General features: G+C 38.2%; 1 protein-coding gene across 1 annotated transcript; it reads left to right on the top strand.

The window, feature by feature from the left end:
• Positions 1-33381: 33381 nt before the first annotated feature.
• Positions 33382-102442, top strand: SYT14 (synaptotagmin 14; the record flags this gene model as incomplete). The annotated part of the gene is made up of 6 exons (XM_083379518.1): positions 33382-34252; positions 36187-36405; positions 82224-82492; positions 85542-85991; positions 95676-95865; positions 102049-102442. 6 exons carry the CDS (start codon positions 33382-33384, stop codon positions 102360-102362), a joined length of 2313 nt encoding a protein of 770 aa, XP_083235644.1. The 3' UTR covers positions 102363-102442.
• Between the last annotated feature and the right edge of the window lie 401 nt (positions 102443-102843).

Raw genomic sequence — 102843 nt, 5'->3', positions numbered from 1 at the left:
GCTTAATACTATCTTTAAATTCAAAATACTGCTTTAAATTATCAGTAACAGAATTTCACTTTTAATGTGTGCTCACAGTAAAAAATGACAATGTATCTTATTTACAAAAATGCTCATGTTAACAGACAGAGGGTGGCTCTAGAAATCCAAGTGTTGTCTTAGTTACAATTTTTTTAAAAAATGTTACCGTGTTATAGTTGACATAACTGTAAAGTCTGTCTTAAACTCAGTTTGAATCTGTTTGAATCTGGGAGACTATTTAGCCTACTTATATAACAATACACAAGTAGTTTTATAAGATGTTTTTCCAATTCCCACTTTAGCCTATAACTGCAGTATTAATCTTACTGAGTTTGCAGAAAACAATGTGCATAAAAGTGATGAATTAATGAACTAATCAATTTAATAACACAGGGTAATCAATGGAAAGCCTCTGGGGAACTTATCATTTCTTCATCTTTCTTTAAACCTCAAACAGGCTTGTTATGCATTAAGTTGAATGCACTCCACTAATGATGTAACAGCTCTGGGGGCTCAATAAGCCTAGTGCTAAGGCTAGCATGATACTGCTTACTATTAAGCTGCAATTAGTTTGGAAGGTCAGAAATTGTGTGTTTCTTATATGTGAAAAACATTTTTGGAATTATTTTTAATGTTTCCCAAATTAAATAGACATGAACAAGAAAAGGATGAAGTGTCATTCAGGCCCCCGTCATCTTGCGGTTGAACTACTGCAATGCGCTTTACATGGAATTACCCTTGAGAATTTGGAAGCTACAACTGGTACAGAGTGTGGCAGTTTGGGCAGTTCTTGTGGCCTCAAGAATATAACACCACTGTTCTGTGAGTTGCATTGGCTGTTGGTCTGCTTTCAGGTGCAATTGAAGATATTGGTAATCACCCTTAAAGCACTTCATGGCATGGGTCCAGGCTACTTGAGGCACTGTCTCATCACACTGGGATTGATCTGCCCCATCCGTGCTGGCAGAGGAGGCATGCTGTGGGCACCCTCAGCCCGATTAGTCCAGCTGACGGGATCAAGGAGGAGGGCCTTTTCTGGCAGATGCCCTTACATCTGCCCTGTGGAACATCTTGCCCCCTGGTGTGAGGGCAGCTTTGATCCTCCTGACCTTCCAGAACAGCCTAAAGGCTCTGCCAGTTAGCCTGGGGTTCAGTAGCGGTGGTTGATCGATTAACAGTGTAACCCACCTCCCTCCCATTATATATAAATTGTATAAATAAATAAGTAAATAAATAAAAATGCCTTGTTTTTAAGTTGTTTTATATAGTTCTCCCAAGATAAAGATAATACTTAGTACAATAATATTCAGTCCATTGTTCATGTTACAAATATTCATTTTGAATTGGGTGAAACAATTGTTATGCTTAAACTGTTGTTCAATACAACTTCAGAAAGTTTTATTGAAAATAATTACTGTTATTGCCCAAATAAAACCCAAATTGATTTAAGAAAACAACTAGTGCCATATAACTATATACAAACAGGGGCGGGGGGGTGGATATTATTAGGGAGTCTTTGTCTGCGAGTGGCCACTGTCCCTCAGATAGGCGGGTGTGAGTCTCTCCTTTTGAAGTGGGGTTTTGGAGTTCAGTTGGGCCTATTGATTACGTACCTGTCACCCAGCTGCGTGTCATCGGTCCTGCCCAAGCTTCTTGATGTCTTGTCCGGGTTGGTGATTGAGTTCCCCAGGCTTATAGTTCTGGGGGATTTCAATCTGCCTTCTGTGGGTGAGGCATCTGAGTTGGCCCAGGAGTTCGTGGCTTCCATGACGGCCATGGACCTGACTCAAATAATTCAGGACCCGACCCATAATGGAGGGCACACACTCGACCTGGTTTTTATCTCTGGGCAGTGGATTAATGATCTGGGTAGGGGGGATTTAATCATCCAACCCGTCATGGTCCGATCATTTTCTTCTCCGGCTAGACTTTCAGTACGCCACCCCCTGCCGCTGGGAGGCAGAACCGACCAGGTGGCTCCGCCCCAGGTGCCTGATGGACCCTGAAAGGTTCCAGACGGAGCTTGGGACATTTCCTGCTTCCCTTGCCCACGACTCTGCCGAGGCCCTAGTAAAAGCCTGGGAGAGGGCGGCTGCTGGGGCCTTGGATCGAGTTGTGCCTTTGCGGCCTCTGACCTAGCGCAGATCCCAGGTGGCCCCCTGGTTTACCGAGGAGCTCTGGGAGATGAAGCGCCGGAAAAGACGCCTAGAGAGCTGTTGGAGGTCCAGCAGATCCGAATCTGATCGAACACAGCTAAGAACTTATCTTAAGTCTTACCTAGTGGCGATGGAAGCGACAAAGCATGTCTACTTTTCCGCTTTTATTGCGTCCGCAGATAACCACCCAGCCGCCCTGTTTAGAGTGAACCGCTCCCTGTTTAATCAGGGACCGAGGGATGACCCCTTGCAGGGTAGGGCTGAGGAATTTGTACAGTATCTGCAGGACAAAATTGCTCAAATCCGGACTGGCTTGGACTCCGACTGGGTGGAATCTGGCGGAGTGGAGAGGGCAGGTCTTGATCATACCATTTGGGGTGAGTTTGACCCTGTGACTCTGGATGATGTGGACAGGATCATGCATAGACTGAGTACTACAACTTTTTTACTGGACCCATGTCCCTCCTGGCTGGTTTCAGCCGCCTGGGAGGGGACAGGGGGCTGGCTCCAGGCAGTTGGCAATCCTTCTTTGATGGAGGGTGTCTTCCCCTCTGCCTTAAAAGAGGCGGTGGTGAGGCCCCTCCTCAAGAAGCCTGCCCTGGACCCGGCCTTGTTGAATAACTAACGTCCTGTCTCCAACCTTCGCTTTGTAGCGAAGGTTGTTGAGAGTGTTGTGGTGCATCAGCTCCCGCAATTCCTGGATGAAGTGGACTATCTGGACCCTTACCAGTCCGGTTTCAGACCCGGCTACAGCACGGAAATGGCATTGGTCGCACTGGTGGATGATCTCTGGTGAGCCCGGGACAGGGGCTGTTCCTCTGTCCTGGTCCTACTTGACCTCTCAGCGGCTTTTGATACCATCGACCATGGTATCCTGCTGTGACGGATCGAGGGGTTGGGAGTGGGAGGCACTGTTTTATGGTGGTTCTCCTCCTACCTCTCGCAGTTTGTATTGGCAGGGAGACAGAGATCTACCCCGAGGCCCCTCACTTGTGGGGTGCCTCAGGGGTCGGTTCTCTCCCCCTCCTGTTTAACATCTATATGAAGCCGCTGGATCATACGTGGCTTTGGGGTGAGGTATCACCAATATGCGGATGATACCCAGTTGTTCATCTCCACCCTGAGCCAACCCAGTGATGCCCTTGATGTGATGTCCTGGTGCCTGGAGGCAGTGCAGGTCTGGATGGGAAGGAACAGGCTCAGGCTTAACCCCTCCAAGACCGAGTGGCTGTGGATACCGGCATCTCGTATTGTCCAACAAGTTCCATCTCTTTTGATGGGGGGAGGTATTGCCCCCCTCAGAAAGGGCTCGCAACTTGGGTGTCCTCCTGGATTCACGGCTTAATTTGGAAGATCATCTAACGGCCGTGACCAGGGGGGCCTTCGCACAGGTTTGCCTAGTGCGCCAGTTGCGCCCCTTTTTGGACTGAGATGCCCTATGCATGGTTACCCACGCCCTCGTCACTTCTCGCCTGGATTACTGCAATGCTCTTTACATGGGGATGCCCTTGAAGAGCACCTGGAGGCCTCAACTGGTGCAAAATGCGGCCGCGCGGGTGCTTATGGGAGTATCTCGGTACTCCCATGTTACACCACTCCTGCGTGAGATGCATTGGCTTCCGGTTACCCTCCGGGTGCGATTCAAAGTGCTGGTAATAACCTTTAAAGCCCTACATGGCTTAGGCCTGGGGTACTTGCGAGACCACCTGCTGCCATTGTCAACCTCCCATCGCCCAGTTCGCTCCCACAGTCAGCCTCCTCAGGGTGCCGTCGGTCAGGCAATGCTGGCTGGTGACCCCCAGGGGGAGAGCCTTCTCTGTGGGCGCGCCGACCCTCTGGAATGAACTGCCCCCGGAGCTGTGGACGGCCCCTGACCTTCGGTCCTTCCGCCATGACCTGAAGACCTGGTTGTTCCAACAAGCAAGCCTGGACTGACTATGGTTTTTAATTAGGCTTTTTACTGGGTTAAATTGTCTCATAATTTTGCATTTATTGTTTAATTCTCTTTTAAATTTTCTACTCTGTTTTTTTAATTTTTATTGTTGTGAGCCGCCCTGAGTCCTCAGGGAGAAGGGCAGCACATAAATTTAATCAAATCAAATCAAATCAAAATATTCCAGTTTGTTTCTGTCTCCATTTTTTCTTACAAGTAATTTATATATTTTGCCAAAAGATAAAGTGCTGAATATCGGTTAGATTTTATATTGTAAAAAAAATGTAAGACTGTTCTTCATAACAGCAGTCCTAAGAGAAGTCTAAATATTATATGAAACCAAAATAGTACCAGTTAGAGATTAATTCTGTGGTTATAATGATTAATAAAGTGTCTATGCTATTCTACTACCAGTTAACAGCAGCATACAAAGCAAAATTAGTTGTGTTAAACAACACAATAGTAATAAACAATACAAATTACAATAGCACTGAATAACAAGATAGGTACTGAAGTCTTACATCTTCCAAATGCTCTCTTTTTTGAAACCATACTTCCTTAAGGAGATAGCTCGTATATACGAGGGCAATTCGAAAATAAACCTCCATTTGGTTATCAATGACAGATACTCACAGATACAGAACTTTTATTATACAAACTGGAAAACTACAACATTACTTTTCAATATAATCACCATTCAAATTGAGGCACTTGTCATAACATTTTACAAGATTTGAAATTCCTTAGTATTAGATGCTTGCCGCCAAATCTGGGCTAAGGGGGGGTGATCAAAAACATCCCAACAAAACCGCTTCAAAAGTTCTTGGGTGCATCTAGTGATGTGCAAGCAAGCATTATCATGAACCAACATCACACCGGAAGTGGTGCCGTAGAAAATCCTACCACATGTGAAGTTGCCAAAGATGTATTGCTAGTGAAGTTCATGGAGCATGGTTCAACCATCAACTCAGAAGTCTACTGTGAAACATTATGAAAACTCAGACAAGCCATCTGTAACAGGTGTCAGAGCATGCCAACTTCTGGTGAGTTGTTGGTTCACAATAATGCTCACCTGCACACCGCTAGATGCATCCAAGAACTTTTGAAGCAGTTCTGTTGGGATGTTTTTGATCACACAGCCCTATAGCCCAGGTAATAGGCGCCTCAGTTTGAATGGTGTTTATGTCAAAAAGTAATGTAATGTTGTAGTTTTATAATGTATATAATAAAAGTTCTATATCTGCAAGTGTTTGTCATTGATAACCAAATGGAGGTTTATTTCTGAATTGCCCTCATATAAGGACAAGCTTTTTCCACAGGAGGAATACTACTATTAAGAATGCCCAAATATAGGGTTCTTATTGATAGAACTCTCAGCAGAATTTCTAAGTTCTTACCAAAAGGGCACATTCATTTTGGAGTGGATGGTCTCAGAGACACCAGTGTTGGAGCCATGTAGTAGATTATCAGAACTGTAGTCACTTTCTTAGAAACATCTGCACTGCTCCAGAACTCCTTTGTATTATTTAGCAGTTAGACCGTGATTTCATCATAGCTTGCTATGGAGTGTCATCTTTGCAGACAAAATGTTTTGCCTCATAGCAGCTACTCAGAATCTTGTTTTGCAGATGACATTTTTTCCTGAAATCCATATGCCCTCCCTCCACTCCTATCTTTCTACAAAGCAAACACCTTGCTTTTTAAGAGTTTATGAGTTTTATTTGAAAGTTATCTAATCAGTTTTCTGGAAACTGGCCAAGATATAAATGTAAATAAAGCATATGTTGCATGCAGCGGGGGGCGGGGGGGAGTGTTAGCAATTTATTCGTTTTACCTCTCTTTTCTTTTTTTGGAATGAGTTGGGTTTTGTGTAGTTTTTTTTTGAGAATTCGTAATAGCTTCAATGGAGAGGGCTATTTGTCCAATGGAGGTGAATACTATCATGGTTTTCCTATGGCTGTATTGGACATCAAGAAAAATGAAGGAGGTCACAGGCTGGATTCCAGCTGCTTTGTCAGGGATTGGGAGCAGGAATTATGTGGTTTGGAAGTGCTCTTTGAGTTAATGCAGCCTCCAATTCCCCCCCATTTACCTATCTTAATAAATAATTTTTAAGAATTCAAAAATATTCACACTATTTTTTACTATTACTTCAGACTTTGCTATAATATAAATTTGATTTTACTTTCATAGCCATTATAGCTATGCTTTATTTATACTTTTCTAAACAGTCCAACTTGTTTAAAATGCTCACATGGAGCTGTCTCAGGTCCTGCAACATTCACTTCCTTCTGTTACTAAGCATTGCTTTCTGAGACCTCTTTTTTTGAGACATTCTCTTCAGAAACTTCTGCGTCATGCTAGGCATTCCAGGCAAACACAGTACCATTTGAGTGATTTTTCATTCTGTAAATAAATGAATCAATGTCCAGTGATGTGATTGAAGTTCATGATATGACACAAATTTAAGTCCAATTTACTTATTTATTCTACAAATGTATATAACCAACCATCAACCCAAGGAATTCTAGGCAGCAAACAGTAATAAAACATAACTAAAGTATATAAATCCAGTTTAAAAGAAACTGGGTTGATGGCCCTAAAAACTACATTTATAATTAAACAAATCCACACCCATATCAGTGTTCCATCAACATCCAATAGGATGAGGGCCATTTGTATTTCAGGTGGGAAGTTGTTCCTAAGACAGACACCATGACAAGGAAGGCATGCTTCTTGGAGCTCCCTGGTGATACTATATTCGGGCTGGTCTGGACTCTGACTGGGCAGTATCTGATGAGAGGAAAATGATGATTTTGGCCGAGTACATTTGGGAAGAGTTCGATCCTGTGACTCCGGATGAAGTGGACAAGATCATGGGGAAATTAAGTGCCGCCACATGTTTGTTGGACCCGTGTCCCTCCTGGCTAGTCTATGCATCTTGGGAGGTTACACGAGGCTGGCTCCTAGCAGTTAGCAATGCCTCACTGAGTGAGGGGTACTTCCCTGCCGCCTTGAAAGAGGCGGTGGTAAGGCCCCTCCTCAAGAAACTGGCATTGGATCCAGCTGTTTTAAACAACTTCCGTCCTGTCTCCAACCTTCGCTTCCTTGCGAAGGTCGTTGAGAGCGTGGTGGCACGACAGCTCCCTTTGAACCTGGAGGAAGCTGAATATCTAGATTCGTACCAATCGGGTTTCAGACCCGGGCATAGCACGGAGACGGCATTGGTCGCACTGGTGAATGATCTCTGGCGGGCCCGAGATAGAGGTTATTCCTCTGTCCTGGTCCTATTAGATCTCTCAGCGGCTTTTGATACCATCGACCACGGTATCTTACTGCGTCGTCTTGAGGGGTTGGGAGTTGGAGGCACCGTTCTGCGGTGGTTCTCCTCCTACCTCTCGGACCGTTCGCAGACGGTGTTAGCAGGAGGGCAGAGGTCAAGCCCTAGACCTCTTAGTTGTGGAGTGCCTCAGGGATCGGTGCTCTCGCCCCTCCTGTTCAACATCTATATGAAGCCACTGGGAGAGATCATCCGTGGCTTCGGGGTGAAATATCATCAATATGCTGATGATACCCAGCTATTCATCTCCACCCCGAACCAACCCAGTGATGCCCTCGATGTGATGTCCCGTTGCCTGGAAGCGGTACAGATTTGGATGGGAGAAAACAGGCTTCGACTCAACCCGGCCAAGACTGAGTGGCTCTACATACCGTTCCATCTTTGACTATAGGAGGAGAGATGTTACCTCCCATTGAAAGAGCACGCAATCTGGGCGTCCTCCTAGATTCACGACTCAGTTTTGAAGATCATATTGGAGTCGTGGCTAGGGGGCATTTGCACAGATTCACCTTATATACCAATTACGGCCCTTTTTGGACCGAGATGGCGTACGTACAGTCACCCACGTACTCGTTACCTCCCGTATAGATTACTGTAATGCTCTCTACATGGGGCTGCCCTTGAAGACCACCCGGAGGCTTCAGCTGGTGCAGAGTGCAGCTGCACGGGTTGTGATGGGAGCACCCCGATACTCCCATATTACACCCCTCCTGCGTGAGCTGCATTGGCTACCGGTTGCCCTCCGGGTGAGATTTAAGGTGCTGGTACTTACCTTTAAAGCCCTACATGGCTTAGGCCCGGGATACTTGCAGGACCATCTGCTGCCGGGAACAAATTCCCATCACCCAGTACGCTCACACAGAGAAGGCTTCCTCAGGGTACCGTCAGCTAGGCAATGTCGGCTGGCGACCCCCAGGGGGAGGGCCTTCTCTGTGGGAGCACCAGCCCTATGGAATCAGCTCCCCCCTGAGCTTCGGATGGCCCAAAATCTCCAATCCTTTTGCCGCGGCCTCAAAACACTCCTTTTCCACCAGGCTGACCTGGACTGACAGGCATTTTAATTAATTATATTTAGAATTTTTGATTTATTTTTAGTTTTTAATTTTAATTTATTGCACAGATGATTTTAATTTTATTTTTATCTTGATTTCTGTACTTATTATATGTTTTGTTGTTAGCCGCCCTGAGTCCTTCGGGAGATAGGGCGGGATATAAATCCCATCAATAAATAAATAAATAAATAAATAAATAAATATTCACCATTGAGACCCAGAGTATGCCTATTCTGCCTATTCTAATGGAATGGGCATATCTGTCCTTTAAATGCATATCTGTCCTTTAAAAGTTTAACTCACTTTTACATTTTCCCTGGTGGAAATATTTTTCATCAATGCAATTTAAAATACATACTGTATTCACTTCAGTGGAACCAGGAATTATTTACATGCTATCAAAAAGGGTAAAAAAAATCTGTAAACTTTGTTCTTAACTTGTTGAGCTCATCATATCTAATGATGCATCAATATATTGGGCCCTTAATTTCTTAATGCTGACTGTTAAGAATATATACTTTAGTTTCAGTTTATTCTAATTATAATGTTATGGTTGCTTTGGCTACTCCTGTTATTTTTATAATACCAAAGCATATTCCTCTTAAAAATGTTGTGTCTTTTTTGCCATTACATAAGCAAAAAGAAAATATAAACACATTGTCAGTTGGTTTATGAGTTTCTTTCTGCCTGCATTACATTCTATCACTGACTATATCACTGAATTTTTACTTTATATTTTAGTTTTTATAGTACACCCAAGGTACTTATCTCATATTTTATTCTTATTATACAGTACTGTACTGTACTTTGCTTGTAATTACAAAAATTTTTTCTTATGTCCACACCTGCACAATGTTTAGATTTTTTTAAGAGGACCACTGGAAGTTATAGGTAGTCCTTGGATTACAGTGGTAGTTGGGATGGCAACTGCCATAGCTATGCAATGCTATAGTAAAGTACGACATTTATATGATTGCATCATTTAATGATGGCAATTCCAGTAGTCCCAGTTTCTGTCATTAAATGTGGAGTGTATAGATCACTAAGTGAGGACTTCACGTAAATGTGGCTTTTTTCTGACTTCTCCATTGATTTTGCTTGTGGGAAGCTGGCAGAGAATGTCAGAAATCATGATCATGTGACTGTAGGGACACTGTGACAGTTGGAACTACAAAGACTTATCAGAAGTACCATTCAGGGCCATCATAATTTTGAACAATTGCTGAAAAAATGATTGTAACTAAAGATGCCTGTATTTTTATTTATAACCAACATTTCTATGGTTTCCTAAACAGATAATTAGCTAGTGAAACTCTTTTAATAAAGCATTCAGCTGATCTTATAACTAGCCTCTGTCAATATTTTGGCAATATCATTTTGAATCTGAAGGTTTCTATCATTCTAGCATTTACTGTGCAAAGCTACTGTTGGCCTGGTTATGAATAGCCATTTAATTCCTTAGAAGAATACTAGAAGGGTTGTCCTTCCTTCTCCAATGGGCACATTTGTCTGATGGATAATGGAGAAGGCAACTGAGTTCCAAAAATTCCATTACTTTATTGATTTTGGCTATGAGGTCCACAACAAATTGTAAGTAGTCTTTAAATCATGGTATAGTAGTTACCTTATTTACCTGTTTGAAGAATTAGATGACCAAAAAGCAGCAGGTAGAATGGAATGTTGAACAACTATAAATGGTTCAAAATTGGTAAACGAGTACACTGAAGTTATATGCTGTCACTTTATTTAATTTATACACATTATAAAATTGCTTGGAGAAACAAATATTCCTACAATTCAATTTGAAGGCTCAAAGTAAAAAATACTTATGGAACCTTTTGTTAAAAGTGCAGGAGGAGTATGTAAAAGCCAATCTGTTGCTCAATATTTTTTCCCAAAAAGATTATGTCAACATGCAATGCCAATCCAATGCAAATAGATATGGAGCTAAACTAATAGACTTTATCTTCTTAGAGTAAAAAGTTCACAGAAATACTTGCAACTTGAGAGAAAGGCTATGACAAAATAAGGCAAAATATTAAAAGTACAGAGCCATCACCTTGACAATTAAGATATATTTCTCCATGACTGGTTTTCTCAGTTATAATAAATAAAATAAAATAAATAAATAAATAAAAGGAAAAAATGAATATCTTTGAATAATGATGTTGGAGAAAATAGTTTGGACACGTAGAACACATCTTTCAGTGACATCAGAAAATTGACCAGAAACACAAATACCAGTACTGTATTGAAACTAAAGGTTATGTATTTTCAACATATAATGTGAAGGCAAGAATCATTGGAAAAGACTCTAATGTCTTAAAAAAAATAAAAAAGCAATTGAAAAAGAGGCTGCCAAGAAAACAAGTTGGCTTGGATGCTATTAATGAAGACACAAGGATAAACTTACAAATATATATTATAAAAATTTTATATACTATAAAAATACTAAATAAAGTTGCTGATAGTCCTGGGGAAAGGGTATCTATGAAGTCACAGACTCAGAAGCAGTTGAACCACTTAACAAATATTTATTTATTTATTTATTTATTTATTGATGGGATTTATATCCCGCCCTATCTCCTGAAGGACTCAGGGCGGCTCACAATAAAACATATAATAAGTGCATAAATCAAGATAAAATGAAATTGAGAACATCAGTGCAATAAAAAAATTAGAGAATTTAAAAATGAATTAAAAATACTAAATATAAATTAATTAAAATGCCTGTCAGTCTAGGTCAGCTTGGTGGAACAGGTGTGTTTTGAGGCCGCGGCGAAAGGATTGGAGGTTTTGGGCTATCCGAAGCTCAGGGGGGAGCTGATTCCATAGGGTTGGTGCTCCCACAGAGAAGGCCCTCCCCCTGGGGGTCGCCAGCCGACATTGCCTAGCTGACGGTACCCTGAGGAGGCCTTCTCTGTGTGAGCGTACTGGACGATGGGAATTTGTTCCCGGCAGCAGATGGTCCTGCAAGTATCCCGGACCTAAGCCATGTAGGGCTTTAAAGGTAAGTACCAGCACCTTAAATCTCACCCGGAGGGCAACTGGTAGCCAATGCAGCTCACGCAGGAGGGGTGTAATATGGGAGTATCGGGAAGCTCCCATCACAACCCGTGCAGCTGCATTCTGCACCAGCTGAAGCCTCCGGGTGGTCTTTAAGGGCAGCCCCATGTAGAGAGCATTACAGTAATCAATACGGGAGGTAACGAGTGCGTGGGTGACTGTACGTAGGGCATCTCGGTCCAAAAAGGGGCGCAATTGGTATATAAGACGAATCTGGGCAAATGCAGAAAATTAACAAATATTGGCCATCACAAGAAGATCCCTGTGTATCTAAGATTTAAGATAAATGTGGGAGTACATTTTAATTCTAATTTGCTTCAACAGCTTCTGGTGACACCATTTTAATGTTTGTTCAGAAGGTAGGCAAAGATTTGAACATAATGTTGGCTATCACTTGGAGCAAAAAATAGATGTTGCATAATTTCTGTTGATTACCCATTGTGTCCTTAAACTGGGATTATTGCAAAGAATGTTGTTAGCTGTAGGCTGATCCTAGCATAATATTACACTTAACTTTTTAAGAAACTACAGTAGTAACATAGACTCATTATATCTCAATGCTAACAAATTTTAAATACGCATATTGCAAATGTATTTTTAAGAAATACATTCCATTTTGCTAACATTTAGATCCTCAACCTTTTGCTGAATTTTATTCTGTAAAATCTTCAGTGTTTTAGCCGTGCCGATTATAAATTGTAAAGTTCCATATAGGCTGCTGGGAATGGAAAAAAAAACCTACCACATAACATTTGAAAATCTGGTGGGCTCTATTCCATCCTATGGGTTTTCAGCCAGCAGGTATTTTACACGTTTTAAAATCTTGATTCTGGAATAGTTACAGGGCTGAGGGAGACGGCATGCTCATAATAATTTTAACTCTTACTATATATGTCAATAATAGTTTTATAAAATGTACATGCTGTTTTCTTAAGTGTAGGCGAACATTTTTTCCCCCAAAAATTAAGTGATTCAGCCATCGCTTTCTTCGACGTTATCGGTATCTACCTGTTGCCTCTTTCCTTCAATGAGGGAGGCGTAGAGGACGAGAGCTGTGCCCGCGAAATCCGAGGCCAAGCGCCTCAGATGCAAGGCTGGAAGGCAAGAGTTTGGCTCGCGCGGAGTGGCTGCAGCATCCTTAACCGCCGAGCCGCTTGACTGAAGGAGAATGGCGTGGGCAAGTAAGAGACTTGGCGCGGCAGTGGCCGCGCCGCTGAGGACCGTTAGTTCGGGAGGCCGCACCAAGGGCCCCGCCGCGCGCGGACAGAAAAACAAAACAAAACAAAAAAACGACGGAGCAGCGATACTTTCGAATCTGGGCGCGCGAAGCTAAGAAAAAGAGAGAGCGAGCGAAAGGGAGGAGGAGTCACGCGCGGCTTCATACCTCCGGCACGCGCCACTCAGTTTTACACCTCCCCCAACCCGCGCGCGCGCTTCGTTTCCACTTTGCTGCCACCCGGGCTGCCTCTTGCCCCCACCTTTTGAAGCTTTCTCTGCCGCCGCCGCCGCCGCCGCTTCTTCCAGCCTGTGCTTGACAGTGTGCGCCTCCTACGTGCGTTCCACTTGGTACGGCCCACCTGGAAGATCATGGCGATTGATGGTAAGTAGGCCAATAACGGGCTCCTCTTTTCTGGAATAACCCCCCTCTTCACCTGGGCAGCGGGCGCGGGGAGGGGCGACCCCGCGCGAAGGGGCGCTCCCTCAGGGGAAGCGGGGGGGGGGGAAAGGACGACAAACAAACAAAAAGGGCGCGGTTGGTTTGTGTTCCTGGGCTCTTAAGCAGAGAGCTTGGGGAGCGGGGGGGGGGGTGAAGGGGGCGCTTCGTTATTCCCCCCCCCGGTAGGTCTGGCGCTGCCACTGTCATAATTGCAGAAAGCGAGAATCAGCGCTCTTCCTTTCCCCCCCCCCCCCAACATCCCGATGTAATTGTATGTAAAGACGCTAATCATTTTGTTTGAGTCGGGGCGGAATTTTTTATCAATGGTCTGGCTAAAGATGTGCATATTTTCAGAGGGGATTTTTTTTTAAAAAAAATGCTACAGATAAGATTAAGCTCTGGAATAGTAGTGGCCAACGGTCACTATCCGTTCTTTCGCATTTTCTTTGGGAGTTATAACAACCTTACAGCCCTAAGCCACAGGCATTTTTTTGACTAAAGATGCACAGAAAATAATTGGGTAAAAAAGATTCTTTCTTTCTTTCTTTCTTTCTTTCTTTCTTTCTTTCTTTCTTTCTTTCTTTCTTTCTTTCTTTCTTTCTTTCTTTTTCCTTCCTTCCTTCCTTCCTTCCTTCCTTCCTTCCTTCCTTCCTTCCTTCCTTCCTTTCTCTTTATTGTAAATCCTTATTTTGCTGGGTTAAAAGTGTAAGGTAAATAAGGACTCAAGAAGGCTTTGTGATTGTGTGTGTGTGTGCTTGGAAAAAACAATATTCAAACCCCCTTTTCTCCTCTTTATTCATTTATTTACGCGTGTCTCCCAGAAATGTGACTTTAAGTTTTCATAATCTGTTTCTCTTTCCATTCTACATAAATTTGAGGAGGATTGAGAAAAAATGGAAAACACAAATAAAAGCTTCTCATTAAAAGGACACAGCATTTGCTTGAGTGAGAGTTTTTAACAAGTGATTCAAAGCTAAATATTTACAAGGAAATCAAGCATCATCTGCTTTTCCATTGGCCATTGATCTGTATTTATTATCCAATTTTTGAAATATACTTTTGAACCTGTGCAGAATTGGAATAATTAATTTGTTGATGCCTTAAGAAGCCAGGAAACAGAAATAAAAACTATTGATAGGTTGAAAAGTGTCATCAATATCTTCAAGAAAAATGCAGCAACTTATTTGATTTTGATATTTTAATTTTTAATTTACTTAATTATATTTAATAGGCTGTCCAACCCCAAATGACACTGGATGGCTTACAATTAAAAAAACCAATGTACAGAAATTCAATCAAGTTAAAGAGAAAAATTCCACATTAAAAAACCGGGGCTCCACAGTCACTGTGTCCTAAGGCCTGGTCTTTACTGATTATCTTAAACAATTCAAGCAGGAGGAGTCAAGTGAATTTCTGAGAGGAGGTCATTCCAAAGGGCAGGAATTGCTACAGATTGGATACAAGTCCTGTGTCCTGGCAAATGACAATTTTTAACTGATGACACTTGAGCACGAGCCTGCTTGGCTGAATTGGACAGGCAAATTTGATTGAAGATAGGTCCTTCAGATAGCCAACTCTTACCCAATGCTGAGTTTGTGTGGAAATTTTCTGTGGTTTTTTTTTGGGGGGGGAGTCACATTGGTCTTGTTTTTATTTTTAAAAAATGTGATTAGGTACAATTGATATAGTATTCCATCTTATATAGTATGGTAGCAGGCTACATCTGTGTACTCTGTTCATATGTTTAATACCATCAAAATGCAGCAGATCATAACCTGTATTAGGCCTATAAACCTTAGTGTGTGCATTATGCTGACAATAGACTCTATGCTGGAGATTTTCAATATTCATATAATAGCATGGGATTTTGATATAGCTTCTATAGTTTCTTTGAATAACAATAACAGAGTTGGAAGGGACCTTTGAGGTCTTCTAGTCCAACCCCCTGCTCAGGCAGGAAACACTATACCTTTTCAAAGAAATGGTTGTCCGGTCTCTTCTTAAAAACTTCCAGTGTTGGAGCATTCACAACTTTTGGAGGCAAGTTGTTATGCTGATTAACTATCCAGAAATTTCTCCTTAGTTCTAGGTTGCTTCTCTCCTTGATTAGTTACCATCTATTGTTTCTTGTTTTGCTTTCAGGGGCTTTGGAAAATATGTTGACCTCTTCTTTGTGGCAGCCTCTTAGACCCATTTGATCTGTTGACAAAAGAGAATTTGTTTATTTATCCAATTTGCTCAACTATAGAAACATTTAGCATACTATGTGGCTCTCTGATTTGTGACAAAGATTAGTTGTTTGGAATTATATAATAAATCTTTACATTAGTTAGCGTTAAAAATAATAATGCTTGATCAATTTAAGTAACAGCTATTACTATCTGTGTTGTTTTCCTTAATATATTTTTATGGATGTACTTTAATGTAATGCTAGTACATTGCATGTACCTCCTGGCTGAAGTGGGCAACAGTGTTTATTGATGATGGCTTATAAAAGACAGCATGAGAATACTTGGAGCAGAGCTTGGATTAGGTTGCATTGTGATATATGAGTTGAAATACAGAAACTGACCAGCACTGACCTTACCATTGGCATGGAATGCCACATGCGGCATAGATACAACTAAGATTAATAATTTAGCACCCCTTGTAGCTTAGTAAAAAAATGTTACATAAAGCTGCATTTCCTTTTCCCATCTCAATAATTAAACCTCTAGTGCCATGTTTAGCACCATAGTAGGGTGGTTGTAATTGTTAGGTGTGGTAGTTTTTCAGTTTTTTTATTTGTATTGGTGCATGCATATCTATTAGTTTTGTGCATTTACTCTTGTGACTATTAAATTTCACTCCATTAAATTCTATTATATTAAGACACCTCTAGTTGAACTTAATTCTTGTTGACTATGTAGGGATACTCTTGCTGTTTTTTCGGCAAAGTATGAAAATAATTTGTCATTGCCTTCTTTTTGGATATTTTGTTTACTTGACAATATAGCCTATGGCCATGATTTCTCTGATGATCTCCCATTTAACTACCAACTGGCCCTGACTCTGCTTAGTAGCCCAGACAAAATCAGCAAGCTGCTGCTATGCTGAGATTTCATTACTTCCTGAGTAATATTACTTATATTATTTCCTAAGAAAATAACAAGGTGTTCAAAACATTAGATGTTATTTTTTATTTATGTATTAGGATGTAATCTCAGTTTCTTCCAATAAATAGATCTTATTTATCTATTGAACTAATTAACCAATTCAATATATGCATTACTCTATTGGGAAATCCCACTATCAGTGCAAGGTCACAGAGCAAAAAAAATCAATATTTTAAGGACTTTCTTAAATGACAGCATAATATAATGTAACATATATAATAAAGAACAAATTTAAAACAAAGGAACAATATCCTACAGGACAGAAGCAAACATAGAAAAAATGTATCTCCGAGGTCCCGTAAGATACCATTATTATACTGCCTGAGGTGTGCTCTACTAGTTATAGTAGGCAGCTATAATTGGGGAGAGACAGTCCTGCAGATAAACAGCCCATTCTCCCTTCAGCACTGGCTGGAAGATACAAAAAGTTTCCATACTCATTACAAGTATTCCCTGGTAATTCAGGATAGGTAGAAACTATTGAACATATTTTTGTCTATTGCCAGTTTTGAAACTTTAAAATGTTCTAATTACCTCACTCCTGACTAGCAAAATAGGATAAAAGAATAGCAAAATAAGTAATTTCTACTTTCTGACATCAACCCTGAAATAACACACAAGGTGATCAGGTTTTGCATGGCAGCCTGAAAAATCAGGCAAAGAATAATTAAGCACAATTGCATTTGCTTGAATATGGATAGCCAGAAGTGGCTCAGGTTCAGTGTTAAACACTGACTTTGAAGTGAACATGCCATCTCAGCTATTGCACTCCATTTTTTTCAGGTTTGACGAGTTTGTAATTAGAAACTTATAATTCTTATTATATCTCTATTATATCTCTTCTGAATAATGTTATTCCTTTATTTATGAATATGCATGTGTGTATATATCTGTCTGAGTGTGTGTATGTACTGTATATGCTTATATGTACAGTACTGTATATATTTGTATAGTATTTGTATTTTATACTGCTATTCCAAGTTTACATTATCCAGATTGCTCATTTTAATTTCTTCTTATTGTAGTCTGAATAAGCAGTTTAGCAAGCAGGTAGTACTCAACTTACAATCATAATTGACCCTGCAATTTCAGTTGTAAGCCTTGATGCTCGTATAGTGAATCACTCCATGACCGCGCCTGATTCTGTTACATGTTTTGCCGCGGCTGTTAAGCAAGGGGTCTAGGATTGCCACGAAAAGAATTACTGAGATACTAAGCATACTGTAAACCAAGAATGTGGGAACCTCTAAGCTATATTCTTGTAGAATGTTTTCTGGCAATTCCTCTACAGTTTAAACAACTTATGGATAATGGACAAAGCTGTTTTATCAATATTTGTTTATTGTTAACAATGGCTAATTGTTATTAATATTTGTATTTCCTATATTAAAGCAGAAATGTGAAAAGTTTGCTTAAATTTGATACGTTAATATTTCAAAATCCAAATGGCGTCAACACTAATGATATTCCTGCTTTTCTTTCTCCATACCCTATATCCAGCTTCTCTTGTTTTCTGTGCATATCTGAGCAATTAAAGGAGGAAATGTAACAGGTTAAGTTAAAAATAATATCTATACCAAAGTAAGACTAGCATTAGCAGATCCTCACTTTTTTTTTTTGGTTTTTGACTAACTTACATGGAACAACTTATTTTGATTAGCTTATTTTTCTTGCACAGCAAAATGCTCTTTATACTGTAATTGTTTACTTAAGCTGCATAATGCTTACTTAGGAAACAGATTGCTCCAATATAAGGTACAATTTATATATTTGAAATTCATGTAAAGTGTTTTTAGATATGGAATCAATAACTACTATATTTTGAATTTTTGAGTTTCTAAATTATTTTTAAAAGTTATAAAGTAATTGTTGATGCCTGAGTATAGATTTCAATAAGAGTATAAATAGTATAATCTATTTTATATAGTTCTTCTATTTTTCAATATTTTTTCAACAGGTGGAGAGAGAACTTGTGGAGTACATGAACTAATTTGCATTAGAAAAGGTAAACATAATTTTAAATATTTTAAATATTTTTAAAATTATTTTTAAAAAATCCACCGCATTGCATGTGATTCATGTAAGAACTGGCTATCATGTAAATGGATAGTTCTTAAATCAGGTATTCATATTTTCAAGAATTTACCTAAATTTAATCTAGTTTTCATTTTAGCCATTATAATTACTAATAATATTTCATGGTAAAAGGAAAACATTGGCCACCTTGTTAGTAAGCTACAAAAGGACAGCATGAATCCCTGCACACTCATTGCCTGCTGAGCATAAAGTCTGATTTCCTTATGCTGGAAATCAGAAGAAAGGAACTGCTGTACTGAACGAGTTGTTTATGTGCTCATAGCTAGGGCTGCAAGTCTTATTGAGTCTGTTACACCAGGAGAACAAGCCTCAAATTGTTGCTGTCAAATCCATTTACTTCCTTGGTTTGATATTTTATTTGGAGTGCTCCTTTAAGTTGTTGAATTTGTTTTGTTTTCAACTGCTATCCCTGAATGCTCAAGGGATGCAGAGGGATAAACTTGAGCAGATTCTCTACATCTTGGAGAGTCCAGCGTTTTCTGATACTCACTAATCAGCTTCCCATCTTTCTGTCTACAAAGGTCTCTGGCGCCAACATGAGATGAAGAAGAGGTTTAATTTGTAAGCTGCCTAGAATAGTTCTGAATAGCGAGATGTGTGGCACATAAATTTAATGAAAAACAAATAATTAGTTGGCCACCCTCAATGTGCAAGCAATTGATCCATGAAAAGAATATCAGAGAGAACCCTTTTGGGAATTAAATCCTAAAACCTGAGCTTTCTCTCAGTTGGTTCAGCAATAACAGCTAGCCACCAGTGCAAAGATGGACAGATAAATTAGGATGATGACGCCTCTGATTGAGCCGGCCCAAGCTCCAATTTTAAAGGATCTAGCTCCATCTGCCCACCACGCTACATGCAGAGGGTATATAGTGAATAGGCTGTAGGGAATGGCTTTGAAGGACAGGAGGAATTTCTGCTAGTTATGTTCCAGTCCTTTCCCAGAAACTAATTTGAAAAAGCATCTCAGACAAACTCCTCCCTAATTCAAATGAAGATAATGTAGGGAGGGAAAACACATTCAGAGGAACCTGAGGAAGTGGATTAAGGCGTTATCAGCTCCTAGTTCAGCCACTTGTATATTAGATCCATGCCCTTCCTGACTTATTAAAGCTGCATGGGAGGAAATGAATTGTGGTCTGGGTGGTAGTTAATTCTTCCTTGAAAGAGTAGTCCCACCAGCTCTTAAAGAGATGGTGGTGTGCCCAGTCCTCAAGCGACTATTGCTCAACCCAACCAAGCTGGACAGTTTTCACCCAGGTTCTAATCTTTTGTTCTTAGAGAAGACTGTGGACATAGTGCTCATGTGCTAGTTGCAGAGGACCTTGTATGAAACAGATTGTTTAGATACTTTCAGTCGGGGTTCACGCCAGGGTTTGGGACTGAGATGGCATTGATCGTACTCATGAATGACCTCTGGCGGGAGCAGGATGAGATAGTACATCTATCCTGGCTCTTCTTGACCTCTTAGCAGCATTTGATACATTGATCATGGTATCCTTCTGGTCCAACTCTGAGAGTTGGGACTAAGTGTTGTACTAGTTCTTCTTCCTCTGGGATTGGTGTCAGTCAGTGTTGATAGGCAGAAAGAGATCTGGGCCACGCCTCCTACTTTATGGGGTTCTTCAGGACTTGGTTCTGTCTTCTTTCCTATTTAACATCTATATGAGGCCACTGTGTGAGATGATTCATTGGTTTGGGGTGAGATACCAATACACGGATGATACCCAGTATTATATCTCTACTCCGTCCTCCTTGACTGATGCTGTGGACATCCTATCCCAGCATCTGGAGGCTATTCAGGTCTGGATGGGGCAAAATGGGCTCTGACTCAACTCGAGCAAGATGGAGTGATAGCATTTGGACCTTCCAGAGACAAGATTCTTTCATCTCTAGTTCTGGATGTGTGGCACTACTCCAGACAGGGTGCGCAATCTGGAGGTCCTTGAAAATTCATAGCTCCTACTTGAAGAGCAAGGGGCAGCTGTGGCTATGAGAGCTTTTGTGCACCTTTGGTTAGTGTATCAGTTTGTGCCAGTAGGCCCTGCACATCATCACCACCCATGCCCTTTTAAATTCCCACTTAGATTACTGTTACATGTTCTATAGGGCTACCCTTGAGGGGCATTCAGAAACATTAATTGGTAAAAAATGTGGCTGTATGAATAATAGATGGTGCCTAACACTACTACTCTGTAAGATGGTTGTTACCTTTAAAGCTTTAAAAACCTGGCTATGTACCCAGGCCTGAGGCTCAGAATATGTTAAGGGCCCTCTTACTTGGCTTTATTATTAGTTGATTCATCATCATGGCTGCTGTTTGTATTTATTTATTTTGTGGATATTTTTATTGTTTTAATGCTTTTAAAATGGTTTTAATTGTTTTATAATTTTAGAATTGTACACTGCCTAGAGTCATTTGGTTGTGTTGGGTAGCTATAGAAATTGAATAAATAAACAGCAATTATGTTAATATAGTTGTTCCAATAAAAGTAGTTTTAGATCAGTATAGAATTGGTTTCTTAGTCTGGTTTGTCTTACAGGGCTTATAGAGTAGGTGTAATAATAGCTAGTATGCAAGACATCATGTGCCAACCATAAGCTCAGAATGATTTAGAGCAACATGCCTTTCTGATTGGTAAGGCCTTGAACACTTTTAGCAGTCTTTCATCCCAGGAGGCTGCTGGAATAAAGTAGTTCAGACTGCAATTCAGCAACAGTTCAACTTTCATAAAAGTTATTCAAAATGGTTTCAGGGTCATAGATTTATGGTAGAGGAAGTCAAGAGAATGTCAAGAAGCCTTGAATCAGTTTCGAAAGCTTGCCAATAAGTTCTGAATTATGGGCTTCCCAGGAAGTGTATGATTGCATAGTCTTAGTGCAATTGGTTAGCACAGCTTTGGTTCTAGAATACTGTCTGGACAGCTCTAATTGAGATTTACCACCAGTTATTGGCTTACCGTGTTAGTGTTTCTGGATACGCAAACAGTAGGAAGGGAGCCCCTTTTGGGAAGGTAGCCATTCACTGACTAAAAAGCAGCTAGAAACATTAGTCAAAGAGTCCCACCAAGAGCCATCTCTGCAATAAGGAAGGGTGCTCATCCCCAAGCTGCAAGGTGTGGTTGACCAAAGGTCCTTCTAAAGGCAATAAAAGGAAAATATTAGTGGTCAAATTGATATACCCCTTTTCCCAAATCATCCCCAAATATAATAATAATAATAATAATAATAATAATAATAATAATAATAATAATAATAATAATAATAAGTAGTAGTAGTAGTTGGAAGGGACCTTGGAGGTCATCTAGTCCAACACCCTGCTCAGGGAGGAAACCCTATACCATTTCGGACAAATGGCTGTCCAGTCTCTTTTTAAAAACTTCCAGTGTTGGAGCATCCACAGCTTCTGGAGGGAGGTTGTTCCACTAATTAATTGTTCTAACTGTCAGAAAATTTCTTAGTTCTAGGTTGCTTCTCTCCTTGATTAGTTTCCATCCATTGCTTCTTGTCCTGCCTTCAGGTGCTTTGGAGAATAGCTTGACTCCCTCTTCTCTGTGGCAGCCCCAGAAATATTGGAACATTGCTATCGTGTCCCCCCCTGGTCCTTCTCTTCGTTAAACTAGACATACCCAGTTCCAACAACCGTTCCTTATATGTTTTAAAATAAAATCCTTAAAACACTAAATCATTAAAAAATATAAACAATTGAAATAACTATTGAAATATTACTGAAACAATTTTTTACAATTTTGTGGAAAATTTAAACATAATGAACTGTAGCCAATTGTAGATTAGAGAATAGAAATTTGGTATACTGAATGTCACTGAATGATCATGCAACCACTTTCAATCTAACAAAATGCTAGATAGACAATTTATCCCAAGGTTGATCTCTGTAGCCCTCTCCTCCAGTTTTTGAATGAGGTCTGTAACTTCTTTATCAGTAGCATTAATTTTAAATGATTTTAGATGGTTAAGAAAAAATAAACCTGATTAATTTAAAGTCGAGTAAAATGGAAGATTTTTTTTAAAAAAGTGTTTTCTCCCTCTGCTCTTTCAACACCAACGTTACCTCTTGCCTTCCTACATGTAGTTTCTTTCATATTCCACAATACCTATTTATGGTTCTTGATTTTGAAAAATTATTCATCACTTACATAACAGCAGAGCCCTCTTTCTCAGTGTGTGCTGTTGTGTAGAGAAAAAAATGGTATACATTTTGAATTTGATAAATAAAAATGGTTTCTTTATTAAAATATTTTACAGGAAAAGAAGAACTAGTTTGTTCATAGACATTTTTCGCTCCTTTTCTTCTAATCTTAACCGCCATCAATCTATTGTGACACTTAGTGCCAAAAACACAAGCCCCATTAAGCTTTGTTTGATTAATAGAATTATTCATATGTGTTGATCCAGATCATGTGATATAGTCCAAACCCAGCTTTGGCTGAAGTTATTCTTCCCCTTTCAAATATAAATTGAAGTAATAGAAATAAATTCTATGTTAATAAATCCCAAGTTTTTCGGTATACAAAGGATTCTATGCCATACTTTGAGTGGCTATAACAAATTTAAGTAATACATAAATAATGAGTATCATATATGAAGTTACCTGATAATTTTACAACAAAGAAAATAATAAATTACATTCTGTTCCTGGCTGTTGATTGATGTACATTGTCAACTCGTTGATACTGTCATTCAAATTTTATAAAAGAGCATATGCTGACTAACTAACATTGTTCCTATAATAATGGTTTGTTAGCATTTTATCTTTTAGTACAATAATGTTTAGATTTCATTGTTTATTGTTGTTTAATTATTTGTACTATGAATGCTTTGGTGGTAAGTAATACATTTTGGGACATTTAACAATAGAGAAATACAATCAGTCAGACCATACTTATTCATTCCCAGTCCATAGTTATATTTTATCTTTAGTATAAAGTTTCACTTTTAACTTAGGGGAAAAAAAACTTAAGTTCACTAGGGCTATTTTTCAATACTAGAAACATTGTATGTTTTGGTGGTCCTTCACTATCATTAATATTAGAAAGAATAGATTTGATTTGTCAAGGACATAACATTGGAATTACTTTAGGGTTATCTGAAGACATTTCTATGGTCATGTGGCCAAAATGGTACCTATTTATCTGTTCGTCTTTGCCTACTTTCAAACTGCCAGATGGGCAGGAGCTGGGGCAAGGAATTGGAGCTTACCTCATCATGCAGTTGTCGGGTCTGAAACCCAGGGTTTCAGCTTTCCACCTGACAAGTGGAAAGCCATCACATCCCTATTCCACTACTGTATCATATGCTAAAGTAAGCATGTTTCTTATGGATTTCTTGAATTAATCATACCTTGCCAATAGAATCAAAGTTCATAATACATAAGTGGACATTATCATTAAAATGTATGGACTGGAAGCAAAGAAATAATTTCTTTTTCTTCCCCCTTTTCATCTACTTTGTAGAATTTCTGCTGATTGTAAATAGAACACATGAGAGTATGAACGATGGTAGAGAACATGACAAGCACCTTTGATATAGGTAACATCTTAAAAGAACCCTTACCCAGCAAAGTCATTCAATTGTGCAGTGGAGTTCATGGACTATATAAGAAATATAGTTAATATTTTTTATCTAAACCTGAATATTTCTTTTGAAATTAGTTATGGATTAAAGTTAGACCTATATATATATATAGGAGAAATTTCTTGACAAAACAATTAATCAGTGGAACAACCTGCCTCCAGAAGCTGTGAATGCTCCAACATTTGAAGTTTTTAAGAAGAGACTGAACAGCCATTTGTCTGAAATGGTATAGAATTAGATGACCTCCAAGATCCCTTCCAACTTTTTATTGTTGTTGTTATTGTTATTATTACCTGATTATTATAAAGTAGGTAGTTTTATAAATATGGATAGATTCCAAAATTACTTGGATAGATTTCCATTTCTTTCTTATCCTTTGGCAATTCAAATCTGTTCAGATAGTTTGAGAGGAAAAGAATAATTCTGTTTTATTGAAAAATGCCATTCTACTAGTACAGAGACACAATTGCAAAAAAAAAAATCTAAATATTTACTGTTTCTGAATATTTCACAGTAAAATGTTGGAAGGTATTGAATATTACAGTACAGAGTTTCACAAATCAACTATCAAAAAATTCAGCACTGGGGGAAAAAACCCAACAGCCTGGAAACTATCATTGGCTGTGGTGACGTTTAGTTCTTATATGATACGGCTATCTTTGGTAAATTTATAATTTGTCCTACAGACACATTTTGCATGGTGCATCTACATCTGTTTTGAATTTATTTTCTTAGACGCTCACCTGGATAATTTGCTTGAGAGTTAAGGCAAAATACTTTTGCCCTTAACACAATTTTAGTTTGGATTTTAGCATCATGACAAAAATTTAAGTATCTTGGAGTAACTGATATATATGTGAAGGCTGATGCTTTTTTATCATGAAATCCAAGTGCCTGTTTTAGATGGGGCTTTATAAAATCAGTGGAAAATATGATTTTTAATTCACATGACTTGTGGCTCAGCTTATATTACTCTTGCAGTAATTATGATTTTCTATCATTCCAGATGGTTCTTAGGAACACCTCTCCCACTCTTCAGTGTTTTGTAATATATAAACTAGTTTTGTACTGTGTATTGTATTGTTAGTAGGGTTGCATGTAATCTAAAATGTTTAAACTTTTTAAGAAACATTTTAATATGGTGTAATGCAGATATAACTATTATTTAGAGTTCTCTGATTAAGCAGCAATTAACTGTTTCTTTCTAACATTTCATTGCATTGCATTGCATAATTTTATTTTTATTTTGAACACCTTGATAAGCATTGGTGTTAATGATGTATGTTATATAAATGAAATGTAAGTTTATATTACTATATGTTAGTTTGATGATTCCTAATGACAATTTTACTTTTTTTAATAAAAAATGTTACTTTACAGCAGAAGTTAGAAAGCTAAATATTAGTATAATAAGAGACCTGTGTGGATTAGTATTAATAACTATGGTCTGCATGACTCAGAACCTCCATAGATATTGAGTGCCAGGGATAATAGGTAATGCTCAATTGTATTATTATTTATGCTTATAATGCAGGATTATATAGTCATAATCCATTCAAAATTAAACACTGAAAACCAATAAATCTAATCAGAGTAAATACCATTGAATTTTGTGGAATATACTTCCAGATAAATTTATATAGGATAGCAAACTTCAAGACTTACAAATGAAGGTAAATATACGTGTCCGAGAATAATGTTGCAGGATCCAATCTGGGTTGATCAGAGGTTTTGACTACCCAGCTTTTGGACTAGCTAGAGAGAAGTTCCCTGAAGATGGGCTCCAGCACAAGTACGAAAGCTTGGAAGTCAAAACTCTAGTCCGGGTGACCGACCCAGATTGGATCCTGAAACATCAAGACTTGTTGATTGAAGTGGGATCTAAGCAAATAAATAAATCTTTCCTTTTCAAAAAGAATGCTTATTAATTTTAACTTGATTTTGCCCAATATTAAGAGGAATATTCCAGTAATTTGGAGGAACTAAAAAAAACCCTTTTTAAAGTGTAGGCTGAAGCCTTTTGTATCATTAGTTGACTTCTAATGCCATCTAATGGCTGATTCCTGAAATGTATAAAAAAATACCATCAAAAAACATGCCCTTTCACAATACAAATGCGCTTTGGATTTGACACATTGGGAATCTCTTTGATTCTTTTCATAATTGCTGTAGCATAAATAAATAAAGCTATTGTATATCACTTGATTTTTACTCGTTATACTTAGTTACATATTGTTAGGGTTTTTTAAGCTCTAGTTCTTCATATTGCTTTTTTTCCAAAGTGGTTATTTACAACAGTAAATTTGGTATTTTCTGTTCTCTTAGAATTACAACTGCCTTGGTTTTAATGACAGTAATTTGCATTTTTGTATATTCGAATTTGATACTTTTTTGGTTTTGTTTCACTTAGTTTTTAATTATGCTGTGTATATTGTATATCTATGTATATTGCCAGAGTTGAGAGATTAGGGACAAGAAAAGAATATCTCACTTTACATCCTGAAATCTCTGCACTGGTCCATTGATGTTTAGTACCTCAGTGCTCATCATGACCTGTAAGAAATGGATTTTGAGCTAATGCAATTTTCTTAACATTGTTAGAATCCTGTCATCTATGGATGGGTGTGCTACTGCTTTGTTAATAAGGACTTTTTTAGTTGCAGGTGGTGGAGGAGGACATAATAGTGCTTACATTATTTCCAAAGAAATAATGACATTTTGCTTCCGTACCAGCCTTCATGACAGGTTGGCCCTTCGCATTCCACACCTTGGCCCATTATGGAGGCTTTTCTTCCAGGACTGCCTATTGTGACCTATTATCTCATATTCTCATCCTAGCCTAATGCCTCAACTCAATGTTAAGTTGCAATGAAGCCAGATCAAAGTTAGAAGCTAACCCAAGACTAGATAAATCACTTACATTTCAAGACATAGGTAGCCACCACTTCTTTCCAGAATTGTGATTCCCTCAGCCTGTTGATTGCGTGGCACGAAAAAGATGTATAAAATTTGAGCTTTGCTCCTGGTATAAATAATGCTTGCATTTTACACTTGTCAATTGCTAGATTTCTTCTTTATGTTATGTTTAACTTCAAATTGAATGGAATTTTAAAGCATAAGTATATTAATTGGCTATGACGTGTTTCAGATAAAGCCCATATTAGTTTCATTTGTACACAAGGCAGATAACATTTCACTGACATCATTAATAATTAAGCTATCAATGACATGAAGTGAGATAAATATACAAGGCATATGCCATTGGAAATTGAGAGTCAACACTTTATGTAAGTTAAGAAAACATTGCAAATATAATTCTATCTATTTTATCTTACTAAATAATGTTCTTAGGTCTATATTCAAGTATAGTTGGAATTTTAAGTGTGAAAGAAATATTGATTTTGTGGTAAAGGAGTATGTTATTTTAATTTGCTAAAGAAAAATAGATATAGTAAAAATTAGTAAATCTTAATCATTCTTTGTATTTCTGTATGTATTAACAATGTTAAATCTAACTATCCAGGCTTGTTAAAAATGTTTAAAGTATTGATAATAATTAGAAAATGTATCATTCATTTAATTTACTTTTTAATGTTTTAATAGCTTTCAGGATACAATTTTGAATAATTATTTAGGATGTCACTGTAGATGTCATCTATATAATTGGTATCAATTCCTGGCATTTAAACTGATGAGGAGTCAGTTCTGTAATGAATTAATACTGCTTCTGTTTCATTTATGCCCACTTAAATGCTTACCACTATATTGAGGTGGTATACAGCATAATATACTGCACTGTACCTCATTCTTTATTTGGAAATAGAAATGCTGCTTGATGCCATTTTTCAATTGAATTATAGATTTATTAAATGTATCAATATAAACTCATGTCTTCTATATAAAGGCTGTTTATACTCCTTAAAGATGATCCAAGTGTGCCAATTGATACAAGATACATCTTCCAAATACATACATTTGTCATTAAACTGATCTAGATGATGCTAAAGTTGCACCCTCTTTCTTGTATTCCCTTAACCCCATTAAATAGCATTAAATAAAGGGTTTATTTAGGACAAGTAAAGGGACAAGTAAATATACTTGATTACAGCTTTATAATTAATATTTTGATTGCATTAAATATGATTTGTATCATAATATCATGTTGCCTTGATTCCTGATTGTGATGAACAGTATTCCTTGTATTTATTGATAGGATCACAAACTGCAGTAGTGACTATTTTGAAAGACAGTTTAATGGTTAGCTGATCCAGAATATCAATAGTTTTCTTGCTGTTTTCCTGCCATTTTCAAAATAGGATTATCCCAGAATGTCAGTTTCTCTTGAGAAAAGGATTAGATTTAAACTTTCTTCCTAACCTCATTCAAACGTGTTACAACTGTTAATAGTGAAAAAATAATTTGAGTTCTGGTTAAACTAGAGCCAAGCTTCTAGCAAAAGTGAAAGGAATATTTGTGCTCTTAATGTTTTTTAAGATAAGTCATTTGATATCAAACTTAATAATGAACATTGTATTCATTTTTTCAGTTTTTAAAAAACACATGTTGCAAACTGTGTAATATATTAAGATCACTTTAACTATTGTTGGCAAAAAGAATATTACAAATAATAACTGAAAAGTCCTGCCATTTATAATTTATCACTGCATATCTAATAGAAAAAAAATATGAAACAAATTTCCTACATAAATATGAAAGAAAATGTTATATGGAAAAAGACATTCCTTAAGATATCTAGGGCTGTAGGGCAAGGATCCATTACTTGAGGATACAGCATTACATGCAGCTACAAAAACTTTGAATATGGTTTTCGGAGATCTCAAACATTTTTATCAAATTATAACTTGATAACTTGAGATATGACAGAAGAGGATTTTTTTTGTTTTTTGTTTCTTATGTTAATTATATTTAATTGTAACTAAGTAAATGAATCAAAATTCACATTTGTTTTTCAAATGTGCACAAAAAAGTTGACACCCCAGTTACAAGTGCTTCAAATAATTCTTAACTACTGCTACCATCTGAATATATAAAGGACAATAACAGACCATTAAGTAAATTTTGGATTTATGATTATATAAAACGTAAAAAATAATTTTTAAAAAACGTTCAATTTTTCAAAAAAAAAATTCCAAAAATATTATTTCCACAGTCCAGAATCAGAAGCTTTTTCTCTCAGATTAGGAGACGTCATACAGTTAGTCGTTTTTAACAAACTGTGACAGTTTGAGGAGACTTATGACCGGTCCTTGCAGTTGTGACTGTTGCAACATTCCTGCAGTCACATGATCATGTTTCGAGTAGTTGGCAGCAAGCTTGTAGTTATGTGATTGCAACCTTGGCTGTCAGCTTCTGACAAGCAAAGTCAATGAGAAGATGGCAGGAGGTTCCAAAAAGCAATCATGTGACATCATTCCTAATGACCACATAGGACTTGCTTAATGATGACCAGTAGGCGTGAGCTTAAATGGACTCCAGAAGATGGTGGAAGACAGGAAGGCCTGGAGGAACGTTGTCCATAGGGTCGCGATGAGTCGGACACGACTTCGCAGCTAACAACAATGATGACCACAGGAATGCTACAACTGCCATTGTAATTCAGTGTGATCATAGGGCATCACACTTTAGAACGGCATCACTTAGTAACGCAGTCCTAATTGCCATTGGTAGCAAGGACTACTTGCATAGGTACTCAGTGTTGCCTTTTAGAGTGGTTTTGCTTTGAGCATGTTAACTTACATTCCCCTCCTTCCTGAACAGCTCCACGTACAGTTTCACATACTGTCTTGTTAGTTCTGATGGTCCTAAGATTGCTACTTGCTGTTTCATCTGATGCTGTAGTCCAGATGCTCCCAACCTTTTCTATACCCCGTATTCCTAGAACGCATCTGATATATTCTCGCACCCCTTACAAAGGTTCGAAATAACGGCAACAAATTATGCATATGCACTATAATTTTGAAATCCCAAGTTTTTGCACCCCTTGGAATATCATCTCGCACCCCCAGGGTGGTGGGAGCACCCCTGTTTGGGAAGCCCTGCTGTAGTCCAAAGGATAGCATTGGGAACTGCAGAAACCAGACAGAAATACAGGCGATTAATTTGGAGACCTGTCATGATGCAAAAAGTTTGACTCCAACTACTCTTTGGGATCATTGGAAAAGATAATCTACCTTCAGTGATTGGTTGATAGAATTTATATGAGAAATCATTGATGGCATTCTAAAATAAGAGTCCACAGTTTGTCACTGATTGGTAATCAAGTCAGATTTAAGTTTTAAAATCAGACAGTAGATCCTGCAGCTAGTCCTGAACTTATTACCAGTCACTTAGCTACCATTTTAAGTTACAATGCAACCTGAAAAAGCTAATGACTCAGATGTCCTGTCTCGGGCCAAGCACACGCACACACCCATGAGGCAGTTGCAAACTTTTAGTTATAACGTGTAACAAAAAGCCATGTTCCAATGCATGTAAAGTAACCAAGTTCCCACGTGTCTAGCAGCTTGGATAAATAAAGAGTTCCAAGTTCCAGGAAGTCAGCATAAGAGGGGTCAGATGGTTCTGGAGTCGAAAGCATAGAAGAGGTTGTGGACAGGTCGGTTCCCAAAAGCATGAGGCAAAGGGACAAGGTGAGACGAGGTGAGACAAGGCAAAGTGAAATGAGGCAAGGCACAAAGAGTTGGAGTAACAAAGGATTTTTTTTGACATCATTTCTAATTCCAAGCTCCTCAGAACAGCCCAGTGTGTCTCATTTGGGAAAGTAGGGTTGCTTTCTCACAAGTAGCCTCACTGACCTCCATTGCTCTTCCCTACACTTTGCTCTGTGTGCCCTTGCATTGGAAAGGGGTGGCAGTTCATCTTCCTCACTGCATAACAGCAGCAGCTGTTCCCTCTGTCTTTTGACCAGCCCCACCTCTTCTGCCACTCAATTGGCTGTTCAACTGGTGCCAACTGCTTGCCTTCCATAGATATCTCAGATATGTCATCATCAGATTCAGAATCTAAAGCCTTCATGATACTGGATTCAAAGTTCCAATATTTGGGTGCCCTCTTCTGTCCCATAACTCATATGTTGAGCTGTTGGCAACTGACCCATATTTAGGGCTGCTTCCAGTGTCCTGCAGTCATGTGACCATGATTTATAGGTAGTCCTAAACTTGGTACTGTAATGGAGCCTGCCCAATACAATTGTAGGTCATTGAAGTCATGAAGTGAGGTGTCCATGTGGAGGCCTTGCTCAGTTACTGCTGTCCCAGCCTTCCCAGATGTGGTTGCTAAAAGAATAGAGCAAAAGAAGAAAGGAAGCTTGGGATCACAATGATTCGAGCTTCCTTTCTCTAGCTCAGCATGCTGGCCCTCCCTCCCTCCCTCCCTCCCTCCCTCTCTCTTTCTCTCTTTCTTTCTTCTCAGGGCAGGAAGCTGGTGTGATGCACTGTATACTAGGAGAGTTTCATGTTTCAGCAGCAGCATTGTCCTATCCGCCCTGGACTTTCTAGCCCGCAGCAGGGAGGGGAGCTGGTGCACTATGCTGTAAAAACAAAGCAACTTGCAACCTTCCCTGCTGGCTTCCCAGTTGACCAGAAGCTAGAAGGGAAGATTGCAAATGCCAATCACATTTTCACAGAGGGCTTAGCAAACTATTGAAAGTGTGCAACCACAAGCCAAGAGCCCAGATCGCAATCACGTAGCTTCAGAGGCACTGCATGGCCATAATTTCAAGCAATGGTTGCAAGCACCACTGTAATTTAAACAGTAATTGACTGTAATTGAGAACTACCTGCATGACAGTTTTGCTGGAAACTGGCATTTATTTCTGATTTCTGGAAAAATCGCCCAATAATGATCAATAAGTTCACTTAACAATCATGGTGTCTACTTAACAACCACTGCACAAAAATTATAAAATTGAGCATGGTCACATAAGTCATGACCATCATGTCTTATGACCAAAATCGTGGGTTCAATTATGATCATAAGTTGAGGACTACTTATTATGTACTTGCATATAATTTAGGGTAAGATATGATAATTGATTTTTATAAATTGTGTTGGTCTTGCACTCTGATTATGGTTTTGTTTCTTCTAGTATCTCCTGAGGCAGTTGGATTTCTATCAGCAGTTGGGGTACTTATCATCTTGCTGTTGATTCTTTTTCTGTATATTAACAAGAAGATGTGTTTTGAAAATATTGGAGGTCTCCCAGACCTTAATTCCCATTACAGTTCCCAAAAAAATTCACAGGACAAACTGCGTAAGTATAAAATTCTGCAACATATGATTTTGAAAGACGTAGAAAACGTCTAGGGCAGTAATGTATCATGGAATGAAAGTTTGGTTGAAATAAAAACATATCTGGTAAACTCAATATTTTTATCAATGTGTCTATAGTGCTTGGTCATTATTATTTATTTAGGGAAATTATTTTATTTAGTTGAAGTATTGAGCTTTTAAAACATTTGAAAAAAAAACACTTTCCTAAATACAATTAATAAACTATACCATCATACTAATATATAGCAAAACAAATGTATTTTCCAAGATATATGGGAGAATATTCTTATAGATGACTCAATATAAAGAAAGCTAGAGACTATCCAACCGAAGCTAAGATTAGTTATTGAGTTATTTCCTTTCTGATACATTGTCCTTTCTGATTACTGAGTGCACCATCATAGCCCTGACCTGGATGTTGCTGCTGTGTCTCAAAACACTACATCTAACCGATGAGTAGGTTGGATGGGTTTTAACTTTTATTTACATTGAGTGCAACCAGAAATTAGATAAACCCATTAATTTAAATTAGGCTTTTATGTTTATATTTTGTTTAGATCATATCCATGCCTTTAGAATGTTTGCAGTCTGGAATGAAGTTATATTAGGGCATAACTTCTAGTATAAGTTCTTTATACTAGGAAAAAGGCAGGGGATGCATGTTATTAATTATTGTTTTGTAGTAACCCAAAGCATATTCATTTTGGTATATTCTTTAAATATTTAAACTTTTCCTTTGCAGGTATAGAATAAAATCCAGTATCTGCTGTTCAATATTTTAAATATCTGGTTATATGTAGTTCATGTTTTACTATAATATTGTAAAAATCCTAGAAAAGGATTGATTCTGGCTTCATAAAGAAAATTATCTTTTCCTATTTATTCCTTTCAAGATAATCAAACCAGAAGACTAACGTTAATTGCCCTTTAGTTAAAGATAAATAAATTGGTGGAGTGACACATTCACAATATTGTGATTTTTTGTAACATATTAATTTATTAATATACAATTGAAATATGTCATTTTTCAAACATTTGCAACAAAATCTCAGAGTTCCTTCTGTGTCTTCCCTGGTTGACACATTAAGTAACGCTGTAGATGATTTTACTAGTGCTGTTGGTGATGTCAGCTACACAGTAGCTGACTCTATTACAGAGCAGGTAACAAGCATGTTGAGCAGTTTTCAGACAGAAAGCACAACTAGTAGAGTGCAAGAAGGTAAACTTCTGCCAGACAAAGATAAAAAAGTGACCTCACTAAATAACGTTAAAGAAAATTTTGTGAGAGAAGAATGTGTACCGGAAGAAAAACACAGACAAAGTGCTTCTTCAGAAATCATATGTACAGATGATGGTAGGGGGCTTTGTCCTGATAAAGGCAAAGTAGATTCTCAGCAAAATGTTCCTGAACCAAAGAATTTTTTTATTGAGACAAAAATTTGTGAGTCACATATAAAACATGCTCAGGGCAAAATTAACTACTTAGAAAAACAGATATCAAAAGATTGTAGAGAGAATTACGGTACTTATAAGCCAGAGGAATTTCTTAATCATGAATCAGGTAGACAGTCACATGCTGTGTCAAACCAATCTAATGAAAGTGTGTGTGAAAAAATAAAGCAAAACCCAACGGAACCTGACTTGAAAAACACTAAAGAAGTGCATAGTATTTCATTCAGGAATTTGGAAGAAACTGAGGAACAAACACTAGAACTGTCAGACTCAAGATCTGAAAAACTAAACCGTTGTCATGAAGTAAAAGGAAACAAATACAAGACACTTGTGACAAAGCAAGAAGAAAATGTAACATCTGATATTTCAAAGGAAAAGAATAAGTACTCAGAAAGTTTTTTAAAAGAAGTGAGTAGTAAGAAGACACCAGAAAAAGGTGAGGTGTCATATCATAGCCATACTTAATTCATTCAGCCTTTCCAGATCTTTTACTACATTCTTCTTAGCTGTTTTATGGAATTCATGTATCTATAAAACAGTCCTTTTTATGAGATGTGTATTTTTCTAGAACTGTAGCTCTATTTTTATGAACGAAAAGTACAATTCATAAAATGGCTCCTTCTCTTCTTTCACCACTTACAATTTTGTCTCTGTGGCTCAGAAGGGCTCTCTAATAAGACTGTGTAATACCGGTATTTGGATTTGAAGGCATAAAGGTCCTCCAGAGTATGTAGCAGCACAAATTTAATATCTGTCTCCTGCCACTCCTCGAAATACGCTATGTTTTTGTAGAAAAAGATGCTATACAGCCTCCAAAAGAAGATGTATTTTGTTTAAGGAATGGTAGATAGTTACTCTTTTTATGTTCCCAGGTATTCCAAAAATATCATTTTGTGTTCAAATCCAAAGTAATATACACCCCCAGTTTCAAATCCTTTTGAGAGGTTTTCAGGCAACAACAGAGGTTCAGAGAGTCAGTGAAAAAATGATTACCTAAATTGCATTATATTCTTGCTAACACTGTATACGATTTCTGAATACTGATTTGCACAATTTACTGACATACCTCTAAGATGGTGAATATCTGTAGCTCGGGTGTAGGATGAGGGTGAAGATTCGTTCTCCCACAAGCTTGGAGAACAAGCTTCACTCTCATACCTCTAAGGTTTCAAAACATTTTTTCTGTACTAAACATTGCTATTTATCTTAAATACCAGCTATTAAACTTTTTTCACATTTTACCTCTGTTTTTCCTTGATCTTTGTATGTATCATATTGAATAAAAATAATACTTTCCATAGTTGACAAAGCATGCCCAGTTCATGAATTGCTGGCCGTGTGAGCCCTTCTTTCCGGTCTCATGAAGAAACTGCAACATAGGAGCATGGGAAGAAGGCCTCACATGGCCAGCTGCTGCCTCATGAAGAACCAGGCTGGATATGCTTGGTCAGCTGGAGCAATGGAATGCAAGGAGGCAGGGGTGGTGAATGCAGGTGGGTGTGGGGAGTAGAAGCCCCTGTGCCGTCATAAGTGTGAGCAGACTACAATGGCTTGAATTTTCATCACATGTCCACAGTGGTGCTACAACAGCATAACTTTGGGGACCAGGCGTAAGTACCATTAGTGCAGAGCTGCTTTAACTTTGAACAATCGCTGAACAAATGGTTGTAATTCAAGAACTACCCATATGAATCTCTCAGAAATAATAGTAAAAGAGAACCTACATAGAAATTATGAAGTCATAATGAAGTCATTCTCCTGCTTGGTAAGAAAAAGATTTGCTTTGGACATACAACTGATGACTTCCTGGAATCATCCATTAGTCTGCATAGCAACAATATAGAACTAGTTTCTTATTGTTTTCTTTCACTGTATTTTTTGACTTCCCAAACTAGCTTGCAGCCTTGGAATTTTCTTGCGATCTTTTCAAATATCAATAAGATCTGATCCTACTGACGTTTTCTGCTAAAAAAACAACAACTGTAAACAAGTTTTGTTAATAAAAATATGTATCCAATAGACAGAATAATGTAAACTACTTATTTCAATGTTATTTATAAATCTGATACCCTTTCTAGAAAGAAAAGTGAGAAATTCAGTGAAATATTGGGATGGGACAAAATAAAACGCAAATGGAGGAATTATATGATATCAAAAAGCTACAAAACAACAGAGATAACCCTGATATTCCTTTAGAACCTGATTATTTCTCCACTAGAGGTTTTGTGCTTTCTGAAGCATTAATAAAACTAATAAATGAATACATTTAGTTGATTGTCGGGTTATTTTGATATTTAAGCTACTTAGTGTCTAGCCAAATATAACAAATATATCACCATCTGTTAATTTTTTTCTCTTTTCCCAAAATAGATAACTTATATAGAAATAAAGACCAGCATGGTTCGTCATCGGAGAGTGAAGATGAGGCACTGGGTAAATACCATGAAGCCTTGTCAAGAACACAAAATTCATGGCCACCAGCAGGCGACAGTAGACAACATAAAAATTATCTTTGGGAAACCAGACAAAAGTATAGTCCTTTGTCTGCAGAATATGATGGGTATAGTAGTGAAGCCTCTGTAGATGAAGGTATGACATGATTTGCTATAGTTCTTGTTTCTCATATTAAAAAGTATTTTAAAGACATTGCATTTGTAAGATAAAAATTATAGATAACAGTACACCCTAAAAATGACTGTACTTTGGAAATAGTTTAGGATTTGTGGGTAAAAAAACCTGGATGTTTAAAATGTGTTTGTTTTCTGAGTGCTTAGTGTATGTAAAAGTCAACTTGAAAGAAAGCAATAAATGTGAAATCTTGGTTTAAAAGACCAGTTGGTAAAGAAGGTTGTCTGTTATTCTAATCGTTCATTCATCAGAACAATTTTCTGTCAATTGCATGAGAACAACATTATGAGCATTAATGCAAATTACATTATGTCAATTTATGTCAGTTTCATGATTTACATAAATGACATTTTTTTCATTCAAATTTTCATTTTCATTACAGAAATGACAAAGTTGTATAATGATGGCATACTGCAAATGACATAAATTGCTATGGAAATTTGCATACAAACTTTATTGTAAAATAAAGGTATCACTGAATTTTAAAATACCTGATGGAACACTTCCTGCTAGCTTTGGAGCTTACCAGATTGCCCCTGCTGCATGAGGAGGAACAACCTATTCAGTTAATCCATCCTAACACGGTGGCTTAGTGGGTTAGGACGCTGAGCTTGTTGATCAGAAGGTCGGCAGTTTGGCGGGTCGAATCCCGAGTGCCGCCTAGCAGAATGAGCGCCTGTTACTCGTCCCAGCTTCTGCCCACCTAGCAGTTCCAAAGTACGTAAAAATGCAAGTAGAAAAATAGGGACCACTACGGTGGGAAGGTAACAGCGTTCCGTGCGCCTTTGGCGTCTAGTCATGCTGGCCACATGACCACGGAGACATCCTCGGACAAGCGCTGGCTCTTCGGCTTTGAAACGGAGATGAGCACCGGCCCCTAGAGTCGGAAACGACTAGCATGCGTGTGCGAGGGAACCTTTAGCTTTACCTTTAACTGCCTGATAGACCTGACAGTTCCAGAGGAAACTTGGGCTAAGTCCTGCAGCTCTGGTCTATGCTTCAATTGAGGCCTTAGTCACTGTTTAGAATGAACAAGGGACAGCAGCCTTATAGATTATGCCTATGCAAACTCTCTATGTGGTTGGAGCCCAGATGTCCCTCTGGTTCTCAGAGGAACTCTGGGAGATGAAGTTTCATAAGAGATGCTTATATTGTCTCTGGTGGAAGATGAAGAATGGTTCTGACCGGATAAAGTAAGAGCCTTTATTAAGGACTAACTTGTAGCAATAAGGGTTGGTGAAACATGCCTGTTTCTTTGATAGTCTCCTGGTGACCTTGTTTCAGGTGATCTGGTCCTTTCTGGATAAGGAAGTGGTTAGATAAACCTTTCTAGGGCCACTGTGAAAGCATCTGTTGAAAAATTGTTTTAGGATGCACTCAGCGTTGACCTCCAGCTGTTCTGGTCCTAGGAAGATGAGTGGTCCTTTGTTTTGTCTGGTTATCTGGGCTCAGTTTGATTGGGTGGCTTTTGAAAAAGTGGAATAGAATCTTTGGGACTGTAAGCTCTGGCACCAGCGTATTAGACCCATGTCCTTCCTGGCTGATTAAAGGCTCCTGAGAACACACAGCTGTATTCAAGTTATGATAAAAGCTTCCTTGCTGAAAAGGAGTTTCCACCTACTTTAAAGGAGGTGATAATCTGCCCCCTCCTCAAGAGGCCATGCCTGGACCCAGCAGTACTGGACAATTTTTTTGTCAATCTTCAACCTTCCTTTGTTTAAAGGTGGTCAGGCTGTGGCTCAGAGGACCCTGGAGGAAATGGATTGTCTGCATTATCAGTTAGGCTTCAGTCTGGGGCATAATACTGATGCAAAATCGCTCATGCTTGTCAGTGACCTCTAATGAAGTGAGAATGATGGTGATGCAACTATCCTGGCCTCCTATATCATCCAGTGGCGTTCATTATCACTGACCTGATATACTTCTGGATTACCTATGGGGATTGGAAGAGGCTCCAATTTCCACCCTTCCCCCAAAGTGGAGGGGGGATGTAAAAGGTTATTGAGAAGGGGGTAGGTCTGCAGCTACAAAAGGCTCTGGAGGAAGTGGGTTACCTGGATCCATAGATACCTTTTCTTAGAATATACTGTATTTATGCAAAAGATTATGCCATACAGTAGCTTCAGGCTATGAGTGGAGCTCTACTTGTTTATGTTATGATATGAAACAGAAAGTGGGAATAGTGCTGAGCAAGCGTGCTAATAGTCCAAGGCCTCGACAAGTGTTTATTGTTGAATTATTGGGATATAGTAATCAGTTGCAGGATACAAAGCCTGTAGTTGTTTAAAGAGCACTCAGGTATTTGTAGGAAAATAGCTGCTCAAGGAGGAGGTTGTCTTTTAGACAGATTTCTTAAAATAAACTTGATTATTACTATTTTTTTGCATTGTTATTGTCTTTTACAGGATTTAGTTATTGTCATGTTTTTTAAATTAAAGATTGTATTCTTTTGTTCATTGTTGTAGGCTTCAGAAGGTAGAGCACATAATAAAAAATGTTAGTAGTAATTTAAACAAACAAAATGTTTAGTTTACTAAAACTAGTTTAATCTGCAATATATGCCCCAGTAGTTTTTCTAGGAGTGCTTTTTTGGAAGACATGAATTGGAAATAGACTGTAAGAAATGACTAACAATGCTGGTAAGAGAAATCCTACTGGAGCTGTAAGAAAGCGAGAATGAGACAAATAGCTTAATATTCTTTCTTGATCTGTTAATTTGCTTGGCCTGTGCAAAATTTTAACTGTTATTTTCTTTTTTTCCATTATAGTTTCCATTGTGAAACTATATTGTGTGATCTGGAAATTTGATGGACCAAATTTGTTCTTTATTATCTAAGAGACTATGATGTGTCATTCCTAAATAATGGACTGTGCTTTCTTAGGAGTTGTATTTGGCTTCTGCTTATTTCAAGTCTTTTGAATTGCTTTTATAGTGTGAATACTGTTGTATATTTTACAAAGAAATCATATTGCTTCTATGTATTCTGTATTTTGAATATGTTGTTAGCCTTTTTCATTATTGGCTTTGTCAAAATGATACATTTGAAGTAAAATATATATAATTACATAATTATTACTATCATACAAATATCTGTCAGACATAGTACCACACCCAGCAAAGAACCTCCTCGTTCCAGAAACTTATTATCATACTCAGTAGTTGACTGTAACATCTTCATGAATGTGACTAGATAAACAGCTTTTATTTTAAAAATAAAAAGCATATATAAAAGCAATAACAGCAGGCATTTGCTCTGTATTTACTTTCAGTTTCCTAATCACATCTGTTAGGAGAGAAATTATTATATACAGTACTTGGGATGAATTCGGTTTTATAGTCTGTCTAATGTTTCCTTGATAAGTTTGTATATATATATATATATATATATATATATATATATATATATATGTGTGTGTGTGTGTGTGTGTGTGTGTGTGTGTGTGTGTGTGTGTGTGTGTGTGTGTGTGTGTAAATTACTAACAAAGAATTTAGGGAGGCTGATATGCATTTCGGACTCATTAGTCCTCATCAGTCAGTCATACCCTTCTGAGATTCGAACCTGGGCTGCTTGCACGTTAGGCAGTGTTACTTCTTGAGCCACAGGTTCTCTCTCGCTTTGTTAGCCTTTTTGCAAGGGGAGAAATATGTGTCATATGTTAACTCTTAGATTACCTTGCTAGGCCCCAAACATGGGGCAAATCTTTATTTCCTGTTTTCAGCCTTATCTCAAAGGCCATCGAACAGGCTGTAGTCACACCGGACAGTTCATATATTTGTGTAAATTACTAACAAAGAATTTAGGGAGGCTGATATGCATTTCGGACTCATTAGTCCTCATCAGTCAGTCATACCCTTCTGAGATTCGAACCTGGGCTGCTTGCACGTTAGGCAGTGTTACTTCTTGAGCCACAGGTTCTCTCTCGCTTTGTTAGCCTTTTTGCAAGGGGAGAAATATGTGTCATATGTATGTATATATATATATATATATATACATACACACACACACACACAGACATACATACAGTATATATATTAGCAGTTTGTTGCTGACCAGTACCATCTTGTGGTCAAACTGCAATGCTGCATCTTTGATTGTCTCAATTGAAAACAGTTGTGGGGCTGTTGGTTTGATCTCCGAGCTTGGTGATTTGGCTGCAAATGTTTACTCTGAAAACAGCTGTTTCATCAAGACCCTTGATCCACCTTTAATCCATCCTCCCCATGAGGGTGTGTTGTTGTATGTTAGAATTTGAAGTTAAAATTGGATGTTTTATATGATCTTTTTTTTTCTTTTTGTCACTTTTATGAATTGGTGTGTCTCCCCAAAAGAGTGAGTGAAAGAGCTGGAAGCTTCTAGTAACATGTTGGGAAGTGGTTCTGTTGAAATTATCTCATTTTTTTTCCTAATTTTATCTCTCATCAGAATAACAGCACCTGTTGTAAAAATGGGTTTTAGACTAGGGTTAGGGAGAGGTCCACCAAGCTGCTATATGCAGATAGAAAGGAAGAGTCTGAGTGTGTATTCCAGGCATGTCCAGTCTGCAGTCCAAGCATCACATGCAACCCTGGAAGCTAGTAAATGCCACCCACAAGATTATTACGTGATTTTATATTATAAAACTATATATTTTATATGCTGCCCAAGACAACAACTTTTCATGCAATGTGGCCCAGGCAAGCCAAAAGATTGGCCACATAGGGCTTAAGGGAGAGGATATTTGAGATTTCCAGCTTTTTACCTCACGGGCCAAGCCATAGTAGTAGAGTTCTGAGAGACTGTCTGCATATTTCACACTCAGTTTCTATTTTTCTTATTGATAAACAGCGAAAATACTGTACATTCAATTTGCTTTTCTCAGCCACTCACATGGCAGACCAAAAGCAACATTTTATCAATGTGAAATACTAACTTCTATATTGTATATTTTTGGGTATCTGATTTTATGACTCAGCTTCACTTCTGACAATGTATGTACAGCAATGGCCCCCAACCTTTTGGTTGCCAGGGACTGGTTCTGTAGGGGGCGGTTTTTGCACAGACCTTGGGAAGCATGGTTCTGTACACTGCGTGGATCCCATGCATGCATGGATGTGGCTTCACTTGTTTGTCTGGCCCAATTCCTGGTGATCCATCGACTGGTGCCGTTCTGTGGTCCAGAGGTGGGGAATCTATGATCTACAGGATAGGCACTGTTCATCAACATTTGATTATTATTTTTTACAAGGGAGGATAGTAATAATTTCCAAACCAAGTGGTTGATTGTTTTGGAATTGTTTAGCTTATAGTATAAGCATGCAGGCATCTATTTTTATTAGTTTTATGTTGAAAAAGAATAAGAAATAAGCAGTTTTGGAAAGTTAAATCCTGTATGACTACAATTTCTCTTTCATGGGAACAAAAATTAGATTTTTTTCCTATGAAAATAAAAATGGAACTATGGTTTTCCAAGAATTTGCAGTTTTAATGTTCAACAACTCAAGTGAGTAACTTTTATAATAAAAATAGATGTTTAGCACAATATGGCTTTTAGTATTTCATAAGTACTGATTTTGTTACCAAAAGTATCAGCACACTTTGTCTTAAAATGTTCAAAGCATATTTAGGCTTATTTCTAACTTTTTCAGAGAAAGAATATGTTGAAATATGACATATTACAAATGAATTTACTTTGAATGCAGGAAAACATTAATGAAGAAGAGTCAGTTATCGATTTGATTTGCAATGGAGAGATATCTGCCCATCCTAGGACATAATGGCAGAGAAAACAGTAACCAGCACATCATTAACAAGATGAAAATACCACCAGCCTGCTCATGAATGATCAGAGCTGAACTACTGAAATTCTTGTCTCACATTAGAAATGAAGACTATAAAACAACGTTTAGGCCTTATATATGTATTATGTTGACATATATACTGAATAAAATAAAAATTGATACAAAATTAAAGTTTAACAATACAGCATCCTTTCTAGCTTTTATAACAACAGATATATAATAGTGAACTACTTTATTTACCTATACTTAAGAACGCGGTGGCTCAGTGGGTTAGGACGCTGAGCTTGTCGATCAGAAGGTCGGCAGTTTGGTGGGTCGAATCCCGAGTGCCGCGTAGCAGAGTGAGCGCCTGTTACTCGTCCGAGCTTCTGCCAACCTAGCAGTTTGAAAGCAAGTAGAAAAATAGGGACCACTGCGGTGGGAAGGTAACAGCATTCCGTGCGCCTTTGGCATCTAGTCATGCTGGCCACATGACCATGGAGACGTCCTCGGACAAGCGCTGGCTCTTCGGCTTTGAAATGGAGATGAGCACCGGCCCCTAGAGTCGGAAACAACTAGCATGCATGTGTGGGGGAACCTTTACCTTTACCTTTAAGAACAATGTTTCATGAAAAACAAATTTGTTTTTTTAATTGTTTAGGGTTTTACAGATACTACAGTATATATATACATACTGTATCATGAAGGACCTTGGATATTTATATTTTAGGAAGTATGTCCACTATGTATTTCAAGGATCTTTTTTCAAAATGATGATCACTATACAGATAAAAAAGTATTCAGCTACCCTTAGTAAAAGAAGTTTAAATCACTTCAAGGGAAATTCCAAATAAAAGTTATTGAGAAATGTTTAAAGTTATTAAAATGATGGATTTGCAGATTAACCTTTAGGTAAAATTTAAAGGCAAACCTTAAAAAGGTACTTATATTGGATCTTGCTTCAGTTCTTGGAAAGAAAAATGCCATAAAATTTACAATATAAGTGATAAAATAGAGATCTTGTATTTTTATTCCTGATGCAAGCAATTAAAGTCCTTTTTTACCACTAACCTAATGCTTTCTTGCTAAATTAAACCAGTAGCAATTTTTCCTGCCTCTTTAGGATAAAAAAACCTTACAAAAATTGAGATAGAAGGGCTAAGATAGACTTGCCACAGTTACAATAAAAAACAAGTTCCCCAAAACTGCCCAACAGACAAGAAGAAAAAACAGAAAGATGTATGAATGGTATGCCATTGTTTATTTTGTATCTTGGCCCTTCTGACTGATGCTTTCTACTCTCTCACACCCCCCCATGCAATAAAATACAATGCGGTAACACACTTAATGAAAAGTTAATATCTATGTTTTATAGTATAAAATAGCATAAAATTTATACCGAAAGGCAGTAGCTAATAAAATATTTTTAAAGATAATGACAGGCTTCAGTTGAGTTTTTAGTTTATAGCACATTATGACATGGTGAAGATTGCAATTTCTCTGTTTAATGTAATTTGTGAATTATATTGTTGGACTTTCTTGAAGATATTCAACAACTTTCTCAATCTTTGACCGTAGTAGAAAATTGGCTCAGTCAAGAAGCCAAGAGACTCAAGATAAAGGGTAAGGGGACGTCTGCTACAAAATGATTGTCTATAACTGAATACATCTGTGTATTACTTTACTATATCTTTTTTTCCCAATCTGAATAGTCTAATCACATCATTACTATAGAAAGCTTGTGAGATTTTTCTCTAAACTTCAGCGGTTTCACCTGACTGAATTCTCATTCAGACACTCTGGCACTTTGCTTTTAAAAACAAAAACCACTACCACTAAACTGCAGCCTTCTGGTGAGGATATCTGCTTGGTTTGGATTTTAAGAAATTAACTTGCATGGAGTACCTTCCATCTGTAACTGATTTTATATAACTATATAGCCCTTAAGAGCTGGCAGATACAAATTGTTTATGAAGAAGAAAAGTTTTCTTTGATGAAAACAAAGTTATCACACTTAGGATAATTTTATTAAGAACAGCTATGTACTAAAATACACATCACAATGCAAGATATACATGCTCTATTTCAACCCCACATATTTTTTATGCATAAATGGTATTTGTATATATGTAGGTGTAAAATAACACATTTTAAAAGTAGTTTCAGACATTTTCTCATAATAAGGGCACAATTCTACTCAGTGAAGTTGATTCTAGGGCCCTTTGCTATGCCTTGGAAGATAGAATACTGCTGCAAGCAATTCTCACAAATGAAAAGGTCTCAGGTGGACTTTTCTGTGAAAGGAGTTGATTTGGGATTAACTCCTATATCCAGAACTGCTTCTGTTTCCCACACAGACTTGTAGTTGCCAGCCTAATTTGTCTGTTGCACCAAAAAACAAACAAACCAGAATCTTATGTCACCTACATATAATACTTTAAGTGGTTTTGATCCAATTTGTTAAAACACCTGAAAATGTTGGTTTAGTAACCTTAGTTGGATGTCATGGACTTGCAAGTATCCTTCCACAACTGTTCCCTCATTATACACTGGAAGTTAGCTGGATCACATTCTTTTGTATACAGAATTTGACCAGATGATCCTGTCCTAAAAAATTAGGCGTGTTCAATAGTAATTGTAAGCCTCCCGCCAAAAAATCAGTTTATAGACTAGGAAAACCTTGTGCATTATGGGACATTAAGTTAAAAAGAACCCTGAGAATTGTAGTTTTGAAAGACTTTCCAGAATCTCTGTCAGTACAATTGGCAGCAGTTTGTACAAAATACACACACGATAGATGAGCTATCACATATAAGCTTCAACAATATGGACTGTTAGTGGGTTTGGACCTACTTGTTTCTTACTTGACTATTTGGAATTTTGCAGTCCAGATGTGACCTTGTATGATAATTAAATTGGTATTTAAATAGAGCCAAACCTTGTTTTAATGGACTGCTTGGGAAACAGGTGGTTTAAATGCCGGTACATCTTAAATCCAAATATTTCCTTTTTTTCCCTTTCTCTTTCCAGTCACAGAGTTAGCCTTCTAATGGAACTCATTCTCAAGACTAACATTAAGAACAATTTTTCTCGAATGTTTGTCAGTAACAAAGTATTGTTCAGGATAAGAACCAGTTGGAGGAAATAAATTGCTGTTCTTGCTAAATCATCCTTATATCCATTAGCCTACTATTTGAACAGTTGGTGTTCCCAGCAGCTTACTTCCTTCCCACATTAACTGCTATCCTAACATGCTGCTCTCACCCACATTCAACTTAACTTTTTCCCAAAATGCTACCTGACCAATTTCCTAGACTTCTCAGCCTCCTTTTCTTGATTTGTAATCACCATCATCCCAATACACTTCCCATCACCTTACTTCATATTCACAGTACTTTCTATTTCTTCCTACTAACAGGAATATAAACATAAAGTATCGGAATATCCCACCAATGTGTCCAATTTTCCTAGCAATTTCCTTCCCCCATTTGGAAATCAAACATGGACTGAAGCATATCCATTTTTGGGGAAATCAAAGTCTATTGTTGAAACTGCTTTTCCAAATAATGGACAAGTCCATTATTTTGGCATGCTATCCTGATAAGGATACTGTCCATTGTATTCAAAATCTGCTACTCAAGTCTTTTAAACTGAGGTTTTACTCTGATACAGCTTTGTATTATAATTGTATGCAGAAGACAGAGTATATGTCACCAGCCACCAACATAGTCTGTATATCTTAGATTTAAAGAACTATAAACAGAAAATGTAAATATTGCTGTTACTGGTCTTCATTTATGAACTTCTGTGAAAGCTAATGAAAGACACTTAACAAAATAATAACATATCACACTTGCTTTAAATGCCATCAGGACAATGTTGGCTCAATGGCCACAAAATAGACCTTATCCTTTAACTAATCTGCATTTGGTTGGGAGACTGATGTCTTTACTCTTCCAAATGTTATTCATGCCAGACACTGCAGTTCTTCCAAGTGCTTTCTGATCGCAGGGTTGCAGTCACCATTTTGGTCAATTCCTTTACTGTTTTGATGGTCTCATTGTCGATCTGCACTCTGACTTGTGTGCTCTCTGCAGTTGTCATTAACTTTGTTTTCTTGATGTTAAGATGCAGCCCAAATTTTTCAGTTTTATCTTTGACTATCAGGATTAATCACTCAGGATTCTCCTTGCTTTCCGCAAGCAATGCTATATCATCTGCATATTGGTGGCTGTTGATATTTCTATCACCAATTTTAACCCCAATCATAGATTCCTCCAAACGTGTATTTCTCATAATTATTATTTACCACTTTTGTATCTTCATTGTTCATTAGGTTGGTTGCTGTCCCAGTTGCCATGATTCAATTGTAAAGATTACATTTAATGTAAAGATTACATTTAATCTTTAACCCATTTTTTCATTTTCATTACTACAGAAATTGCAGATCATTTACACTTTCACGTGTTAGAATAGTGCTATCAATGTAGTGCAGGTTATTGGTGTTTCTTTTCCCAATTTTAAAACCACATTCTCCTAATTCAGTTTTCCCTCAATATACATTCAGCAGATATATGGGAGACTGTGCTGCCTTGTCTCATTCCTTTGCTGACCTGGAGCTAGTCTGTTTTGTCATGTTCCATCCAGATTTTATATAATTTCTGACTTGTCTATAGGACAACAAATTGTTTTAAGATCCCCATTTTCCCAAGGACAGTCCACAGCTTGACATGATAGATACAATAAAAAGTTTTCTATAAACAATGAAATATATATTGGTTTATTTTGGGGTTTGATCCAATACATGACAGCTATTTTGTCTCTGGTTCCCAGTGTGATTTAAAGATCACTTGAATATTTGGAATGTCCCTTTTCATGTAAGACTCTAAACTGTGCTAAATAATGCTGAATGGTATTTTGCTGATGTATGAAATTTAAGGATGTTGTATAATAGTTTACACACTCTGTTAGGTATCTTTTCTTTGGTATTGGTATGTTAGCTACTGTTTCATTTTCCAGATTTGCTGACAGTTTGGTTAGAACTTTTACAGATTCTTCTCTTGCTAATCATATTTCTATAGATATTCCCTCAATAAAGGTAAAAGTTCCCCCTGTCCAGTTGTGAACAACTCTGGGGGTCGGTACTCATCTCCGTTTCTTAACCAAGGGAGCCACCAGCATTGTCCAAACACTTTTCCATGGTCATGTGACCAACATGACTGTATGCCGAGGCACACAGAATGCTGTTACCTTCCCACTAAAATAGTATCTATTTACCTACTTGCATTTGGATGCTTTTGAACTTCTAAGTGGGCAGGAGCTGGGGCAAGTAATGCAAGCTGACTCCATCATTCAGTGCTCAGGTCTTGAACCCAGGCTGTCAGGTTTCCAGCTGACAAGCTCAGCATCTTTAAAAGTTCGAAGCACCAGACCTTCGAACTTTCCGTCGGGGCCTGAAGACCCATCTGTTCGAATTAGCTGGTCTGGCCTGATGGGGATTATGGGTTTTTTAATTGTTTTTAATCTGTATTACTGTTTTATTGGGCAAGGGTTTAATTCTTTTTTAATTTTTGTATAGTGTTTTTTGTTTTTTATATATGCCCTGTGAACCGCCCTGAGTCCTACCAAGGAGAAGGGCGGTATATAAATCAAATAAACTGAAACTGAACTGAAACTAATTGCTGAACCACCACCTCCCCATTCCCTCAATAACTGTAGCCTTTTGACTTGGTTAACAAGACTTTTGACTGAAGTGTTGGACTGATTTCATCTTCTAGTAAAAGAGATTCTTATAAGTAAGAAATACGTCTAAGTATTTTGGATGTTCTATATGTTTGATTTTCTTTGAATCAGTTAATATTTGACCACTGGTTTCTATAGCATAGTTGTTTGAGATTGAAGCCTCCTTATGAGTTCAGAGAGCTCTTGAATAATTCTCCTTATATGCATGCCTGTCTCCATTTTCAATATTTCTACAAATATCATTGCAATACTGTTTCTTCTGTCTTCTAACAATCCTCTGAAATTCTTGATTTTGGCTTCTTTTCTTGACAGCTTTGATTGTTTTGACGTAGCTTTGCTTTTTTCTGTTTCTTGTTCTTTGGCAATCTTGTTTCACATTCATCCTTAACAATTTCCTTGATTTAATGTCATGGTTCTTCTGGTACATTATTCATGAGGTTCAAGACTAGAAAACAATTGATGTTCTCCTTGAAATGATGTTCTCCTTGAAAATGCTCAAGATCATACCTGGAAATTGGTTGACTTTCATTTTCTAAATTAGCTTAATTTAGAGCTTGTATGTGAGCAGTTCATAATTTGTTCCACAGTCATCCCCTGGCTATGATTTTGCTGTTATGACTGAGCTCTTCTATCAACAACATAGTCAATTTGACTTCTGTGTAAGGTAGTCGTCAGTCATAACTGCCCAAAATTAAGTTGTAAGTTACACCAGTCATTAAGCAAGTCAGCACGTGACTGACCATGCCTGATTTTATGACCTCTTTTGCAGCATCTGAAACTAACACCATATCCATTGAGTGAACACCGAGGTCATTAGGTGATTCCATTTTAAACATTGGGTATTTTTTTTGCCAGAAACTGAAAGTCAGTGCTGGATTCTGGTGAAAAACATTGTAACTAGTGATCATGGGATTGTGGGATGCTGCAAATGGCCATATATATGGGCTGGTTGCCAAGCATTCAAAACATGAGCATGTGACCACAAGGAGGGTAGCTGCTGGAACAAATCTGGGTCATAGGTAGTACTGCAGAGACCCATCATAACTTTCAATAGTCACAAGTCACATCTGCCAATATTCGTGTATATACTCTAGGTCAGGGGTGTCAAACTGCCAGCCCATGGGCTGGACGCGTCATGCAGAAGCCGCACCCACCCCATTGCCGGCAATTGCAAAACAGTCCCAAGATGTCACACGTCATGTGATGTTGCAAGTTTGACATGTCTGCTCTAGATATTGTTTTGGTTTTTTTGAAGACTGTTAGTGATGAAAAATTGAAACTTAACATTAAGAAAACCAAGATCATGGCATACGGCCCTCTCAATTCCTGGCAAATAGATGGGGAAGAAATGGAGGTAGTGACAGATTTTATTTTCCTGGGCTTCAAGGTCACCGCAGATGGGGACTGTAGCCAAGAAATTAAAAGACGCTTACTCCTAGACAGCAAATCTAGATAGCACACTAAAAAGCAGAGATACCCTGTCAACAAAAAGTGCGTATAGTCAAGGCTATGGTCTTCCCAGTTGCAGTGTATGGCAGTGAAAGTTGGACCATAAAAAAGGCTGAGCGCCAAAGAATTGAGGCCTTTGAACTATGGTGCTGGAGAAGACTCCTGTGAATCCCTTGGACTGCAAGGCGATCAAACCGGTCAGGCCTAGAGGAGATCAACCCTGATTGCTCTTTAGAAGGCCAGATCCTGAAGCTAAAACTCAAATACTTTGGCCACCTGATGAGAAGGAAGGACTCACTGGAGAAGAGCCTAATGCTGGGAAAGATTGAGGGCAAGAGAAGAAGGGGACGACAGAGAATGAGGTGGCTGGGTGGAGTCACTGAAGCAGTAGGTGTGAGCTTAAATGGACTCCAGAAGATGGTAGAGGACAGGAAGGCCTGGAGGAACGTTGTCCATAGGGTCGCGATGGGTCGGACACAACTTCGCAGCTAACAACAACAACAGTGATGAAAAAATAATTGGATTGGCAGAATCTGATAAATCGTTCTGTTTTGTTTCTCTCTTTATAGAGCATATAATCAAACTACATTTTTATCCTGAACTATTTTCAATTTTGGTATTCTAATTCCAGTCAGAAATAGCACATTTTGTTTGCATATTGTACAAGTTCAGATTGAACTTGACCATACAACTCACCAACACACTCTTCTGCATCAATGTGTGGAGACTAACTTTGGATAATAGTAGTTGATATTATTCGGTCTTCGAGTGCTGTGTTTGCCATAGCCTCATGCTCAAGTACCTTAAGCTCATGTTTACAAGTGTTACAGATTTTGACTGAGTTGAGTAGCCTGTCTTTGCTATCATATCCTCTGGACATTGGCCATCCACCACCCTTTCCCAATTTAGCTGCAGCATCTGGTAGCAGCCCAATCTTTCTTTTAACTGTGGAAATATAGGAAGAACGAGGTTTGCAGCATTGTTGAGTCTCATGGTAGGTCTCTCATTCTAGTGTTCTGAGATAATTATTCGTATCTTGACTAGATTTGCTCTTGAAAATATAGCCAAAATGTCAGCTAACAAAAGTATATTTTTACATCTAATTTGTCTACTGGCATATAATTCAAATGAATGAGTTTAAAATAGCATTCTGCTTTAATTGTTTTGCTCAGTTTGCATTCGAATCCTTAAATGAAATCACTCCTGACAGGCTGCATTATAAATTTGTATATAAATTGCATGTCCTTATTTTCACACAAAATCTATATAGGAATCTATATAATAATAAGTACATTAATAAAATAACTACTTTTCATCTTTAGAAACAGCCTTTCAACTTCAGATTTGTCAGTCATTATTATTACATGGAGAAGAAGCAGGCCTGATTAAAAAGAATTGATGAGAATAACAATGAAAATGAAAGAGCAGACAACAAAGGGATATCTGAAATGCTTTTAAGACATTTTTCATGACAGTTCAGATTTTAAAATAGAAAGACTTGCATAGGAAAAAAAAGACAAATAAAACCATTTCTCATAACCCAGTGTCTTTTTTCTTTCCAACTGTCTTCCCCCCGCCCTTCAAACAATTCAGCATTGAAGCCTTCTAGCTACAAGCTGTCTTAATTAAAAGCAACAAAGTTTGTAGGCCTTTGGAGAAGGCTGGTACAGTATTTGTAATGTATTTTTAGTTAGGAACATTAGAATATTTCTACTACACTAGGTCACCTTCCATCGGAGTCACTTGCATAGCTATTTATTGTAATTGATCTGAAGATTTTGAAGATTATTTAAAGTTGAATTGTATTCCAGTCAAGCAGTTTATCATAATATATGTCTTTATGGGGAGATTAAAGACTCTGTCAGCTTCCATAAATTTCTGTGGTAAAGGATTATTATGTCTGCAATCTTTCTTTCTTCACTTCTCTTTTTACTGTTAAGTGAGCAACTTGTTTGACATTAATACTTTTATTCATCTCTGCTTGAGGTTATGAAATATATTTTTAAAAGAAGAGGACTATAGTGTCCATGTGATTCTTAAGACTCAGAAAATCATTTGGAATTTCAAGCACTGCATTGAAATTAGCTTTTCAATTAGCTTTTTATAGATCTAACTTAGGTTTTGGAGGATTGCAGGAAAAATGATTTAAATATTTGCTACAAGTTGGAATTGTTAGAAATTATGTGGGACAAAAGAAGCCAAAAAGAGATTTTGTCACCTCCACCTATGCACATATTTATTTATTTATTTATTTATTGATGGGATTTATATCCCGCCCTATCTCCCGAAGGACTCAGGGCGGCTAACAATAAAACATATAATAAGTACATAAATCAAGATAAAATGAAATTGAGAACATCAGTGCAATAAAAAATTAGAGAATTTAAAAATGAATTAAAAATACTAAATATAAATTAATTAAAATGCCTGTCAGTCTAGGTCAGCTTGGTGGAACAGGTGTGTTTTGAGGCCGCGGCGAAAGGATTGGAGGTTTTGGGCTATCCGAAGCTCAGGGGGGAGCTGATTCCATAGGGTTGGTGCTCCCACAGAGAAGGCCCTCCCCCTGGGGGTCGCCAGCCGACATTGTCTAGCCGACGGTACCCTGAGGAGGCCTTCTCTGTGTGAGCGTACTGGACGATGGGAATTTGTTCCCGGCAGCAGATGGTCCTGCAAGTATCCCGGACCTAAGCCATGTAGGGCTTTAAAGGTAAGTACCAGCACCTTAAATCTCACCCGGAGGGCAACTGGTAGCCAATGCAGCTCACGCAGGAGGGGTGTAATATGGGAGTATCGGGGAGCTCCCATCACAACCCGTGCAGCTGCATTCTGCACCAGCTGAAGCCTCCGGGTGGTCTTCAAGGGCAGCCCCATGTAGAGAGCATTACAGTAATCAATACGGGAGGTAACGAGTGCGTGGGTGACTGTACGTAGGGCATCTCGGTCCAAAAAGGGGCGCAATTGGTATATAAGACGAATCTGTGCAAATGCCCCCCTAGCCACGGTATATATTGGGGACTTTGTCTAAATTTCTGTACTCTTTCTTCTTCAACTCTTCTCTAGGTTTTTTTTCCTTATGTCTTTTTCTTTTTCAGTATCCTAATTATTGCTTGTGGTTTTCAGAAATCTTAAAATATAGTGTGTAGTGGTGACCAAGCAAGTGAAAAAAGCTACATGATCTGCAAATGGCATCTTCATCATTCATTATTTATCACATATATACCTTTTTTGTTTAGGCAGATACTTGAATGCTTACTACATTCCTTTGTACTCCATTTTGAATTGTTCCTTTCTGTAGAGTTACTTTGAAAGCATTCAAATAACAGCCTATTTCAGGTGCTGTATTTTCCCACAGGTGCTCTAAACATTGTCTGTTTGTGACATCTAAAAAGGTGCCATACAAACTAACAATTTTTATCCTGTTTGAAACATTTATATTCGTTTCTAATACCTCGCTGGATGCAAAAATATTATTTAAATAGCAACAGGATTTAAATACAGTAGTCTTCAATTTAGAACCACAACTGAGCCTGGAATTTTGGTTGTAGGTTGTTGCAGTTGTAAGTTAAATCACACCATGTGACCTGACTCAATTTTATGACAGTGATTAAACAAGTCACCATAGTCATTAAGCAAATCATATGGTCATTAAGTGAATCATATATTTATAAGTCTGAATTCAGCTTATCCAATAAATATTATGCTATTTTTTGCTGGAAAACAGCAAAATAGTAAAAAAAAACTGATCAGATGATTGCAGAACTTTGCCACCAAAATCTACTATACTTTGCTCTAATAAAATGTGTTCTCCTTTTGTTGCTTTTGTATTTTTGTTTTTCAGGCAGCTATCTACTGTTTTACATTTACTATGTGACTTTTCTGCCTTTGTATTAAGGCAGTTAAGTAACTATTTTCTTTATATAATTAATAATTCTTTTCAGTATTAGATTGTTGAGTTTATATTTTTAATATAGTCTCTATTGCTTGGACCTGTTAATACCTAGGGCAGGCTATTAGTATGATAGGTAAGTATGCTAAATTAAATCAAAGTCCTATTTCCATTGCAACTGAAAATAATACTGATTACCTTCAGTATTAAATATCATTTATAAAATCCTTTTTAAACTAAGCTAAATTGATGGCCATTACTATATCTGTTATTCACCAAGTTCTATATGAAGGTATGTGCTGTATGATAAACAATAGTAATAATAATGTGTGAAGAAGTCATTCCATTTATCTGTTGCTTTTTGACCATATTTTACTTCTTCACAGATCTGTTATATCAGGTCAATTCCAAACTAAATCAGGTGAAGACCCTATTTTGCATTTCCCCCCTTTTTATCAGTAGAGTTTTTCATCCAAAACAAGGTCTGCTACAGGAAAGACTGGTAACGCCTTCCAATTTTGGTAATACAGTTGCAACCTGAATTTACCCTCTCCCCCTTCTTCTGTTAATTTTTTTTAAAATCAGTCTATGGCATATTGTTGTACAGAATTTTTGAATGTACTGCTTTTTCTATGGCTATTCAGATATTTAGGAATTTGTACAATACTTTCTTAAAATCTCCTTTTTGTTTTACTGGTACTTGCTGAGTTATTTTAAACTTTGAATAGTTAAGAGTTCATTGACTTGTTTTACAGCCATCATGTTTACTTTATTTTGTAGCAGTTCATCACTTTAACAGAAAGTTACAAATGCACCATTATATAGATATTGCACATTAATGTCAGCTCTTTACAAAATGCATCAATTTGTCAGATAAAAAAGGAAATTAGTTATACTTTTTCATGTTAAAGTCACACCCTATCTAATTTAGAAGCACTTTTTAGTTGAAGTTGCAAGCCTTAGGATACTGATTTGAATTATGCATGACTGCCTACTTTGGAGATCCATTAGCCTGCTGTTTGGATAATGTAAACATGTTCAGAATTTTAAGTATACTGCATGAGTGGCAGATAAAAATAGAGCTAATAACAGTGTATATTTAGTAGATGTAAATCTGAAAGAATAGAAAGCTGAACACGCCCAACATTTTGAATATGGAGTGACTATCCAGGTGACTATTATCTGCTGCATGGTAGTGTAATAGGATGAAGGGATAGTTGTCTCTTTCTTCTGAACCCAAGAGAAGTTGGATCTGTTTCCCCAAACTAGAAAAACTACAGATTAAGATAAGGAGGGGCAATGAGAACAACTGCAGGGTCACAGTGAGGATTCTAGGCACTTGTCAGATAAAATTGCTCAGATTTCTTGTAGTTGGACTCAGATTGTACAGATCTGTAAATTGCCTGAGCCAATTGCCTGCTATTTGGGAGGAATTTGAAAAGGTTGACCCTGATAAAGAGGGCAGGGTCCCTAGAGCTGTGAGTTTGAGCCCTGACTTTTAGTTTTTAGACCCCTGTCTTTCCTGGTTGATTAGGTTCTTCTAGGACAGGGATCAGCAACCTGAAACAGTGAAAGAGCCACTCGGAACCGGTTCCCTTACAAAAGGAAAAACTGGGAGCCGCAAAAAATGTGTGCACATGCGCGTACATGCGCACATGCGCAGAACAGGGTTTGACTGAAGAGTGAAGCCAAGGCGAGATATGCACCTACCCTGCATATTTGAATTGATTGGTTGAACTTTTTTAGTCCCACTTTTTTCTTTTTTTGGACTGCACATGTCAGAGGACTGTGAGCCGCAGGAGACGGCTGAAAGAGCCGCATGCTCATGTGTTCTAGGACATAACAGGTGATTGGATCTGGATAATAGTAAATGCTTATATGTGGGAAGAATGGTTACAAACTCCTTGTCAGAGTCGGTTGGTTGTCTTTTCCATAAGAGGATATTGCTGGACCTAACAAATCCCTTTTTGGGAAAAGTTGTTGAGAAGGTCGTCAGCTTACAGCTACAGTAGGGCCTGGAAAAGGCAGATTATCTGGATTCCTTTCAGTCAAGATTCAAGTCTGGCCACAGTATTGAGATGGTACTGATCAAGATTGTCAATGATTTTTGGTGTGGTTAGGATAGGGATAGTCCATCCATCCTGGCCCTTAACCTGTTAGCAGTATTTGATACATTTGATCGTGGCATTCTCCTGAGCTGGCTCAGGGAATTGGGAGATACAATGCTATAGTAGTTCCATCCACATGAAGCCTCTGGAGAAAGTTACCTGTTGATAGTGCATTATCATGAGTATGCTAATAATAGCCAACTACATATCATTGCCCTGGGTTACCAAGGTCCTTTCTTGCTAGAGGCAGTGGGTGTCTGAATGGAGGAAAACAGGTTTCAGCTCAACCCTGGCAAGATTGAGTGGCTGTGGGTTTCAAGGCCACCTGGCTTTGGAAATGTTCTATCTTTAATTCTGTTTGGCAGTTCACTTCCCCAGTCAGATGGCAGAAGAATCATAGCTACATGTTCTATTGCTGACAACCTTCAATTGTATATTAAGCAACTTTAATACAGTCTTATGTGTAATATGAGTGGCATCCAAATTTCATATAGTCTAATAAATTTTCACTTTACCAATCCCTAGTATAATAATTATTCAATATATTCATTATGAATCCGGGAAATACATTTACTCATTAGCTGGATACAGATGATGTAAATGACTGCTTCCAAAAAGCTGATTGCATTTAGATATGCTCCAAAACTGATTAAGATAAAAACAAATAGAAGTTGAAATGGTCTTGAGATCATTTTTATTTTCTGAAAAGTATATTAACTCTTAGATTTCAGTCCTGAGCACAAAGCCTCATTATGGGGGACAAATAATTGTGCATGCCAGCATGCCATTATCCAATTACGGATTAATCAGGTTATTTAACAGAGTACAGTTACACATTCTGCGGCCTCGTGGATATAGACAGCCATAGGGCAAATGAAAAAAGGTATAATAACACATAGTAATGCAAACTCTGCTCCTTTTGTACTTGCATTACAATGTACATATGTAAAAGGCAGAGTTTTTATTGTGCTAGCCTGTTGCATATTGTGTATTTTGATGAAATCAGCTTGTTGTAGATGTTCATGTCTGGGATGTAGCCATTACATTTATAGTTCTTAATTTACGGTTTTGGAATTATGAAATACCCTACAGCAAGGGTGTCAAATTCAATTGCATCATGACGTATTGTGATGTTTTTTGCCTTTGCGGAGCCAGAGTGGGCGTGGCCTGCGTGTTTCACATCTGGCCCGTGGGCTGCCAATTTGACACCCCTGCCCTGGAGTAACCAATACCATTGAAATAAATTAATTTTAATTAAATGTAAATACTATCAAACTAAATACAGATTTTATGTTGTTCTTCGTTGTGATTCAGATGCCAAGTGTATCCCTTAGGCCTTAAAATATTGCATATTTTTGTATTGGTGAGTTATTCTTGTACAATGAGGATTACTAGTTATAGTGCAATCTTATGTTTGTCTGTTTAGATATATCAGTTGTTGAATCTGAAACTGTATGATCACCACTCTTTTAGTTCATGTGACTCTGAAAGAGGACAAAGCGTGTGTTTTCTTCACAAATGCTGTGGCTACATAAATGAACCTTCTGTCACAATTTAATCTAGAAGATTAACTATTCCTGTTCTGTTTGTTTATGATAAGTTCAGATCATCTTACAATCTTTTGAAGGGTGACAAAAAGCATAAATAAATACATAAATAAGTGTTGTCTTATCCAGATTTTATAGAAGATGCATGTAATAAGTAGTTTCAGATCAATTTGCAAATCAGTGTAGGAGGATCAGGAGTTTGCACAAGTGCATAGAAAAAGGATTGGAGTTCAACTGCATGGTTCAGCTACCACCTTAATTGTATTGTTCCACTCAGATACCCCTGAGAAGTATCTAACTTTAAGAGAAAGAGAATGAAATTTCCAAAAGGTATGAAAATAACATTGTGTAAATCCTTTGCTTTTAGAATAAAGTTTGGAAGACAAAGAATAATGAAAAAGGGTTTTTTTTTGCTTCCAGAGTAGCCTGAAAGGGCAGATTTTGCTGAAGAAGAATCTGGATCTATTCAGCATCTAAATTACACAATGCCCCAGAACCCAATCTATGCTCTCTTGAATTTTACCTGAGGAAAATAAGAATTATAAATGGAATAATTGCTAAGTTTGCTAAGTTTGTTTCACTGAACAATATGTAAAAGAGCCTTGGTGGAGCAGTGGGCTAATGCCTCCTTAAGTAACACCAGCTGCCTGCAATTAGTGCAGGTTCGAGTCCCACCAGGCTCAAGGTTGACTCAGCCTTCCATCCTTCCGAGGTAGGTAAAATGAGGACCCAGATTGTTGGGGGCAATAAGCTGACTTTGTAATAATGCCGCTGGGGGGGGGGCAAAAGCCCTAATAAGCAGGCATATACATAGAATGAAGGCTATTGCTAAGCACATTGATTTGTGCTTAGATTGTAAGCCGCCCTGAGTCTTCGGAGAAGGGCGGGATATAAATGGGATAAAAAATATTTTATTCTGTTATATTTATGAGCAGAACTGGTGGGTGTCCCGTGTTCTAAGCTGAGTCTTAAAACGGAACATTGCTTGTATTTTACTTGAGAACTTCAGTGTTATTTCTCACATTCACAAATTATTACCATAAGAAACTGCAGTATTGACAGTAAAAACTCAATCTCTCATTGAATTGGCACATTAGAGAGGGGTTGATCAATTTGATTCTATTTTTTAAAAACAAAAATAGTTACTGATATATTTCATCTAGTAGGTACTATTGTGCAGCTTGTTTCTGAGGGGGTAGTAAACTTAAGGAGTGGTATCAAGAGAGCAGAAAACCATAGATGGCTCAGATTCCTACTATGTGTTTCTAGTGTTTGGTAAGATATACAAAGCAGTTTGGGAGAAAGCATATCACTGGTATCCATGGCAACTCCAAAGATACTTTAGAACTCAAGGGGATAAAGTGAGCCACAATAATGGGTCACATTATAAGGGCAAAATTCATAAAAGGCTTAGACATATGCTTGTAATTAATTGTGATAACAAGAAGATGTACCAGTTTAAATGGTATTTAAAAGCCTAAAAATATACTGGTTCTAAAAATGAATAGAATCATAAATGAATCTAAAATCTTGATATTAAAATATACAACAACAACAATAATAATATAAATAAATAAAGATGGAAGGGACCTTGGAGGTCATCTAGTCCAACCCCCTGCTCAGGCAGGAAACACTATACCATTTCAGACAAATGGCTGTCCAGTCTCTTCTTAAAAACTTCCAGTGTTGGGGCATTCACAGCTTCTGTAGGCAGGTTGTTCAACTGGTTAATTGTTCTAACTGTCAGGAAGTTTCTCCTTAGTTCTAGGTTGCTTCTCTCCTTCATTAGTTTCCATCCATTGCTTCTTGTCTTGCCTTCAGGTGCTTTGGAGAATAGCTTGACTCCCTCTTCTTTGTGGCAGCCCCTGAAATATTGGAACACTGCTATCATGTCCCCCCTGGTCCTTCTCTTCATTAAACTAGACATAGCCAATTCCAGCAAGATAGTTGTGAGGGAGACCTTATGTCCACGGGAGGCCACCGTTGTCCAAATAGCCGGGTGTGAGTCTCTCCTCCTGAGATGTGGCCCTAGGGCTCAGTTGGGCTTGCTGCTGGTGTACCTTTCGCCTAGTCGTGTAGCAGCAGCCCTGCCTGAGCTTCTTGACATCCTCTCAGGGTTGGTGGTTGAGTTCCCCAAATTTATGATTTTGGGTGACTTCAATCTACCATCCCTGGGGGGATCATCTGAGTTAGCTCGGGAGTTCATGGCTTCCATGAAGGCCATGGACCTGATGCAAGTAATTCAGGGCCCGACTCATGGGGGGGTGTCACACGATCGATTTGATTTTTCTATCTGGGCGGTGGTTAGATGATCTGGGTGGGGGTTCCCCAATTGTTATGCCCCTGTCATGGACCGATCATGGACCGATCATCATCATTATGCCCATCATTTTATGGGCATAATTGTTTAATGGCTTTTTAATTTTTGTATTCTATTTTTATTGTGTATTGCCCTGTTCACCGCCCTGAGTCCTTCGGGAGAAGGGCGGTATACAAATTAAATTATTAAATTAAATTAAATTAAATCTCCTGCGACTGGTCTTTTGTTTTGCCACTCCCCATCGTGGGGTCGTTGAACCAACAAGATGGTTCCGCCCGAGGCGCTTAATGGACCCTGAGCGGTTCCAGGCGGCGCTTGGGTCCCCACCAGCCGCCTTTGCTCACAGCTCAGCCGATGCTTTAGTGGAAGCCTGGGAAAAGGCAGCCACGGAGGCACTCGACCAAGTTGTACCCATGCGGCCCCTGACCTGGTGCAGATCCCAGTGGGCTCCATGGTTCTCCGCAGAGCTCTGGGAGATGAAGCGTCGGAGACGGGGCCTAGAGAGCTGTTGGAGGTCCGACCGATTGCGACTGAGGTCCTCTATGAGGTCCTCTATGAGGTCTTATCTCGCGGCGATGAGGACGGCAAGGTCTAACTACTTTGCTACCCTCTTCGCGTCCGCAGATAATCGCCCGGCCGCCCTGTTTAGGGTGACCCACTCCCTCCTTAATCAGGAGGTAAGGGAGGAGCCCTTGCAGGGTCGTGCCGAGGAGTTTAGCCAACATCTGTCGGACAAAATCGCTCGGATCCGGACCAGTTTGGACTCTGACTGGGCAGAGTCTGATGGTGAGGACATGGGCGGTCTTGGTGATATCATCTGGGAGGAGTTCGATCCTGTGACTCTGGAAGAGGTGGACAGGATTATGGGGAAGCTGAGCTCCACCACGTGTTTATTGGACCCGTGCCCCTCCTGGGTGGTTTATGCGGCTCGGGAGGGGACACGAGGCTGGCTTCAGGCAGTGATAACTGCTTCTTTGAATGAGGGCAGTTTTCCCGCCGCCTTGAAGGAGGCGGTGGTGAGACCCCTCCTCAAGAAGCCTGCCCTGGACCCAGCTGTTTTAAACAACTATCGTCCGGTCTCCAACCTTCGCTTTCTTGCGAAGGTTGTTGAGAGTGTGGTGGCGCATCAGCTCCCTTTGTTCCTTCAGGCCCGGGCACAGCACAGAGACGGCATTGGTCGCGCTGGTGAATGATCTCTGGCGGGCTCAGGACAGGGGTTGTTCCTCTGACCTAGTCCTATTAGACCTCTCAGCGGCTTTCGATACCATCGACCGTGGTATCTTACTGCGGCGTCTCAGGGGGTTGGGAGTGGGAGGCACTGTCTTGCAGTGGTTCTCCTCCTACCTCCTGGGATGTTCGCAGTCGGTGTTGGCAGGAGGGCAGAGGTCGGCCTCGAGGCCTCTCATTTGTGGAGTTCCTCAGGGGTTGGTCCTCTTGCCTCTCCTGTTCAACATCTATATGAAGCCACTGGGTGAGATCATTCGTGGTTTTGGGGTTGGGTATCATCAATATGCTGATGATACCCAGCTTTTCATCTCTACCCCAAACCACCCCAGTAATGCCCTAGATGTGATGTCCCATTGCCTGGAGGTGGTCCAGGTCTGGATGGGGAGTTACAGGCTTTGGCTCAACCTCGACAAGACTGAGTGGTTGTGCGTGCCGGCATCTCGGGAAATTCCGATTATTCCACCTCTAATCATGGGGGGTGAGGTATTACCCCTCGTAGATAGGGCTCGCAACTTGGGTGTCCTCGTAGATTCACAGCTCTCCTTGGAATATCATATAGGAGCTGTGACTAGGGGGGCCTTTGCCCAGGTTCGCCTGGTGCGCCAGTTGCGGCCCTATCTGGACCGGGATGCCTTGCGTACAGTCACTCATGCGCTCGTGACCTCTCGTTTAGACTACTGCAATGCTCTCTACATGGGGCTGCCCTTGAGGACTACTCGGAGGCTTCAGCTGGTGCAGAATGCGGCCGCGCGAGTGGTGGTGGTGGTTTCCCGATACTCCCATGTAACACCTCTACTCTGCGAGCTGCATTGTCTTCCGGTTGCCCTCCAGGTGAGATTCAAGGTGCTGATAATGACCTATAAAGCCCTAAATGCCATGGGTCCGGATTACTTACGGGAGCACCTGCTGCCGGCATCAACTTCCCTTCGTCCAGTGCGCTCCCACAGAGAGGGCCTCCTCAGGGTGCCGTGGATCAAAGAGTGTCGACTGGCGACCCCCAGGGGGAGGGCGTTCTCTGTGGGCGCCCCAGACCTTTGGAACCGTTTACCGGTTGAGCTCCGGATGGCTCCTGACCTTCGCTCCTTCCGCCATGGCCTAAAAACTTACTTATTTGAACAAGCCAGCCTGGTCTGATGGGTTTGGGGTATTTTAATATTAATTTTATTAATTTTTATTGTAATTGGGCTATTATTTAATTCTTTCTTAACTTTTGTACATTGTATTTTTATTGTATTTATTGCCCTGTACACCGCCCTGAGTCCTTCGGGAGAAGGGCAGTATAGAAATTAAATTATTATTATTATTATAATCAAAAAACAGATCTGTGAACATCTAGAAACAAACAAAGTTATAAATAGTAGCCAGCCCAGGTTTGTTAAAAACAGATTGCGCCAAACCAATCTTATTTCATTCTTTGAAAAAGTGACTAAATTAATAAACCAGTGAAATGCTGTGGACCTAGTATACTTAGACTTCAGCAAAGCATTCAACAGCCTACTTCTTGGTAAGCTAAAAAAATGTGAGATCACTAGTAGATGGATTTGTAACTGGCTGATAAACCATGCTCGATGAGCTGTCCTTAATGGTACTACATCTGCATGAAGGGAAGTAAGCAGTGGGGTTACCACAGGGTTCTGTTTAGGCCCATTACTCTTCAATATCTTCATAAATGACTTGGGGGAATAGAAGGGGAACTCATCAAATTTGTAGATGACATTAAGTTGTCAGGAATGGCCAACACCCCAGAAGACAAGCTCAGAAATCTTAACAAACTTGAACAACAGGCCCTATCCAACAACGTGAAATTTAATGTGGAGAAAAGCAAGGTTTTACACCTAGACAGGAAAAACCAAAGGTACAAGTACAGATTAGGTGAAACCTGACTGAAAAACAGTAACTGTGAGACCTTGGAGTCCTAGTGGATGATCACTTAAACGTGAGCAGCAGCAGCCAAAAAAGCTAATACAATCCTTCGTTGTATAAACAGAAGCATAAAATCACAATCACTTGAAGTATTAGTAACGCTTTATAATACTAGATGCAATTTTGATCACCACATTACACAAAAAAAAGTTGAGACTTGGGGGAAAGTGCAAAGAAGAGCAACTAAGATGATTAAGGGCCTGGGGACAAAAACATATGAAGAATGGTTGTAGGAATTGGATATGGCCAGTCTACAGGAAAGAAGGACTAGGGGTGACATGATAGTAGTAGTCTAGTATTTGAGGAGCTGCCACAAAGAAGAGGAGGTCAACTTATTTTCCAAAGCACCAGAAGTCAAAACAAGAAACAATGGATGGAAACCTTCAAGAAGAGAAGCAACCTGGAATTAAGTAGAAACTTTCTGACAGTGAGGACAATTAACCAGTGGAATAGCTTGCCTTCAGAAGTTGTAAATGCTTCATCACTAGAGGTTTTTAAGAAGAGACTGGAAAGCTCCCTATCTGAAATAAGAAAGCCCCTCCAGCAGCATACAGCGGCAGCGGAGCCTTTCGCTGTCACTTCCCCCTGGCTCCAAAATGGTGGAGGGGGACCAGGAATACCCCACCCATCCTCTGTAGCATGGCAATCCGGCTCGGGAGGGGAAAGGGAAGGGAAGGTCGCTGAGCAAGGAATGGCCTGGCTGGGGGCCCCCTGAAGGAAGCGGGGTGCATGGGGCAGCTCCACCCTCTCCCCCACCTGCCTCGTCGGCAACAGTGTGATGTGCCGCAAGGCCTCCTGCCCCATTGCGGCAGCGAGATGGGACGGAGTGACCAGAGTCCTAATTAGGGCTTAATTTTGGAGTAGGGCTTATATTAGGCCCATCCCCCCAAATCAGGGTAGGTCTTTTTTGGGGGGGGTTTATTTTCGGTGAAAGATGATATACAATATGGTTGAACCTCTGGCTTTGCTCTCATCTTCTTCAGAACACACAAACCCCATAATCCCATCAAGATAGTCCCTCACTAGGGAGGATGATGATGCCTTAAATTTAATTGAGAGGAAATAAATTGCAAACTACTATGTGTGGAAGCTGAACCAGATTTTTAAGGTCTAAAAGAACTGAAGAAGTTTTTTGAATGAGAAGCAAAAGTTTTTCAAGGAAAAAACCTAAGAAAGTCCAGTTGCCTTTTAGAAAAGCACCTTTGGGATATCTAAAAGACAGAAGAATAATTTAGAAGAAATATTTTAATGAAAAAAAATTCCCAGCTAAAATTTATCAAAATAATCTTGTTTGTAAAGAACCCATCTTTGTACATTGCAATGTGCTTCATCATATTTCTTCTTGGTTGCTATAGAAACTAATTCTGTTGCCGCTGTGATCACCTCTTAATATTGAAACATTAACTAAAGTGATGTTACAATACATGTTTCTCAGTATAAGTCAAGCAAAGTGTTGTATTCTATGTAGTTAAACCATGGCCTTTATGTTTCAAATGAACTTGAGTGTATAAAGCGTTAATGTAACTATTTTTGAATGTTTCCAGAACTATGCTTTTCTACATGGTTTGCAAGATTTTAAGGAAATTGTATTTTTTAAACAAGTGAGATATGTAGAACTGATGGAAACCATAGACATAGTATTTTTTGACCAGAGCAAAATAAGAGACCAACAAATAGAAAATACGAAGCTACAACCCTAATCTAAAAAACACCTCACATAGCAGAAGAGACTATTGTGATAGTATATTACAGCATATTTATTCCAAAGTTATTCTCAAGGATAATATTAAAGCTATATACAATAGGAGTAAAGCACAACGAATCTAAGACCGTTATGGAATAGTCCCCATATCCAAAAATAAAGTTTTTTGAAATATATAACTATAATCTATAAAACTGCAGCATAATGAAATAGAAAGCAAGGAAGGTTAGTATTTCAATTGAGTCAGTACAAAACCTAGCTATTGAGTGAGTGACGTAGGGTATCAAATCTTCTAAAATGAACTTCACAAGTTGCTGGTCCAGTCTTCCAGCATGCTTCCATAACAGGGCTGAACTAAGCAAACATGGCTGACTTAAGATAACATCTATCCACTCTACATGAGTTCACATCACCAGGACTAGGTGGATTATATCCCAGAGATATGAAAGAGCTGGCAGCCATGACCTGGGAATCACTGAATCATATCTTTCAAAGACTCATGGGGAACTACTAGAGGACTAAAAAAAGCTAAAGTGGTTTTCATCTTCAAAAAAAATGGGGGGGGGGAAAGGGATTGAGGAAACTACAGACCAATCAGCTTAACATCAATACCTGGAAAGATCTTGGAAAAGATAGTTGAACAATGGATCAGTGAACACCTAGAGACAAGCAAAGCTATTACTGGATGCCAACTTGGATTTGTCAAAAACAGACCATGCCAGACAAATCTTATTGCATTCTTTGACAAAGTGAGTAAATTAGTGGACCAGTGGAATGCTGCGGACATAGTATACTTAAACTTCAGCAAGGCATTCGATAACTTACTTCTTGGTAAATTAAAAAAGTGTGAGATAGACAGCATCACCACCAGATGGATTTGTACTTGGTTGACAAACCATACTCAATGAGTATTCCTTAATGGCATTATATCTATTTGACACAACCTACTTGTTGCTAAGTTATAAAAAATGTGGATAGACAGCACCACTATCAGATGGATTCGTAACTAGCTGATCAATCTCACCCAATGTGTAGACCTCAATAAAATTACATCTATATGAAGGGAAGCATGCAGTGGAATACCCCAAAATTCTTTCTTAGGTCCAGTTTTCTTCAACTTCTTCATAAACTATTTAAATGAAGGGATAGAAGGGGAAGTCATCAATTTTTCAGATGACACCAAATGGGGGAATAGCCAACACTTTAGAAGAGAGTCAAAAGGATCTTCATAGACTTGAACACTGGGCCCCATCCAACAAAATGCACTTCAGTGCTAAGAAAAACCAAATACACAGGTATAGAATATGTGTTATTGGGCTCAAAAGCAGTAACAGTGAGAGGGATTTTAGAAGTCCTACTGGACAACCATTTAAATAACAGCCATCAATAGAGTTACCTAAAATAGCCAATAGATTACAATAATATAGGGACAATATAAAGATCACATGAAGTGTTAGCACCACTTTATACTGTTTTGGTAAGATCACACATGGACTAATGCGTCCAGTTTTGGTTACTATGATACAAAAAAGAGGTTAAGACTGTAGAAAGAATGCAGAGAAGAGTAACAGATGATTAGGAGTCTGGAAGTTAAAACATATGATGAACAGTTACAGGAACTAGTCTATTGAAGAGGACTGGGTGACATGATAGCAGTCTTCCAATACTTGAGGGGCTGTCATAGAGAAGAGGGGAATCAACCTATTCTCCAAAACACCTGAGGGTAGGGCAAAAATTAATGGATTGAAACTGATCCAAGAAGAAAGTCAACCTAGAAATAAAAAGAAATTTCCTGACAACGAGAATTAATCAGTGCAACAGTTTGCCTCCAGAAGTTGCGGTTGCTTCACCACTGGAAGTTTTTAAGAAATTGGAAGCTATTTGTCTGGAATGGTATAGGGTCTCCTTCCTGAGCAGAGGATTGGAGTAGAAGGACAAGGTTCTTTCCAACTCTGTTACTCTGTATTCTCTTTATCTCAAGAGCACTATTTGGGCAGAAATGCTCAGTTAATGGAATTTTAGCATACCTGCCTTTAGCAATGCAGAGGGAAGGATGCATCTAGCTACTCTACAAAGAATGCTTTTCTCAGTTTGGGGGAAGGTGACAGTACTGTATGTAAATAGTTTGCTAGTTACCATTCACCCATAACAAGCTGAATTCTGTTATTCTGGGACAATGTATTGATATTCGATATCATTCATTATTTGGGGACTGTTTGCTAAGCCTGATTCCCCCCCCCCAAAACATTAAAAATAGTGCTGAAAGTCCAAATGATGTAAGCTTCTGTTCTACCACCCATTTCCAGTTTATAAGTGGCAAGCCTGTTGGGAAGAACAGAATTTATTTAACCATCAGCCTCCAAGCTCATTTCTGAATTGTAGGCATTCTTGTCTCCAGTCTAAGCTGGATGTTAGACGTTAGGGTCAACAGAGATAGTTCTTAAACATTTCATTTGCACTGGGTCCAGTTTGTCCTTCTTGGAATAAATTTCTATCTGCACACTATAAGTTTTGAGCCAAAGATTTTGTTTTACTGAAGTTAGTAGTAAATTGGTCACCTTTACCAACAAAAAGAGGGCATAGAAATTTAAATGAATGAATGAATGAACGAACACATTATTAATAGCTATTGGTACTAGATGTGCTTCATGTTGTGTACTCATGATTTGGAGTAGAAGACTACCCCAAGATATTTGAAGATAGTGCGCTTGCTTAAACCTATCCCCTCTATCATCCAACTTTTTTTCTCATGGCAAAAATCAGAAATTCGGATTGTTTTGAAATTAGGTACCAAATGGTTTTGTTTCCTTACAGGTATTTTAAGTTCCATAGGAGTTCATGATATAATAGTAGCATAGTCTGCATGAAAAAGTAGAGGATAGTATGTCCTGCTATTTTGGTGAGCATGAAAATTAGGATTATATAAAATTGTATAGAATTTGTGTTTGTGTGTATAAATAATTCCCTTCTCAGCACATGGTGGTATATCTCTTCCTCAATCTCAGGTCTTCTAACAGATGGCTGGGAGTTTTAGGGGTCTGTGCAATAACTTCCTAACACTGCACTCTACTGAACGGAGAGCTAACTGAGATCTATAGGAGCCACTCTCCCAGGTTAGGAGTCAGAGCCCCAAGTGCTCCTACCACCACTGGGACCGCTTTGTTTTTTACTTTCCACACCCTCTTTACTTTCTTTTTCAGGCCCTGGTATTTCTCCAGCTTCTCATACTCCTTTCTTCTATCTAATACAGATGTTGAGGAGAGCATTCAGCAATACTTTTAGCAGTTCTCTTATTCCATCTCATTCATACTACCATGTTCTTTCACTTAACTGCAATTTTTTTCCCTCCCTAAGTTTTGAATAGTTTGTATAAAGAAAAGAGAAGAAGTTTAATGTTTTCCTTAATACTCAGATGAGAATATTTTGAGTAGACTTGAGTAGACTTTTTTGCCTTTGAGACACTACAGAAAATACGTCTCTAATATTGTTTCGCACTTTTTTGTTAAATAATTTTGCATCTTTGTTGCTTTTTGCATAGAATTGGCAATGGAAACATTTAAAATTTGTTAGAACAGATTAATATACTCTGCTTGCACTAAGGGAAAGAAAATCCATTTGTTTTTGTCTTTTTGTTGCCAAATTAGTTCCAAAATATAACAATATGTTATAATGGAAGAAATCAAAGTGATCATAAAGAGACCATTGGAACATTTTAATAAAATATAAAATCACTTAGCTTATAAATGGATCTGCAATAAAATATTTTTGTTCTTTTGTGTGTTTGTTTGTTTCAGAATCATTATACCCACATTTTACAGCTGTAACTATGAGATTTCTTAGCTACTTATCAACCACCTTCCAATGGGTTGCTTTGCAAGCTGTGTAAAACTAATTTCAATGTAGGCATCAAAACATATTTTCTACCAGTGAAATTGTTTTTTGAAAGTTTAATTGAGGGTTGGGGGACTAACCTGCATACCATATATTATTTTACAAAAAAATCAATTTTACAAAAGCAAGTTGACAATATCCTTAGCATAGATTCATATCCTAAGGCTTTTGGGGCAGTTGTTCCCAAGATTCTTCCCCCTTTTTGTTGTTAACTTTCCTTTCTACTAATTAACCAATATTAATTAATTGCATTGGTGATGAAGATCCAATTGATTTTGTTTTTAAATACTGTATCTGTGAGTAAAGTGGAGAAACAGTGTGCTAAAAATTAGATGCACAATAAATATTTTCACTTTTAATGCAGAAAGTTTAGGGATAAGAAAGTGAACTGGAAATTAAAATTTCAGTTCATATCATACATAGTACACACTTCTTACCAATTCCAGTATTTTCACTAATGAGGTAGCTTTTGTATGAATTGCACTGAAAAACATATTACAGACAGGTCTGTTAATTTATTTTATTTTTTTAATACTGAAGAATGGGGAACACACGATAGTGACTTTAATTTATGAGAATTATAGGCAAAAATGTTTATATAGTGAATTAAAAGAAGAATATTTATTTTGTTTGAACAAAACTATATTCAAGCAGATGTGAATGGCTCTTGTTCCTTTTGATAGAATATTTGTAGCTCCAGACTGAACTGTGGAATCCTTGGTGTTCCTGATCTTGATAATTTTCCTGCAGATGTTTCATTACCAAACTAGTTAACATCATCAATGCTAATATACTGATGATAACATAGCACTGATAATGTTACCTAGTTTGGTAATGGTACATTTGCAAGGAAACCACCAAGCTCAGAGAGGACCAAGCACCCCTCATTCCTTTATTCTTTCTCCCTTTTTCATTCTGCCACATTCTCTTTTCCCTCCTTCTCCCTTGTATAGAATTGATAAGTAATGGAAAAACTTACTATGTCATGTCTTTCATAACTATTCTTCTAGCTTTTACTGAAGTTCTTTTTTTAAAGAACTGAATTTTAATTTCCTTGGTTAAAGAAGGAATTTATTTTCCTTGGTTATTCTTTTTTACATTTTAGCAGATTTTCCAAACAAAAAAAATAGCTAAACCCATCCCCATTTTGACTTTTATTCCTCTAAGTAGGCCTTTGCATATATTTTATTGATTCACTAAAGATATGCAGTCCATGTCTGGAGTTTCTCCAGGAAAAAAGTGAAATTAGTCACAACTATGTGTAGTAGCCAGGATTTTCTAGGTTGTTTTTTTCTAGACACTTAAAAGGATTTTGTTTAATATTAAAAATTATTTTTTAAACAGCTAAATAATTAAAATTGCACACAACGACATTATCCATGTTTGGAACAGCTTTGGAGATTGCAAAAATCAGGTTTGAGGTGAAATGTGGCTTGTAATACTATATAGCTTGCCAACTTTGATCGTACGTGGGACTTACTTCTGGATAATTCTTCCATTATTTTTGCTAAGCCTTAGATTACTTGCTTTCACTTCTCATAACACATACTGATTTTCTCACATTGTAGGTTGTCTTTCATACTTATTATTTTCATTGGGAAAATAGATTTTATAAGAAAAACCTTTGCAACTGGAACCTGAGATGACTCTTTCATTGTAAGATAGCTAGGTATACTTGTGTGCAGTGCTTTTTTTGTAAAATAAAAAGGTGGCCGGAACTCACACATGTCATACAACTCACCTTGCCTACCCTACAAGGTTCCATCCAAAAAAGGTGCCGGAACTCCGTTCTGAGCGTTCTATGAGAAAAAAAGCCCTGCTTGTGTGTAATTTTACTTGTATTTTTTTTTTTGTTTGAAAAGAAAGGGGAAGTAAAAAGTTGCACACCTTCATTAAATATTTATTATTGATATCCTATAACCATGATACAGAGCAGGGTTATTTGGTGAGATGAACTCCAAAAATATTAAAATATGATGGAAATTCCATTTACACTCAGTACGCTGGTGTAGCATAGTAGAAACCTCTGTGGGTATTTAATATTTCAGACTAAAGAATTTTGTTTAATTTTTAAACATGTATTTCATTTCATGTTTTATTTAAATTGTTTTAACACTTGCTAGAAGCCCCTGAAGAATGAAAACGTTTGAAACTTAGGTTAGATTAAAAATAGACACGAAGAATGCTGCATAAAAAGAATAGCAGAAAAAGGGAAGCAAGGGGTATCAGAGTATACCACTGAGAATGAAAATAGGCCTGATTACAAAGCATTACTTGCAAAAATAATCAAGCTGTACATTGCTAAAGAAACTTGATAGAATCAGGATGATAATTAATCATATATGTTTTCATGTACTAATTTAAAGAATAAGAAAAAAGCTAGTTAATGTGCAAAATGAGATTTGGTGTAGCTATTCTTTAAAAGTTTTGACTCACAAAAGTGAAACAATTTACAGATGTTAATGAAAGAAAAAAAAAGTAGTTTGCAAAAACTGAACATTAGAACAAAAATAGGAAGAGATGATAGAGACCTTTGGGACACTGTGAGGAATACAAAATAACTGGCATTAATGTTGTATTTTTGGAAGGAGCTAATATGGAAGACAAAATTAAAGAAAAACTGAACAACTGAACATTTTGAAATTGATGGGACAGGATGGAGACTACAGTTGAAACATTAATGCTAGTAATTATCAATCATTGTTTTTCTCCTGCAGGAAAAAGATTTGTTTTCTATACTATTTATTTTTAATGTAGTTTTCTATATTTTTATATCTCTTGTTTTTATATTTATATTTATCTGATTGTTGTGCCCACTCAAAGTTGCTTTTGGTTAGATGGGCAGCTGTACAAATTTGATTAATAAAATAATGGAATTAAAATAAAATAATAAATAAATAAAAACTAGGCTTTCGGTTTGCCATCGTGGTGCTGGCGGATGCATGGAGACAAGCTCCATCTTCAGTGTCCAGTTTTATCCTGCTGGGGGACCCTGGAAAGGGTTGAAAGTCACCCTATAGGGGTGACGAGCAAGGAGAGGACCCCCGCTTGATTGTGGATGGGCGGCAGACCTTCCGCTTGATCTGGGGCAGCTCTCCAAACTGGCAGGGAAAAGACCGGCCGTAGCAATATGGCTCGTCATTAAGCTGCTGACAGCTGAAGTCAAAACTACAACCAAGTACCTTTAAAGCAACGTGGATGAAACTGGGTGATGTCTGATCTTCTCTTTAAGACTAAATATTTTTCCTGCAAAAGCTACCCAAAGTATTTCTCCCCCTGTGAGGAGAGAGGGAAGGGAATTCTTACCCCACCCTCTAAGAACAGTGGCAATTGACTACCTAGGGGAAAAGAGTAATTATAAGAACAATTCTAATTTAATTGGATGCATATACGTTTGAAAATTGGAAACTAAAAGTTTTCCTATTCTTACTGGAGATATTGGCTTTTATTTAAAAAGAAAAGAAACAAAACTTGAAAAAGTATTATTAAAACTCGGGATTTAAAAGTTTTAAATGGCATTGGTGACATCTTGTGGTGAAATATGCTATTACAATTTGTTATTGACTAAAAGAGACTTGGCTGGAAACCCAGAAATTAGAAAAAACCCTCTCGACCTTGACATACCACCTGTGAGAAACACAGCTGTAAAGAAGGAACTGCAAGGCGGTTTATCTGGCCTGTTTGAACTATGAAGATAAACCTTTATTGAGTTTCAGAATTATATGTGGGGAATTATATGTTTTCCTATTTCTTTACATGAGAAGTCTTTGTTACTACACGAGATGATGGAATACTTTGGACTATAAATTCTTTTCTTTAAAAAAGAAAATTTTATTGGCTTTCTAGTTTTACATTTAAATATTTGAAAAGCAATGTGGCGGCTCAGTTGGTCAATTATTCAATAACATACAAATATCTTTAGTACAGATCTCAAACTATTACGTTAAATGTTTCCTCTCTTTTCCCCTTAGTATTTACTATCTCATATTTAAATTAAAACAATTCTTATTATATTGCTTAAATAAAAAATAACTTTTATATTTATCAATAATTTTTAGTTTATACGTATCCTAGGTGTTTTAACATTCAATCTTTTTAGACAATCAATGGCCTGGTTAATTTTTCCCAATTTTTAATTTCCCAATTATATTTATATTTAACGTTTGATATTTATAATTTCCAAATTTTAAATAACCCCAATTCCCTTTATCACAATTCATTGCAAGATCTAATGTTCAGAATAAATATCTTATCTATTTGAATTCTCACAATCTTACATCAACTAATTAGTAATATAATATAATATTCTTTTTTTATTGAAAAGTTTTACAATACATTTTATCTTTAACAATCCCTCCCCCCTCCCTCCACCCAACCCTTCCTAACCCTCCCCCCTTCCCCCCTTCCCCCTCCCCGACTTCCCAGAGCTAAATACAAGGTATAAAAGTAAAAACAATCATAATCAACCATATGTTAGCAACAATAAACTATTAAGTCTATCGCACTCTAGCTCATATGAAATGACTACAAGCAATACTAATATCACATAAAAAAACTTATACAAATGCTAAATGAAACTTTTTGGTCCCATATTTGTTCTGGATATAATCAATCCACTTTTTCCACTCCATAATATAACGCTGTTGCGAATGGTCTTTCAAATAAGCCGAAATCTTTGCCATTTCCGCCAGGTCAGAAACTTTTAGAGTCCATTCTTCTATAGTCGGCAGTTCCTCCTTCTTCCAATATTGACCTACTAAAAGTCTTGCTGCCGTAATTAAGTTCAGCATCAACTTGGTGTCCACAACAGTAGTATCTGTAATTATGCCCAATAAGAACAATTGCGGACAAAACTTTATCCTTTGCTTAAATATCTTCTGCATATTCCACCAGATTTTAATCCAAAAAGCTTTAACCTTTTTACAGGTCCACCATATATGAAAATACGTTGCGTCTTCGCCACCACATCTCCAACATTTAGGTTGGTAGTTCGGATACATACTTGCAAGCTTTTTAGGATCTAAATGCCACCTATAAAACATTTTGTAAAAGTTCTCTCTTAAGTTTTGAGCTTGTGTAAATTTTACGTTCCTCACCCAGATCTTTTCCCAAGTGTCCATTGTGATAACTTCTTGAATATTCTGAGCCCACTTTATCATACAATCTTTAACAAGTTCTGTTTCTGAGTCAATTTCTATCAATGCAAGATATATCCGTTTGATATGTGCTGGACCCTGATTTCTAATTTGCTTTACCAAATTTTCATCAGTCATTGAGAAACCAATTTTTTGGTCTTCTTTCCACCTGGCCCGTAACTGACCATATTGAAACCAAGTTTGAACAATCTTCTCATCTCGTAAAAAATTATACGGTTTCAAACACCATGCGTTCCTCTCCAAACTTAAGATCTCCTTATATGTAGTCACATCATGTTTGAAGCCAACATTTATGTTTTCTATTGCATGTTTCGGAATTGCCCATAAAGGTATCTTGTAGTTTAGCTTATATCTATACTTTTTCCAAACTCTCAGCAATGCCTGTCTTAAAATGTGCACTTTAAACACATTATCTACCTTCTTATCATACAATAAATATGCATGCCAGCCAAATAACAAGTCGTGGCCCTCAAGATTTAATAATCTCCCTTGTGTTAAATTAATCCAATCACTTATCGCTGACAACGCAGCAGCTTCATAATATAATTTAAAGTTGGGCATTTTAAGACCCACCTCTTTCACGCGTATCCTGCATAATCTTAAATTTAACTCGTGGCCTTTTCCCTGCCCATACAAATTTATTGATACCCTTTTGCCATTCCTCCAAATTTGAGTCTTTTTTAAGAATAGGTATCATTTGAAATAAAAATAGAAATTTAGGCAAAACATTCATTTTCACTGCTGCAATTCTTCCCAGTAGAGACAACTACAATTTTTCCCAGCTCTCCAATTCTTTTTGAATTTTTCCCCATAACTTTTCATAATTATTTTTATATAACTTTGCATTTGAGGGTGACAAATACACCTCCAAATATTTAACCCTTTTAACAATCTCAAATCCAGTTAACCCTTCTAGAAGGGCTTTTTGCGATACTGTCATATTTTTGGCTAATATTTTAGTTTTTTGTATATTGACCTTAAATCCAGAAACCTTTCCATATTGCATTATTATCTCCATCAGGTCCACAACAGAATTTTTTGGCTGGGTCACCGTAACAACCAGATTGTCTGCAAACGCCCTCAATCTATAATCCTGATCTCTAATTTGAATTCCCTTAATTTTTTCCGAATTCAATATAATATTATTTTCTTGTAATTTCCAGATATTTTAAATTTAGTAACCAAAATTCCTCCTATTTCAACATTTAATACTTCCTGTCTTTTTCTCTTAATATCTACTATTTCAAATTTAAACTAATAATTTTTATTATTATTGCTAAATAAAATCATATTTATTACATTCATTGATAGATTTTTCGCTTATATATATGTTAATTACCTTTACATTTAACCTTTATAAGCAAATCAGTGTTCAAATTTAACTATTAATATTTATACTTCTAAGTTATAAATGACCAAAGTTTTCTTTATCTCAACTCATGACATTATCTAGTATTCAAAGTACATATCTTATCTATTTGAGTATATTCTATTTTAGTTCTCATGAGTAAGTCAAGACCCAAATTTCCTCAGTCTTATTCTGGCTTTGTTTCTGTGCCAAATCGTCTTCCACCTTTTCTGTTATTTTCTGTGTAGTTGATTTTTTAGTTGTAGTCAAAGTCTGAGTTTGTATATCTGAGCTGACATCTTGTTCTTTTCTGTAACCTCTTATTTCATTAATAGCTGTAAGAATAGTTTGGTGAATTGCTTTCAACATAGAGAGAATCTGTTCCTGATCTTCATCCATATTCTCTTAGTAGTGTATTAGGTTAAAAGCTTTACAATCAGAGAATGCAAAAAAAATTGTCACTGGATATGAAACACAGCTGAGCTCACAGCTGATGTCTCAAGGTTACATAAGTCTTATCTATTGTCTGGGCTGCTGGCCAAGTCTCTTTTAAGCAATAACAAATTGTAGTATCAGGTTTAGCCACAAGATGTCGCCCCTACCATTTAAAGTTTTCTTTTAAATCCAAAGTTTTTATAATCTTTTCAGTTTTGCTTCTTTTTTATAAGTAAAACCCCCGATCTTCAGTAAGAATAGAAAATCTTTTAGTCCACAAATTTTAAAAAATAGAATTCCAATTAGGATCAAGTTATTCTTTCAACGATTTAAACTCCCCTGGATAATCAGTTGCCGCTGTTTCTAGAGGGAGGGATAAAGTCTCCCTTCCAGACGTCCATGGCAGCTGCATCCTGGACTATAAATTCTTACCTGCCAAACAATTTTCATTATAAGACTATTCGCAACATGTGAAATAGATGTCACACATCTAGCTACAAAAACTACTTTCAACATTTGATTTTAAAATCCTTAATTTAATACATTATCAAGACAATATGGATGAAGATCAGGAAAAAATTCTTTCTATGTTGAAATCAATACATGAAACCATCCTTTCAGCATGTAACAAAATGAGAGGCAACATAAAGGAACAAGATGCCATCTTATTTGGAAAACTCAACAGTGGCCACAGGATTGGAAAAGATCAGTTTACATTCCAATTCCAAAGAAAGGCAGTGCCAAAGAATGTTCAAACTATCGCACCATTGCACTCATTTCTCATGCTAGTAAAGTTATGCTTAAAATCCTAAAAGCTAGACTCCAGCAGTATGTGGATCGAGAACTACCAGAAGTACAGGCAGGATTTCGAAGAGGCAGAACAACTAGAGATCAAATTGCCAACCTACGCTGGATCATGGAGAAAGCTAGAGAGTTCCAGAAAAACATTTACTTCTGCTTCATTGACTATACTAAAGCCTTTGATTGTGTGGATCATAACAAACTGTGGCAAGTTCTTAAAGAGATGGGCATAACAGGCCATCTTATTTGTCTCTTGAGAAACCTATATGTGGGCCAAGAAGCAACAGTGAGAACTGGACACAGAACCACTGATTGGTTCAAAATTGGGAAAGGAGTCCGGCAAGGCTGTATACTGTCGCCCTGCTTATTTAACTTATATGCAGAGCACATCATGAGAAAGGCAGGGCTAGATGAATCAAAAGTTGGAATTAAGATTGCCGGAAGAAATATCAACAACCTAAGATATGCAGATGATACCACTCTAATGGCAGAAAGTGAAGAGGAACTAAAGAGCCTCTTGTTGCGGGTGAAGAAGGAGAGTGCAAAAGTTGGGTTGAAACTTAACATTAAGAAAACCAAGATCATGGCATCCGGCCCTCTCAATTCCTGGCAAATAGATGGGGAAGAAATGGAGGTAGTGACAGATTTTATTTTCCTGGGCTCCAAGACCACTGCAGATGGGGACTGTAGCCAAGAAATTAAAAGACGCTTGCTCCTGGGGAAGAAAGCCATGGCAAATCTAGACAGCACACTAAAAAGCAGAGACATCACCCTGTCAACAAACGTGCATATAGCCAAGGCTATGGTATTCCCATGTATGCAATGGGAATGTATGCAGTGTTGCATATGTATGGCAGTGAAAGTTGGACCATAAAAAACGCTATGCACTAAAGATTTGAGGCCTTTGAACTATGGTGCTGGAGAAGACTCCTGCAAGTCCCTTGGACTGCAAGGCAATCAAACCGGTCAGTCCTAGAGGAGATCAACCCTGACTGCTCTTTAGAAGGCCAGATCCTAAAGCTAAAACTCAAATACTTTGGCCACCTGATGAGAAGGAAGGACTCACTGGAGAAGAGCCTAATGCTGGGAAAGATTGAGGGCAAGAGAAGAAGGGGACGACAGAGAATGAAGTGGCTGGATGGAGTCACTGAAGCAGTAGGCGTGAGCTTAAATGGACTCCAGAAAATGGTAGAGGACAGGAAGGCCTGGAGGAACGTTGTCCATAGGGTCACGATGGGTCGGACACGACTTTGCAGCTAACAACAACAACGCCAGCTTAAATATACAGACCCAGATTTTGACTACAACCAAATGCAGAAAGCAACAGGAGAAATGGAACAACTAAATATTAAGACAGAGGACCCAACTGATCAACAGATCCAGCCAACGAGGAAATGAGAGTGACAACATTGAAAATGGAAAATATTTTTTTCATGAATCAGAAGAAACTTGAGGAAAAGGAAGAAGAACAGACTCAATGGAAGATAAACCTATTAGGACAGCTTTGGGAAACTGGAATAATGGGGAGGCGATCAAAGAAATATGGGCTAGTTCTTCCAAAAAAATTTGTAATTAAATGGTTTTTCTTAACTCAGATAATACACACAATAATAGAGGGAGAACTATTTGATTAATTAAAAATACTGACATGGATGGCTAGTTGGCAAAGGAAAAAAGCCAGAGTAAGGCTGAAAGAAACTAGGGTTTTGATTTATTAGGGGGAATTTTATACTATTGATTAGAAGGTGGAAGATGGTTGAATATAGATATTTTTTTAGAAAATAAAGTAATATAACTGAATGGGTAAGATGTGTAATAAGATTAATAGATTTTTGATTTATTTATTTATTTATTTGTTTGTTTTTATAAACAAACTTAATATGGTGAAAATTTTTTAAAATAGAATAAGACTATATGCAAATAGCTAAGATGTATATTTAGAATATTAGATTTTGTTATAAAAAGGGGGAAATGTAGAAGTTGAGATAAGGGAAACTCTAGTTACCTAAAGCTTAGAAACTATAACATACCTAATGTTAAGTTGAATATTGAGGGGAAATTAAAGCCTGGGGAAAAAGCTACAACAGGACATTGATGTATATAAGATTGAATCTAAACACAACTAAATATGTATAAGTTCAAAATTATTGATAAATGTAACAAAGATGCTTTTATTTGGTTGATTATAAGAATTATATTAATTCAATATAAGATAGTAGATATTAAGGAATAAAGAGAGGAAATATCTGATGTTGTAACTTGAGATTTTTGCTTTTTAAATGTTTAATTGCAAAATTAGAAAATCAATTAAATATAAATATAAACTTGTTCACAACCCACTGCAATTGGTTAGTAGCATTAATAGTTTCTCCAACTCTTTTTTCCCCTCCAGAGAGTAGACTTCTTCTGGAGTATTATCTGGCAAATTTTAGAAAGGGCTAATATTTGTAAATGCCAATGATGGGATAATTTGAAGCCCTTTTGAAAAGATTAACCCTCTTTTTGAATGACAGTTAAAACTGCAAGTGCTTGAGTCAAATAGGCAGAAGGTGCTGGAAAGTACAAAGATCATGAAAATTCACCATTAGTAAATGAACAGTAAAGATCACACCCAGAGGTGGAGAACTTAGATAATGAAAAGATACTTGTATTTATCTGCTGACTGATGTTAAGCAGGGACTTACCTATTTGCATTAATAATAATCAAAGCTGTAAAGCTTCTTTGTCTAAAACTGTATAAGTATGCTGTCAAATTGCAAACCTACAAGCTTGCTTTGTGGCACCTGCTCCAATGCATCTCTGTTCTTTTGAACAGCATAAAAAGGGGATTTGGGTTACTGTACTTGTATGTATTTCATTGGCTACTCACATCAAGTGAATAAACCTAGTGTTGGGCTCTAGTTGTTGTTGACAGTACATACATTTCAAAAACTAAAAATTCTAATACATTTTAGTTGAAACTTTCATTATATAAATCCTAACAATGGAACCGCATCTACATGGAGGGAAATGTGTAGTGGGGTGCCGCAGGGCTCTGTTCTGGACCCAGTGCTCTTCAACCTCTTCATTAACGATTTGGATGAGGGGATAGATGGGGAACTCATCAAATTTGCAGACGACACCAAACTGGCAGGAATAGCCAACACTCCAGAAGACAGGCTTAAGATACAGGAGGATCTGGACAGACTTGAACACTGGGCGCTATCTAACAAAATGAAATTCAATGGTGAAAAAAATAAGGTTGTACATTTAGGCAAGAAAACCAAATGTACAGGTACTGTATAGTATAAGTGGTACCTTGCTCAATAGCAGTGGCGTAGCGTGGGGGGTGCAGGGGGGGCCGGCCGCACCGGGCGCAACATCTGGGGGGGCGCGCTCGACGGCGCCGGGATCCGGCAGGGCGGAGGCACCGGAGCCCCAGCCGGGAAGGGCCTGACGCCCCACGGCGCGCCACACACACACACACACACACAAACACACAGCGTGACTCCTCCTTCGGGCCGCTCCGACCGGAAACTCCATAGGCCACAAGTCGGAGGCGCTCTTCTTTGCCCGGCCTAGAAGGCTCCGGGGAGCCAGGCCCGGCTGGAGCTCCTTTAACTTTTGCCAGGCGGCCTCCGCTCCCCCGAGAGGGCATAATCCCTCTTGCCTTCGGGTTGGCTGAAGTTCCGGCTTGTTTCCCGCCTGCCCTCCCCCTCTTATTTGCCGCCGCCGCCGCAGGCAGCCGCGGTTGGCGCCTATTTACTCCCGCCGTTTCTAAGGACGGTTCCCGCCAGGAGGGCCAGAGGCTGGAATCTGCCTTCGCTCCGGCGCTGGACGGAAGCCTTCTCTCCCTCCTCCCCCCCCGCAAAGGAGAAGGCGGCTCCTGAGCGTGCACAGAGCGCGGCCCTCCTGCAAGCCCGGGGCTCCGCTGCGGAGGCTCTCCCAAGGCGCTCCCGGGGTTGCCAAAGGCGGGGGGGGGCGCGGCGGGGCTTGAAAGAGGGTGGATTTCCCGCGGGGGAGGATCGCTGCAGCGTCTCTCCGGGGGTCCCTGCTCTGGAATGAAAGCTGCGTCGGCAGGTTGCCGATCCAACTGTACATCGGCGATCAGGACCGTCGCCCCCCCCCAACACACGTCGCCAGCAGCGAGAGTTTCCAGCCAGGCTGGCGAATCTTTGGGGTGAGGTGCCAAAGAGAAGGAGGCGGCTTGGCTTGGATAAGCAGTGTCTGGGCAGAAAATAGGTCGGGCGCCGCAGCAAGTATGAATTCCTGGGGTTCAGCCTAAGCAGGCAAAGCTGCAGGGTGGGTTGGTTGGCTTTTCCGGCTTTGGAATAACCTTGGGAAGCTGAGGCATTGTAAGTTGGAAGTCACTGTTTGTCGCCTAACATGTTGGGTCAACCCCACGCCACATGCTAAGCCATAAACCGTGGTTGGTATCCAGGGTTTAGGACAAGATGGAGAAAACTAGCCAATTGTGGGATCATAAATCTTGATGAAGCCCATCATCGCTCATGTGATGTATGCACTCAATCTACAAACGTAGTTCAAGCCTATTCACATCTGTTGTAAGGTCATTCTCTCCTGGGGTTTATCCTGACGTCCACTAAGAGTGGAACAAACATGCCCCATTAACCATTTTCAACGCCATGTCCTCTCTTTGTCTCATCCTAAATCACAGCTGAGGCACCTTAAAGTTGCCTTGTTTCAGTTTTAAACTAGCATTTTCCCTCTTCTCCAGAGACCCTTTTTTGCCTTGATCATAACTCAAGGGTAGGCAACCTTGGCTCTTTTATGACTCATGGACTTCAACTCCCAGAATTCCTGAGCTAGTGGAAGAGACTCGAGTGCTAAAATCCACAGGTTAGGGGGTGCAAATTACTTGCCTTGCCCCGGGTGCTGACAACCCACGCTACGCCACTGCTCAATAGTAGTAATTGTGAGAGGGATCTTGGAGTCCTAGTGGACAATCACTTAAATATGAGCCAGCTGTATGCTGCAGCTGTCAAAAAAGCCAACACAGTGCTAGGCTGCATTAACAGAGAGATAGAATCAAGATCACGTGAAGTATTAATACCACTTTACAATGCCTTGGTAAGGCCACATTTGCAATACTTCATCCAGTTTTGGTCATGATCTGAAAAAGATGTTGAGACTCTGGAAAGAGTACAGAGAAGATCAACAAAGGTGATTAGAGGTCTGGAGGCTACAATATATGAGGAATGGCTGCTGGAATTGGGTGTTTGTAGTTTAACGAAGAGAAGAGTGAGGGGTGACATGATAGCAGTGTTCCAGTATCTCAGGGGCTGCCACAGAGAAGAGGGAGTCAAGCTATTCTCCAAAGCGCCTGAAGGCAGGACAAGAAGCAATGGATGGAAACTAGTTAAGGAGAGAAGCAACCTAGAACTAAGGAGAAACTTCCTGACAGTTAGAACAATTAATCAGTGGAACAACCTCCAGAAGCTGTGAATGCCCCAACACTGGAAGTTTTTAAGAAGAGACTAGACTGCCATTTGTCTGAAATGGTATAGGGTTTCCTGCCTGAGCGGGGACTAGATGACCTCCAAGGTCCCTTCCAACTTTACTATTATGAAATTATGAAATAATGATTTTTTAAAAACAAATGTTTGCTGGTAAATGGGTAGGAGAATGGTAAATGTTCTGCATTCTCAAATGGATTTCTCCTTATAGATCTGTTGATTATTTCTTCTTAGAGTACTTTCTGTCTCTCCTGCTTTAAACTATATTATGGTATTCCACTGATCTGCAAACTATAAATTACTGTAAGATTATTTGAGTTTTGTGAATGTTAAATTGAAGAATTAATCATATCTTTATTAATGTGCATATGAGAAACTGATTTTGGGAAAAAAAATACATGTTTGTTTTTAGATATGCATGTTTGTGTGTATATCAAGCAGTTTATTTTAAAAGATGCAGCCCTTTTATTTAATAAAAATAGAAGGTGGAATGCCAGTTCAATGAGTATAAACAAGTATAAATTTTAAACTATCTTACTATGTAGAGTTACTGTATGTTTTTCTTTGAACAAATGTTTTAGTTGACTCATTTAAGTAATTAATTAATCACATAAATAAGACCATTTATGATAATTTGGTATACTTTGCAGAATCGAAACTGACTGAATGTGGGATCAGGACATCAGCTAAATGATAATAGTCAAAGAAGCATTATGCATATTGATAGATGCAAACCTATTATTCAAGGCAAAGTTAAAATATATCAAAATGTAATAATGGTTTCTATTGCATATACAAGGTCAAAATATAGTTGAATTAAACTATTAATAGTGAAAATTATCAAAGGTGGACCATTTTGGAAGCTGGGCAAACTAACAGCCGGATCTATGAGGCATTAGCAGGTTACATAGAATAAGTTCTTTTTAGATCAGAACCCCTCTTTGAATATGGTCTAGCTAAACAAATCCTGTGCCTACCCTCTAGTCATATTACTTATAAAATGAAAGACTATGCTGTCATTTCTTCACAGCAGACTGTATTCAAAGAATGAGACAAACACCTCCTCTTGATGAATTGCAGCCTCCACCATACCAGGATGATAGTGGCTCTCCGCATCTCTCCTGTACACCTTCTGAAGTTGGTGAGAGCAAATGTGAATTCTCTCAGTGCAGCAACAGTCCAAGATGTTCTTATAAATGCCCAAGTGAAGGAAGTAATGGGCATGAAATAGAAAGTTTCCATAACAAAGGATATGAAGAAGATGTGCCTAGTGATAGTACTGCTGTCCTTAGCCCAGAGGTAAAAAAAAAATCCCAAAACTGTTTAGCATAAAATGAAGTATGAGTTTTTTAAGTACATTTCTATTATGTATTGACAGGTATCCATTGACCTACATATGTGCTTTTTGAGAAACAATGGAAAAAAACCCTCTTTAAACACTTTCTCAGGTTAATAGAGATGTCAGAAGTAGTTTGTGTTTGCAAAAGGAAGGCCAGTGTTTGAACAATACTTGTATTGCATAGCAAAATTTTAGAGTGGGGGTGTCAAACCTGCAACGTCATGTGACATGTCATGACGTATCATGACTTTTTTTCCATTGCCGGCAATGGGGTGGGCACGGTTTCGGCAAGACGCATCCAGCCCTCAGGCCGGCAGTTTGACACCCCTGTCTTAGAATCTTCATATTAAAGTATTATGGTGTAGGCCCTATAAGAATGTACCACAGGATAAGTAGAGCTCCTGAGCTAATACTTACATTTTCCTACTTTGAGGCATATTATGATCCCCAACTGTTCTACCTCTTTTGGTGGTGCATTTTCTTGCCATTTTGGAATAGGAAACATATAAAATCTCTAATTTTATGCCAGATTATATATTTATCACAATTTCAACAAAAACAATATAACAAAACCTTGTTGACTATATAGTATTTGGACTCCTGTCCTCTCTACAAGTGTTAATTGTTGCCTTTGACCACCAAAATGTTGCTCATTTCTGTCCTCTTGCATAATATGCAACCCAATAGGACACCACACCACTCTGACTTGAGCTATTCTCAAAAAGCTAAGCACGATCTGATTTGGTTAAGACTTGGATAAGAGAGACCTGAAAATCCAGGGTTATAGACACTAGACTAAAAGCTGTAAAAAATCCTGTGAGAAGGCAGTGACGAACCACTTCCCTGTTTAGCTTTTTGAGAATAGCTCAAACCAGAGAGGTGTGGTGTCCTACTGGGTTGCATATTATGCAAGAGGACAGAAAAAAAATCTTTGTAGACATGTCAATGAATTCACCAGAACTCAAGCTCAATTAGATGAAACACTACCTTTTACTTTTACATAACAGGCTGAGATTCAAAGTTCAGCCTTAGAGGAGCAGACAAAATTATTATGCGTGCGTGCGTACATACATACATACATACATACATACATACATATCATCAACTCCACAATATTGCATTTTAAAGTAGGCCTATTTTCCTTCCCTTCCCTCTAAATGCATATTTTGTAAAAGAGACTCAAGGAATTAAGGAAAGTGGACAAGTTGTTATTCATACAACTATCCAGAGGCATTTGTAGAATCCCCATTTGTATCAAAATGGCATTACATTATACAAAATCTGTCACTTTTGTTTATTTATGCAATATCATGATTTAAACCCGCCTACCTGCTACATAGACACATAATTCAGATTACCACCATCTTTACCTTTTAAAACTATTCACATAAAAGTTACATTGTGCATCCTTGCTTCTGTGTAATAACAATTTGACCAAAGTTTGTCATGCAGTTTTCTGTTTTATATTTATTTTGTTGTTATTGCAATCAGTATAATTTTGTTGGAAACAGTGTGTTTTGTTATTCCTTATTGCATTTTAATGAAAAACTACAATTCAGCACTGCATCTTTGATAACTATGAGAAAAATTCAGAATTCATACTAGAGGAATATTGTCATTCAGAATCAGAATACATTGATTGCTCTAACCATGGATTATAAAACATAGTAATCATCAGGGCTGCACAGAGCTTTGAGCAGGGGTTTTGCATCAATGAATTTTCATAGGAAAAAAAATGTTTTGAAACTGCTGTAGAATGCATCAATATGTCATCCAGCAGCTCTTAAGTAGTTGTCTTCCAGCAGCTAGAACTTCCAGCAGCTAAAACTATTAGATAAGGAACACAAAAATTACAATATTAATTAGTTTTATAAATAATGATAATCCAAATTCTACAAGTTAACCAAAAATCAAGAAGCTCTCATTCTAACTTTAAAATACAAAATAAAGATGCTAACTTAGATAATTGCATCCCCTAGTACATATCTTTATTAGGATCAAACAAATGCTATGGAGTTTCTGTCATGCAACCATGTAGAATGTACACCACAAATCAAAAGCTGTGAACAATTGTCAGTGAAATAAAATATATGGGTAAATATATTAGTAGCGATATGCACATGTTTTGTTTTTATCGTGTCACAACCTCAAATGTTCAATTGTGTCATTGGAAACATCATTCCAATTTTGAGATTGGAGTGGGGATGCATTTTGATCCTATCAAAATTCTTGAAATGCATTACTGAGGTGAGAGCAATTTATTTTGAATCAGACCTATTCTAATATGGTCAAAATGAGCCATTCCAATAATGGATAGTTTGGATATTTGAGGATTGGAACATTTCAATCTCAAAATGTTTTTCCACATTTCTAGTAGACAATACTTAAAGAATAAATGATTTATGTATACATCTCTTTGGCTTAAGGCACATCTCCTATAAAAATCTATAAACGTACCCCTCTGTTCTAAGATCCAATAAGACTTTGGATACTCTTCCCCATGTTCCATTTTACTTTTTTTGCAATCTAAAAAAGTATATTTTTGTTGCTGTGCATATGTTGTTCTTAATAGAATGTTTGATTGCTCTATATGTTAAATAAACAAAAACTTCCTATAATGCAAGCAAAGATATTATTTTCAATTCTTTGCAATAAAAGCATATATTTATCCATATCTATATAAATTATATCTATCTATCTATCTATCTATCTATCTATCTATCTATCTATCTATCTATCTATATCTATCTATATATCTATATCTATATCTATCTCTATCTATCTATCTATCTATCTATCTATCTATCTATCTATCTATCTATCTATCTATAATTTGTTTTCTGAGGTTTTCGCGGGTGTTCGTATGTGGATCTTTGGTTATTCGGGTTTTTCCCCGCGTAGAACTAAAGGTGTAGGGGCGACGTTTCGACTGATATATATATCAGTAGTAATATAAATACTTAAACACATGTGCATGACCATAAAGCTACTTTTTTCTGTTTCATTTAGGATCTGTCAGTTCAAGGATCATCATCACAGCTCCCTAAATCTTTTGATCCAGAACCAGAAGCTAAATATGGCACCTTGGATGTGACTTTTGACTATGACTCACAGGAACAGAGGCTTCTAATAACAGTCACAGCTGTCACAGACATTCCAAATTACAGCAAGACAAGTGGAAGTCTGTGGCAAGTACACCTAGTTCTCCTTCCTATCAAGAAACAGAGGGCAAAAACCAGCATCCAGCGTGGTCCTTGCCCTGTCTTTACTGAGACATTTAAATTTAATCATATTGAGTCTGAGATGATTGGGAATTATGCAGTACGCTTTAGATTGTACAGTATACGTCGTGTAAAAAGAGAAAGAATTTTAGGAGAAAAGATATTTTACTTAACCAAATTAAATCTTCAAGGAAAGATGTCAGTACCGGTGACTCTAGAACCAGCATACAACATTTCTGTAAGTATTAAATCAAATAGAATAAATGTTCAGTCATGTAAGTGATTCTGAAAAGAGGTGCCACTAGTAAATATAGTTAAACACATCTTAGAAATTTGAAGCTAAGTGTTGCTGTAGGGTAGTTGTAAGAACAAGGAAAGGTATCCTAAAAACCACTTTTCATTATCTCTTATCACTGATCATGCTGTTTGGATGCCATGAGAATTCAGTGATCTCTGAGAGGTCAAAGATTCATTTCAAGTCAGTGTCAAGGTATCAATTTTGATTTGCAAGCTCTTAAAAGATTTGAAACCCACGCATAAGATGAGGTCTCTTTTTTTCCTAACTAGCTTGCCTCCTCCAACTACTGTGCAAGGCATATTCATCAAATTTATTCCTATTGTGTTCTAGTTATGAGTATTGCTTGCTCTCAAGAAGTGTAAAGTATGCTTGCTATAAGTATGGCTTATACTAATCTTACGGATGTTTTTGTGCCTGGCTAAAACATAGGTATTTACCTAGACTTTTTAAAGCAATTTGATGCTACTGCAATACATGTGATTAAATCATTTCTTTCTGCTAATTGGTCCTTTCTGTTGATTGGTTTTGGGTTTTTTCACTATAATGTATAATATATTGATTGTTGGGGGCAATTAAGCTGACTTTGTAATAATGCCGCTTAGGGGGTGTGTGAAAGCCCTAATAAGCAGGCATATACATAGAATGAAGGCTACTGCTAAGCTTGTAAGCCGCCCTGAGTCTTCGGAGAAGGGCGGGATATAAATGGAATTAAAATAAAAAATAAATAAATAAATCATACTATAATAATATATAACAGTATATTATATTGTTACTTTTTGAATACTACTTTTGCCTCTTCAGGGATTTTTTTAATGAATGACAGAAAGTAGAAATAATAGAATAACAGACTTGGAAGGAACCTTGGAGGTCTTCTAGTTCAAACCCCTTGCTCAGGCAGGAAACCCTATACCACAGGTCTGCAACCTCCTTCTGAGGTTGATGAAATAAGGGCTCCCAGTCCTCTGCCGTGTGCAGTCCAAAAAAAAAAGTGGGACTAAAAAAGTTCAACCAATCAATTCAAATATGCAGGGTAGGTGCATATCTAGCCTTGGCTCCACTCTTCAGTCAAACCCTGTTCTGCGCATGCGCGCATGTACGCGCATGCGCACACATATTTTGCGGCTCCCAGTTTTTCCTTTTGTGAGGGAACTGGTTCCGAGTGGCTCTTTCACTGTTTCAGGTTGCTGACCCCTGCCCTATACCATTTCAGAGAAATGGCTGTCCAGTCTCTTCTTAAAAACTTCCAGTGTTGAAGCAACCACAACCTCTGGAGGCAAGCCGTTCCACTAATTAATTATTCTCATTGTCAGGAAATTTCTCCTTTTTGATCAAGTTTAAGCATCTATTGACAGGATGGCTGGAGGTTATTGTCAATAATTAAAGATGGAGCTAACAGGAAAGGGTTAAGTCCACCTCTTCCAGTCATTTATTTTCTAATTAAGATCCAGTTTCCTCAGGGCTAAGTCTTCTGCATTCTATGGAGGTAGCCCCTTACAACTCAGTCTTAGGACACAGTGATACTTTTCCTTTCTCCCTCTTTGTTCCCTAACCCTTGCTCAGGAGTGATACCCATTTTCCCCTAAAACCCCCACACAAGATTACAGTATTCATTTACACAGCAATTCGTGATGAGATCTTTTTCAGTAGCACAACAATTAGTGAATCTGTCCAGTGGGCTATAGGCTCAAATAACCCTAATTGTGGTGTGCTCCGGGGTTGGGTGGTAGTCTGCTCAATCTCTGAACTTTCTGTCACTCAAAGGAAAAAGAAATCGATCTATCTGTGGCCACCTATCTATCTATGGATATCTGAAAACCTGCAATAGACTAAATATTTCTGTTTAGAGCAGGGGTGTCAAACTCAATTTCATTGAGGGCCGCATCAGCAGTGCAGTTGCCCTCAGGGGTCCGGGTGGGTGTGGTCTGGGTGGGTGTGGCCTACTGGGTGGGCGTGGCTAGAGTGCGTATGGCCTACTGGGTGGGCATGGCCAGCTCTACATCATTCGCAACAAGGGTGCCTATGGGGGCCTGGGCAGGAGTGGTACAGATCTGAGGGTCTCTGGCAGAAGGAGGGTCTCTGGGCCAGGGCCAAGGCAGTGGGGGCCATTCCCTCACTGTTTCCAGGATGGCTTCACGGGCCACATGAAACCATTTCGCGGGCCAGATCCGGCCCCCGGGCCTTGTGTTTGACATGTCTGGTTTAGAGAGTTCACATCTCTATGACTCTCCTTTGAATACTTCATATGGACTATTCAATATTTCTAGTCATTTAATGTTTTGTTGCAAAAATGCATCCGATGAATCAAATGAAACTGGGAGCTGCTGTTTCTAAACATACTGCTGCTTTTCATTAGCATGGAAATAGTGAAGCCTAGTTTTCTACTATGTGTTAAATTCCCCGTATCAATAGATATGTGAGCTTAATGTTCTTGCTATTAACATTTAGAATAGAAAGCATATGGCACACTCTGAATTACCTGGTCTTGAACTCATTTCCACAGTGCTTAACTGACATAAAAAAGGTCCTTATATACACTTGCTCAGTTCCTATAGAACTCCATGAGGAAATCTTTTCAGTGGTCGTAAAGTAAATTCAGACTAGTCAGGGCTTTTTTTCCCATAGAACGCTCAGAACGGCGTTCCGGCACCTTTTTTTGCGCACACACACACACACACACACACACACACACACACGCTAAAGGAAACTGTTCCAGAGAGCCAAATTCTCCTCAGGCAGCCAGGTTGCAGAGCACCAGAATGCATTGCAGCAACAGATCTTCAGATGGCTCAAATTGAAGGTAATGCCATCCGTACAGGCTAATTCAAAAGTGGGAGGGTAAGAAGTGCCGAGTGTGAACAGGTTGCCTGGCAACCTGCTTAAACAAACTTTCAGCTCCTGGTGCGGAACACCTTGCCTTTTTTAAGCTGGGAAGTTGAAAAAAATGCTAAAAAGAAGGCAATAGAATGCTATCAAGGAAAATGTATAGATATAGCCTGCAGATGTTTTGGGAACCTTTATTTTTCATACACTGTTCAAATTTTGTTTTAATGCCATGGTGATACACAATCAAATGTAATCAATCTTTTTTTTTAATCTCAAAGCATCTGTTCGTTAAATACAGTATAACCAAGTTTTGGATGATGGAATTATTTTTTATCTAAGGATAACTAATGATAACAGCTCTTAAATCTGTTATTTTGTTTTATTTTTGCACAAAAAATTTATAATTTGCATTTCCATTCATTTACAAATAGAATGTATTATTAAAATGTATTGGTGTTGAAATAATTAGTGCACACATATATCTAAAATCAGTTTATTGCATTTGGCAATTGTACTAAAAAAATCTCATTGTCAACCAATAAAATTAATTTAATTTGAAATCAAGTAAAAATTTATTTAAATTATTTTATTAAAACAAATTAATGGCAATTCTTTTATAAGAAGTTGCCTCAAACAAAATGAAATTTAAATACATTGTGCATTATGAATGCTTTCTATTGCATTCCTTAAATACCATACTTATTCTATCTTATCCCAAGAGACCTTGAGTATTTTTATGGTTATCGATGTAATAGGAAGATAAGGAAGAATGCTTTGGAAGCATAAGAATGTAATTGCGTTTCTAAATGTCCTACGGTCATGCAAAGGAATAGTGCATTACAGAGGAATCTGATTTGTGATGTGTGCCATGTGTTCAAGTAATGTAGCTTGAAAAATAATGGCAGTTGCATATATACATATGGCATGGTGGTTTCTTCAGTCAACAAATTATGAAGCCCACCACACCTCATAGAACTACAATATGCTACTGAGGTGCTCATCTGGATATTATATAGTATGAATAATATTTACCTTAGAACATTAGCATACTTGAACAAAACAACTGCAGTCATTTGAGATTTTATAGGCTCTTTAATTCAAGCTATCAGACTTCACACCAGGACATGACTCAATTTAGAATCCTTTTTGCACACACAAATAAAACCATATATACAACAGATGAAAGGCCCTTTGCAATGCAAAAAACGGATGTCTCTAGATCAGGCATGTCAAACTGTTGGCCCGTGGGCCAGATGTGTCAAAATGAAACCACGGCCACCCCATTGCCAGCAATGGGGGAAAAGTGCGATACATCTTGTGATGTCACATGATGTCATGAGTTTGACATGACTGCTCTAGATAGTTGAATAAATAAATTCTAGACCAGGCCTGTACATGCAGCCTACCAAGCACCCTTGGACAGAGCACAAACTTTTTTTAAAAAAAAAGTAATAAAATCACCACCACTGCCCTGAAAGTCATGTTGCCTAGTGCCTCCATGGCTTACCATGACCACATGCTCTGACCCTGTAGATGCACCTCTAGTCACCAAATATTGATTAGCTCACCAGCATTCCTTTGCAGACCACAAAGATTTTTAATTTATCAGTGTGGGCCTTTCCCTTCTACAAGTTGCACAGACCTCTTCTAGATTTTCCTCTTGCCTTTCCGAGTTAACTCCTTGGTCTGTCATTGAGCAAGAATTGACTTTGTAGGGAAGCATATTATCATTTGATGTATATTTAACATATGTTCTACCTTTATTTACCAATTATATAATATTTGTATGCAATCCATATGGTGAGGTTTGGGGCAACTTACAATAGAAAAAATATATTTTTAAAATCATAAGATTAAAAGAAAAGCAGGGCTTTTTTCTCATAGAATGCTCAGAGTGGCGTTCTGGCACCTTTTTTGCACACACACACACACACACACACACACACACACACACACACACAGGTTTTGCACAAGCTATCCTACTCCCTCTATTGGCTTTCAAAAGCCTATTGGCATTCGAAAGCCAATAGGAATTGCTGCTGAGCGTGCCAAAAGACCCGGCCAGCAAATGTTGCACCGGCAAGTTGTCTGCAGCGAAGGTGAGTTGGCAGGAAATTTGCATTCCTCCCTGCTGCCCAACTACACCATCTCAACTAGGTAAGTAAGAGAGGACAAGGAGCGGGAGGTGGGTTCTGTGGAGTCCATTTGCACTCCTTCCTTGTGCTCACCCATGTCAACCAGGCTGGTGGCCTACCCAGTGCTGGACCAGCACCACCGTCGCCTCGCCCTGTGCGCCTAAGTGGCCGCCCTGCATTGCCTGGCCCGCACCGTATCGGCTGCCTGCCTGCTCAGCCCTGCCGTATAGAGTGGGCCCCGCTGCTCCCACAGCACCAGCTGCGCCAGCTCCGGCCCCGGGGGGGCAGCCCACCACCAACACCCCTCACACCCGTGACCGCAGCAGCACATCCCCCCCCCGCCTCCTGCACCCACCAAGATGAGAGTTCTGGCACCTTTTTTTTTTTAGAAAAAAGCCCTGAGACTAGTTATACAAATGCTAAATCATGTAGCCCAGCTAAGGAGTTCAAAATGCAGGGCAGGTCTTGGCATAAGGTAGACTTGCCATTGGGCATACATATTAGCAAGATTTGAGAAGAATGCCTTGAGTCTTCAAATAATTTGTCACTTGCATCTTGGTTACTTTGCAATTGGACTATTACAAAATCCTCTATGTGGGGTTGCCCTTAAAGATCAGCCAGAAGTTGTAGCTGGTTCAAAATGTAGCAGCATGATCCATAATAGGCACATCTTGTTATATCTGTATGTCGTAACTCATAGACAGATGGCACTGGTTGCCAGTCAGCTTCTAAGTGCAATTTAAAGTGTTGGTTGTTACCTATGCTGTTCATACCATAGAACTTAATTATCCAGTTGTTTCTGCCCACCTGATATGTTCAGATAGAGTGACTGTGCTCTTGTTTGTGTGTTGTGTATATGTGAGCCTTTGAGTCAGTTTTTGACTCCTGGTGACTGCCTGGACTAGTTCCTGCAGTTTTTTTGGCAAGTTTCCCCCCAGAAATAATTTACCATCCTAGGGCTCAGAGAAAGTGATTGGTCCAAGGTTACCTAGCTGATCTTGTGTTAAGACAGGACTAACTCCACATTCTAGCCTGATGTGTTAATCACTGCACCAAACTGACTCTATCAAGGACTCTATCAAGTACTAATGGACAATGGACTTCTAGTGCCTCCACTATGCATGCAATTCCAGTTCAGCAGCAATTTTATTGCTTATTGTTATATATCTTCTTTATTTATAATGCTGTATATTAGCTTTAAAAACTGGTCACCTGTATATCTTAAATATAATTTGCTCAGATTTTTCTCTCTCTAAATTTTGCCTCAAAATATGTAAGAAATCCACCACCTTGATATGAATATTCAGAGTCTTTAATCTAGCTGTGGGTTGAGATTGCCTAAAATCTTGGATTCCATAGCTAGTGCCTAGAAAAAAGTCTAGTTTGTGTTCCTTTAAACAATAGGCAGCTCCAATGCCAGAACATGAAACTCTGCTGCCTGAAACATAAGCTTCCTCCTTCCTTGGTCACATTGCAAATAATCCCATCCCTCAGTACTCTGCATGTAAGGACCCTTCCTTAAAATGAAGCATTGTCAGACCATTTGTGCTGCTATAGCATAGAACAGGTGGTTCTCAACCTTTTCTTCACCACAGACCCCCTTTAAATACCTTTTGTGGCCACACACTACCAAGACTTAACTCAAGATTTAAATCATAATATATCTTCAAGCCTTCATGGACCCCCTGTGATGACATTAAGGCCTCCCAGGGTTCCAGGGGCCACAGGTTGAGAACCACTGGCATAGACAATATGCCAGCCTTCTCGCCCACAGTATTTCCTTCTGTGGAGAGGTCCTTCAAAACAAGACATGTTAGATATTCTGAAAAGTAGACCTGCTTTCTTCCTCACTGACCAGTCTAGAGAGATACGCTGGCTATTGCCCAACTTCAGCATTTTATATACAAAGAGCATGTGAGCTATTTAGATCATTGTTTCTCAGCCTTGGTAACTTGTGTGTGGATTTCAGCTCCCAGAATCCCTCAGCCAATATGCTTAAATATCTTAAAGTTGCCAAGGCTGAGAAACACTGATGGAGAGATCTACCCATTTCCTTCTACAAGAGAACCTTCCTCCTAGTTGACATATTAGGCTCTTCTGCCTCTGAGGACAATATGCAGCAGATGGATGTAGATGCTCTATACCAGGGGTGTCAAACTCAATTTCATTGAGGGCCGCATCAGCATTGCGGTTGCCCTCAAGGGGCTGGGTGGGCGTGGCCTACTGGGTGGGCGTGGCCTACTGGGTGGGCATGGCTAGAGTGCATATGGCCTACTGGGTGGGCGTGGCCAGCTCTACATTGTTCGCATCAAGGGTGCCTATGGGGGCCTGGGCAGGAGTGAGACAGATTTGAGGGTCTCTGGCAGAAGGAGGGTCCCTGGGCCAGGGCCAAGGCAGAAGGGGCCGTTCCCTCACTGTTTCCAGGATGGCTTCGCGGGCCACAGGAAACCACTTCACGGGCCGGATCCGGCCCCCGGGCCTTGTGTTTGACATGTCTGCTCTATACAGATAGTTGTGAGTGCATTCACTGTAATGGATGGTTTGGGCCCTGCTCTTTCTAATCTCCTGTTTGAATACAAAATGTGTCTCATGGGAGGGCAGGCACTGACTTGGAAAGTTGTCTATGACTTATAAGTGAAAGTTGCAACATATGATAGACATATATCTGTCTGTCAGGCATCAATATATATAAAAAAATAGTTAAGCAATAATTTTACTGCCTTGTCACATCATATTCCGGAGAGATTAAATAATTCATCTTCTTAATTTTTATCTCACTATGACATACTATGTAAGTTTTATTGGAAATCTTATAAAGGTATCGTAGATCAAGTATCAAATGAGAAAAGTAGCACATGGGTCCTATTGTTACCTCGTCAAATGTTTATTAAGGAAGTTGGAACACTGATTTACTGCAGTATAGCAATTCTGCTTGTCATTTCATTTTCAACATACATTAATAGTTTAAGTTTGGGAATAAAACCAATCTATGAATAGTGTGATGCTTTTGTCTGTAGAATAATTTGTCTAAGTATGTATTTTCAATATCACTTATGATTTCAGAAAGAAAATTTGATATAGCTTTATAGACTCTGGAATAATAAATTAAGTCTGTACATAATAATATTGAAATGTTTCAGTCTCCTGGTTATACTCAGTTAAAAAATTATGCTTTTTTACATTACTTTTGATTTTACTTTAAGTAGTCTTGTATGGGGCTGGTGAGGTTTGTATATAATAATTTCATTGTTTTCTGATAGTCAAGGGAATATCTAAAGAGATGGCTATACCTATGCCATGTGCTCTTTACCCTTTTGGTTGGAAGCCTGAGAAAGACAGATAGCATGTTCTTAAGACTCTACTGTTGAGTCAAACACACCGCTGAAATCAGCTGAAAGAGAACTTCAAGAAGGCAGACAGATAACAACCTAAAGGAACTGTATAGAGGGACATCTTATTGATGGTATTCTCTGATTTCTTTTATGTATTTAACAACAGCTAGTAGCACTATTTCTCACAACCAGAAGCATCACATTGTCAAACGTGACTGATCTTGGGGGGGCGGGGGCAGGGGGGAACGCAGGGTAGCAAAATGATGTTGGATGTAGTTAAAACCGCCAGGAAATGCCCGGGTTATAAATTGGATTAGGTAACTCATGTCCCATTAGGATATTTTTCAAAGCCATTTCCTTACCTAAACAGAGAAACAGAATGACTGCAGGCAGGAAAAAAAGCAGTGGGAATGGGAGCAATTTCCAGATTCCCCATTGACTTTCCTTGTGGGAAGTTGGCAGGGAGCTTCAAAATTTTCCTTCCTTCCTCCTTCCTGTCTATTGTTACCTCCTTTTCTTTCCTCTCCCCATTCCTTCCTCATGGTTCCTCTCTTCTTCCCTCCCTCCCTCCCTCCCTCCCTCCCTATCTATCTATTTATTTATTTATTTATTTATTTATTTATTTATTTATTTCTCAGTCTTCTGTATTTGAATGAATGCTCTTAAATAAAACAAAAACCAAGCAGACAAAAATCAGGGCTTCTCTTGTTTGTGAAAAAATGCCTAGTTTAAAACAAACTATATTATTTAATTTCATATGCTGTTGTATGTGTACAAATTAGCAGATATCCAGTGGTCATGGATGCTGTGGATTCCCGCTTTCTGGCCTTTTTTTTTTTATTATTATAATGTGTCTTTGTGACTTGATATCTTATTTTGGTTTCCCCTAAATGGAAATGCCTCTTTGCAAAGGTCTGTTAATAGTAGATATTTTCAGTTATATACTTTATATATTTTATTTATTTTTAACTGATTATTAGATTTGTATGCCACTGCTCAGAATCTATTATGATTATATATCTTTAGCCCCAGTAAACAAACAATTAAGCAGATAAATTCATTTCTATTCAAAGAGCTGTGCTAAGCATTTGCCGATAATTCTGTAAGTCTTTGTGATGCATCTTACTTTGGCATAAGGTGTGACAAACAGTGGAGATTTAGTTTGCATTTAATGCTATAAATATGGCTTATAGTTTCCCCCTATTCATTTATTTATGTATTTCCATTACGTTATGCACCATTAGGAATGAAAGATTCTGGAAATTAATACTAGGAGCAGATTCTTCACTATTGTGATGACTTAAAATGGTTGCAAACACTGTTTTTGCTTCTAGGGCTGTGAGTCCCAAATGAGCATGTCAGAGGCATCCTGCAGTGAAAGTATCTCCTCTTGTCAATCTTTGGCACATGGCTCAGCTCCCGAAATCCTCATCGGATTGCTTTATAATGCCACAACTGGAAGACTAGCAGCAGAAGTGATAAAAGGCAGCCACTTCAAAAACTTGGCAGCAAACAGACCACCCAGTGAGTAGAATATATATATTATTTCATCTTAATACTTCTGCACTTGGGGGGATTTCACTGGTAGGGACTTCAGTCCTATCATTTAGCCTTACCCAGTCAAACTGAAATAGTATAATAATCAGCTAATCTCTTTCATGTTTTCATTGGGGAAATGGCAGTAATCTAAAATTCTAAATATTGGTTGCGATTCAACAAGATCCTTTTAATTTTTTATGATTGACTGGCTAATAAATTGCCTTTATCTTAATGATTAACTACTAAACTATTAATGTCTCACATAACAAAGCCATTATAGAAAATTATAATGTATTTTAAAAATTGTGTGCTGATAAATGTTTATGTAGATGGGTTGCCGTCCCTGTGGTTAATAATACTAAAATAATATGTTATAAATCTGTGGGAATTTGATAGCGGCATGTCGTAATATACATTTGATATTCTCTGTGGTGATTAAAAGAACTATTTATTCTTCATTCCAAGTAAATATGCATGATGGTCATGTATATTTCTGTGGTGTATATTTTTCAAGAATAAAATTAAATAATGTAGTAAGATGGCTTCAGCTAAATACAAATATATTTACAATTGGCATAAATGATTTAACTATTTGTACATTTCTAATGACCAGATTCTGCAAAATGGAATCAAAATTACATCTGAAATCTGGACCCAAATCCAGTTCCTACAAAAGTCTATAAAACTACAAAACTGTCTAGCTATGTCTACAAAAGTTCACTAAAAAGTACAATTAAACAAGACCAACATTTATTTAGGAAACTTATATGACTTCTTATATCTTTTATAATAATATAATCCTAGGTACTTACGATAATATTAAATAAAAATAATATAAGTAAAACTAACTGAATCCCACAATACACACGATTAGCCTAGTCATGGTTTGGCAATATCATATAAACTCTTCATACTCTTCATGTCCTTAGATTTGCTGAGGTTCCATCTACCCTCTAGTCAAAAGCCTGGGTGAAGAGCCAGGTCTTCATAGCCCTCTGGAAGAAGAATAGGGTGGGGACCGTCTGAATCTCAGAGGGAAGGCTGTTCAGTCTCAGAAAGCAGCCACAGAAAAGATACATCACAGTTTTTATCATGCCTGCAGATAGGCATTTTTCAGATGACCAGGTCCCTTCTCAGAAACACAATGAGACCAAAGGGAGCACTTGACACGATGCCCTTATAATATTGATATCTGTTAACTATTGCTTATTCCTTCTGATAACAAATAATTAAATAATTTATTTTTAATCTATAGTAAAGGACCAAGAAAATTATACTAATAATATACATGAAATGATATGAACACGACAGGGTGCTATTTACTGAAAGAAACATACGGTTGTATTTTAAGGTTCCTACAAGTTGTTATAAAGAGCAGCTAAATCCTGTATAAAAGTGGCACTCTTTTTAGCTTTCTGATGTTATGCTTATATTTATTTATTTATTTATTTATTTATTTATTTATTTATTTATTTATTTATTTTATTATATTTGTATACCGCCCTTCTCCCGAAGGACTCAGGGCGGTGAACAGGGCAATACATGTTAAAAAACAAGAATACAAAAGTTAAAAAAGATTAAACAAGATGCCCAAAAACTATAACAATGTTAAGTTAAAATACATGAAAAACAATAAAACCCAAACCCATCACCCATCAGGCCAGGCCGGCTTGTTCGAACAGGTAAGTCTTTAGATCGCGCCGGAAGGAGCGAAGGTCGGGCGCCATCCAGAGCTTAACCGGAAGATGGTTCCATAAATCCGGCATGCCCACAGAGAATGCCCTCCCCCTGGGGGCCACCAGTCGACATTTTTTGACCGGTGGCACCCTGAGGAGGCCCTCACTGTGGGAGCGCACTGGGCGGAGGGAAGTTGATGCCGGCCGCAGGTGCTCCCTGAGGTATTCCGGACCCATGCCATGAAGGGCTTTGTAGGTCATTACCAGCACCTTGAATCTCACCCGGAAGACAACTGGGAGCCAATGCAGCTCACGGAGCAGGGGTGTAACATGGGAGTATCGGGAGACTCCCAACACAACTCTCGCGGCTGCATTCTGTACCAGTTGGAGCCTCCGAGTGGTCCTCAAGGGCAGCCCCATGTAGAGAGCGTTGCAGTAGTCCAAATGAGAGGTCATGAGCACGTGAGTGACCGTACGCAAGGCATCCCGGTCTAGATAGGGCCGCAACTGGTGTACCAGGTGAACCTGGGCGAAGCCCCCCCTAGTCACATTTACTATATGGTCTTCTAAAGAAAGCTGTGAATCTAGGAGGACTCCCAAGTTGCGAGCCCTATCTACGGGGGGTAATAACTCACCCCCCATAGAAAGAGATGGAATATTCTGAATATCCCGAGATGCCGGTACGCACAGCCACTCAGTCTTGTCAGGGTTGAGTCGAAGCCTGTTCCTCCCCATCCAGACCTGAACCGCCTCCAGGCAACGGGACATCACGTCGAGGGCATCACTGGGGTGGTTTGGGGTCAAAATGAAAAGCTGGGTATCATCCGCATACTGATGATACCCAACTCCAAAACCACGAATGATCTCACCCAGTGGCTTCATATAGATGTTGAACAGGAGAGGCGAGAGGACCGACCCCTGAGGAACTCCACAAGCGAGAGGCCTCGAGGTTGACCTCTGTCCCCCTGCCAACACCGACTGTGAACGTCCCAGGAGATAGGAGGAGAACCACTGAAGAACCGTGCCTCCCACTCCCAATCCCCTGAGACGCCGCAGCAGGATACCATGGTTGATGGTATCGAAAGCCGCTGAGAGGTCTAATAGGACTAGGACAGAGGAATATCCCCTGTCCCAAGCCCTCCAGAGATCATTCACCAATGCTCAAGGTATAATAACGTTTTAGTTATTTGTAAATCACTTGTGCGCTTTTGATCACTCTAGGTGTTGCTCGAATTATATGGTTAGCAACATCATTACATTTCATGTTAGATGTGGAGAAGCCCATTTTTCATCTCAGCCAGAATTAATAAAGAAGGAAGTCTAAATATCTCATTTCCCAGCCATGATCAAAACCCAAAACTTATCATGCTAAAATTACTTAGCATAAGGAAGTCCTCATTTGCACTCATGGTTTACCTCTCCCCCACTTAGAAATTATTGCAGAGTAGGGATCAATTTCCATTCAGGTTATTAATGGAAGCATTATGGTCCTACTGAAAATCTCTCCTCCATAGTTATTACTACATTTTAAAAAATCTTGTTGAGTCTGCCAAGTACAGAATTTGTAGAAGATGCTTCCTGTTTCTTACACTCCTTATTTCTAATCAAAACATCCTTAGAATTTCTGAATGTCTCTTACGTGCTAGATTGCAGATAGGTGTCTAGAAGACATACAAAAGTATAACACAAGGGTTTTCAAACTTGGCCCTTTTATGACTTGTGGACTTCAACTCACAGAATTTCTGGAGATGCTGAAAATCTGTGTTTAGAAGCAGTCTAAACAACAGTAGACAGGCTTAGTGAGAGAATTGTATCAGAAGTGTCTGAAATAAATTATCTCTCTCTTTTCTGCTTCACCATACAGGCATGCCTGGTCAACTAGTATTCAGGCCAGTCCAAGTTCCCTGAGTCAGAGAGATATGTAGAGCTTATACAGAGGGAAAATATAGTGGCATTAAAAACATCAACAATGCAGAAATTATTGTTGCTCAAAGCTGTATGGCCCTGGAGTACACTGCCTAGGACCCACAAAAAGTATACATGTACCCATCTTAAATGGCCAATAGATCCTGAATTGATAGAACTCCTAGAGGTCATCTGACAGCACAACTGACAAAAGGTTTATTAAAATATATCAGACTGTGACTGTAGTAAAATTGTCTGTTGACTGCTTAAAAGATTAGTTTAACGCCAAAATCAGCAAAGGATGAAATGGCAGAGAAGAGAGAGTGCTGAGGAATGTCCACACCATTTTTAGATGAAAGCAGAAAATGATCTTTGTTGCAAAATCAATAAAAACCTATTTTGATATTCTTGATAGTGCTAAAAAATGCTTGTTTTTTTATTTTCCATTTCATGTGGACTCATACTCTAGTTTAGGGGATCTTGTGCACGTCATAGGGCATAATCTGTTTATTAATTATTGTTTATTTAGTGCTATCCCAATGTTACAATTTGAATTGGAAATTTAAACTTATGAGAAGCTCTCTATGTGCACTGAAGAAACCATGTAGCTTTGAATTATTTTTTAAAACTTTGATCTAATAAACTTGCATTTTAGCCTAAATCATTTTCTCAGATGGAAGATGCAGCAAAGTAGCATTAAATGAATAAAGTAGCCAGCTAAGTTAATTTTATCAGATTTCATTATTTTGTTTACAGTACACACAGAATGCCTTTCAACAATCATTTATTTTATTGTAATTTTGTAATTCTATTGAACTTCCCTAGTCTGAGTTCATTTAATTAATCCTTACTTAGAAAGCTGGAGTTTGCATGAAAAAGAGGAAGGTCTGCTAAAGAACATATTTGATTTCTAGTTCGTAGCCTGATCTTTTGCATGAATCTCTATGAGCTTGTGTTTTAAACCCAACAGAAATTACTATTAAGATACTACATTATTTTAAACCGTGTAATTTTTTTTGTTAAAGATTACACAGTGAACATAACAAAATTCATTCATTAATCTACCTGCCCATCCTTTTGCTCGATCCTTTTCTCTAAAACTGATTTGCTAAGATGCTGTTTTCTTTCACTCTGGTGAATAGTGTTTCCTCTTAAACTTTAACCTTTTATCCTGTGTCACCCAACTATTGACATCTGGTCATTATTTCTTTTACTGCTTTCCACCCCACCCCGTTGTCAGATGGACTGTTCTGTTGTCTAAAACACTTGATAGGTGGACAGGTTTATATAATACGAGGTGAGTTCCTGTGGAGGCTAATTAGATGTTGTCTTTTTCATGCAAAAGAAATCTGCCAGCTTCAAAGCTCTCCACCACTTTCTACCATGTTGGTTTCTGATGATGTACAATAATTATTTCACTGTTATAATGGAGACAGAGCTGATCTCTGACTATGGATGGTGGTATTTCAAAGATTTATAAAATAAACATGTGAATAAATGTCTGGACATTTAATTTCATTATTGCATTTCTTTTTCTAAACAATCCAAATTTCTTTCTTAAAAAATTCAAATTCATGCATTTACTAAAATAAATAAAACACAGAAAATCTTTCTGTTTTTAAATACAAACAAATTGATGTACGTACTCAGTTCAATAATTATGACTGTATTTTCCCAGGCAAAGTGTTTCCACACAACAGTAACAATTAAAGTTTTGAATATAAATGCTATTTCACTGAATTCATATTCACGGTCTAGTAGCTCCAGTGCACACATGGAGCTTCAGACAGAGAGGGGGGTTGGCTTCCTTTTCCTTTGTGGGTATGGAATGTATCTTCTGTGCATCTAGGATTTTTTATTGTACTCTGAATATTTTAACTATCATATTTATTAAATTTATTTTATACTGCTTCCTATACAAAAACATTGCAAAGATTTTATACTTGAATAGTATGGCATGACATGCTATTCATTAAAATTAGTACAAAAGAATTATGTACTAATTACTTATTGCACCACATATCTGCATGCAAAAATCATGCATGGCTTTATTCACATGAGTAAATATACACTTTTATGTGGGTAATTTTATATTTTGGCACTTTAATTGTACAAAATCCAATAAAAATCTTGACGAGAAACCACATCCATGCAGAGAGATTTTTAAGCAAACATTTCATCATGAACACTGTGATGTTATCACTGCACTCCAATCCCATTCTTTTACATGTAATTTCTTTTTTCATGTCATTATACACCTATTTATATGATCTAAATACTCTGATATGCTTTACAGTGCTGTGCCAGTTGTAGCTTGCTAAGTGCTAATGCTATATGTGTCTGCTTGGTGCAAATGAGCAAGGGATAATAGTAGGATTATGAGGTATACCTCTAAGTCAATTTATTATGAGAGAATAAGTACAGTTAAGTAAAAGTCACAATGAAATATTTTTCTCTGTCACATTATTAGGTTTAGTCAATTGTTCAAATCCAACATGGTATACATCATAATCTTAAAGATAGTCTGATATAGTGGGTGAAATGGTTTGTCCAATACAACTCATGTATCAAATTGTCTATTTTGTAGATACATTTGTTAAGCTGACATTGCTGAATTCCATGGGTCAAGAGATGTCCAAATGCAAGACATCCATCCGAAGAGGGCAGCCAAATCCAGTCTACAAGGAGACCTTTATTTTTCAAGTGGCACTTTTTCAGCTTTCTGATGTTACACTTATATTATCTGTGTATAACAAACGCAGCATGAAGCGAAAGGAAATGATAGGCTGGATTTCTTTAGGTTTGAACAGTTCTGGTGAAGAGGAGCTGAACCATTGGACTGAGATGAAAGAATCCAAAGGACAACAAATATGTAGGTGGCACTCTTTATTAGAATCTTAACGTAGAATTGAAGCTCAACTGAATGTCAACGTACAATAAGATTGTTGTTTTCATACAGCTAAGAGACTCTTACAGAAATTACAAGCTTTTGTATTTCAGATTAACATTCCTCTTAAAAAATGCACAAAATGCTGTGAAGAAGTATAAACATTCACATTTTCATTTAATATTACTGATTTTTTTTAAGCACCAGATACAGAAGACAGAAACCACTAGTCTTTATCATGAAACATTTAGGATTCTCTCACCTATTCTTATTTTGGTTAACATGCAACTTTTATGTAAATCCTTTATTTGTATGAAATTCTCTGATGGTTTTATTTTCTTCTGGTAGTGTTATGCTCTGTGTTGTAGATGATCTATCAAGAAGATCTAGAGGTGGAAAGAAGTATGATTAAATGGTAAAAGAAAGCTCAACAATAGGAGAGAAATATTGTAGGTTTGCAATAGTATTTTTTTTTTCATTCTTGGTGATTTAACA

The sequence above is a fragment of the Vipera ursinii genome (genome assembly GCF_947247035.1).
Source record: "Vipera ursinii genome assembly, chromosome: 1".
Lineage (NCBI taxonomy): Eukaryota > Metazoa > Chordata > Lepidosauria > Squamata > Viperidae > Vipera > Vipera ursinii.
The sequence above is the reverse complement of the archived record's forward strand: the minus strand, read 5'-3'. Positions and strand labels throughout refer to the sequence as shown.